At 50.5% G+C, this 144,179-nt stretch overlaps 1 protein-coding gene across 1 annotated transcript; it reads right to left on the bottom strand.

The window, feature by feature from the left end:
* Positions 1–57,740: 57,740 nt before the first annotated feature.
* LOC147096774 (transforming growth factor beta-3 proprotein-like) lies at positions 57,741–121,770 on the bottom strand. Its single transcript, XM_085973393.1, has 7 exons — positions 120,886–121,770; positions 104,096–104,241; positions 88,253–88,367; positions 79,014–79,097; positions 76,587–76,725; positions 74,430–74,586; positions 57,741–68,023 (listed from the first exon to the last, which is right to left on the bottom strand). Exons 1-7 carry the CDS (start codon positions 121,226–121,228, stop codon positions 67,865–67,867), a joined length of 1,143 nt encoding a protein of 380 aa, XP_085829519.1. The 5' UTR covers positions 121,229–121,770; the 3' UTR covers positions 57,741–67,864.
* Positions 121,771–144,179: the final 22,409 nt, after the last annotated feature.

The following is a 144,179-nucleotide window of genomic DNA, read 5'->3' as shown; positions in this document are numbered from 1 at the left end:
CTAAATTCCAGGGAATACAACCCTAGTTTGTGTAATAATCTATGGGGTGAAACCCAGTGTTTATGTGACAATGGAAATCAAGTCCAAATCATCCTTATATACTGAGAACAAAAGTGGACTTTGTCCTTGAACCCTCTCCTCCTCTAACTCTAACCTTCTCCTCCTGGATCGCTCCCTTCGATCCACCATTGGCGGTCTCTCATTCACTCACTGTGCGCCTGTTATCTTCTCCTCTAACTCTAACCTTCTCCTCCTGCCTCGCTCCCCTCGATCCACCATTGGCGGTCTCTCATTCACTCACTGTGCGCCTGTTATCTGGAAATCTTGACCTGGTTCCCTCCACCTGCCTTCCTGCTTTACAAACCTCCTCAAACCCTTCTCTTTTTCCATGACTTGGTTTCCCCACCTTGACCTCTCCGCCCACCCCACCGTTTCCCTGTCCCCTGCTCGGTGCCCACTGTACTGTGCCCAGTGTCAGCCGTGGCTCAGTGGGCGGCGCTCTCGCCTCTGCGTCAGAAGGTCGTGGGTTCAAGTCCCCACTCCAGACACTTGAGCACAAAATCCAGGCTGACACTCCCAGTGCAGTGCCGCACTGTCGGAGATGCTGTTTTTCAGATGAGACGTTAAACCGAGGCCCCGTCTGCTCTCTCTCAAGTGGATGTAAAAGATCCCGCGGCACTATTTCGGAGAAGAGCAGGGGGGGAGTTCTCCCTGGTGTCCTGGGGCCAATATTTATCCCTCAATCAATATCACAAAAACAGATTATCTGGTCATTATCACATTGCTGTTTGTGGGAGCTTGCTGTGCGCAAATTGGCTGCCGCGTTTCCCACATTACAACAGTGACTACACTTCAAAAAGTACTTTACATTGGCTATACAGCGCTTTGAGATGTCCGGTGGTCGTGAAAGGTGCTATATAAATGCAAGTCTTTCTTTCTTTCTTGGCGGATAGATTGGCCTTGGAGGGAGTGCTGCGCAGATTGACCAGAATGATACCAGGGCTTCGAGGGTTAAATTATGAGGACAGATTGCACAGACTAAGCTTGTATTCCCTCGAGTTTAGAAGATTAAGGCGTGAGCTAGTTGAGGTGTTTAAGATGATCAAAGGAGTTGATCGGGTAGAGAGAGAGAAACTATTTCCTCTGGTGGGGGGAGTCCAGAACAAGGGGGCGTAACCTTAAAATTAGAGCCAGGCCGTTCAGGGGTGATGTCAGGAAGCACGTCTTCACACAAAGGGTGGTGGAAATCTGGAACTCTCGCCCCCAAAAAGCTGTTGAGGCTGAGAGGGGTCAATGGAAAATTTCAAAACTGAGATTGATAGATTTTTGTTCGGCAAGGGTATTAAGGGTTACACAACCCAAAGGCAGGTAGATGGAGTTAAGATACAGATCAGCCGTGATCTCATTGAATGGTGGAACAAGCTCGAGGGGCTGAATGGCCTCCTCCTGTTCCTATGTCCCTCTTATTGCCCAAGAACAGCCTGCTATATATACACAAGTAGCAGTCATTGCCGGTGATGTTTTCAATGGAGAAAAAATGCTTCAACCCCCAAACCCTCCCAGACATTCCCACAAACTGCCACATACACCACAAGCACCCGGATGCCCACAGAACCATCCCCACTGCCCCCTCCGCCCCTCCAAGCGGTGATCAGCAGGCCACTTTCTGGCAAAAACAAGCAAAGGAAATGTACAACGACTATTTCCAAACACCGTGCAGGGACTAACAATAGCACAGCAGGAAGCGAGATAGCTCGCAGGCCTCGCACTCGTCCTGTGGCACTTCCTGCCACCTGATAAAAGCAGCGCGGCACCCACAGTGTGAAGATTGCCCTATCGCCTACCTCCTTAACTCACCGTGGTTAGCAATGGAACTCTGAGGGCCAGGAGCGGATGGCGAGCAGTTGATGAGTTTGATAAGTTTGGATGACAGATGCTGGAGATATGATGGCCTAGAAATTTGTTCGCCCGCCGTACGATACGTGTCTATCATACGATACTGATCTGTCATACGATACAGGTCTGTCACACAATACGGGTCTGTTGTACAATACTGGTCTGTCCTACGATACTGGTCTGTCCTACGATATGGGTCTGTCGTACGACACAGGTCTGTCATACGATACAGGTCTGTTGTACAATACCACTCTGTTGTACGATATCCGCCTGTTGTACAATACGTGTCTGTCGTACGATACAGGTCTGTCCTACGATACTGGTCTGCCATATGATACCGGTCTGTCGTACAATATGGGTCTGACATACAACACTGGTCTGCCGTACGATACGTGTCTGTCCTACGGTACGTGTCTGTCGTACGGTACCGGTCTGTCGTACGATACTGGTCTGTCGTACGATACTGGTCTGTCGTACGATACGGGTGGCGGGGGGGTGGTGGTTGGGAGGGGTGGACCCGGGACCGCTGGTTAGGCCTCAAGTAGACTTGGTTTTCCTGAAAAAGGGGCATTAAACAAGCGTTAGGCCCCTGATTTGCGCTTGCAAAGGGCCTAGCTCCTGTTCCAGGCACTGGCCTGTACCAATATGGCGGGCAGCGCATTTCTGGCGTGGATTATTCACGCGTCCACTGCCCGCCATATTGGACACCTTAGGCCGGTTTTAGGCCTGTGAAACAGGCGCACTGTCGCTTCATTTATCCTTCACTCTGGCACCCCTCCTCCTCCCTTTGCTGTCTTCTTCCTGCTGGTCTTTATTGGCCAGTGGCAGCTGGGACTCTCATAAATCAGAGGGAGTAAAGACAATGGAACACACTCGCCCTGGGAATGCCGTGTCGCGTAACGCTGGTTTTGACCCATTTTCACGGCCTGTTTACCAAACAATGCAAAAAGATTTACAAGGATGAAGCCAGGACTGAGAGGTTCTAACTATCGGGAAAGACTGAACAGGCCGGGGCTCTTTTCTCTAGAAAAGGGAAGGCCGAGGGGTGACCTGATGGAGGTCTTTAAAATCATGAAGGGGTTCGATAGGGTAAAGAAAGAAAGAAAGACTTGCATTTCTATAGCGCCTTTCACGACCACTGGACATCTCAAAGCGCTTTACAGCCAATGAAGTACTTTTTGAAGTGTTGTAATGCAGGAAACGCGGCAGCCAATTTGCGCACAGCAAGCTCCCACAACCAGCAATGTGATAATGACCAGATCATATGTTTTTGTTATGTTGGTTGAGGGATAAATATTGGCCCAGGACACCGGGGAGAACTCCCCCTGCTCTTCTTCGAAATAGTGGCCGCGGGATCTTTTACATCCACCTGAAACATAGATGTTTCCACTTGTGAGGGAGACCAAAACTAGGGGCCATTAGTCTAAGATAGTCACTAATAAATCCAATAATGAATTTAGGAGAAACTTCTTTACCCAGAGAGTGGTGAGAATGTGGAACTCACTACCACAGGGAGTGGTTGAGGCGAATAGTATAGATGCATTTAAGGGGAAGTTGGATAAAGACATGAGAGAGAAAGGAATAGAAGGATATGCTGATAGGGTGAGATGAAGAGGGGCGGGAGGAGGCTGGTGTGGAGCATAAACACCGGCACGGACCAGGTGGGCCGAATGGCCTGTTTCTGTGCTGTAAATACGATGTAATTCGAGGCATTTTTACATAGAATATACGGCACAGGAACAGGCCATTCGGCCCAACTGGTCTGTGCTGGGCTCAGGTCATTTAAAATGGAAACTCTGATTGGCTCTCTGGTGTTCGGCTCGCTCCACATTCCATCTACTCCAGGGGTCTTCTTGGACCTGAACTGACGAATTATCCTTTATGAGTATCAAAAAAAGATTAAAAAGCTCAACTTCATGAAGGACTGTCGTACGAGGAGAGATTGGGTCGACTAGGCCTGTATTCACTAGAGTTTAGAAGAATGAGAGGGGGCCTCATTGAAACGCATAAAATTCTGACCAGGCCAGACAGACTGGATGCAGGGAGGATGTTTCCCCTGGCTGGGGGGGTCTAGAACGAGGGGTCACAGTCTCAGGATACGGGGTAGGACATTTAGGACTGAGATGAGGAGAAATTTCTTCACTCAGAGGGTGGTGAACCTGTGGAATTCTCTACCACAGAAGGCTGTGGAGGCCAAGTCACTGAATATATTTAAGAAGGAGATCGATAGATTTCTAGACACAAAAGGCATCAAGGGGTATGGGGAGAGAGCGGGAATATGGTATTGAGATAGAGGATCAGCCATGATCATATTGAATGGCCGAGCAGGCTCGAAGGGCCGAATGGCCGATTCCTGCTCCTATTTTTCAATGTTTCTGTGTTTCTTCTAAAATGTAATTCTACAGGGAAGTGAGAAGACAGAGGAGGGCCAGGATATTCGATGGGACATAGGAACAGGAGGAGGCCATTCAGCCCCTCAAGCCTCTTCCACCATTCAATGAGATCCTGGCCAATCTGTGTCTTGACTCCATTTGAAGCAGGACTGGGGGCAGGAGATGGTTGCGATGGTAGAGCGAGGGTAGGAGGAATATACAGAAAGGAATAAATTTTTTCCAATCAATGCGTCAAGGTGGTGCGCAGCTTGAGAAGCATTCACTGTGAAATCAGATCGGCCTGTGGGGGTGAAATTCTAAAAATGAACTGGCGCGGAGAGCTAATTACTGAAAGGGCACTGTCTGTTTGCAGCCGGGAGCGTTCCTTGCAGCGATGTTTGTTGTCCGCATAGTGTTCGCCTTCTCCTGCAATCCACCACTCATCACTGGCTCCCGTCTCCCCAGAATTCCAAGCAGAGTGTCAGGGCTATTTGGAGTACAATTTCTTCCCATCGAGTGAGAACCAAAATCAATTAAAGCTGCATAAAGACGCTAGCTAAAAAGAGTCACACTCCCAGACACACTCACTCACACTCCCAGACACACACTCACACTCCCAGACACACACACTCACACTCCCAGACACACACTCTCACACTCCCAGACACACACTCACACTCCCAGACACACACACTCACACTCCCAGACACACACACTCACACTCCCAGACACACACTCTCACACTCCCAGACACACACTCTCACACTCCCAGACACACTCACTCATACTCCCACACACACTCTCACACTCCCAGACACACTCACTCACACTCCCACACACACTCTCACACTCCCAGACACACACACTCACACTCCCAGACACACACTCACACTCCCAGACACACACACTCACACTCCCAGACACACACACTCACACTCCCAGACACACACTCTCACACTCCCAGACACACTCACTCACACTCCCAGACACACACTCTCACACTCCCAGACACACTCACTCACACTCCCAGATACACACTCACACTCCCAGACACACACACTCACACTCCCAGACACACACTCTCACACTCCCAGACACACACACTCACACTCCCAGACACACACACTCACACTCCCAGACACACTCACTCACACTCCCACACACAATCTCACACTCCTAGACACACTCACTCACACTCCCAGACACACACACTCACACTCCCAGACACACACACTCACACTCCCACACACACTCTCACACTCCTAGACACACACACTCACACTCCCAGACACACACACTCACACTCCCAGACACACTCACTCACACTCCCAGACACACTCACTCACACTCCCAGACACACTCACTCACACTCCCAGACACACACTCACACTCCCAGACACACACTCACACTCCCAGACACACTCACTCACACCCCCAGACACACTCACTCACACTCCCAGGCACACACTCACACTCCCAGACACACAATCACACTCCCAGACACACTCACTCACGCTCCCAGACACACACTCTCACACTCCCAGACACACACTCTCACACTCCCAGACACACACACTCACACTCCCAGACACACACACTCACACTCCCAGACACACACACTCACACTCCCAGACACACACTCTCACACTCCCAGACACACTCACTCACACTCCCAGACACACTCACTCACACTCCCAGACACACACTCACACTCCCAGACACACACTCTCACACTCCCAGACACACTCACTCACACTCCCAGACACACTCACTCACACTCCCAGACACACTCACTCACACTCACAGACACACACTCTCACACTCCCAGACACACACTCTCAAACTCCCAGACACACACTCTCACACTCCCAGACATACACACTCACACTCCCAGACACACACACTCACACTCCCAGACACACACACTCACACTCCCAGACACACAGTCTCACACTCCCAGACACACACACTTACACTCCCAGGCACACCCACTCACACTCCCAGACACACACACTCACACTCCCAGACACATTCAGTCACACTCCCAGACACACTCACTCACACTCCCTGACACACTCACTCACACTCCCAGACACACACTCTCACACTCCCAGACACACACTCTCACACTCCCAGACACACACTCTCACACTCCCAGACACACTCACTCACACTCCCAGACACACTCTCACACTCCCAGACACACACACTCACACACTCAGACACACACACTCACACTCCCAGACACACACTCCCACACTCCCAGACACACACTCACACTCCCAGACACACACTCACACTCCCAGACACACACACACACTCCCAGACACACTCTCACACTCCCAGACACACACACTCACACTCCCAGACACACACTCTCACACTCCCAGACACACACACTCACACTCCCAGACACACACTCTCACACTCCCAGACACACACACTCACACTCCCAGACACACACACTCACACTCCCAGACACACACTCTCACACTCCCAGACACACACTCTCACACTCCCAGACACACACTCTCACACTCCCAGACACACACACTCACACTCCCAGAGACACACTCTCACACTCCCAGACACACACTCTCACACTCCCAGACACACACTCTCACACTCCCAGACACACACTTTCACACTCCCAGACACACACGCTCACACTCCCAGACACACTCCCTCACACTCCCAGACACACTCACTCACACTCCCAGACACACTCACTCACACTCCCAGACACACTCACTCACACTCCCAGACACACACTCTCACACTCCCAGACACACACTTACATCCCAGACACACACTTACACTCCCAGACACACTCTCACACTCCCAGACACGCACTCTCACACTCCCAGACACACACTTACACTCCCAGACACACTCTCACACTCCCAGACACACACTCACACTCCCAGACACACACACTCACACTCCCAGACACACACACTCACACTCCCAGACACACTCACTCACACTCCCAGACACACACTCTCACACTCCCAGACACACACACTCACACTCCCAGACACACACACTCACACTCCCAGACACACTCACTCACACTCCCAGACACACACACTCACACTCCCAGACACACTCACTCACACTCCCAGACACACACTCACACTCCCAGACACACACTCTCACACTCCCAGACACACACACTCACACTCCCAGACACACACACTCACACTCCCAGACACACTCACTCACACTCCCAGACACACACACTCACACTCCCAGACACACACACTCACACTCCCAGACACAAACACTCACACTCCCAGACACACTCACTCACACTCCCAGACACACACACTCACACTCCCAGACACACACACTCACACTCCCAGGCACACACACTCACACTCCCAGACACACACTCACTCACACTCCCAGACAGACTCATTCACACTCCCAGACACACACACTCACACTCCCAGACACACACACTCACACTCCCAGACACACACTCACTCACACTCCCAGACACACTCACTCACACTCCCAGACACACTCACTCACACTCCCAGACACACACACTTACACTCCCAGACACACACACTCACACTCCCAGACACACTCACTCAAACTCCCAGACACACACTCTCACACTCCCAGACACACTCACTCACACTCCCAGACACACACACTCACACTCCCAGACACACTCACTCACACTCCCAGACACACTCACTCACACTCCCAGACACACACACTTACACTCCCAGACACACACACTCACACTCCCAGACACACTCACTCACACTTCCAGATGCACACACTCACACTCCCAGACACACACTCACACTCCCAGACACACTCACTCGCACTCCCAGACACACACACTCACACTCCCAGACACACACACTCACACTCCCAGACACACACACTCACACTCCCAGACACACTCACTCACACTCCCAGACACACACTCACACTCCCAGACACACACCCTCACACTCCCAGACACACACACTCACACTCCCAGACACACACTCTCACACTCCCAGACACACACACTCACACTCCCAGACACACACACTCACACTCCCAGACACAGTCACTCACACTCCCAGACACACACTCTCACACTCCCAGACACACACTCTCACACTCCCAGACACACTCACTCACACTCCCAGACACACACTCTCACACTCCCAGACACACACTCACACACTCCCAGACACACACTCTCAGACACACACTCTCACACTCCCAGACACACTCACTCACACTCCCAGACACACAATCTCACACTCCCAGACACACACTCTCACACTCCCAGACACACTCACTCACACTCCCAGACACACACTCTCACACTCCCAGACACACACTCACACACTCCCAGACACACACACTCACACTCCCAGACACACACTCTCACACTCCCAGACACACACACTCACACTCCCAGACACACTCTCACACTCCCAGACACAAACACTCACACTCCCAGACACACACTCTCACACTCCCAGACACACTCTCACACTCCCAGACACACTCACTCACACTCCCAGACACACACACTCACACTCCCAGACACACACACTCACACTCCCAGACACACACACTCACACTCCCAGACACACACTCACACTTCCAGACACACACACTCACACTCCCAGACACACACACTCACACGCCCAGACACACACGCACACTCCCAGACACACACACTCACACTCCCAGACACACACACTTACACTCCCAGACACACACACTCACACTCCCAGACACACTCACTCACACTCCCAGACACACATATTCTCACACTCCCAGACACACACTCTCACACTCCCAGACACACTCACTCACACTCCCATACACACTCACTCACACTCCCAGACACACTCACTCTCACACTCCCAGACACACTCACTCTCACACTCCCAGACACACTCACTCACACTCCCAGACACACACACTCACACTCCCAGACACACACACACACACTCCCAGACACACTCACTCACACTCCCAGACACACACACTCACACTCCCAGACACACACTCACACTCCCAGACACACTCACTCACACTCCCAGACACACACACTCACACTCCCAGACACACACACTCACACTCCCAGACACACACTCTCACACTCCCAGATACACTCACTCACACTCCCAGAAACACACACTCACACTCCCAGACACTCACACTCCCAGACACACGCGCTCACACTCCCAGACACACACACTCACACTCCCAGACACACACACTCACACTCCCAGACACACTCACTCACACTCCCAGACACACACACTCACACTCCCAGACACACACTCTCACACTCCCAGACACACACTGTCACACACCCAGACACACACTGTCACACTCCCAGACACACACACTTAGACTCCCAGACACACACACTCACACTCCCAGACACACTCACTCACACTCCCAGACACACACACTCACACTCCCAGACACACACACTCACACTCCCAGACAGACACACTCACACTCCCAGATACACTCACTCACACTCCCAGACACACTAACTCACACTCCCAGACACACACTCTCACACTCCCAGACACACACACTCACACTCCCAGACACACACTCTCACACTCCCAGACACACACACTCACACTCCCAGACACACACACTTACACTCCCAGACACACACACTCACACTCCCAGACACACTCACTCACACTCCCAGACACACACACTCACACTCCCAGACACACTCACTCACACTCCCAGACACACACACTCACACTCCCAGACACACACTCTCACACTCCCAGACACACACTCTCACACTCCCAGACACACTCACTCACACTCCCAGACACACACTCTCACACTCCCAGACACACACACACACTCCCAGACACACACTCTCAGACACACACTCTCACACTCCCAGACACACTCACTCACACTCCCAGACACACACTCACACTCCCAGACACACACTCTCACACTCCCAGACACACTCACTCACACTCCCAGACACACACTCTCACACTCCTAGACACACACTCACACACTCCCAGACACACACACTCACACTCCCAGACACACACTCTCACACTCCCAGACACACACACTCACACTCCCAGACACACTCTCACAATCCCAGACACAAACACTCACACTCCCAGACACACACACTCACACTCCCAGACACACACTCTCACACTCCCAGACACACACACTCACACTGCCAGACACACACACTCACACTCCCAGACACACACTCTCACACTCCCAGACACACACTCACACTCCCAGACACACTCTCACACTCCCAGACACACACTCACACTCCCAGACACACACTCTCACACTCCCAGACACACACTCACTCACACTCCCAGACAGACTCATTCACACTCCCAGACACACACACTCACACTCCCAGACACACACACTCACACTCCCAGACACACACTCACTCACACTCCCAGACACACACTCTCACACTCCCAGACACAAACACTCACACTCCCAGACCCACACTCACACTCCCAGACACACTCACTCACACTCCCAGACACACTCACTCACACACACTTACACTCCCAGACACACGCACTCACACTCCCAGACACACTCACTCACACTCCCAGACACACACTCTCACACTCCCAGACACACTCACTCACACTCCCAGACACACACACTCACACTCCCAGACACACTCACTCACACTCCCAGACACACTCACTCACACTCCCAGACACACACACGTACACTCCCAGACACACACACTCACACTCCCAGACACACTCACTCACACTTCCAGATGCACACACTCACACTCCCAGACACACACTCACACTCCCAGAAACACTCACTCACACTCCCAGACACACACACTCACACTCCCAGACACACACTTACATCCCAGACACACACTTACACTCCCAGACACACTCTCACACTCCCAGACACGCACTCTCACACTCCCAGACACACACTTACACTCCCAGACACACTCTCACACTCCCAGACACACACTCACACTCCCAGACACACACACTCACACTCCCAGACACACACACTCACACTCCCAGACACACACTCTCACACTCCCAGACACACACACTCACACTCCCAGACACACACACTCACACTCCCAGACACACTCACTCACACTCCCAGACACACACACTCACACTCCCAGACACACTCACTCACACTCCCAGACACACACTCACACTCCCAGACACACACTCTCACACTCCCAGACACACACACTCACACTCCCAGACACACACACTCACACTCCCAGAAACACTCACTCACACTCCCAGACACACACACTCACACTCTCAGACACACACACTCACACTCCCAGACACAAACACTCACACTCCCAGACACACTCACTCACACTCCCAGACACACACACTCACACTCCCAGACACACACACTCACACTCCCAGAAACACACTCACTCACACTCCCAGACAGACTCATTCACACTCGCAGACACACACACTCACACTCCCAGACACACACACTCACACTCCCAGACACACACTCACTCACACTCCCAGACACACTCACTCACACTCCCAGACACACTCACTCACACTCCCAGACACACACACTTACACTCCCAGACACACACACTCACACTCCCAGACACACTCACTCACACTCCCAGACACACACTCTCACACTCCCAGACACACTCACTCACACTCCCAGACACACACACTCACACTCCCAGACACACTCACTCACACTCCCAGACACACTCACTCACACTCCCAGACACACACACTTACACTCCCAGACACACACACTCACACTCCCAGACACACACACTCACACCCCCAGACACACTCACTCACACTCCCAGACACACTCACTCACACTCCCAGACACACACACTTACACTCCCAGACACACACACTCACACTCCCAGACACACACACTCACACACCCAGACACACACACTCACACTCCCAGACACACTCACTCACACTCCCAGACACACTCACTCACACTCCCAGACACACACACTCACACTCCCAGACACACACACTCACACTCCCAGACACACACACTCACACTCCCAGACACACTCACTCACACTCCCAGACACACACTCACACTCCCAGACACACACCCTCACACTCCCAGACACACACACTCACACTCCCAGACACACACTCTCACACTCCCAGAAACACACACTCACACTCCCAGACACACACACTCACACTCCCAGACACAGTCACTCACACTCCCAGACACACACTCTCACACTCCCAGACACACACTCTCACACTCCCAGACACACTCACTCACACTCCCAGACACACACTCTCACACTCCCAGACACACACTCACACACTCCCAGACACACACTCTCAGACACACACTCTCACACTCCCAGACACACTCACTCCCACTCCCAGACACACAATCTCACACTCCCAGACACACACTCTCACACTCCCAGACACACTCACTCACACTCCCAGACACACACTCTCACACTCCCAGACACACACTCACACACTCCCAGACACACACACTCACACTCCCAGACACACACTCTCACACTCCCAGACACACACACTCACACTCCCAGACACACTCTCACACTCCCAGACACAAACACTCACACTCCCAGACACACACACTCACACTCCCAGACACACACACTCACACTCCCAGACACACACTCACACTTCCAGACACACACACTCACACTCCCAGACACACACACTCACACTCCCAGACACACACTCACACTCCCAGACACACACACTCACACTCCCAGACACACACACTTACACTCCCAGACACACACACTCACACTCCCAGACACACTCACTCACACTCCCAGACACACATATTCTCACACTCCCAGACACACACTCTCACACTCCCAGACACACTCACTCACACTCCCATACACACTCAGTCACACTCCCAGACACACTCACTCTCACACTCCCAGACACACTCACTCACACTCCCAGACACACACACTCACACTCCCAGACACACACACACACACTCCCAGACACACTCACTCACACTCCCAGACACACACACTCACACTCCCAGACACACACTCACACTCCCAGACACACTCACTCACACTCCCAGACACACACACTCACACTCCCAGACACACACACTCACACTCCCAGACACACACTCTCACACTCCCAGACACACTCACTCACACTCCCAGACACTCACACTCACACTCCCAGACACTCACACTCCCAGACACACACACTCACACTCCCAGACACACACACTCACACTCCCAGACACACACACTCACACTCCCAGACACACTCACTCACACTCCCAGACACACACACTCACACTCCCAGACACACACTCTCACACTCCCAGACACACACTGTCACACTCCCAGACACACACTGTCACACTCCCAGACACACACACTTACACTCCCAGACACACACACTCACACTCCCAGACACACTCACTCACACTCCCAGACACACACACTCACACTCCCAGACAAACACACTCACACTCCCAGACACACACACTCACACTCCCAGATACACTCACTCACACTCCCAGGCACACTCACTCACACTCCCAGACACACACTCTCACACTCCCAGACACACACACTCACACTCCCAGACACAAACTCTCACACTCCCAGACACACACACTCACACTCCCAGACACACACACTTACACTCCCAGACACACACACTCACACTCCCAGACACACTCACTCACACTCCCAGACACACACACTCACACTCCCAGACACACTCACTCACACTCCCAGACACACACACTCACACTCCCAGACACACACTCTCACACTCCCAGACACACACTCTCACACTCCCAGACACACTCACTCACACTCCCAGACACACAATCACACACTCCCATACACACACTCTCAGACACACACTCTCACACTCCCAGACACACTCACTCACACTCCCTGACACACACTCTCACACTCCCAGACACTCACTCTCACACTCCCAGACACACTCACTCACACTCCCAGACACACACTCTCACACTCCCAGAAACACACTCACACACTCCCAGACACACACACTCACACTCCCAGACACACACTCTCACACTCCCAGACACACACACTCACACTCCCAGACACACTCTCACACTCCCAGACACAAACACGCACACTCCCAGACACACACACTCACACTCCCAGACACACACTCTCACACTCCCAGACACACACACTCACACTGCCAGACTCACACACTCACACTCCCAGACACACACTCTCACACTCCCAGACACACACTCACACTCCCAGACACACTCTCACACTCCCAGACACACACTCACACTCCCAGACACACACTCTCACACTCCCAGACACACACTCACTCACACTCCCAGACAGACTCATTCACACTCCCAGACACACACACTCACACTCCCAGACACACACACTCACACTCCCAGACACACACTCACTCACACTCCCAGACACACACTCTCACACTCCCAGACACAAACACTCACACTCCCAGACCCACTCTCACACTCCCAGACACACTCACTCACACTCCCAGACACACTCACTCACACTCCCAGACACACACACTTACACTCCCAGACACACACACTCACACTCCCAGACACACTCACTCACACTCCCAGACACACACTCTCACACTCCCAGACACACTCACTCACACTCCCAGACACACACACTCACACTCCCAGACACACTCACTCACACTCCCAGACACACTCACTCACACTCCCAGACACACACACTTACACTCCCAGACACACACACTCACACTCCCAGACACACTCAATCACACTTCCAGATGCACACACTCACACTCCCAGACACACACTCACACTCCCAGACACACTCACTCACACTCCCAGACACACAATCTCACACTCCCAGACACACACTCTCACACTCCCAGACACACTCACTCACACTCCCAGACACACACTCTCACACTCCCAGACACACACTCACACACTCCCAGACACACACACTCACACTCCCAGACACACACTCTCACACTCCCAGACACACACATTCACACTCCCAGACACACTCTCACACTCCCAGACACAAACACTCACACTCCCAGACACACACACTCACACTCCCAGACACACACACTCACACTCCCAGACAGACACTCTCACACTCCCAGACACACTCTCACACTCCCAGACACACACACTCTCACTCCCAGACAGACACTCTCACACTCCCAGACACACTCACTCACACTCCCAGACACACACACTCACACTCCCAGACACACACACTCACACTCCCAGACACACACTCACACTTCCAGACACACACACTCACACTCCCAGACACACACACTCACACTCCCAAACACACACTCACACTCCCAGACACACACACTCACACTCCCAGACACACACACTTACACTCCCAGACACACACACTCACACTCCCAGACACACTCACTCACACTCCCAGACACACATATTCTCACACTCCCAGACACACACTCTCACACTCCCAGACACACTCACTCACACTCCCATACACACTCAGTCACACTCCCAGACACACTCACTCTCACACTCCCAGACACACTCACTCACACTCCCAGACATACACACTCACACTCCCAGACACACACACACACACTCCCAGACACACTCACTCACACTCCCAGACACACACACTCACACTCCCAGACACACACTCACACTCCCAGACACACTCACTCACACTCCCAGACACACACACTCACACTCCCAGACACACACACTCACACTCCCAGACACACACTCTCACACTCCCAGACACACTCACTCACACTCCCAGACACTCACACTCACACTCCCAGACACTCACACTCCCAGACACACACACTCACACTCCCAGACACACACACTCACACTCCCAGACACACACACTCACACTCCCAGACACACTCACTCACACTCCCAGACACACACACTCACACTCCCAGACACACACTCTCACACTCCCAGACACACACTGTCACACTCCCAGACACACACTGTCACACTCCCAGACACACACACTTACACTCCCAGACACACACACTCACACTCCCAGACACACTCACTCACACTCCCAGACACACACACTCACACTCCCAGACACACACACTCACACTCCCAGACACACACACTCACACTCCCAGATACACTCACTCACACTCCCAGACACACTCACTCACACTCCCAGACACACACTCTCACACTCCCAGACACACACACTCACACTCCCAGACACAAACTCTCACACTCCCAGACACACACACTCACACTCCCAGACACACACACTTACACTCCCAGACACACACACTCACACTCCCAGACACACTCACTCACACTCCCAGACACACACACTCACACTCCCAGACACACTCACTCACACTCCCAGACACACACACTCACACTCCCAGACACACACTCTCACACTCCCAGACACACACTCTCACACTCCCAGACACACTCACTCACACTCCCAGACACACACTCTCACACTCCCAGACACACAATCACACACTCCCAGACACACACTCTCAGACACACACTCTCACACTCCCAGACACACTCACTCACACTCCCTGACACACACTCTCACACTCCCAGACACTCACTCTCACACTCCCAGACACACTCACTCACACTCCCAGACACACACTCTCACACTCCCAGAAACACACTCACACACTCCCAGACACACACACTCACACTCCCAGACACACACTCTCACACTCCCAGACACACACACTCACACTCCCAGACACACTCTCACACTCCCAGACACAAACACTCACACTCCCAGACACACACACTCACACTCCCAGACACACACTCTCACACTCCCAGACACACACACTCACACTGCCAGACTCACACACTCACACTCCCAGACACACACTCTCACACTCCCAGACACACACTCACACTCCCAGACACACTCTCACACTCCCAGACACACACTCACACTCCCAGACACACACTCTCACACTCCCAGACACACACTCACTCACACTCCCAGACAGACTCATTCACACTCCCAGACACACACACTCACACTCCCAGACAATCACACTCACACTCCCAGACACACACTCACTCACACTCCCAGACACACACTCTCACACTCCCAGACACAAACACTCACACTCCCAGACACACTCTCACACTCCCAGACACACTCACTCACACTCCCAGACACACTCACTCACACTCCCAGACACACACACTTACACTCCCAGACACACACACTCACACTCCCAGACACACTCACTCACACTCCCAGACACACACTCTCACACTCCCAGACACACTCACTCACACTCCCAGACACACACACTCACACTCCCAGACACACTCACTCACACTCCCAGACACACTCACTCACACTCCCAGACACACACACTTACACTCCCAGACACACACACTCACACTCCCAGACACACTCAATCACACTTCCAGATGCACACACTCACACTCCCAGACACACACTCACACTCCCAGACACACTCACTCACACTCCCAGACTCACACACTCACACTCCCAGACACACACACTCACACTCCCAGACACACACACTCACACTCCCAGACACACTCACTCACACTCCCAGACACACACTCACACTCCCAGACACACACCCTCACACTCCCAGACACACACACTCACACTCCCAGACACACACTCTCACACTCCCAGATGCACACACTCACACTCCCAGACACACACACTCACACTCCCAGACACAGTCACTCACACTCCCAGACACACACTCTCACACTCCCAGACACACACTCACACTTCCAGCCACACCCACTCACACTCCCAGACACACACACTCACACTCCCAGACACACACTCACACTCCCAGACACACACACTCACACTCCCAGACACACACACTTACACTCCCAGACACACACACTCACACTCCCAGACACGCTCACTCACACTCCCAGACACACATACTCTCACACTCCCAGACACACACTCTCACACTCCCAGACACACTCATTCACACTCCCATACACACTCACGCACACTCCCAGACACACACACTCTCACACTCCCAGACACACTCACTCACACTCCCAGACACACACACTCACACTCCCAGACACACACACACTCACTCCCAGACACACTCACTCACACTCCCAGACACACACACTCACACTCCCAGACACACACTCACACTCCCAGACACACACACTCACACTCCCAGACACACACACTCACACTCCCAGACACACACTCTCACACTCCCAGACACTCACACTCCCAGACACACACACTCACACTCCCAGACACACACACTCACACTCCCAGACACACACACTTACACTCCCAGACATACTCACTCACACTCCCAGACACACACACTCACACTCCCAGGCACACACTCACTCTCCCAGACACACACTCTCACACTCCCAGACACACTCACTCACACTCCCAGACACACACACTCACACTCCCAGACACACACACTCACACTCCCAGACACACACTCACACTCCCAGACACACTCTCTCACACTCCCACACACACACTCTCACACTCCCAGACACACACACTCACACTCCCAGACACACACACTCACACTCCCAGACACACACACGCACTCCCAGACTCACACACTCACACTCCCAGACACACACTCTCACACTCCCAGACACAAACACTCACACTCCCAGACACACTCTCACACTCCCAGACACACTCACTCACACTCCCAGACACACTCACTCACACTCCCAGACACACACACTTACACTCCCAGACACACACACTCACACTCCCAGACACACTCACTCACACTCCCAGACACACACTCTCACACTCCCAGACACACTCACTCACACTCCCAGACACACACACTCACACTCCCAGACACACTCACTCACACTCCCAGACACACTCACTCACACTCCCAGACACACACACTTACACTCCCAGACACACACACTCACACTCACAGACACACTCAATCACACTTCCAGATGCACACACTCACACTCCCAGACACACACTCACACTCCCAGACACACTCACTCACACTCCCAGACTCACACACTCACACTCCCAGACACACACACTCACACTCCCAGACACACACACTCACACTCCCAGACACACTCACTCACACTCCCAGACACACACTCACACTCCCAGACACACACCCTCACACTCCCAGACACACACACTCACACTCCCAGACACACACTCTCACACTCCCAGATGCACACACTCACACTCCCAGACACACACACTCACACTCCCAGACACAGTCACTCACACTCCCAGACACACACTCTCACACTCCCAGACACACACTCACACTTCCAGCCACACCCACTCACACTCCCAGACACACACACTCACACTCCCAGACACACACTCACACTCCCAGACACACACACTCACACTCCCAGACACACACACTTACACTCCCAGACACACACACTCACACTCCCAGACACGCTCACTCACACTCCCAGACACACATACTCTCACACTCCCAGACACACACTCTCACACTCCCAGACACACTCATTCACACTCCCATACACACTCACTCACACTCCCAGACACACACACTCTCACACTCCCAGACACACTCACTCACACTCCCAGACACACACACTCACACTCCCAGACACACACACACTCACTCCCAGACACACTCACTCACACTCCCAGACACACACACTCACACTCCCAGACACACACTCACACTCCCAGACACACACACTCACACTCCCAGACACACACACTCACACTCCCAGACACACACTCTCACACTCCCAGACACTCACACTCCCAGACACACACACTCACACTCCCAGACACACACACTCACACTCCCAGACACACACACTTACACTCCCAGACATACTCACTCACACTCCCAGACACACACACTCACACTCCCAGGCACACACTCACTCTCCCAGACACACACTCTCACACTCCCAGACACACTCACTCACACTCCCAGACACACACACTCACACTCCCAGACACACACACTCACACTCCCAGACACACACTCACACTCCCAGACACACTCTCTCACACTCCCACACACACACTCTCACACTCCCAGACACACACACTCACACTCCCAGACACACACACTCACACTCCCAGACACACACACGCACTCCCAGACTCACACACTCACACTCCCAGACACACACTCTCACACTCCCAGACACACTCACTCACACTCCCAGACACACACACTCACACTCCCAGCCACACACACTCACACTCCCAGACACACACTCACACTCCCAGACACACACACTCACACTCCCAGACACACACACTCACACTCCCAGACACACACTCTCACACTCCCAGACACACACACTCACACTCCCAGACGCACACTCTCACATTCCCAGACACACACACTCACACTCCCAGACACACACTCTCACACTCCCAGACACACACTCTCACACTCCCAGACACACACTCTCACACTCCCAGACACACACTCACACTCCCAGACACACACACTCACACTCCCAGACACACACACACACTCCCAGACTCACACTCCCAGACACACACTCTCACACTCCCAGACACACTCACTCACACTGCCAGACACACACACTCACACTCCCAGACTCACACACTCACACTCCCAGACACACACTCTCACACTCCCAGACACACACACTCTCACACTCCCAGACACACACACTCACACTCCCAGACACACACTCTCACACTCCCAGACACACACTCTCACACTCCCAGACACACACACTCACACTCCCAGACACACACACTCACACTCCCAGACACACACTCTCACACTCCCAGACACACTCACTCACACTCCCAGACACACACACTCACACTCCCAGCCACACACACTCACACTCCCAGACACACACTCACACTCCCAGACACACACACTCACACTCCCAGACACACACACTCACACTCCCAGACACACACTCTCACACTCCCAGACACACACACTCACACTCCCAGACGCACACTCTCACATTCCCAGACACACACACTCACACTCCCAGACACACACTCTCACACTCCCAGACACACACTCTCACACTCCCAGACACACACTCTCACACTCCCAGACACACACTCACACTCCCAGACACACACACTCACACTCCCAGACACACACACACACTCCCAGACTCACACTCCCAGACACACACTCTCACACTCCCAGACACACTCACTCACACTCCCAGACACACACACTCACACTCCCAGACTCACACACTCACACTCCCAGACACACACTCTCACACTCCCAGACACACACACTCTCACACTCCCAGACACACACACTCACACTCCCAGACACACACTCTCACACTCCCAGACACACACTCTCACACTCCCAGACACACACACTCACACTCCCAGACACACACACACACACTCCCAGACACACTCTCACACTCCCAGACTCACACTCTCACACTCGCAGACACACTCTCACACTCTCACACTCCCAGACTCACATACAGTCAGGTTCCCCTCTTTGTGGCTCAGATCCACCCGGGTGCTGTAATGACCCACTGGGCCAGCAGTGTCATCACCTTCTGTCTCCTCAAGACCCTGAATATTCTGCCCAGTCGCAGCCCAGTGTCCTGTCAGAGCGCTGACTCCGCGGGCTTCAGAGACTTGAGCACAGAAACCTAGGCTGACACTCCAGTGCAGTACTGAGGGAGTGCTGCACTGTCGGAGGTGCCGTCTTTCGGACGTGACGTTAAACCGAGGCCCCCGTCTGCCCTCTCGGGTGGACGTAAAAGATTCCGCGGCACTATTTATAAGAAGAGCGGGGGAGTTCTCCCCGGTGTCCTGGTCAATATTTATCCCTCAAATAACAGATGATCCGGCCATTATTACATTGCTGTTTGTGGGCTCTTGCTGTGCGTAAATTGGCTGCCGCATTTCCCACATTAAAACAGTGACTACACTTCAAGAAAGTACTTCATTGGCCGTAAAGCGCTTTGGGACGTCCTGAGGCCTGTGCACAAGACCCAGTGCCCTGCTGCTCCACTCCGGTCACCCTCCCTTCTGGAGCAGTTAGTCAGGCGTTTCAAGCCCTTTAAATAAGCAGGTTTCCACAACAGAAAATACTCAGTCTAAATACTCCGAGGTTATACTTTGTGGGTTTGTGGTTTATTTATATTTTACACCGAGCAAACCCCAGTCTCCCTCCTGTTTTTGTAGCCTGTCTATTTGTCTATTTGAAAGACTACAATCGCGTAAACTAACAGGGGTAGACCTGGACTGTGTGCGGAGATAGTGGCCCAGTAATTCGGGTCCAAATGCGTGAGTACGGTCTGGGTACTCACACACCTGGCCGGATGAAATGCCGGCGTTCAGGAAACACCGTGCATGCGGGGAACGCCGGCATTTCCAGTCCTCTGAACGAAGGGGTTCAGAGGCTGAATGCATGCGCGGTATCGGGCAGCGCGTGCGCCTTGGGATTCCTGTATTTTGAGAGAGATGCGCGTGTGTAAAGGCCTCCGATATTTACACACAGAAAAACCACACGTAAGTACTTAGTTTTTCAGGTAAGTGGTCTATTAATACAATTTAGAATTTTTTTTCCCACAGGTTTGTTATTTTTAAAGAATTTACAGTAAGGTAAGTTTAGTTTTAGCCCCGATTTTTTATTAAAATTTTTTTTTCAAATTTTAAAATTATTGTTTAAAATAGTTTTTCATAGTTATTTGTGGTTCATTTAAGTAGTGCAATGTTTTTTGTAATTTTCTTTCAGGTTTAAGTAGTGTTTTGGGGCCAGGAGTTTTCATGAGTTTTGAATGAACTTTTGCAACCTCCCATTGGTTGCCCTGTGCTCACGTGATCCCAGCCGGCTCATCGCACGAAGTACGCCGCTGGGTCACGCACGCACAGCGCGGCAGGACCTCAAGCTGGCCAGTCACAGGAATGTCATTGCGGGCCAGATTTCAGATGTCAGCGCGCCGGGTAAGTCCACCTTGGGGCCTTGCACGCGCGGCAATCACCCGAGCCGAATTACTGCCCCATTGAGTCAGCAGCCCGTTTGACATCTCCCCCCCACCCCCGCTTTTAGTTCCATTGATTTCAAAGTCAAGATCTACCCTATGGAGTCAGAAGGTCATGGGTTCAAGCCCCTATTCCAGGGGTGTTTCCTCCAGGGATTTATTAATGTGAGGATCTGAATATTGGAACCCCTTTTAAAGAGGGAGTCCCACTGTCAGAACCTCCTTTAGAAAAGTGTTTATTCCTCATAACCTCTTCAGTTGGCAGTGCTCTTCTCTCCAAGTTAAGCCCCTCTCCTGGACTTGAGCCCTCAATCCAAGCTTCTTAAAAATTTACTCAGGGGATGTGGGTGTCACTGGCAAGGCCATGCATTTATTGCCCATCCCTATTGCCCTTGAGAAGGGGGTGGTGAGCTGTCCCCTAGAACCACTGCTGTCCATGCGGTGAAGGTTTCTCTAGCAGTTTGATACTTTTGAGTGGGCTCGCCAGGCCATTTCAAAGGGCAGTTAAGAATCAACCACATGGCTGTGGGTCTGGAGTTACATATCGGCCAGACCGGGTAAGGGCGGCAGATTTCCTTCCCTAAAGGACATTAGTGAATTTAAATTCCCCAGCTGCTGTGGTGGGATTTGAAACTCATGGATCATTGGTCCGGGCCTACTGAATTACCAGTCTAGTAACATAACCACTATGTTACCGTTCCCTGGCCGGCACTCCCAGTGCAGTGCTGAGGGAGTGCTGCACCGTGGGAGATGCCGTCTTTCGGATGAGACATTAAACCGAGGCCCCGTCTGCTTTCTCAGGTGGATGTAAAAGATCCCACAGCCACTATTTAAAAGAAGAGCTGGGGAGTTCTCCCCGGTGTCCTAGTCAATATTTATCCCGGAACCAACATCGCCAAAAACTGATTAATTGCTCACTCACCTCATTGCCAATTGCGGGACCTTGCTGTAAGCGCATTGACTACCACATAGCAACAGCGAATGCACTTCAGAATAATTACTTGTTCCAAGCACGTTTACACACCCCTTGTGAGATGTGATAAGGTGCTACATAGAAAGAAAGACTTGCATTTCTATAGTGCCTTTCACGACCACCGGACGTCTCAAAGCGCTTTACAGCCAATGAAGTACTTTTTTTGAAGTGTAGTCACTGTTGTAATGTAGGAAACGCGGCAGCCAATTTACACACAGCAAGCTCCATCAAACAGCAATGTGATAATGACCAGATCATCCGTTTTAGTGATGTTGGTTGAAGGGTAAACATTGGCCCCAGGACACCAGGGAGAACTCCCCCTGCTCTTCCTTCGAAATAGTGCCCGTGGGATCTTTTACGTCCACCTGAGAGGGCAGACAGGGCCTCGATTTAATGTCTCATCCGAAAGACGGCACCTCTGACAGTGCAGCACTCCCTCAGCACTGCACTGGGAGTGTCAGCCTAGATTTTTGTGCTCAAGTATCATGGAGCGGGACTTGAACCCACGACCTTCTGACTTAGAGGCGGGAGGGTGCTACCCACTGAGCCACAGCTATATAGAACCGGAGCAGGAACTTTACACAACAGAAGGAGGGCATTCGGCCCATCTTTCCTGTGCTGGTGCTAGCTCGTCAACTGCCGCTGTTCACACGAATCCTATTTCCTGTATCACAGGGTGAAGAGGCGCGGGAAGCTGAAGAGGCCGCCAGGTACGGGTTTTATGTCCCTTCATGGGACTAGATGGAGCAGGAATCCGGAGCCTCTTTCCTCACACTTACCTGGGTGCAGGCGGGAGGACAAGGGCCACTTGGGATGTCCGTCCACTTCCTGTCTGGCGGTTAAAATCAGCATGGCCTCTTTCCTACCGCGGCATGTGAGCGGAAAACGAAATCCAGCCAACGGTTACTCGCTGGAAATCCGCCCCCCCCCCCCCATCCCCTCCATAATCCCCGATGTCCCGGCCAACATTCACCCCTCCACCAAAAACGAATTAACTGGCCGTTTGCCTTGTTGCTGCTTTGTGGGATCTTGCTGTGCAGGAACTTGGCTACCGAGTTTGCCCACGGCATAAAAACAGCACCTGCACCTCAAAAGCCATTCAGCAGCTGAGGAGCCCCTTGGGATGTACAGAGGCTGCGAATAGTGATAAATAAATGCAAGTTCCCTCTCTCTCTCTCTCTCTCTTGAAGAAAATCCTTCATCCTTCCAGCTCGGTGATGGCGCTCGCCCCCACAGGGCAGGGTGAGGTCGATCCATCAGTGACTTCTCAGTCTGATTCCAGTCACCAATTTTCTTTGGTCAACCAATCTCGGTGTGAATGGCAAGAAGAGCTGGTCCCAGTCATGGACATGGGGTATTAAAAGGGGTCCTGGGGTCACATTCTCTCTTTAAGAGAGGTCCTAATAATGAGATACCAGCTGCAAAGTTATCCTGATGAAGAAAAGCCAACTTTACAGGGGTCCCTGCTAGTGAGATTCCTTCTTTAAAGGGATATTGATGGATGGACTGTCACTTTAAAGGTTTCTGATGGTTGGACAGTCACTTTAAAGGTTTCTGATGGTTAGACTGTCACTTTAAAGGGATACTGATGGTTGGACTGTCACTTTAAAGTTTTCTGATGGTTGGACTGTCACTTTAAATGTTTCTGATGGTTGGGCTGTCACTTTAAAGGTTTCTGATGGTTGGACTGTCACTTTAAAAGGATACGGATGGATGGACTGTCACTTTAAAGGATTCTGATGGTTGGACTGTCACTTTAAAGGGATACTGATAGTTGGACTGTCACTTTAAAGGTTTCTGATGATTGGACTGTCACTTCAAAGGTTTCTGATGGTTAGACTGTCACTTTAAAGGTTTCTGATGGTTGGACTGTCACTTTAAAGGTTTCTGATGGTTGGACTGTCACTTTAAAGGTTTCTGATTGTTGGACTGTCACTTTAAAGGTTTCTGATGGTTGGGCTGTCACTTTAAAGGTTTCTGATTGTTGGACTGTCACGTTAAAGGTTTCTGATTGTTGGACTGTCACTTTAAAGGTTTCTGATGGTTGGACTGTCACTTTAAAGGTTTCTGATGGTTAGACTGTCACTTTAAAGGTTTCTGATGGTTGGACTGTCACTTTAAAGGTTTCTGATGGTTGGGCTGTCACTTTAAAGGTTTCTGATAGTTGGACTCTCACTTTAAAGGGATACTGATGGATGGACTGTCACTTTAAAGGTTTCTGATGATTGGACTGTCACTTTAAAGGTTTCTGATGGTTGGACTGTCACTTTAAAGGTTTCTGATTGTTGGACTGTCACTTTAAAGGTTTCTGATGCTTGGACTGTCACTTTAAAGGTTTCTGATGATTGGACTGTCACTTTAAAGGTTTCTGATGGTAGGACTGTCACTTTAAAGGATTCTGATGGCTGGACTGTCACTTTAAAGGTTTCTGATGGTTGGACTGTCACTTTAAAGGTTTCTGATAGTTGGACTGTCACTTTAAAGGATTCTGATGGTTGGACTCTCACTTTAAAGGATTCTGATGGTTGGACTCTCACTTTAAAGGGTTCTGATGGCTGGACTCTCACTTTGACGGGTTGCTGTTGAATAGACTGTGAGAGATTATAGAGAAGATTCCTGATTTGCTGATCACTTTGCATTGAGATCATCAGAGACAGACGGTAAAAATAATAATTTGAAGGACAAGTTGGAATTATCTCTATAATTGCACCTGAAAGTGATAATCTTGTGCACGAGGTACAATAACAGAGAAAACGCACCGAGCAATCCTCCCCTCACGGAGTCAAACACACGGAGGTTCTGGGGTTTGTTCCCCATATCTTGTCGTGTGCGATGATGTGTCAGGACTTATATTGGCCGCAGACCTCATTCATCAGAGTGTTATTACGAGCTTCTCGCAATGACACTCCCTCTGTAATCATTGACTTCTCCAATTCTCCTTAAATTGCCTCATAATTATAACTACATTCTTTTAGAGAAATATGATTGGATCGTAAACACAGGAGTTAATCATTCTCACTGTACTGGTGGGTGGGTGGGGGGTGCGGGGGGGGGCGGTGGGGGGCGCGGGAGGGAGGTGTTCCTGGGAGGTCAAGGACTGAGATCACCAACGTATTGTTTGGCTATAAAATGGGAAGAATGCCTACGTCATGGCCACCAGTGCCCTGGCACTGAAGTGGGCCGGGTCATTTTGCTAAACATTCCTCCAGGCCAACGTGCCTCCCTTGTGAACCTGGATGTCGCCTTTTTTTAACCGTTTCACTGACAATAGCACCAATCTTTGAGGTGAAGGCCTGGATTCGCAGGGGGAGAATGAAGAGGAACTGCGACAACGTGTATTTATATAGCGCCTTTAATGTAGTAAAACGTCCCAAGGCGCTTCACAGGAGCGATTATCAAACAAAATTTGACACCGAGCCACATGAGGAGATATTAGGACAGGCGACCAAAAGCTTGGTCACAGAGGCAGGTTTTAAGGAGCGTCTTAAAGGAGGAAAGAGAGGAGGAGAGGTTGAGGGAGGGAATTCCAGAGCTTAGGGCCTAGTCAGCTGAAGGCACGGCCGCCAATGGTGGGGCGATGGAAATCGGGGATTCGCAACAGGCTAGAGTTGGAGGAGCGCGGAGATCTTGGAGGGTTGTAGGACTGGAGGCGGTTACAGAGATAGGGAGGAGGGGGGCAAGGCCGTGGAGGGATTTGAACACAAGGATGAGAAATGTGGTTGATGAGGCTCACAGGTATTTCCGTGCGGGGACCTCTGCTGGCTTCTCCTTCCCCACCCTGCCTGCAAATGGGTGGCAGGGTAGGGCTGGGAGCAGAGCCCAGGTCACTGTTGGATGTCCACCTGTGATACCATCGCTTCTGTGGGGAAGGCGGCGGAACCTTTGGAGAAGCGGCGTTAACCGTGCTGAGGTCCTCCCATGGAGGGACAGGGCCTTATAGTAGTCTCCTCTCCCTCCTGTCTGGCCCCAAACACCTATCTGGTGAAGGGCCTGGCTTCAGCTACATAGAAACATAGAAAAATAGGAGAAGGAGTTGGCCATTCGGCCCTTCGAGCCTGCTCCACCATTCAATGTGATCATGACTGATCCTCTATCTCAATACCATATTCCCGCTCTCTCCCCATACCCCGTGATGCCTTTCGTGTCTAGAAATCTATCTATCTCCTTTTTAAATATATTCAGTGACTTGGCCTCCACAGCCTTCTGTGGTAGAGAATTCCACAGGTTCACCACCCTCTGAGCTGAGGTCTTCAGAGTGACAGCTGATCCAATCTTCTATCGCCTTCAGCTCCCTCCCCGACACTTCATAGTGTGCCTGCCATAGCACCATTGGGAAAGAAAGAAAGACTTGTATTTATATAGCGCCTTTCACAATCTCAGGACGTCCCAATAGGATAGGCTGGTCCGTGTTGTAGGATAGACATGGTCCTTTTGACTCTTGGATATAGGTTGGAATCCAGCCCAATGGAGATGAAGGATGCTCCCCTCGCTGAAGCTCGTTAACAATCCAGGTTGACGAGGTGAGCCTGGTCAGTCTCACCTAGTATCTGGTAAGCATATTGTCCCGGCATTTGACCTTCAAAGGCAGTGCCTCGAAGGACCCCCCGCTGAGATCAGCACAGACCAGGGATTGAACCTAAAACTTTCTTGGTGTCCTGGGCTAGCCCAGTACCACACTGGGGGGGACGGGTACCTTTGCCCACAAGCCATTAGTGGAGCCAGGGTGCCCTCGATCAAACCTCAACGATAACCCCTAATTTACCAGTGAAAAACAGAAAAGAACTTGCATTGATATAACGCCTTTCACAACCTCAGGACGTCCCAAAGCACTTTACAGCCAATGAAGTACTTTTGAAGTGGAGTCACTGTTGTAATGCAGGAAACGCGGCAGCCAATTTGTGCACAGCAAGCTCCCACAAACAGCAATGTGATAATGACCAGATAATCTGCTTTAGTGATGTTGGTTGAGAGATAATTATTGCCGCAGGACACCGGGGAGAACTCCCCTGCTCTTCTTCGAAATAGTGCCATGGGATCATTTACATCCACCTGAGAGAGCAGACGGGGCCTCGATTTAACGTCTCATCCAAAAGACGGCACCTCCGACAGTGCAGCACTCCCTCAGCACCGCACTGGGAGTGTCAGTCTAGATTTTGTGCTCAAGTCTCTGGAGTGGGACTTGAACCCACGACCTTCTGACTCAGAGGCGAGGGTGCTGCCCACTGAGCCACGGCTGACACATTCCAGCAGGAAAGGGCTCAGCAATAAATTAAAATAGGCCCTGGAATATATCTCCAGAAGGGCAACGGTAGAAATATTTTCGACAAATTATTCAACACAAACATGGAAATGAAATGGACATTAGGCTCATCGTTGATGTCCCAGCGACCTGTGGGCGGAGCGATGAAACGTGGAGGAGCTGGTGGCAAATGCTGATGGCCAACACTGAGGCAGACCCCCCTCCCGCCAATATCGCCCCAATCACAACAGACCGAAGCGGAGAGCTGGCAGAACGCACATCCAAATGAGGAGATGGTTTGAGAAGCTCCACAAGTGGCCCTGAGAAGGGCTGGACAACACACAACACCGCAGAAAGGGAGGGGAAGAGAGATGAGCCCCAACACCTGAGAAATAGTCACTTTAGGAGATGACCTCAAAGGGTGGGGAAGGAGATGAATTGGGAGGTTGGGCTCTACAGAACATCTGACTACAGGTAGTCACTGAATGGCACGATGAATAGAAATAGCCTTGGACCCTTGTTTCACCTATAGTTTTAGTGGGGGGGGTAAGCCAGCCCATCATTTCATGCAAGGATAACATGTAAGTGAGGAGACACCATGGGGGAAAATTCGGTTGGTGCTAATTCGGGGGTGCTAAAGGGCGCTAGGAATTTAGTGCCTGAGCGCGGCGATTTTAGCGCTGCTCGCAAAATTGACCAGTCGTTTTGCAGCGGCGCTAAGCACTACCGCCACGATCTCCTGCGCCCGCAGATTGTGACGGTTGTCGAGCGTGCAAGGCCCCGGTAGCGCCCCGGACCGGATATTGAGTTGCTCCCCCTGCCTTAGCGCCTGCCGCTAGGAACGACAGGTAGAAGGGAACGTTTTCAAGTCGGGAAGGGGCTGGGCGAGCGCTATTTAAAGGCGGGCGCTTCCTGCCTTTTCTTGTCGGCAAAATTTTTGGTACACGCAGGTTGAGAGGGAGAGAGACATCTGGAGAGATTTAATGCTGTCCTAAGGGGTTTTGGCCCTCAGCACCACTTTTGAGGTTCCTAAGCGCCGAGCTCTTTCCCTGGGCCTATCCATTAGTGCTTCCAACACAATTGCTTTTGAGGTCTCTCCAGGTCGAGATTCAAGGCTGCAATGAGCAGGGAGTGGCTGGCCAGCAAGATGGCCCCTCCCCTTTAAGAACTGGATGGCGCCAGTCTGTCTGGCTTCCATGGTAACTGGCATCTCCTGAGCTTCGGTAGCGTTCTGAGGTAGCGCCTCGCTCCCTGACGTTTGCGCCTTAAGAGAGGTGTGTAGCGCCTGATTTAGCACTCAAATCACCTCCAGGGGGCGATAGAGGCAAATTTTGCAGTCGGAGGCGATAATTAGCGCCGGGCGCTAAACTTTGCGCCCGGCCAATATTAGCGCCCCAAAATGGGCGACACCCAATTTTTCCCCCCATGTACATGAGAAGATACCAAGTACATGAGGTGATACCGTGTACATGACAAGGTTCCATATACATGAGGAGATGATAGGAATGTAAGGAGCCTTGTTTGGAGATGCTCGTTGTTGTGTATGTAATATGTGTGCTACTTTGAACCTATGGACAGGACTGCACTACTTGTTGGGCGTAGTGATACGCAGTACCACTCCTGGCCATAGGGGTATAAATAGTACTGTGGGTACTGATCCCCCTCAGTTCCCGCCTGTGGGCATGAAGTAAAGATCTATGTATAGTCCCTACCTCCAACCAGTAAAGACCTGTTTGAGTTATACGTTTAAGTCTTTGTGTTAATTGTTCAATACAATACACATACTTAACACTGGCGACGAGTCGGTTCGAACCCTGCGGCAGTTATTCCACAGCGGCTTCGTCCAAAGACAGGACGTTGAAGAGAGGTTCCAATCCTCAACACCCCACTGAAAACTGAAGGGCAGCAGAAATCCTGACAGCTTCCAGCGACTGGAAGCGACAGGCATTAGGACCCTGAAGCCTCCATAACCTCGTGGGTAAGCCAGAGCCCGGGAGGGCGCGAGCGGGTAAGCCAGAGCCCGGGAGGGAGCGAGCAAGAGCCGCCGAGCGGGTGAGCCAGAGGCCGGGAGCCGCTTCAAGCGGGAGGCGCTTAGCGGGCCAGCGATCGCACCGGTGATAAGGGCTGAGAACCGTTTCGGGCGGGCGGCGCACCAGCGATCGCACAGGAGATAAGAGCCGCAGTCGGGCTGAAAGTCAGCGGCGAGAAGCGCGGGAAAGCCGCTATTTTTCGTGGGAAAACCGCTGGGGAAGAAGGCAGAAGCGGGAAAACCGCCATTTTGTGGGCGGAGGACGACGGCAAGAGCGGGAAGCCGCCATCTTGGATAACAGTAAAAAAAAAAATCTGAGAAATTGCAAATCTGATAAAGTACTACAATGCCTAAACACGGGAATATTAGCAACTTTGATAGTGACATCGAAGATTGGGCCATATATGTTGAACGAGTTAAAAATTATTGTAAGGCCAATAAAATTCGTGAGGCTGATAAAGCACTAACATTATTAAATTTAATGGGTGCGAAGACATACGGGCAATTGAAACACCTGTTATCACCAGATGAACCGGCGGATAAGACGTTCGATGAGATTGTTACTGTCCTGAAAGATCATCTAAACCCCACGCCGCTGATGCTAGCGGAACGATTTAAATTTTACGACAGAAGGCAGCTACAGCATGAAAGCAATGCTGATTATTTGCTGGAATTGCGTAAATTAGCGAAATATTGCCAGTTTGGAACGGGACTGACAGAGGCACTTCGAGACAAATTTGTGTGTGGTTTATTTAAACAGGATACACAAAAGCGACTGCTCGAGGAGAATGAGCTGACGCTTGAGAAGGCGGTCACTATGGCAGCAGCACACGAAGCCGCAGCGAGAGGCACGGCAATAATGCAGCTACGGTCACCGGAGCTCAGTGCACACAAATTGGGTGTGAGTTCTGGCAAATGTTATCGTTGTGGAAAGACAACGCATGATCAGAACCAGTGTTGGTTTAAAAACCAAGAATGTAGAACTTGTGGTAGGCTTGGACATATAGCTAGAGTATGCAGGTCAGGGAAGAAGACCAGCAACAAGAAGTCACCGCAAGGAAAATACGCAAAGGTACACAAGGTGACCGAACAGGAGTCCGATTCAGACGCTAGCAGTAATGAACTGGCTAGCTTAAGCTGTAATGAACTGGCTAGCTTAAGAGTACTCAACGCTGGTAAGGGTGCAGACCTCCAGACAATTTGGGTCACTCTTCAGATAGAAGGAGTCCAAGTAAAACTGGAATTGGACACTGGATCGGCATTGACGGTCATAAATAAGAAAGATTACGGAAAGTTATTCCAACATATTCCCCTACAGGATACGGGGATTATATTGAAAACATACACGGGGCAAAGAGTGTACCCCATCGGGAAAATAGAGGTTGCAGTGGTCCACAAGGGCGAAGACAGTCAAATAATGGACTTATATGTGATATCTGAAGGAGGTCCTCCACTACTAGGACGGGAGTGGATTAGGAAAATGAATATGGACTGGCATTTCCTACAAACAATAACGAGTGAGAACTCGGTGAAGATAGTCGGCCCAGACTCTGGAACGGATGATGGTAAGCCCAACTCAGGTGCAAAAGACAAAGTTTCAGCACAGAATTCCACTGAGCAACAACAACATAGTTTAACTGTGGATTCTGAGTCTGGCAAGTCTACTGATGTGCCCATTTCTGAGGGACACCGGGCTCGAACTCAACTCCATTTCAAACTACAACAGCAATTAGAACAAATGCTTCGCCGTTTTGAGCAAGAGTTGAATGCAACGAAAGAGTTCTTTGATATAGAGTTGGAGAATCTGGAAAGACAACAGAAGCAGCTGATGGAGAAAATGGAGCAGGAGCACACAAAACGTCTGATGTCAGAGGAGTTAACGGTCAGCCAACTCCTGCATATGCTGAAGGACAGGACTCTGAAATGGGAAAAACTTGAACATGAACTTCAATATTCAAACGAAAGGGGTTCGGAGCTCTCAAAGGTTATTGGAAGAGCTGAGGTGGCAACACAGACTGAGATGACTGCAACAGAGCAGCCCTTGGATGCCAAAAGTACGCTGACTCACGTCAACGTAGAACAACAGACCGCTGAAACAGCTGCTCCGGTAGAGGGATTGCATAGTCCGATCAATCAATCTCCAAAGGAAGTTGAAGTATTAAAATCACAAATGAGGTCACTAGTAAACGACTTGCTGAAAGCCCAGAAAAAGCTGGATGCAGAGGTACACATGAAGAAGTCTCTTCAGGAAAGATGTCTGGATTTGGAACAAGAGCTGGCTAACGTCCAGCTGGGTATGGAGGAAATAGACGACCCTCTCACTGGTCTAGCTCAGGACGACACCGAATATTACGATGTCCTGTCCTGCCCAGCTTGTAACTTCGACTCCCAAAGTGCAGAAATCATGGAGGAGCACCAAAAGTCTACGGAACATCGGGAGAAGCTGGCTCTACGACGGAAACAGAAGGAAGAGAAGGAGGAACTGCGCATGCAGCTGGCAGCTGTGGCAGCTGACAATGGAGCCCAGAGAGTCTCCAAGAAGCAGAAAAGGAAAAGTAAAAACAGAAGATGACCCATCTGAACCATTATCACCTCTACCAGATCACACACGTGGTCCCTCCGAACGGAGCCAATTCAGTTCGGAAGTTCAAACTGTTAAATCCATGGAAGGACTATTGAATGAGTCACTCCAGCAACGTGAACCGACTACACCACAGAGATTGAATCTGTGAACTGTTTTCCGCAGAGACTGAATCTGTGATCTGTTTTGACATGAAGTTATCTATGTATCTATGTTATTCTGTTATGTAAACCTGAAGTTATATATGTATATATGTTATTACGTTATGTTAAATGGGGAGATGACTGTAAAGCTAGGAAGGGAGGAATGTTGTGTATGTAATATGTGTGCTACTTTGAACCTATGGACAGGACTGCACTACTTGTTGGGCGTAGTGATACGCAGTACCACTCCTGGCCATAGGGGTATAAATAGTACTGTGGGTACTGATCCCCCTCAGTTCCCGCCTGTGGGCATGAAGTAAAGACCTATGTATAGTCCCTACCTCCAACCAGTAAAGACCTGTTTGAGTTATACGTTTAAGTCTTTGTGTTAATTGTTCAATACAATACACATACTTAACACTCGTGCTGTCCCTGGACAAAAGTCAGGATTGGCATCGAGGATGTGACCTGGATAAAGGTGGCTCAAAGCGTTGAATTGCCAGTCAAAGTAGTGCCGGAGGCGTGTGGCTTAGGAGCCGTTGGGTTTGCTGCCCTTTGGCCTGGATCTCAGGTGGCGAACACTCCTTCTCTATGGTGGCTGTGTGTTGACTACATCATCATCGCTACGCCCTCCCTCCGCTTTGTTTGCGATGCTGCTCACACACAGTAACCAGAGTGAATCTCCACCTGCTATGGTCAAAGCACGAGGGAACGAATAGGCAAGAGCATTGGACACCACTGTTAATGTTCTATCTCGATCAGAATCTAAGGCCTATTTGTTCGAGTGTTTAACAGCTGGCAGCTGGACGTTAACAGATACACGAGATGCAGGTTTGACTCAGGCTGTGCCAGGTGTAGACAACCGATAAGGGGCAATAGTTTAGAGCTTTTGAAGGTCTTTTAAAACCAACACACCATGACAACTTATATACTGGGTTCTCATCTCACCGAGAGCATTTAGGAATGATGTGAAACTCGACTTAAAGACCACCTGTGGAGACAGAGGGAGAGAGAGAGACAGAGACAGAGAGACAGAGAGAGAGACAGAGACAGAGACAGAGACAGAGAGAGAGACAGAGAGAGACCGAGACAGAGAGACAGAGAGAGACAGAGACAGAGAGAGAGAGACAGAGAAAGACAGAGACAGAGAGAGAGAGAGAGAGAGACAGAGACAGAGACAGAGAAAGACAGAGGGAGAGAGAGTGACAGAGAGACAGAGAGAGGCAGAGAGAGAGACAGAGAGAAAGACAGACAGAGAAAGAAAGAGAGACAGAGAGAGAGAGAGACAGAGACAGAGAAAGAGAGAAAGAGAGACAGAGAAAGACAGACAGAGAGAGAGAGACATGAGAGAGAGAGAGAGAGAGAAATAGAGACACTGAAAGGGAGAGGGACAGAGAGAAAAACAGACAGAGAGACAGATAGAGAAACAGAGCGAGAGAGAAAGGGAGAGAGAGACAGAGACAGAGAGACAGACAGACAGAGAGAGAGAGACAGAAAAAACAGAGAGAGGCAGAAATAAAAGAGAGAGAAAGGGAGAGAGACAGAGCGATTGAGAGAGAGAGAGAGATTTGTGTTCAATGCCAGAACTAGGCAGAGACAAAGACAGAGAGAGTGTGACAGAGAAAGGGAGAGAGAGAAAGAGAGAAAATAGACACAGACACAGAGAGGAAGAGAGAGAGAGTCATCCTCTGCGCTGAAAACTAACCCAGCACAGTAACTGCGACAATTCAACAGAGCAAATCCTCCAGGAAGCTGTTGTCTGGCCTGAGATCCTGAGAAAGACGAGAGTAGATTGAGTAGACTAGGACACAGTCTGATCATTTCAACACATTCACACTCAATTTTCTTTCTGTCATTGACCTCTTTTTGTCCTTTGAACTCTGACCTTCCTGTTTGGTGTGTGATTGGCAGCTAGCCGGTGTTTTGGATCAGGGAGCTGAGAATGGAGGGAGATAATGGGGAGATGGAGCAGCTGATAAACACGTACCTTCCAGCTCTTTATATCTTTATCAACCTCACAATTTCTCACTGGAACGCCACCCAGTCAAACCTCAATCCATTTTATTAACCAGTGACTCTGTACAGTTACACAGTGAGTGACCCTTACCCTACTGAATAAACAGTGACTCTGTACAGTTACACAGTGAGTGATCCTTACCCTGCTGAATAAACAGTGACTCTGTACAGTTACACAGTGAGTGATCCTTACCCTGCTGAATAAACAGTGACTCTGTACAGTTACAGTGAGTGACCCTTACCCTGCTGAATAAACAGCGACTCTGTACAGTTACACAGTGAGTGACCCTTACCCTGCTGAATAAACAGCGACTCTGTACAGTTACACAGTGAGTGACCCTTACCCTGCTGAATAAACAGCGACTCTGTACAGTTACACAGTGAGTGACCCTTACCCTGCTGAATAAACAGCGACTCTGTACAGTTACACAGTGAGTGACCCTTACCCTGCTGAATAAACAGCGACTCTGTACAGTTACACAGTGAGTGACCCTTACCCTACTGAATAAACAGTGACTCTGTACAGTTACACAGTGAGTGATCCTTACCCTGCTGAATAAACAGTGAGGCCTAGAAATTCGGTATAGCCGCGTTTGGGGCGCTAGTCCTGGCGATGCGCAAAGTTTAGCGCCAGGCGCAATTTAGCGCCACCTAGCGCGATATTGGGTTGCAGCGCCCCTAAAGGTGATTGCGGCGCTAAATCAGGCACTGCACGCTACTCTTAAGGCGCTAACCCGGCGGCGCAACCCAATTTCGCGGCGCCGGGGCGCAGCGAAGGTGCTGTCAATAATCACTTTCCCTGAGACACACTGGCGCCGGCCAGCTCTTAAAGGGGCAGGTCAATTGGCATCACCAGACAGATTAGATGCGGGAAGGATGTTCCCGATGGCGGGGGAGTCCAGAACCAGGGGTCACAGTCTAAGGATAAGGGGTAAGTCATTTAGGACAGAGATGAGGAGGAATTTCTTCACCCAGAGATTGGTGAACCTGTGGAATTCTCTACCACAGAAGGCAGTAGAGGCCAATTCATTAAATATATTCAAGAAGGAGTTGGATATATTTCTTAAGGCTAAAGGGATCAAGGGGTATGGGGAGAAGGCAGGGACAGGGTACTGAGTTTGGATGATCAGCCATGATCGCATTGAATGGCGGAGCAGGCTCAAGGGGCCGAATGGCCGACTCCTGCTCCTATCTTCTATGTTTCTATGTTTCTATATGTTTCTATGTGCACTGCTTCCTCCATGATCCGCGAGGCTCTCAATTCTGGCCTGCCCTCCACCCGCCTGCTGGTGCTCCTGGCGGCTGTGCGCCACCTTGGCCTGCAAGAGAAAGGGAAGTGCATCAGTGAATGTGTGGCTCGGTGAGCTTGGGCGATGTGCCTGCTGCGGTTGAATAGCTGGCACCCGCTATTGGGCCCCCTGTTCAGCGCTAAGCCATTCAGCTGTGGGTTTAGCGCTGAGATCAGCGCGGCAACGAGCAGGCGGCACGAATATTGCCCATGGCGATGCCCCCCAACCTGTTTTCCGGCCTAATCCGACTTCTAGGTCCTAGTGTGATAGAAATTAGGCTGACTTCCAATAAATTCATTGGTTGGTCCCAAGTGTGATTGTTGGGAGCTTTCTCTGCCTTTACGAGTTGCCTCTTCCCAATCCCAATGTTTGATAGCCTCTCTGGTTGTCCAGGGTGCCAGATGTTTGATACCCTCTGTGCTTGCCCAGTGCCAGCTTACAGAGCAACACACAGTGTCCCGCTGCTTATCGAGCTAGGACCGTTATGGTACTGGATTGTCGGGTTATCTGGAGCCAACCGGGGAGGATCCCACCCCCTTGGGCCAAGACCTTCTCTCCCGATCCCACCGATGAACTACAGAGGAGGAAGGGGGATAAAACTGCAGAGGAGGGAGGGGTTAAACCGCAGAGGAGGGAGGGAGGGAGTTAAACCGCAGAGGAGGGAGGGAGGGGTTAAACTGCAGAGGAAGGAGGGAGGGGTTAAACCGCAGAGGAGGGAGGGAGGGAGGGAGTTAAACGCAGAGGATGGAGGGAGGGAGGGAGTTAAACGCAGAGGATGGAGGGAGGGAGGGAGTTAAACTGCAGAGGCGGGAGGGAGGGAGGGGTTAAACCGCAGAGGAGGGAGGGAGGGAGGGAGTTAAACCGCAGAGGAGGGAGGGAGGGGTTAAACCGCAGAGGAGGGAGGGAGGGAGGGAGTTAAACTGCAGAGGATGGAGGGAGAGAGGGAGTTAAACCGCAGAGGATGGAGGGAGGGAGGGAGTTAAACTGCAGAGGCGGGAGGGAGGGAGGGAGTTAAACCGCAGAGGAGGGAGGGAGGGAGGGAGTTAAACTGCAGAGGATGGAGGGAGAGAGGGAGGGAGGGGATTAAACCACAGAGGAGGGAGGGAGAGAGGGAGGGAGGGGATTAAACCGCAGAGGGAGGGAGGGAGTTAGACCGCACAGGAGGGAGGGAGGGAGGGGTTTAAAACACAGAGGAGGACAGAGAAATTTTCCACTTGTGGAGGTGTCCAAAGCTAGGGGCCATAAATATGATAGTCTGATAAATCCAATAGGGACCTCTGCAGAAACCCCTTTACCCAGAGAGTGGTTAGAATATGAAACTCCCTACCCCCTGAAGTGATTGAGGCAAATGGTGTCGATACATTTAAGGGGAATTTAGATAAGTACATGAGGGAGAAAGGAATAGAAGGATGTCCTGATAGATGAAGTAAATAGAGTGGGAGGAGTCTCGTGTTGGATATATTTCTGAAGGCTAAGGGGATTAAGGGTTACGGAGAAAAGGCGGGGACGGGGTACTGAACTGGTAAGATCAGCTATGATCTCAGACGAAGATCAGCCATGATCTCATTGAATGGCGGAGCAGGCTCGAAGGGCCGAATGGCCTACTCCTGTTCCTATCTCTATGTTTCTATGTTTCTATAAACACCAGCAGAGACCTGTTGGGCTGAATGGCCTGTTTCTGTGCTGTAACTTCTATGTAATTCTGTGATGATCTGATATTCTGTCTTGACCATCACATTCTCCAAGCTCTCAATAACACACTCCCTTCTTCCTTGCAGGAGTAGATGGCGCGCACAACTCCAGGTGGCATGGGAGGAGGAAGAGGCCGACTGCCCACCCTCTCCCCTCGAAGAGAGGGTGCCGGCCATCACAGGCAGGAGCAGAGTCGAGGCCGCAGCGACTGGCAGCTCAGGGTCCCCTCCCACCTTATTCCTCTTTGTCCCTTAAACATAAAAACATAAGAAATCGGAGCAGGAATAGGCCACTTGGCCCCTCGAGCCTGCTCCGCCATTCAATAAGATCACCCACATCTCTCCCTCACGCCACAAGCTAACCCTTGTCCCTCTCGGTCAGTTCGGCTGAGGAGAATGTGGAAGCCCCTTCATACACCTCGACATTGTGGCCAAGCTCCCCGACAGGCTGCCCGGTGCACCGAGCATTTCCTGGTAGATATTCCTCCCGCTCCCTTATGTGTCGGAGCGTCTCTATCTCGCCCTCCAGCTCAACGACCCTGAGCCGGAGTGACTCGAGACAGAGATACGTCCCACAGGTTTGGTCATCGGGACAATCTCAGTGTCCACAAATTCCCACATTCACCCCCACAATCTAAAAACTGTGCAGCGCCCCATCTCTCCCCGTCGTCCCATTCTCCTACGAGCAACAGTCAAAATTTGAAACCCAATCCTGGTGGCACCTAACCACTATCCCTTGACTTACCTCCCTAATCATCTCCACCTTCCCTCTCCTCCTTCAAGACCCTCCTTAAAACCGCCAAACTTTGACCAAATTTGGGTGGAGCGGACGCCTCAGTCGGGCGCAAATGCCCTCAAACTTATGCCGCAGTTGCGCCGATGCTCTTCGGGAAATTCCGGGCCATGACTCATGACTTGCTCTTGAAGATTCCTGCGTTGTTTTGTTCTTCTTCTGGGCATCTTTTTTGAGGGGGGGGGGAGGATCGGAAAAGGCCCAGCAGTCTCGCGGTTAAAAAGAGACAGAATCCGTTGGGTGAAAAAGAGGCGGCGAGAATCGTCCCGTACCTAAGCGCCCCCGAACGCAAACCAGCGAAGCTGACTCACGCACGGAGCTGAGATCCTCATGAGTACCTGCACTGAGTTCACATAAAAAGCACGCACACACACACACACACACACACACACACACACACACACACAAGCAAGATCAGAAATAGGATAGGCACTGCTAATCCAGTTCGGAAGGCCATTTTTTTTGCTTGGTTGATTGAAAGAATTCCAGAAATGTTTGCCGATCAGTGCAGTGGTGTCAACCCCCCTCCGGGTGCTGTTAATGAGTATAAGTATCTTTCGGAACATTCTGCACCAGAACGGGCTGTGACCAGTGCTCGCACGCTGGTAATTACACTCGTGGTATGACCGAGCGTGACGGGGATCGAGGATTCAGCGCTGCCACTTCACAGAATGATACAGCGCAGAAGGAGGCCATTCGACCCATCATGCCCGTGCCTCTTTGGGAGAGCTATCACCCCGTCCACCACCTTAAACATTCACTCCCTCCACCACCGGCGCACCGTGGCTGCAGTGTGTACCATCTACAAGATGCACCGCAGCAACTCGCCAAGGCTTCTTCGGCAGCACCTCCCAAACCCGCGACCTCTTCCACCTAGAAGGACAAGGGCAGCAGGCGCACGGGGAACACCACCACCTCCAAGTTCCCCTCCAAGTCACACACCATCCTGACTTGGAAGTATATCGACCGTTCCTTCATCGTCGCTGGGTCAAAATCCTGGCACTCCCTCCCTAACCGCACTGTGGGAGCACCTTCACCACACGGACTGCAGCGGTTCAAGAAGGAGGCTCACCACCACCTTCTCAAGGGCAACTAGGGATGGGCAATAAATGCTGGCCTTGCCAGCGACGCCCACATCCCGTGAATGAATAAAACAAAAAAATCCAATTAATCTCACTCCCCTGCTCTTTCCCCACAGATCCGCAACTGCCCTGCCTCCAACTAAATACCCAATTCCCCCCTGAACGTTATCATTGAATCTGCTTCCAACACCACCCCCACCGCCCCAGGCAGTGCGCTCCAGATCTCAACAACTCACCGCGCAAAAAAATGCTTCCTCAGGTCGTCCCTGGCTCCGCCGCCAACCACCACAAACCCGCGGCACCGCCCGTCCTGCCACTGGAAACAGCCACCACCCCGGCAACCCCTCCCCCATTCACACCATCAAAACCATTCCCGAACACCTCTATCAAATCTCCCCTCAACCCTCTCTGCTCCAAGGAGAACAACCCCAGCCCCCTCCAGTCTCCCCCCACACAACTGAAGTCCCCCAGCCCCCCCGCCCCCCTCCCCCATCACTGCTCGCCCGAGAGAGTTGGGGATCGCTGGGGACATCCGGCTCTCCCTGGGCTGCTTGTGGCCCGGCAGAGGGATCAAAGGGGTCATATAAATACTGTGGCTACAAGAGCAGGCCAGAGGCTGGGAATTCTGCGGCGAGTGTCTCACCTCCTGACTCCCCAAAGCCTTTCCACCATCTACAAGGCACAAGTCAGGAGTGTGATGGAATACTCTCCACTTGCCTGGATGAGTGCAGCTCCAACAACACTCAAGAAGCTCGACACCATTCAGGATAAAGCAGCCCACTTGATTGGCACTCCATCCACCACCTTCAACATTCACTCCCTCCACCACCGGCGCACTGTGGCTGCAGTGTGTACCATCTACAAGATGCACTGCAGCAACTCGCCAAAGCTCCTTCAACAGCACCTTCCAAACCCGCGACCTCTACCACTTAGAAGGACAAGGGCAGCAGACGCATGGGAACATCACCACCTACAAGTTCCCCTCCAAGCCACACACCATCCTGACTTGGACCTGTATCGCCGTTCCTTCACTGTCGCTGGGCCAAAATCCTGGAACTCCCTTCCTAACAGCATTGTGGGTGTACCTACACCATATGGACTGCAGCGGTTCAAGAAGGCGGCTCACCACCATCTTCTCAAGGGCAGTTAGGGATGGGCACTAAATGCAGGCCTAGCCAGCCAGCGACGCCCACATCCCATCAATGAATTAAAAAAAACAGCGCCCCGTATCTGAGGCCTATTGTTCATTGTTTCAACCCATTGCCAATCCAACACTCTCTCGGCAGTGAAGCCCGCGCGAAGGAGGCGGAGATAGGGCTACAATGCTGATGCGGATATCAGGGAGAGTATCGGGTGTAGATATGGGAAAGAAAGAAAGACTTGCATTTCTATAGCGCCTTTCACGACCACCGGACGTCCCAATGCACTTTACAGCCAATGAGGTACTTTTTGAAGTCTAGTCACTGTTGTAATGTAGGAAATGCAGCCGCCAAATTGCGCACAGCAAGCTCCCACAAACAGCAATGTGATAATGACCAGATCATCTGTTTTAGTGATGTTGATTGAGGGAGAAATATTGGCCCCAGGACACCGGGGAGAACTCCCCCCTGCTCTTCTTCAAAATAGTGGCCGCGGGATCTTTTACATCCACCTGAGAGATCAGTCGTGACCTCAGTTTAACATCTCATCCGAAAGCCGGCACCTCCAACAGTGCAGCACTCCCTCAATACTGCACTGGGAGTGTCGGCCTGGATTTTGTCTCCTGGAGTGGGATTTGAACCCACAACTTTCTGACTCACAGGCCAAGGTGCTGCCCACTGAACCACCGTTGACACTTTGAGTGGGGCAGAGGCTGGGGTGTGGATTCAGGGAGAGGATCGAGTGTGGGTATCGGGGTGAGGATGGGGCATGGGTACAGGGGAGAGGATCGAGTGTGGGTATGGGGGCAGAGGCTGGGGCATGGGTACAGGGGAGAGGATCGAGTGTGGGTATGGGGGCAGAGGCTGGGGTGTGGATTCAGGGGAGAGGATCGAGTGTGGGTATCGGGGTGAGGATGGGGTGTGGATACAGGGGAGAGGATCGAGTGTGGGTATCGGGGTGAGGATGGGGCATGGGTACAGGGGAGAGGATCGAGTGTGGGTATGGAGGCAGAGGCTGGGGTGTGGATTCAGGGGAGAGGATCGAGTGTGGGTATGGGGGCAGAGGCTGGGGCATGGGTACAGGGGAGAGGATCGAGTGTGGGTATCGGGGTGAGGATGGGGTGTGGATACAGGGGAGAGGATCGAGTGTGGGTATGGAGGCAGAGGCTGGGGTGTGGATACAGGGGAGAGGATCGAGTGTGGGTATGGGGGCAGAGGCTGGGGCATGGGTACAGGGGAGAGGATCGAGTGTGGGTATGGGGGCAGAGGCTGGGGCATGGGTACAGGGGAGAGGATCGAGTGTGGGTATGGGGGTGAGGATGGGGTGTGTATTCAGGGGAGAGGATCGAGTGTGGGTATGGGGGCAGAGGTTGGGGCATGGGTACAGGGGAGAGGATCGAGTGTGGGTATGGGGGTGAGGATGGGGTGTGTATTCAGGGGAGAGGATCGAGTGTGGGTATGGGGGCAGAGGCTGGGGCATGGGTACAGGGGAGAGGATCGAGTGTGGGTATGGGGGTGAGGCTGGGGCATGGGTACAGGGGAGAGGATCGAGTGTGGGTATGGGGGTGAGGCTGGGGTGTGGATTCAGGGGAGAGGATCGAGTGTGGGTATGGGGGTGAGGCTGGGGCATGGGTACAGGGGAGAGGATTGAGTGTGGGTATGGGGGCAGAGGCTGGGGTGTGGATACAGGGGAGAGGATCGAGTGTGGGTATGGGGGTGAGGGTGGGGTATGGGTACAGGGGAGAGGATCGAGTGTGGGTATGGGGGCAGAGGCTGGGGTGTGGATTCAGGGAGAGGATCGAGTGTGGGTATCGGGGTGAGGGTGGGGTGTGTATTCAGGGGAGAGGATCGAGTGTGGGTATGGAGGCAGAGGCTGGGGCATGGGTACAGGGGAGAGGATCGAGTGTGGGTATGGGGGTGAGGCTGGGGCATGGGTACAGGGGAGAGGATTGAGTGTGGGTATGGGGGTGAGGCTGGGGCATGGGTACAGGGGAGAGGATTGAGTGTGGGTATTGTATCGATTTCTTTGTGGGTTCAATGACGAGGCATTTATGAAAGAGAATGTGTTTTAATCTAAAGCTTGTTCAACTCAGTTCAACAGCATTTACAGGAGACATCATGTTAGAAATCCATCGAAAGCGAAACTGAAACTAAACTGCACTGCCTTGCTTGTCTCGGTCACATGACCTCTGCTGGTCAGGCACAAGCAATCAATACCTGCAAACATGCTATTAAGGCATCTCGTCATTGAACCTACAAAGAAAGCGATACATGGTGTCAGAAGTGGGATAGGCAAATACCATCTCTATTTGCTGATATCATTACAGGTATGGAGGTGAGGATGGGGTATGTATTCAGGGGAGAGGATTGAGTGTGGGTATGGGGGTGAGGCTGGGGTGTGTATTCAGGGGAGAGGATCGAGTGTGGGTATGGGGGTGAGGATGGGGTGTGTATTCAGGGGAGAGGATCGAGTGTGGGTATGGGGGTGAGGATGGGGTGTGGATACAGGGGAGAGGATCGAGTGTGGGTATGGGGGTGAGGATGGGGTGTGGGTATGGGGAGAGGATTGAGTGTGGGTATGGGGGTCAGGATGGGGTGTGGATACAGGGGAGAGGATTGAGTGTGGGTATGGGGGTGAGGCTGGGGTGTGGGTATGGGGAGAGGATCGAGAGTGGGTATGGGAGTGAGGATGGGGTGTGTATTCAGGGGCGAGGATCGAGAGTGGGTATGGGGGTGAGGATGGGGTGTGGGTATGGGGAGAGGATTGAGTGTGGGTATGGGGGTGAGGATGGGGTGTGGGTATGGGGAGAGGATTGAGTGTGGGTATGGGGGTGAGGATGGGGTGTGGGTATGGGGAGAGGATCGAGAGTGGGTATGGGGGTGAGGATGGGGTGTGGGTATGGGGAGAGGATCGAGAGTGGGTATGGGGGTGAGGATGGGGTGTGGTTATGGGGGTTCCAGGAATGGATTGCGAGAGAGGATCACATGAGCACATCGGGGAGAGAGCGGTATCAGACGTGGACAACCCGCCAACAGTCACTATCTGGGCTCACACATTGGGCCCTGGAATCAGAGGTCATACCCTCTGGACCCGACCGTACCTCAGTGAGAGCTGTGAAAAACTTCTTAGAAACTCGTCTATCAATTAGACTGTCAGTGAATTAGAAAAGTTGTACGAAGCAACAACAACAACAACTTGTATTTATACAGCGCCTTTAATGTAGTAAAACGTCCCAGGGCGCTTCACAGGGGCGATTATTAAACAAAAGAATTTGACACCGAGCCACATAAGGAGATATTAGGGCAGTTGACCAAAAGAGATAGGTTTTAAGGAGCGACTTAAAGGAGGGAAGAGAGGCGGAGAGGTTTAGGGAGGGAATTCCAGAGCTCAGGGCCCAGGCAGCTGAAGGCACGGCCGCCAATGGTGAAGCATTTAAAATCGGGGGTGTTCAAGAGGCCAGAATAGGCTGAGCGCAGAGGTCAAGGGGGATTACAGGGCTGGAGGAGATTACAGAGATAGGGAGGGGCGAGGGCCATGGAGGGATTTGTAAACAAGGATGAGAATTTTGAAACCGAGGCGTTGCTTAACTGGGAGCCAATGTAGGTCAGCGAGCACAGGGGGAGATGGGTGAACGGGACTCGGTGCGAGTTAGCTCATGAGTGGCAGATTTACGGAGGGTAGAACTAGGGAGGCCGGCCAGGACTGCATTGGAATAGTCAAGTCTAGAGGTGAGAAAGGCATGGATGAGGGTTTCAGCCGCGAATAAGTTGAGGTAAGGACGGAGTCGGGCGATGTTACGAAGGTGGAAATGAGCGGTCTTCGTGATAGAATGGTTACGAGGTAGGAAGCTCAACTCGGGATCAACTATGACACCAAGGTTGCGAACAGACTTGGTCAGCCTTAGGCAGTTGCCGGGGAGAGAGAGTGAATCAGTGGAAAGGGAACAGAGTTTGTGGCTTGACGCAGTGGGCAGGAAGAGCTGAGGCAGGAACACACAACACCTTCTGAGAAATGAGAGTGTAATTACTGAAGACTGAAAACCTGATACGGTGAAAACAATATCCATTGGGACACACTCATCGTTTCCAAACCAGGCAGCAGGTCCATACTAGCGGACAACACCTGCTTCTTACTCATGACTGATGACTAACGCAGTTTGATCTCATAAACAACAGGTCCCATCAGTATGTGTTTACAACGTAGCTCCCAGGAGCCTGAAATAGAGCCTTAAGGAGGTGCCCTGATGGGTGGGAAAGAAAATGTTCCTTCCCTGTCGTTCACACCTAGCTGTGGGCGCTTTATTGCATCTACCATGTTTTTTATTCGTTCATGGGATGTGGGCGTCGCTGGCAAGGCCAGCATTTATTGCCCATCCCTAGTTGCCCTTGAGAAGGCGGTGGTGAGCCACCTTCTTGAACCGCTGCAGTCCGTGTGGTGAAGGTGCTCCCACAGTGCTGTTAGGGAGGGAGCTCCAGGATTTTGAGTCAGCGACAATGAAGGAACGGCCGATATATTTCCAAGTCAGGAGGGGAACTTGGAGGTGGTGGTGTTCCCATGCACCTGCTGCCCTTGTCCTTCTAGGGGGTAGAGGTCGCGGGTTTGGGAGGTGCTGCCGAAGAAGCCTTGACGAGTTGCTGCAGTGCATCTTGTAGATGGTACACACTGCAGCCACGGTGCGCCGGTGGTGGAGGGAGTGAATGTTTAAGGTGGTGGATGGGGTGCCAATCAAGCGGGCTGCTTTGTCCTGGATGGTGTTGAGCTTCTTGAGTGTTGTTGGAGCTGCACTCATCCAGGCAAGTGGAGAATATTCCATCACATTCCTTACTTGTGCCTTGTAGATGGTGGAAAGGCTTTGGGAGTCAGGAAGTGAGACACTCACCGCAGAATACCCAGCCTCTGACCTGCTCTTGTTGCCACAGTATTTTTGTGGCTGGTCCAGTTAAGTTTCTGGTCAATGGTGACCCCCAAGATGTTGATGGTGGGGGATTCGGTGATGGTAATGCCGTTGAATGTCAAGGGGAGGTGGTTAGACTCTTGCTTGTTGGAGATAGTCATTGCCTGGCGCGAATGTTACCTGCCACTTTACAGCCCAAACATGAACGTCGTCCAGGTCTTGCTACATGCAGGCATGGACTGCTTCATTATCTGAGGAGTTGCGAATGACACTGAACACTGTGCAATCATCAGCGAACATCCCCACTTCTGATCTTATGATGCCCACCCCTAGGTGCCCTAGGAAGGTGGAGGTGGACCTTGTGCTTGAATACCAGTTATTTTTTGAGTGAAGCCCACAAGAAGATAGTTGTGGCTGGTTTGGTTTCTCAGTTACATGCTGAGGAAGATTTGGGCCCTTTATCCTGTATCAAGCTCGACTCCCATAAGTACAATTGGTCCAAACTAGTTCGAAAGGGTTTGTGTTACTGGCGCCTCTACACAATCACAGATGGTGAGAAGAGTATTGCAAAAGAGAACCCACCTCACAGAAACCCCACAGTGCAGATAGAGGCCATTTCGGCCCATCGAGCCTGCACCGACACATATCCCACCCGATCCCCCCTACACCAACACATATCCCACCCGATCCCCCCTACACCAACACATATCCCACCCTATCCCTGTAACCCCACGTATTTAATCCCCCTAACACTAAGGGTCAATTTATCATAGCCAATCAACCTAACCCGCACATCTTTGGACTGTGGGAGGAAACCGGAGCACCCGGAGAAAACCCACGCAAACACGGGGAGGATGTGCAAACTCCACACAGACATTCACCCGAGGCCGGATTCGAACCCGGGTCCCTGGCGCTGTGAGGCAACAGTGCTAACCATTATGCCACCGTGCTGCCTCTGGATTACTAGTCCAGTAACATTACCACTGTGCTACTGTTCCCTTATGAGGCGCCTCACACAACAGATTGTTGCAAATTGGCTCGTGTGGCGTATAAACAGCAACTTGCATTTATATAGTGCCTTTAACATCGTAAAAACTTCCTACGGCGCTTCACAGGAGCGTCATCAGACGAAAAATCGACGCCGAGCCACGTAAAGAGATATTAGGGCAGGTGATCAAAAGCTTGGTCAACGAGGTAGATTTTAAGAAGCGTCTTAAAGGCGGAGAGGTTTAGGGAGGGAATTCCAGAGCTTAGGGCCCAGGCAGCTGAAGGCACGGCCGCCAATGGTGGAGTGAAGGAAATCGGGGGATGTGCAAGAGTGCAGAATTGGAGGAACGCAGAGATCTCGGGGGGTTGTGGGGCTGGAGGAGATTACAGAGATAGGGAGGGGGGCGAGGCCGTGGAGGGATTTGAACATGAGAATGAGAATTTTAAATTCTCTTTTTCTAATATACATTGCTGCACCTCTATATAGAGCACTGGACATCTATACTTTTAGATATGTTTATTTACATGCTAAGGACTGTACCTCTACAGAACAACAACAACTTGTGTTTATATAGCGCCTTTAACGTAGTAAAACGTCCCGTGGCGCTGCACAGGAGCGATTATCAAACAAAATTTGACACGGAGCCACATAAGGAGATATATGGGACAGATAGCCAAAAGCTTGGTCAAAGAGGCAGGTTTGAAGGAGCGTCTTAAAGGCGGAGAGAGAGGCGGAGAGGTTCAGGGAGAGAATTCCAGAGCTTAGGGCCCAGGCAGTTGAAGGCACGGCCGCCAATGGTGGGGCGATTAAAATCGGGGATGCTCAAGAGGTCAGAATTAGAGGAACGCAGAGATCTCGGGAGGGTTGTGGGGTTGGAGGAGGTTGCAGAGGTAGGGAGGGGGGGGCGAGGCCGCAGAGGGATTTGAAAACAAGGATGAGAATTTTAAAATGGAGGTGTTGCCGGATCGGGAGCCAATGTAGGGTCAGCGACCTTAGGTAATATCAGGTTTCTCTCCCAGCAGCTTGTTTTAAATCGGCTCGTGTGGACTGGAGCACGCACACACTGCCGTCGACCAGAAGCCCCGAATGGACTCTGTCTTTGCTGCAACATTCGATGCGGTTCCACTTCCCGAGCCTGCGGATTAGGCCTAGAAGTTCGGTGGGCTGCGCCACCAGTTAGCGCCTAAAGAGGGCACTCAGTGGCTTTAGCGCCACTGGCCACGCCTCCCGCGATATTTAGCGGGGCGCTAATGGCGGCGTTAGCCTGTTGCGCTGCGCCACCACCGATGACGTCATCGGTGTGCGCAGCGCCCCGCTACTGCCCCGATCACGATATTTGGTCGCGCCCGCCTCTGTAACGCCGATCGCAAATCGCGCCCGGTTCACGGGGCCTACCTGTGGCGGTAGCGGCGCAAATTAAGGTGGAGGTGCGGGGCGGCCATTTTTTCGGTGGCTGCCTGCCAGCACCTCCGTCCCCGGCCTCCTGATCCCCCCCCCCTCCCCGGGCAGTGCCGGCTGTGTCCCGAGAGCCCGGCACTTCTCCTCGGTGCCGGGCTCTTTTGCCGGCACTCGCGATCGGTCATCGCGCTGGTGCAGGCCCCTCCCCCTTAAGAAGGGGAGGAGGGCCTGCAGTACCGCAGTGCGCCGTGCCGCAGTGTGTGGCGCTGCGGCACGTTGCGCTGCGATATTCAGTTTCAGCGCCCCAAGAGGGACGCAGGGCGCCTCGAGCAGCGCCCCGCGTCCCTCTTGGGGCGCTCCAACTGAATTTCCGGCGGGCGCAACTGCTCCGTTCGCAGCGGTAATTCCAGTGCCCAGGCGAGCTTGGCGCCCCATTTGGGGCTCCACCGAATTTCTAGGCCTAAATCTCCGTTTACAATCTCCAAAAAAAAAAAAACAAGAATTCGAGTTCGCGCTCCTGCCAGGAGGATGCCAGTGAAGCAGTGGGAAGAGTTAAGAGCAGCTGAACAGGCTGAAATATGAACTGGGAAGTGGCTATTTGAGAGCACTAGATCGCGCAGCGATGGGGTGAGAGACTCAAGCAGCTCCTGGGCTCACTTCATACTGAGCACCGACAAGCAGCAGCTTGTTCTGGGAATGGAGAATTCCGAATGTAACTTGTTCGCAGAGCTCCGGAATGTTCTGGGGAAACAGCGAGATAACAAGCCAGTTGGGAAAGAGCAACAACAATTATAAGAATATATGTTTATCAATATACACACACTCTCTGTGCTGCTCCATACACGGTACTGCACGCCTGTGTACACATTCCGACATACAGTCCTGGATGAGCCGAAATTTCTAAATATTGGGAAGACCGAAGCCGTTGCCCTCGGTTCCCGCCACGAACTCCGTTCCCCGGCCACCGCCGTCCCTGACAACTGTCGGAGGCTGAAACAGGCCGTTCGCCACCGGGGCGTCATATCTGATCCGGAGATGAGCTCCCGACCGCCTATCCACCCCATCGCCAAGGCCTGCGCTTATACGCCGCCTTTCACGACGTGCGGACATTCCTTTTAGAAGTGTAGCCACTGTTGTAATGTAGGAAACGCGGCAGCCAATTTGCGCACAGCAAGCTCCCACAAACAGCAAATGCGGTAATGATCGGATAATCTGTTCTTTTCAGCAATGTTGATTGAGGGATAAATATTGGCCCAGATCACCTGGGAGAACTCCCCCTGCTCTTCTTCGAAATAGTGGCCGTGGGATTTTTTACGTCCACCTGAGAGAGCAGACGGGGCCTCGGTTTAACATCTCATCTGAAAGACGGCCCCTCCGACAGTGCAGCGCTCCCTCAGTACTGCACTGGGAGGGTCAGCCTCGATTTTTTGCTCAAGTTGCTGGGAGTGGGGCTTGAACCCACAACCTTCTGACTCCGAGGAGAGAGTGCTACCCACGGAGCCACAACTGACACCTGCACTGCTCCGGAACAACAACAATAAATGGTATTTATATAGCACTTTTAAAGTAGTAAAACATCCCACGCCACTTCACAGAAGTGTGACCAAGACAAAAACATTGACTCCGTGCCATAGAAGGAGACGTTAGAACAGGAGACCAAAAGCTTGGTCAAAGAGGTCGGTTTTAAGGAGCGTCTTAAAGGAGGAGGGAGAGGCGGAGAGGTTTAGGGAGGGAATTCCAGAGCTTGGGGCCTCGGCGGCTGAAGGCACGGCTGCCAATGGTAGGGTGAAGGAAATCGGGGATGTGCAAGAGGCCAGAATCGGAGGAGCGCAGAGATCTCAGGGGGTGGTGGGACTGGAGGAGGTTATAGAGATAGGGAGGGGGGCGAGGCCATGGAGGGACTTGAACATGAGAATGAGAATTTAAAATTCTCTTATTATAGTATACATTGCTGCACCTCTATATAGAACACAGGACATCTATACTTTTAGCTATGTTTATTTACATGCTAAGGTCAGTACATCTATACAACAACAACAACTTGCATTTATATAGCGCCTGTAACGTAGTAAAACGTCCCAAGGCGCTTCACAGGAGCGATTATCAAACAAAAATTGACACCGAGCCACAGAAGGAGATATATGGGACAGATAGCCAAAAGCTTGGTCAAAGAGGCAGGTTTTAAGCAGCGTCTTAAAGGCGGAGAGAGAGGCGGAGAGGTTTAGGGAGGGAATTCCAGAACTCGGGGCCCAGGCAGCTGAGGGCACGGCCGCCAATGGTGGAGCCATACAGATAATATATACACAGTACGATACATCTGTGCTTTATACTAATAGTATAACTTTAGTTGTACAGTGTTGTGTGCACATGGTAGCTATTTACATGCAGAACTCTACTTCTGTACTTACAACATAAGCACGGTATCTGTTCTGGTAATATACCCACTTATCGAGCAGCTGCCATTACGTCCTGGTTTCCTGGTCGTCTCTGAGTCAGCAGGTTGTGGGTTTGAGTCCCACTCCAGAGACTTGAACACAAAAATCTAGGCTGACTCTCCCAGTGCAGTACTGAGGAAGTGCTGCAATGTCGGAGGTGCCGTCTTTCGGATGAGACGTTAAACTGAGGCCCCGTCTGCTCTGTCAGGTGGATATAAAAGGTCCCACGGCCACTATTTCGAAGAAGAGCAGGGGAGTTCTCCCCGGTGTCCTGGCCCAATATTTATCCCTCAATCAACATCACTAAAAACAGATGATCTGGTCATTATCACATTGCTGTTTGTGGGAGCTTGCTGTGCACAAATTGGCTGCTGCGTTTCCCACATTACAACAGGGGCTACACTTCAAAAAAAGTACTTCATTGGCTGTAAAGCACTTTGGGACGTCCGGTGGTTGTGAAAGGTGCTATATAAATGCAAGTTTTTCTTTGGTGAGGTTATTGAATTTCTTCCTGCACTGTAGCCAGGTCAGACCCTTCTGCCCAGCCTCCTTTTTCCACAATTGCTGGCTAATCTGCTGGAGAAGGGGCTTGCTTGCTATTCCTCGCTCGCTCCAAGAGGGCCTCCGCGGCTGTGATGGACAATTAGGGTGCTCTGGCCGACATTACGCTGTCTGCTGCCTCGCCAATGCGCTGCCCATTGACCGCCTTTGAAAACCGTGCACCTCCCCTTGAAGGACAACCAGCCGCCTTTAAGTACTGGCAGGCCTACCGGATTTCCCCAGCCTCCCAAACGGCGAGCTGCCTCTGTGCGGGGGGGACAGTCGCCAGCATAAGGTCTGGGGGAAGGTGATCGGCGGAGGGGGAGAAGGCTGGGGGCAGGGGAGGCCCAAGGATTCCTCGTGCGGCCTACTTTTGTAGGCCTCTTCTGGCCACCCTCCTGCTTGCCACCATCTTTCACGGGGGGAGGGGCACCACCATGACCTGAGGTGAAAATCGTGGCGAGGCCCAAACGACATCATTGGCCCTCAACGTTTAACTATTAATTAGACCCCCGACATTTAAATATTAATTAGACCACCAACATTTAAATATTAATTCAGCCCTTAACATTTAAATATTAATTAGACCCCCAATATTTAAATATTAATTAGGCCCCCAATATTTAATTGCAGTGGTCGGCTCCAAATTTGACCAAAAACAGTTAAAATGGCAGCGGGCGCAAATGCGTCAGGAACGCCGCGGCCAACCGCCATTTTAACCACGTGCTCGCCCCATTCCCATGGCGTGGGCAGGGTTGAAATCGGGCCTTTAGTGTCAGGAACTGACAAAAGCTCACGCGATCCCGGCAGAGCCCTGTCCTAGACCGTGTTGTCGAAGAGAATATCCTTTGGACGTGGAATGGAGCTGAGCTGTGGCCCCAATCCTTGTTGACCCAGTTGATGGTTTCCTGCAGGAAATCCTCGATATATTTGTCTTGGCTCCACCGGAGATGCGAATTCGGCAGCAGATTCCCCACTCGGCGTTCGTGTGATTCCAAAATTAGTCAATTCCTCACGGGAAATCTACTTTTGGCCAAGTACGGACAGCGGTTGAGGTGCTCACCACCTAACCATGGCAGGTGTGGAGAGTGGGCAGGTACTGACAAAACAATGCCGTCCCTGTCAGTGAGAGTATTGGCTGCATTACTCCAGTGCAGTACCGAGGGAGTGCTGCACTGTCAGAGATGCTGTCTTTCCCTGTCTGCCCTCTCAGGTGGACGTAAAAGATCTCATGGCCACTATTCGAAGAAGAGCAGGGGAGTTCTCCCCGGCGTCCTGGGGCCAATATTAATCCCTCAACCAACACCACTAAAAACAGATGATCTGGTTGCCGTCGTACGTGTCTTCACAATGTTCCCTTTGGGGAACTGTATGAAGTGGTGGAAGGATTTCTGGCCGCGATTAACGCTCCTTCCGTGACCGTAACCATCTTCGTACCAGCCATTAGGGTGGTTAGTCCTATGGCGGGAGGCTTTTACGGGCTCCCACAACCCATACGAGGGGGGGGGGGGCACCCACACCCACAGACGCAAGTATCCTGCTGGATGTCAACCCAGAATTTAGAGCCGGAGCTCCGACTCCACTTGCTCGGACTGTCTGGAGCGGGGTTCGAAACCCTACGCCTTCTGGCCCAGCGGCGGGGATGCAACCGCTACGCCAAAGGCCCACTCCATTATCTGGTCATTGTCATAGAAACATTGCTGTTTGTGGGATCTTCCTGTGCACAAATTGGCTGCCACGTTTCCTGCATTACATAGGATATATGGCAAATATACCAGTCCGTTCCGGCGTTTATGCTCCACTCGAGCCTCCTCCCATCCTTCCTCATCTAATCCTATCAGCATAGCCCTCTATTCCCTTCTCCCTCATACACTTGTCTTCGTGTCAGCTGTGGCTCAGTGGGTAGCTCTCTCTCTCTCTCTCTCTCTCTCTCTCTCTCTCTGTCCCTCTCTCTCTGTCTGTCTCTGTCTCTCTCTCTCTCTCTGTCTCTCTCTCTGTCTCTCTCTCTCTGTCTCTCTCTGTCTCTCTCTGTCTCTCTCTCTCTCTCTCTGTCTCTCTCTCTCTGTCTCTCTCTCTCTCTCTCTCTGTCTCTCTCTCTCTCTCTCTCTGTGTCTCTCTCTCTCTCTCTGTCTCTCTCTCTCTCTCTCTGTCTCTCTCTCTCTCTCTCTCTCTACTCTCTCACACACCTCTGAGTTAGAAGGTCGTGGGTTCAAGTCCCACTCCAGAGACTGGAGCACAAAAATCTAGGCCGACAAAATGACAAAAGGGATGCTGGTGCGAGGCAAAAAGGAGATGGTAATGGGACAAGTGAAAAAAGAAAAGATGAGTCTAGATGAGGTGTAAATGGGAATGGCAGAACCATCAACAGCTGCCGTGTGGAAAAAGTAGGAGCTGAGGTTATTGTCTGAAATTGTTGAACTCCATGTTGAGTCCTGAAGGTTGTAAAGTTCCTAATCGAAAGATGAGGTGCTGCTCCTCGAGCTTACGTTGGAAAAGAGGGAGAGGTCAGAGTGGGAGTGGAGTTTGCCTCACAGCATCCCCCCTTTTGTCGTTTAATCTCTCCTGCCTTCCACCCTATCACACCCCGTCCCTTTTTGTTCTTTCCTCCCCTCCCCTCTTTCCCTGCCTCTGCACTTGCTTAGAAACCTGGTACACTTCTAAACGTTTCCAGTTCTGACGAAGGGTCCCAGACCTGAAACGTTAACTCTGTTTCTCTCTCCACAGGTGCTGCCTGACCTGAGGAGAGGTTGAGTAGATTGGGACTCTACTCGTTGGAGTTCAGAAGAATGAGAGGCGATCTTATTGAAACATATAAGATTGTGAAGGGGTTGGATCGGGTGGATGCGGGGAGGATGTTCCCGATGATGGGTGAAACTAGAACTAGGCGGCATAGTCTTAGAATAAGGGGCTGCTCTTTCAAAACTGAGATGAGGAGGAACTACTTCACTCAGAGGGTGGTAGGTCCATGGAATATGCTGCCCCAAAAAGCTGTAGAAGCTACATCATTACATAAATTTAAAACAGAAATAGACAGTTTCCTAGAAGTAAAGGGAATTAAGGGTTACGGGGAGCGGGCAGGAATTTGGACATGAGTCTAGGTTCGGATCGGACATGGCCCTGTGGGTAGCGGAGCAGGCCCAGGGGCCGTGTAGCCTGATCCTGCTCCTAGTTCGTGTGTCTAATTCTGTTAGATTCAGGAGATGGTTCTGTGATAGTAGATTGGCGGTTAGAATCAGATCAGCCATGATCTTATTGAATGGCGGAGCAGGCTCGAGGGGCCGATTGGCCTACTCCTGCTCCTATTTCTTATGTTCTTATGTTCTTATGCTGAGTATTTCCAACATTTTCAGTTGATAAAGCGTGTGGGATCCTGGGCGTTATAAACAGAGGCATTGCGTGCAAAAGCCGATAATGGGGAGCAGCGCAGATTCACCAGAATGATACCGGGGGCTAAAAGGGTTAAATTACGAGGACAGGTTGCACAAACTGGGCTTGTATTCCCTCGAGTTTAGAAGATTAAGGGGCGAGCTAATTGAGGTGTTTAAGATGATTTAAGGAGTTGATGGGGGAGATAGAGGGAAAATATTTCCTCTGGTGCGGGGAGTCCAGAACAAGGGGGACGTTACCTTAAAATTAGAGCCAGGCCGTTCAGGGGTGATGTCGGGAAGCACTTCTTCACACAAAGGGTGGTGGAAATCTGGAACTCTCTCCCCCAAAAAGCTGTTGAGGCTGGGGGGTCAATTGAAAATTTCAAAGCTGAGATCGCTAGATCTTTGTCACACAAGGGTATTAAGGGAAACGGAACCAAGGCAGTTAAATGGAATTAAGATACAGATCAGCCATGATCTCATTAAGTGGTGGAACAGTGCGGAGGAGAGTGATAGACTTCAAAAGGACATAGACAGGCTGGTGGAATGGGCGGACACGTGGCAGATGAAATTTAACGCAGAAAAGTGCGAAGTGATACATTTTGGTATGAAGGACGAGGAGAGGCAATATAAACTAAAGGTTACAATCCTAAAGGGGGTGCATGAACAGAGAGACCTGGGCGTATGTGTGCACAAATCGTTGAAGGTGGCAGGGCAGGTTGAGAAAGCGGTTAAAAAAGCATACGGGATCCTGGGCTTCATAAATAGAGGTATAGAGTACAAAAGTAAGGAAGTTATGATGAACCTTTATAAAACACTGGTTCGGCCTCAACTGGAGTATTGTGTCCAATTCTGGGCACCGCACTTTAGGAAGGATGTGAAGGCCTTAGAGAGGGTGCAGAAAAGATTTACGAGAATGATTCCAGGGATGAGGGACTTCAGTTACGTGGATGGACTGGAGAAGCTGGGATTGTTCTTCTTGGAGCAGAGAAGATCGAGAGGAGATTTGATCGAGGTGTTCAAAATCATGAGGGTTTGGACAGAGTAGATAGAGAGAAACTGTTCCCATTGGCGGAAGGGTCGAGAACCAGAGGACACTGATTTAAGGTGATTGGTAGAAGAACCAAAGGCGACAGGTGGAAAAACTTTTTTACGCAGCGAGTGGTGATGATCTGGAATGCACTGCCTGAAAGGGTGATGGAGGCAGATTCAGTCGCGGCTTTCAAAAGGGAGTTGGATAAGCACCTGAAGGAAAAAAATTTGCAGGGCTACGGGGAAAGGGCGGGGGAGTGGGACTAGTTGAAGCGCTCTTGCAGAGAGCCGGCACGGGCTCAACGGGCCGAATGGCCTCCTTCTGTGCTGTAACCATTCTATGAACAGGCTCGAGGGGCTGAATGGCTTGCTCCTGTTCCTATAATTCAATCCCCATTTTAAGGTCCCATATTCTGTCCTTACTCTGACAGCATTTCGAATTTCAATTTCAGCACCTACAATGGCAATTTCCCATGTAAGCTTCTAACTCTGTAATCACACTCCCCCGCCACTGCAGTGCCCCCACTTGGCGGAGGGTGAAATTACAACGTGACAAGTTTACATAGAAATATACAATGGAATAACTTGACAGGGAGCGTGTGCAGATTAAGATTTTGAATATATCGCGGAGAGATACAGACGCACAATCGATGGGTGAGTGGGGAGGTTGGGAGGGGGAGGAGTTATTTGTAAAAACGTCACAGAAAAATATTACACTGAGTATAAGAGGCCAAGTTTGGTAAATAAATCAAGACACAGGTATCCGAAGGGCTTTGTAAAATTCTTTATTAACTATTTACAAATGTGGTTCTATACATTAAAAGTATTCAAAACGTCGGGGGCAGGTGGGGGGGGATACCATTTACACGGGACAGTGTGAGCTTTGATAATACTGAACCGATGATCAAAGATTGGTTACACAGAGTTTCAAAGCAACCCAGTGTGTTTATTCAATTGTGAAGCACCATTTTGTGTTTCACTAAGGAAGAAAATTCAAACATCGCGGTGTGTGATTTTCCCATGGAGCTCCTGTATTCTGATCAAGCTGGGGAAAGGGCAACAATTTGCACCAGGAAACTCCCTTTTAACCGGCACCTAAATAACCAGAAATCTCTCTTAACCGGCAAAATTCAGGAGTGGGTTCAGGTAAGTTTTACTTTATATTAGTGGCCGTGTAACCGGGGTTCCTGGATCTGTGGCCGTGTAACCGGGGTTCCTGGATCTGTGGCCGTGTAACCGGGGTTCCTGCACCTGTGGCCGTGTAACCGGGGTTCCTGGATCTGTGGCCGTGTAACCGGGGTTCCTGGATCTGTGGCCGTGTAACCAGGGTTCCTGCACCTGTGGCTGTGCAACAGGGATTCCTGGATCTGTGGCCGTGTAACCGGGGTTCCTGCACCTGTGGCCGTGTAACTGGGGTTCCTGCACCTGTGGCCGTGCAACAGGGACTCCTGGATCTGTGGCCATGTAACCGGGGTTCCTGCACCTGTGACCGTGTAACTGGGGTTCCTGCACCTGTGGCCGTGCAACAGGGGCTCCTGGGTCTGTGGCCATGTAACCGGGACTCCTGCACAAGTGCCTTGTAACCGAGGCTCCTGCACCTGTGGCCGTGTACGGGGCTCTCGTACCTTAGTAAGTATACCTCTCTGTAATCCGGACTTTTTTGATCAACCAGCAGCACGCCGGTCCCGTTGGTGCCGGATAAAGAAAGAGTTTCCTGTATCTATAAATCTTCATCATCAGCTGTGCTTTTTAAAACACACGCACACACACACACGAAAAAAAATCATTTTAAGTTGGGGGGGTGTGGCCTATAAATGAGTTAATATTTCTTTACCCTGGGCGAAGGCTCGCGTTTTGGGGGGTGCGGTCTATAAGCGAGTAAATACGGTAGGCCGCGCTCTTTCTGTGCAATCACAATGACTCCAGGGACTCCGTGGGAAAGACACACACTCACCGCCCCGGAAAAATGTACACTCTTACAAATAGTTTCAGACTTTTCCCCATTTCAAAAATATCAAAACATGTCCAAAAATGTTAATAGTGCAATTCTAAAATAACTAAAACTTCACTTCGGTGGAAGTGCGGGATACCTGGCGAGGAACGCGCCTCCTGACTGCGCCCAGCGCAGCGAGATACGGGACAGGGAGGTTGGCTCTGGTGGTGCTGCTGCTGCTGGCTTGGTGTCTCCTTCTGGTTGACCGTGTGTCCCAAGAGTCCAACGGTGTGGTGCGTTGGCCACCCAGCTCGGCTCTGCCAGAAGACACACAAGACGGCCAAATTGGAGAGCCTAGCAACGTGAAGGGAAGAAACAAATTGCTGCACTGCCGCTAGCGCCTTTAGGAAACACTATAGGGCTGCTATTCTGAAAGAGCACTTCTGCCAGCCATTCGGAAACTTGGCCCTTACCATATATTGTATTTACAATGTCACGCCAAATCGTGACCATTATTGCACCAAATTCTCACAACCTGGGCCAAAGATCGAACTGCTGAAAATTGGACATTGGGGGAGAGGGGTGTGTTGAATGGACTTTGAGGGGTATTTTCATTAGGCCCACTCCCAACATGGAGCCTCACCAGACAGCAGCATTTGCCCTATTGTGTTATAGCCCTGTGCCTGACCTAGGCTCCCATGATGGGACTGGAACCTCATGAAATGATCCCTTTGCTTTCCGAATCCTAGGTCTAACAGTGGGTGTGGTGTCGAGAACTCACACAAGTACAATACTGCTGTCCCACTAATATTCCAGTGAGAGACCACATCGGAAAACCTATCTTGAGGCTTTCTTCTCCAAATCTTTCCTCTCAAATGTCCCTCTTACTTAACACGGTTGTTTAGTCTACGGCATTGCTAATCCATTGAGTTCCTCTCTCGGCAGTTACATGTCAAAGAGAGCCGGCTAAACATGGAATCCAAACATCCGCCTTCTCATCCTGTGCTTCAGAAAGATAAAGAACACCACACGGAAGGAAGTGCAACCCTCTCACATGCTGTGTTCGTTGATAGCCTAGTTTGTGGTCTGTTGAGGGTTCTTATTGTGGATGGTTATATTGGAGCTAGAGGTTTCTAATCCAGCCGTGGAACGTTATTGAGGCTGCAGAACAAGAGCACAGCTGAAAGTGGTTTAGAAAGCTTGTCTTGCCCCATGATGGAATATTCTTCACTTGCCTGGATGAGTGCAGCTCCGGCAACACTCAAGAAGCTCGACACCATCCAGGACAAAGCAGCCCGCTTGATTGGCACCCCATCCACCAACTTAAACATTCACTCCCTCCACCACCGGCGCACCGTGGTTGCAGTGTGTACCATCTACAAGATGCACTGCAGCAACTCGCCAAGGCTTCTTCGGCAGCACCTCCCAACCCGTGACCTCTACCCCCTAGAAGGACAAGGACAGCAGACGCATGGGAACCACCTCCAAGTTCCCCTCCAAGTCACACACCATCCCGACTCAGAAATATATCGGCCGATCCTTCATCGTCGCTGGGTCAAAATCCTGGAACTCCCTCCCTAACAGCACTGTGGGAGCACCTTCACCACACGGACTGCAGCGGTTCAAGAGGGCGGCTCACCACCACCTTCTCGAGGGCAATTAGGGATGGGCAATAAATGCTGGCCTTGCCAGCGACGCCCACATCCCAGGAATGAATTTTAAAAAACTGATGGAGCCCTATCTTTCCTAGTGCTCCCAGCTCTATGTTCAATAATATCGACACAATTAGTTTAAATGACTGTTCGCTTTCAGTGAAAGCAGCACTATGTCGCGGTTCCCATGGTGTTTGGCTGGTGGTGTGAACAGTTCCAGCCTGTAAACCACCCGCCCTCCTCTCCTCACTCAACTCGAAGTTGTCCCGAATATTTACCAAGGTGCTGGCGGCTATTTCTAATAAGATTCGTGTTTAAAACACCAGGGTTCAGATTAAACTGTCTTTGCTCACAATTACAATCGGGCTCCCGGAATGGGTCCTCTGTCCTGTTTAGGTATCTGAGTGGGTTTATCATGTTCTTAAAATGATCCACCTACACAAGCACGACTCACACACCTCTCCGACAGGGCAGGAAGAAGGCAAGATAAACAGTATCAATTTTTCAATCCCCTTGAAGTGAAACACTTTGCCCCCTTGCTACACATACCAGCTCCTGGCCTGTAGCGGTGGAGACTTTGGGCTGGTATTGGAGTAGGAATTGTGTTAGGCTCAACCTAGTGCCAGTGCAGGTAAATGGTCAATACCAGTGCAGGTACTGTACCAATCACAGCACTGAGCCATCCACAGTCCCAGTCCATAGTCCCAGCCATGGGCCAACCATAGTCCAGTCCAATCTCAGTCCCAGCCCATGGGCCAACCATAGTCTACACCAATCCCTGTCCCAGCCCATGGGCCAACCATAGTCTAAGCCAATCCCTGTCCCAGCCCATGGGCCAACCATAGTCTACACCAATCCCTGTCCCAGCCCATGGGCCAACCATAGTTCAGTCCAATCCCTGTCCTAGTCCTGGGCCAACCATAGTTCAGTCCAATCCCAGCCCCAGCTCATGGGCCAACCATAGTTCAGTCCAATCCCAGCCCCAGCTCATGGGCCAACCATAGTTCAGTCCAATCCCTGTCCTAGTCCTGGGCCAACCATAGTCTACTCCAATCCCAGTCCTAGTCCTGGGCCAACCATAGTCCAGTCCAATCCCTGTCCCAGCCCATGGGCCAACCATAGTCTACTCCAATCATAGTCCCAGCCCATGGGCCACCCATAGTCCAGTCCAATCATAGTCCCAGCCCATGGGCCAACCATAGTTTAGTCCAATCCCAGTCCCAGCCCTGGGCCAACCATAGTCCAGTCCAATCCCAGTCCCAGCTCATGGGCCAACCATAGTCCAATCCAATCCCTGTCCTAGTCCTGGGCCAACCATAGTCCAGTCCAATCCCTGTCCTAGTCCTGGGCCAACCATAGTCCAATCCAATCCCAGTCCCAGCTCATGGGCCAACCATAGTCCAATCCAATCCCAGTCCCAGCCCATGGGCCAACCATAGTCCAATCCAATCCCAGTCCCAGCCCATGGGCCAACCATAGTCCAATCCAATCCCAGTCCCAGCCCATGGGCCAACCATAGTCCAATCCAATCCCAGTCCCAGCCCATGGGCCAACCATAGTCTAGTCACAATCTTGGTACCAGCCCTGCCAGGTGAATTGTTGACTGTTCACGGTTTAACAGCTGGCCGGAGGTCACTGGCTGTAAGTAGTATCAGGACAGCAAGTACCAGGACAAAGCAGCTTCTCCCACTTCAGCCCATCCCTGTGACAATAAGGAAGCGCTACTTACATTCGACACTTTATTCACATTTCAGCGTGCGAGTAACAGAGACCATCTCAGTAACTGGAGAATGTCACAGAAACTCTTGCAGTTACCTCGCAATAAATAGTGTTTCATTAGCGAGGTGGTCGGAGACTGTGTCTCGCCAAAGATATCTCACCCCACACGACGGAACCCTTCGCCTTGACATTTCATTATTTCAGGAGTCCGAGGCTCTTTGGCTGCACTCGGATATTTGACAATTTGCCATAAAAAAACGGTGTTTCTGCAGAGCAATTGCCCCAAATTATTGGATCACCTGCATCTGTTAAAGCCATCCAACAAGGACCACCGGCAAACTAATCCCGCATTCCCTCGTCAGAAGCCCCTGATCTGTGGGCTTGATACTATTCACTCTGGTGCCCGTTAGTGTCCATGTTAGCACTCAACAACAACAACTTGCATTTATATAGCGCCTTTAACATAGTGAAACGTCCCAGGGCGCTGCACAGGAGCGATTATCAGACAAAATTTGACACCGAGCCACATGAGGAGATATTAGGACAGGTGAGCAAAAGCTTGGTCAAAGAGGCAGGTTTTAAGGAGCATCTTAAAGGAGGAGAGAGAGGCGGAGAGGTTTAGGGAGGGAATTCCAGAGCTTAGGGCCCAGGCAGCTGAAGGCACGGCCGCCAATGGCGGAGCGATGGAAATCAGTGATGCGCAAGAGGCTAGAATTGGAGGAGCGCAGGGATCTCGGAGGGTTGTACAGGTGGAGGAGGTTACAGAGGTGGGGGGGGGCGAGGGCGTGGAGGGATATAACCCTCTTCCCCAGTTAGATGACAGCGGGGGGGATCCAGTGGGCAAATCGCCAAGCAATGCTGTTTCATTCTCGCAGTGGTTGCAGAGTCCAAACTCGCGTCTCTTGACCACAGGAGCAAAGCTGCCCAGCGGGCATCAGTTGCTCAATGGGAGCCTTCCGCCGCTTCTGCCCGAGTGATGGGCGGATAGAACTAAAAATGGGCGATGGAGCGGGGTGACCCTGCTGGTAGGAAATGAATCTTCCTGACCCCCCACCTCTCAACGGGATCCTCAGAAGGCAAGCAGCCCTCCCAGTTTCAAGAGTTCTGCAAAATAGTGTTGGACTAACCAGTGGCATCAAGGCACCGCATGTTCACATTCTATAACAGAGGTTACGGTGGAGCTGTACAAAACGCTAGTTAGGCCACAGCTGGAATACAGTGTGCAGTTCTGGTCGCCACACTATATGAGGGATGTGATTGCATTGGAGAGGGTGCAGAGGAGATTCACCAGGATGTTACCTGGGCTGGAGCGCTTCAGCTATGAAGAAAGACTGGACAGGCTGGGGTTGTTTTCCTTAGAGCAGAGAAGGCTGAGGGGGGACCTGATTGAGGTGTACAAAATTATGAGGGGCACAGATAGGGTAGATAGAAAGGAACTTTTCCCCTTTGTAGAGGGGTCAATAACCAGGGGGCATAGTTTCAAGGTAAGGGGCAGGAGGTTTAGAGGGGATTTGAGGAAAAACTTTTTCACCAAGGGGGTGGTTGGAATCTGGAACTCACTGCCTGAAAGGGTGGTAGAGGCAGGAACCCTCACAACATTCAAGAAGCATTTAGATGAGCACTTGAAACGCCATAGCATACAAGGCTACGGACCAAGTGCTGGAAAATGGGATTAGAATAGACAGAGCTTGATGGCCGGCGTGGACACGATGGGCCGAAGGGCCTCTTTCTGTGCCATTATGACTCTATGGGGGAGAAATTCAGTATCGCCCCGTTTGGGGCGCGATTATCGGTCGGGCGCAAAGATTAGCGCCTGGCGCTAATTATCGCCTCCGACTGCAAACTTGCCGTCTATCGCCCGTGGAGGTGATTGGAGCGCTAAATCAGGTGCTACACACCTCTCTTAAGGCGCTAATGCCGAGAAGCGAGGCGCTACCTCAGAGCGCTGGCGAAGCTCATGTGATGTCAGTTAGCGATGGAACACAAGACACACTGGCGCCGGCCAGTTCTTAAAGGGGAGGGTCGATCTTGCTCTCCATCCACACCCTGCTCATTGCAGCCTTGAATCTCGGCCTGGAGAGACCTGTACATCAAATCTGTTGGAAAGAACAATGGAGAGGACCAGGGAAAGAGCTCAGAGTGCAGTCCCCATATTCTCTTCTAAATCGATGCAAGGAAGATCAAATCAAAATGAACCTGCAAAGTGCTGCTCAGTACCCAAAACTCCTTCACACAGCGTTGAATCTCTCCAGAAGTCTCTTTCTCTCTCTCTCTCTCAGAATGCGTGGTGCAAAAATGTAGCCGACAAAAAGAGGCAGGAAGCGGTCGCCTTTAAATAGCGCTCCCCCAGTCCCTTCCCGACTGCAAAACGCTCCCCTCAACCTGTCGTTGCTAGCGGCAGGCGGTAAGACAGGGGGCGCCACTCAATATCCGGTCCGGGGCGCTACCGGGGCGTTGCACGCTCGACTGACGTCACGATCTGCGGGCGCAGGAGATCGTGGCGGTAGTGTTTAGCGCCGCCGCAAAATGTCTAGTCAATTTCGCGAGCGGCGCAAACATCGCCGCGCCCGGGCGCTAGTTGCTTTGCGCCCCATTAGCGCCCTCTTAAGGCGCTAAAGGGAGGCGCAAACCAACTGAATTTTTCCCCTATGACTCTATGACTGACAACCCCCACACCTGGTTAGATTGGGAAAGTCAAAGAAACTCGATCCTTTCACCCCCCCCCCCCCATAAACAGAGACAGCCTACTAGAAGGATCGATGGTGGTTAGGGAGAATCTAGAGCTTGGCCCAATGCACCACGGTGCCATCATTATTTAACTGGACACAAGCCAATACCATTGACCATCGGGTACAGCCCCAACACATCAAAGGCAAAGCCGTCCCTGGCCGCCGGGCAACGGCTTTGCTCCTTGTTATTCCTATTTGGCTTTTTTTTGGGAGATTATTTGAGGAGGTAACCTGCCCTCAGGTCCCGACTGCCTGAGGCTACGTGTGTTGCTACTCTAGTGTTGCCTGACGGGATGGAGGTAGGGAACGTAACTTTGCACCTGCATCTCCAGGTGAGAGTCACAAACTCGGGGGACACGACGGGAGTGGGGGAGGAGTGTTATGATGAACCTCTAGAAAACACTGGTTCGGCCTCAACTGGAGTATTGTGTCCAATTCTGGGCCCCGCACTTTAGGAAGTTTTTTTAAATTCGCTTATGGGATGTGGGCATCGCTGGCAAGGCCAGCATTTATTGCCCATCCCTAGTTGCTCTCGAGAAGGTGGTGGTGAGCTGCCTTCTTGAACCGCTGCAGTCCATGTGGTGATGGTACTCCCACAGTGAAGGTCTTGGAGAGGGTGCAGAAAAGATTGACCAGAATGGTTCCAGGGATGAGGGACTTCAGTTACGTGGATAGACTGGAGAAGCTGGGGTTGTTCTCCTCAGAGCAGAGAAGGTTGAGAGGAGATTTGATCGAGGTGTTCAAAATCATGAGGGGTCTGGACAGAGTAGATAGAGAGAAACTGCTCCCATTGGCGGAAGGGTCGAGAACCAGAGGACACAGATTTAAGGTGATTGGCAGAAGAACCAAAGGCGACATGAGGAAAAACTTTTTACGCAGCGAGTGGTGAGGATCTGGAATGCGCTGCCTGAAAGGGTGACGGAGGCAGATTCAATTGTGGCTTTCAAAAGGGAGTTGGATACGTACCTGAAGGAAAAATATTTGCAGGGCTACGGGGAAAGGGCGGGAGGAGTGGGACTCCCTGAAGTGCTCTTGCAGACAGCCAGCACGGGCTCGACGGGCCGAATGGCCTCCTTCTGTGCTCTAACCATTCTCTGATTCGATGAGTGAATGGACTGCACTTCCCACAATGGGCCGAACTGAAATGGGTGCAAAGCACCCACTGAAATGTTGGGTTCGGAACATTCCAGATACACTACGCACAACGTGAGGCGGATGGGGGCCTTCAGTTGGTGAGCACCCCCCCACCCCCAGCCTATGGCCTACATCGAGCAGGCGATCAGCCGCCACGCAACGTGCTTCTGTGGGGAGAGCGAAGCCGAGGCTTCTTGAGGTTCAAACGTTGGAACGGTCCTGTTAAGATGCTCCTACACATCGTCGCCTTACAAGGACGACTGCCGCAGATGGAGAACCACTTGGTGCGCGGGTTGTCCACGCCGCGGTTTGACCCTCTCAGTGCTCGGTACCAACGGGACCATCCATGGGATTACATTGGATATATGGCACAGAAACAGGTCATTCGGCCCGACCAGTCCATGCCGGCGTTTATGCTCCACTCGAGCCTCCTCCCGTCGTTCCTCATCTAACTCTATCAGCGAAACCCTCTATTCCCTTCTCCCTCATGTGCTTGTCTAGCCTCCCCTTAAATGCATCTATACTATTCGCTTCAACCACTCCCTGTGGTAGCGAGTTCCACATTCTCGCCACTCTCTGGGTAAAGACGTTCCTTCTGAATTCCCTGTTGGATTCCAGGGACAGAGTAGTGTGAGAAAGTCCACCCAAAGCAACTTCTCCCCATCCTCCTCCCGCCCCATAAATACAAAAATGATGTCAGCAGCAGAACATTGAGAATCAATTATTTTTAGAAAGACGTACGCTGGTTTGGCAGGAAATGATGGCGGCACATCTTACAAGTCGGTGTGCCAGATTGAGGCCTTATTCCTGTCTGCAGCCTGAGACACACAAATAAACTACTCAGAACGGACTGGACTGTGTTAACAAGGAGTCTGACTTTCAAGTCTAAAAGTCAAGCCAAACCTGCTACCATTACAAAACCCATCCCTGTTTATTCGGCCCTCGTTCTCAAGCAGGTTTCTTCTTGATGTCAATGGCTTCATTGCCCTATCGGAGCAGATTTGTGATGCATTTAGTCTGTCGTTGTGTAACCTTTTTTGTTTGTTGCTTTTAAATCTGTTTTTCCCGCCAGGCTTCAAGGAGGCGTCAGGGCTGTAGCAACACGTTCCCCAAAAATGCTGCCGTGCCGAGCATCAGAAAGTTCATCCATCTCCTTGACCTTCTCTGCCCCACTTAACCAGCTGCTCATACTTTCCCGCACTGGTTTCGGAGGCTTTTTTACATGAAGCGTTATGGGAACTCAGTCGGTCGCGGCTGCTGTTGAAAGCGATGAAGACTTCTGTGGCCCTTGATTCAATGGGGCTTTCGAGGCCTAGTAATCAAGGCCTTCAGCCCTGCAGCGTGGAATGTGACTAAGGAATGGGAATATTTTTGAGCAGGCTCTGGAGTAAACCAGTTCAAACGGAGCCCTCGATTTATAAATTATAGGAACATCTGTCATTTAAAAAATAAAAGCACTAAAATCAGTATTCCAAACTCAGAATTGTGCCTGAGCTAGATTTCTGGAGCCTAAAACTATACAGACATGAGTTTGAAGGGTCTGGCCGGAATTAGCGGACGACTTTCTCAGTCACCGAACGAAAAAACAAACAAACAGTGAACCTCTATTTTCTCACGATAATCGTGGGCTGAACGTGTCCATGCTGATGTAATCCATCTGGAGGCTCGTAATTTGGTTCGACTTTTTTTGGCTCTAGATTTTTTTGGCCTCTCCTGCCATTGGAGCTTCAACTGCACTTGCACGACTTGACAATCATGTTGGACAGCTGCTCCACTTTGGGCTGACGGCCGACGTAGTAGAGGATAGGCAGGGGTTCCAGGACCTGGGGGACACAGCAAGGGGAGGCAGACGCTCCGGGGTTGTGCATGTTGTACAGAGCCAAGACCTGTAAGGGAAGGAGAGAGAGAGAGGTGGCAACCTCGTTAGTTTTACTAGATGCAGGAAGGATGTTCCCGATGGCGGGGGAAGCCCAGAACCAGGGGTCACAGTCTAAGGATAAGGGGTTGGCCATTTTAGGACTGAGATGAGGAGGAATTTCTTCACCCAGAGAGTGGTGAACCTGTGGAATTCTCTACCACACAAGGCAGTTGAGCCCAATTCATTAAATATACAGGAAACTCTTCTTTATCCGGCACCGACGGGACTGCCGTGCTGCCGGTTGATCAAAAAGTCCAGATTACAGAGAGGTATGCTTACTAAGGTACAAGAGCCCCGTACACGGCCACAGGTCCAGGCATCCCTGTTGCATGGCAACAGGTGCAGGAACCCCGGTTACACGGCCACAGATCCAGGAACCCTGGTTACACGGCCACAGATCCAGGAACCCCGGTTACACGGCCACTAATATGAAGTAAAACTTACCTGAACCTACTCCTGAATTTTGCCGGTTAAGAGAGATTTCCGGTTATTTAGGTGCCGGTAAAAAGAGAGTTTCCTGTACTCAAGAAGGAGTTAGATATATTTCTTCGGGCTAAAGGGATCAAGGGATATGGGGAGAAGGCAGGGACAGGGTACTGAGTTTGGATGATCAGCCATGATCTCATTAAATGGCGGAGTAGGCTCGAGGGGCCAAATGGCCTACTCCTGCTCCTATCTTCTATGTTTCTATGTTTATACACGCATACAGGTGGGCAAGCATTGAGAGGAGCTTGGCCAGGGCCGAGTGGCCTTGAATACTTCAACACTTTTGTTATGTTAAACTTGGATAGAGCCTTGGTTGGACCACTAACTCTGCACAGTTCTGGACTCCATATTACGAAAAGGATGTACAGGCACTGGAGAAGGTCCAAATAAAGATTCACAAGAATGATACCAGAACTGAGAGGTTATAACTATCAGGAAAGACTGAACTCTTTTCTCTAGAAAACAGAAGACTGAGGGGTGGGTGACCTGATAGAGGTCTTTGAGATTATGAAAGGGTTCGATAGGGTAGACGTAGAGAAGATGTTTCCACTTGTGGGGGAGACCAGAACTAGGGGCCATAAATATAAGATAGTCACCAATAAATCCAATAGGGAATTCAGGAGAAACTTCTTTACCCAGAGAGTGGTGAGAATGTGGAACTCGCTACCACAGGGAGTGGTCGAGGCGAATAGTATCGATGCATTTAAGGGGAGGCTGGATAAACACATGAGGGAGAAAGAGATAGAAGGTTATGCTGATAGGGTGAGATGAAGAGGGGTGGGAGGAGGCTCGTGTGGAGCATAAACAAAGGTATAGACCAGATGGGCCGAATGGCCTGTTTCTGTCCTGTAAATTCTGTATAATTGATGTAAAAAAAAAACACACATCCTGCCCTATCGCATTGTTAAAATGATCTGCAAATGTAAAAAATCTCTCATGAAAATATCTAGAAAATTTCCAAAGCTTAACTTTTATGCAGATTAGCCTCATTTTAATAAAGTGCCTGGGGGGAGGGGAGGATGCAGCTCACTGACCTTTCACCCCTACGTCAATCCCCAGCCCAGACTGCTGGGGTGAGTGACCTCTGTCTGTTGGCTATAAGAGTTCAGTGTGAAATGAGTTTGGTCTAGTTCCGGGTGAGTGTTGGCCCTCAGCACAGTATAGAGGGAGCTTTACTCTGTATCTAACCCGTGCTGTACCTGCCCTGGGAGTGTTTGATGGGACAGTGTAGAGGGAGCTTTACTCTATATCTAACCCGTGCTGTACCTGCCCTGGGAGTGTTTGATGGGACAGTGTAGAGGGAGCTTTACTCTGTATCTAACCCGTGCTGTACCTGCCCTGGGAGTGTTTGATGGGACAGTGTAGAGGGAGCTTTACTCTGTATCAAACCCGTGCTGTACCTGCCCTGGGAGTGTTTGATGGGACAGTGTAGAGGGAGCTTTACTCTGTATCTAACCCGTGCTGTACCTGCCCTGGGAGTGTTTGATGGGACAGTGCAGAGGGAGCTTTACTCTGTATCTAACCCGTGCTGTACCTGCCCTGGGAGTGTTTGATGGGACAGTGTAGAGGGAGCTTTACTCTGTATCGAACCCGTGTTGTACCTGCCCTGGGAGTGTTTGATGGGACAGTGTAGAGGGAGCTTTACTCTGTATCTAACCCGTGCTGTATTGCCCTGGGAGTGTTTGATGGGACAGTGTAGAGGGAGCTTTACTCTGTATCTAACCCGTGCTGTACCTGCCTTGGGAGTGTTTGATGGGACAGTGTAGAGGAAGATTTACTCTGTATCTAACCCGTGCTGTACCTGCCCTGGGAGTGTTTGATGGGACAGTGTAGAGGGAGCTTTACTCTCTATCTAACCCGTGCTGTACCTGCCCTGGGAGTTTTTGATGGGACAGCGTAGAGGGAGCTTTACTCCGTATCTAACCCGTGCTGTACCTGCCCTGGGAGTGTTTGATGGGACAGCGTAGAGGGAGCTTTACTCTGTATCTAACCCGTGCTGTACCTGCCCTGGGAGTGTTTGATGGGACAGCGTAGAGGGAGCTTTACTCTGTATCTAACCTGTGCTGTACCTGCCTTGGGAGTGTTTGATGGGACAGTGTAGAGGGAGATTTACTCTGTATCTAACCCGTGCTGTACCTGCCCTGGGAGTGTTTGATGGGACAGTGTAGAGGGAGCTTTACTCTGTATCTAACCTGTGCTGTACCTGCCTTGGGAGTGTTTGATGGGACAGTGTAGAGGGAGATTTACTCTGTATCTAACCTGTGCTGTACCTGCCCTGGGAGTGTTTGATGGGACAGTGTAGAGGGAGCTTTACTCTCTATCTAACCCGTGCTGTACCTGCCCCGGGAGTGTTTGATGGGACAGCGTAGAGGGAGCTTTACTCCGTATCTAACCCGTGCTGTACCTGCCCTGGGAGTGTTTGATGGGACAGCGTAGAGGGAACTTTACTCCGTATCTAACCCGTGCTGTACCTGCCCTGGGAGTGTTTGATGGGACAGCGTAGAGGGAGCTTTACTCCGTATCTAACCCGTGCTGTTACCTGCCCTGGGAGGGGAGCACAATCTTAAAATTGAAATCAGCAAGCACTTCTTCACACAAAGTTCAGTGGAAATCTGAAACTGTCTCCCCCAAAAGGATGCTGAGACTTTCAAGACTGAGGTCGATAGAGTTTTGTTGGGTGAGGCTGTCAGGGAACATGGAACAAAGGCAGGTAAAGAATTGAGGTACAGATCGGCAATGATCTAACTGAGTAGAGGAACAGGCTCGAGAGGCAATGGCCTCCTTCTGTTCCAATGCAAAACCACATCAAGTCAGCCCCTGAGCAGCAATGGAAATAGCTGGATCTCTCGGATCGGTGGAAAACCCCAGCTGATCAGCGAGGAAGTCCCTTTGGACCAGAGAGAGCACATTAGGGAAAGTCAAACACAATTGTGGAGGCCGAGGAAATCCCCCTGGGTTCTAGTCCGGGGAAAGTCCCTGCTGGATCTGTGTTACTGGTCAGGGCGCTTATTAAATTTAGACATTTCAAGGCCAGAAAGTGACAGGGGACTAGTCAGCAGTTGAAAGAGAAAGCAACCCAAAAATCTCCCATCATCTCTTTCAAATGCCGCCTGAACCACTGCTAACCTTTAGTCCTCGGTTCCAGTTTCCAACAGTCTGTATCTCCGCAATATAAAAGATACAGACGCGTCAGGTTTACGCAACTCAGATCGTCGGTTCTGCTGTAACATTCCCTTTAACTCGACACAGAAACGTGTACGTCTCTGTATCAGTGCATATCAGATACAATCAGAAATTTACGGCACAGAAGGAGGCCATTCGGCCCATCGTGTCCGTGCCAGCCAACAAAGAGCTCTCCAGCCTAATCCCACTTTCAAGCTCTTGGTCCGTAGCCCTGTAAGTTACGGCACTTCAAGTGCATATCCAAGTACTTTTTAAATGTGATGAGGGTTTCTGCCTCTACCACCCTTTCAGGCAGTGAGTTCCAGACCCCACCACCCTCTGGGTGAGAAGTGTTCTCCTCAACTCCCCTCTAATCCTGCTACCAATTACTTAAAGTCTATGCCCCCTGGTTATTGATCTCTCTGCTAAGGGAAATAGGTCTCTCCTATCCACTCTATCCAGGCCCCTCATAATTTATACACCTCAATTAAATCTCCCCTCAGCCTCCTCTGTTCCAAAGAAAACAACCCCAGCCTATCCAACCTTTCCTCATAGCTCAAATTCTCCAGTCCTGGCAACATCCTCGTAAATCTCCTCTGCACCCTCTCTAGTGCGATCACATCTTTCCCGTAATGTGGTGACCAGAACTGCACGCAGTGCTCTAGCTGTGGCTTAACTAGTGTTTTATACAGTTCGAGCATAACCTCCCTGCTCTTATATTCTATGCCTCGGCTAATAAAGGACAGTATCCCATATGCCTTGTTAACCACCTTATCTACCTGTTCTGCTACCTTCAGGGATCTGTGGACATGCACTCCAAGGTCCTGCTGTTCCTCTACATTTTTCTGTGTGTCTCTGTACCAGTGTATATACGCGTGTCTCTGTACCAGTGTATATACGTGTCTCTGTACCAGTGTATATACGCGTGTCTCTGTACCAGTGTATATACGCGTGTCTCTGTACCAGTGTATATACGCGTGTCTCTGTACCAGTGTATATACGTGTCTCTGTACCAGTGTATATACGTGTCTCTGTACCAGTGTATATGCGTGTCTCTGTACCAGTGTATATGCATGTCTCTGTACCAGTGTATATGCGTGTCTCTGTACCAGTGTATATGCGTGTCTCTGTACCAGCGTACATGCATGTCTCTGTATCAATGTACATGCATGTCTCTGTACCAGTGTATACGCGTGTCTCTGTACCAGTGTACACGCGTGTCTGTATCAATGTACATGTGTGTCTCTGTACAAGTGTATACACGTGTCTCTGTATCAGTGTATATGCGTGTCTCTGTATCAGTGTATATGTATCTCTGTGCCCACCCTTCTTGCTCTCGGAGAGCAGTATCACCAGTCGGCGTTCCCTCATGCCCGCACTGAACCAAACCCTGTGCTCTCCCCCTGATACAGTCCTGATCAAAAGGGGGTTCCAATCCAAATCTTTCTAACTGAATAATTCAGCAGCTGAAACTTCCCTGAGATGCCAAATCGCAGATACCCAGAGCACAGACAAATCACAGATGAATCAAAGGGGAAATTCCATTCTCCACACAACTTCTCTTGAAAGCCCTGCTGCTCGCCCCCACATGCACTTGCCAGCTCAAATCCAGCTCTATTATTTTATCTACACTTTAAAACGAGTTTCAGGACGAGGCTTCCATCCTTCCTGAGGACAGCCGGGGCCTGTTTGCAGAGGCCAAGTCACAGCCCTCTGTCGCAGGATGATGATGTCACACATTGCTTGCCAAACAACCTTGGTTGGGCCTCAGTCAGGATACTGCGCCCAGTTGCGGCCTCCTCACCACATTATTGAGGCTTTGGAAAGGGTGCAGAGGAGGGCCACAACATTAATTCCCACTTTAAAACACCTTAGTTCCCCAGATAGGCCCAACGAGCTGGATCAGCCATGATCTGATTGGATGGCGGAGCAGGCTCGAGGGGCCGTCTGGCCTACTCCTAATTCTTAGGATCCTATTTGTGCATACTTTATAAAAAAATGAGAACTTGGGACGATTTGATTGAGGCTTATAAAATGACAAGACTAGATTGTGTTTGTCTGGACCAATTACTGTATTTCAACTTAATGGGTTAGGGAGGACTTGGGTCACTTATATAAATTACAGAAGGGCAGAACTAGGTTGGATGCTAGTGGAATAAATCAGAATCAATATGAGCTCCTGGACCAGTTTAGAACTTTATCCTGTATCTAACCCGTGCTGTACCTGTCCTGGGAATGTTTGATGGGATAGTGTACAGGGAGCTTTACCCTGTATCTAGCCCGTGCTGTACCTGCCATGGGAGTGTTTGATGGGACAGTGTAGAGGGAGCTTTACTCTGTATCTAACCCGTGCTGTACCTGTCCTGGGAGTGTTTGATGGGATAGTGTAGAGGGAGCTTTACCCTGTATCTAGCCCATGCTGTATCTGCCCTGGGAGTGTTTGATGGGACAGTGTAGAGGGAGCTTTACTCTGTATCTAGCCCGTGCTGTATCTGCCCTGGGAGTGTTTGACGGGACAGTGTAGAGGGAGCTTTACTCTGTATCTAACCCGTGCTGTACCTGCCCTGGGAGTTTTTGATGGGTCGCTGGGTGGTTGAGCTGAAATACTGCTATTAATAACCGGCCAACACTCCAGTCACAAGAAAACGAATGGAGTGATCTTCTGGAGACTGTGTGGGAATGGTTTTGCAGGGTTTGGGAATGTTGGTGATGCTGCAGTTACTTACAGTGGTGTACTGAGTGTCTGTGCTCCATATATATGGACAGGGACCCATGCAGAAGTTTGCGTAGTAGCCTTTGGGTTCATGGATCCACTTCCAGCCGAGATCCTTTCGGAAGTCGATGTACATGGGGCGGACACAACAGTTCTTCTCCTCCGTGGACCTGTTAGGTTGGGATGCACAAGAAAAGGTTTTAGGAGAACGTTCATCAAATTACCTCATGACCACCGCGCCTCGACAGAGTGCTGGGCAGACTATTCAACCCTAGTCTCGCAAGCAAGACCACTCCTGTCCTCACCTGATGCCCTCGCCCCTCCCTATCTCTGTAACCTCCTCCAGCCCTACAACCCTCCGAGATCTCTGCGCTCCTCCAGTTCTGGCCTCTTGAGCACTTCTGATTTTAATCAGCCCACCATTGGCGGCCGTGCCTTCAGCCGCCTGGACCCTGAGCTCTGGAATTCCCTCCCTAAACCTCTCCGCCTCTCTCTCTCCTCCTCGAAGATGCTCCTTAAATCCTACCTCTTTGACCAACCTGTCCCAATATTTCCTTATGTGGTTCGGTGTCAAACTTTGTCTGATCATCGCTCCTGTGAAGCACCTTGGGACGTTTTACTACGCTCAAGGCGCTATATAAATGCAAGGTGTTAATATTCAGAGTGGAGGGAGGCTACTGGGTAGTGCAGTGGTTTGCACAATGGTGCAGGTTGCTGTTGTTGTCTCTTTGCCACTTCTGTCATTGGACAGTGACCTGACTGATTGTCCCCTCTCCAGCGGAGATGCCAACTGTAGCCCTAACAGTGGCTGAGATCAGGTCACTTCGGAATCTGGAACTCTCTCCCCCAAAAGGCTGTGGAGGCTGGGGTGGTGGGGGGGGGGGGGGGGCAATTGAAAATTTCAAAATCTAGGTCAATAGATTTTTGTTGGGTAAGGGTATCAAGGGATTATGGAGACGAAGAGTTGAGATAGAGATCAGCCATGATCTGATTGCATGGCGGAACAGGCTCGAGGGGCTGAATGAGGAGAAACTTCTTCACTCAGAGGGTAGTAAATCTATGGAATTTGCTACCTCAGAGAGCTGTGGAAGCTGCAACATTAAATAACTTTAAAATGGAGATAGACATTTTCCTAGCAGATAAGGGAATTAGGGGTTACGGGGAGAGGGCAGGGAAGTGGACGTGAGTCTAGGTTCAATCAGCCATGATCCTATTGAATGGCGGAGCAGGCCCGAGGGGCCGTATGGCCTACTCCTGCTCCTATTTCTTATGTTCCTAGATCAGCACAGGCCAGCGACTGAACCTATGGTCTTCTGCAGCATCAACCATGGCTCAGTGGATTGCCCTCTCACCTTTGGGTCAGAAGGTTGTGGGTTCGAGTCCCACTCCAGAGACTTGAGCACAAAAATCTAGACTGACGCTCCCAGTGCAGGACTGAGGGAGTGCTGCACTGTCAGAGGTGCCGTCTTTCGGATGAGATGATAAACCGAGGCCCCGTCTGCTGTCTCAGGTGGACGTAAAAGATCCCACGGCCACTATTTTGCAGAATGAAATGGGGAGTTATCCCTGGTGTCCTGGGGCCAATATTTATCTCTGAACATCACTAAAACAGAGACTATCTGGTTATTATCTTCTTCTCCTCTTAGGCAGTCCCTCAGAACCGAGGGTGACTTGCTTCCACATTAAAAATGAGTCCTCAGGTGACTGATGAGGCAAATGCGGGACCTGCGTCCCGGTCTGTCGCTGTTGGGGTTGTCCATGAGGGTCCTGACGTTCCAGGTCCCGAACTTCATTTTAAAGGGTGGAAGATGTCTGTGCGTGAATTCTTTTAACGTAGGGTGGCCGTTGCACACCAGCTACCACACGGGGCATGACAGAGCAAGGTCTTGGTCCAATGGCAAGGGGCTTCAAGACGATTGGAGACCAGGCTCTGCTACATCGGCCTAGCACACACACACACACACACACATCATTATCACATCGCTGTTTGTGGGAGCTTGCTGTGCTGTAAATATACTGCCGCGATTCCTACATCACAACAGTGACTACACTTCAAAAAAGTACCTCACTGGCTGTAAAGTGCTCTGGTAGGTCCGGTGGTCGTGAAAGGCGCTATATAAATGCAACTCTTTCTTTCTTATCACACCAGGAGGGTGAAAGGAACACCTACGAGAAGCAGAAGTCAGTGTCGAGGTCCCGCTTTCTTCGGCTGTGCACCTCGGCTCGGGTCGAAGGGGTGGACATGATGAGAATGTGTTCCATTTTCGGGTTCTGCTGTGCGAGGATCCCCAGGTCCCCCCGAGGCTTCACTGTGTATTCCGAAACAGAAGAAAGTGAAAGAGGTGACGGAGCCCACCCGCGAGCTCCCGCTCCCCCGCACCATTTCCCATGTGGTTCAGCAGATCCCCCCCCACCGCCTCGTCCTGGGTTACCCTCCGTCCCTCCCCCTCCCCCACCTACTAATGCACACATGCACAAACTGCTAACTTCATGCACACACAGTGACCTGCACCAAAAGCTGAAACTTTATCAAGTCCCAAATTAAAATTAAATACTTCATGAAAACTCAAACTGCCTATACACAATATTGGATACCCAGGAGTGAGTTACAGGCTGGAATCTAATCGAGGGGTTCGGGGGGGGTTTATATATAGAATAACAGATACCCGGGAGTGAGCTACAGGTTGGAATCTAATCGAGGGGTTCGGAGGGTTTATATAAAGAAAAACAGATACCCGGGAGTGAGCTACAGGTTGGAATCTAATTGAGGGGTTCGGGGGCTTTATATATGGAATAACAGATACCCAGGAGTGAATTACAGGCTGGAATCTAATCGAGGGTTACGGGTGGTTTATATATAGAATAACAGATACCCTGGGAGTGAGGTACAGGCTCGAATCTAATCGAGGGGTTTGGGGGGTTTATATATAGAATAACAGATACCCGGGAGTGAGTTACAGACTGGAATCTAATTGAGGGGTTTGGGGAGTTTATATATAGAATAATAGATACCCGGGAGTGAGTTACAGGTTGGAATCTAATCGAGGGGTTTGGGGGGTTTATATATAGAATAACAGATACCCGGGAGTGAGTTGCAGGCTGCAATCTAATCAAGGGGTTCGGGGGCTTTATATATGGAATAACAGATACCCAGGAGTGAATTACAGGCTGGAATCTAATCGAGGGGTACGGGTGGTTTATATATAGAATAACAAATACCCTGGGAGTGAGGTACAGGCTCAAATCTAATCGAGGGGTTCAGGTGGTTTATATATAGAATAACAGATACCCGGGAGTGAGTTACACGCTGAAATCTAATCGAGGGGTTTGGGGGGTTTATATATAGAATAACAGATACCCGGGAGTGAGTTACAGACTGGAATCTAATTGAGGGGTTTGGGGAGTTTATATATAGAATAATAGATACCCGGGAGTGAGTTACAGGTTGGAATCTAATCGAGGGGTTCAGGGGGTTTATTTATAGAATAACAGATACCCGGGAGTGAGTTACAGGCTGGAATCTAATCGAGGGGTTCGGGTGGTTTATATATAGAATAACAGATACCCGGGAGTGAGTTACAGGCTGGATTCTAATCGAGGTGTTCGGGGGGTTTATATATAGAATAACAGATACCCGGGAGTGAGTTGCAGGCTGGAATCTAATCGAGGGGTTCGGGGGGTTTATATATAGAATAACAGTTACCCGGGAGTGAGTTACAGGCTGGAATCTAATCGAGGGGTTCGGGTGGTTTATATCTAGAATAACAGATACCTGGGAGTGAGTTACAGGCTGGAATCTAATCGAGGGGTTTGGGTGGTTTATATATAGAATAACAGATACCCGGGAGTGAGTTACAGGCTGGAATCTAATCGAGGGGTTCGGGGTGGTTTTATATATAGAAAAACAGATACCTGGGAGTGAGTTACAGGCTGGAATCTAATCGAGGGGTTCGGGTGGTTTATATATAGAATAACAGATACCCGGGAGTGAGTTACAGGTTGGAATCTAATCGAGGGGTTTGGGGGGTTTATATATAGAATAACAGATACCCGGGAGTGAGTTACAGGCTGGAATCTAATCGAGGGGTTCGGGGTGGTTTTATATATAGAATAACAGATACCCGGGAGTGAGTTACAGGCTGGAATCTAATCGAGGGGTTCGGGGGTTTATATATAGAATAACAGATACCCGGGAGTGAGTTACAGGCTGGAATCTAATCGAGGGGTTCGGGTGGTTTATATACAGAATAACAGATACCCGGGAGTGAGTTACAGGCTGGAGTCTAATCGAGGGGTTCGGGGGTTTTATATATAGAATAACAGACACCCGGGAGTGAGTTACAGGCTGGAATCTAATCGAGGGTTTGAGTGGGGGCGGAGGAGGGGAGGGGGGCTTTCTATATAGAATGATGATAGGAAGCCTCTACTTTGAGCCAACAAAATTATCCTCACCCCCTGTTTAGTAGATGAAGTTTAATGAGCTTTTCAATATTCAAACACCCACCGCTTGGGAAACGGAACAACGGGTTATTCGAAAAATAAAATGATTCATTTTATTTGTGGCGAAGTCGTGGTATAGACAAGGTGGTATTATTACCGTAGAATTTCACTTGAAGGCTTTTGCTCGGTTTGGAGTTTTCACAAGGACAGTGGACACTGATTTTCAACTGCTGGTCAATCACTGCAAGGAAACATATCGTGAGGATCGAGGGTCTTGTTCTCTGTATAAAGATTCAGTCAAATTCGTTGAACAAATAGCATTTATATTGAAGCACGAAATACACTTATTACAAAGCATTAAGTCTGTACTCTGTCAGCTGTGGCTCAGTGGGCAGCACCCTTGCCTGTGAGTCAGAAGGTTGTGGGTTCACATCCCACTCCAGAGACTTAAGCACAAAATCTAGGCTGACGCTCCCAATGCGGTGCTGAGGGAGTGCCACACTGTTGGAGGTGCCGTCTTTCGGATGAGACGTTAAACCGAGGCCCCGTCTGCTCTCTCAGGTGGATGTAAAAGATCCCACGGTCACTATTTCGAAGAAGAGCAGGGGAGTTCTCCCTGGTGTCCTGAGGCCAATATTTATCCCTCAATCAACATCACTAAAAAACAGATGATCTGGTCATTGTCACATTGCTGTTTGTGGGAGCTTGCTGTGCACAAATTGGCTGCTGCGTTTCCCACATTACAACAGTGACCACACTCCAAAAAGTACTTCATTGGCTGTAAAGCGCTTTGGGACGTCCTGAGGTCGTGAAAGGCGCTACAGAAATGCAAGTCTTTTTTCTGCACCGATCGAGGCTTTCCGCAGCCAAGCCCACCTCACCTCTACTTCCTGAGCCAGGGTTGCCAGCTCTGGCGAGACATATTCCTGGAGCTTTCTTCACATGACCTCCCGTCTCCGGCCGTCCCGCCCGGTCAAACAACCCTATTCCCCGCACCCCCCATCTCCAACATTATTCTGTCGAATATTTTAATTTAATGCTCCTATGGTTTTCCTACGAGTCTTCAATTCTCGGAGACTCGAGCACGGTCCTGGAGGATCTCAGACAGACCAGAATAAATGTAAAGCGAGTATGAAATACAGCTTCAATGAGATAAAAGGGATTTTTTTTTTTTTTTTGCACAACCATGGACGTCCATGGTCTAAACAGACCTGTGGCAGATTCCTTTCTCCATCAAGGCAGTACAGGCCTCAGTGGGGGCCCCAGTTGCCAACTCTCCAGCATTGGCCTGGAGTCTCCAGGAGTGGATGACTCAAGCACAAAAATCCAGGCTGCCGCTCCCAGTGCAGTGCTGAGGGAGTGCTGCACTGTCGGAGGTGCCGTCTTTCGGATGAGACGTTAAACCGAGGCCTCGTCTGCCCTCTCAGGTGGACGTAAAAGATCCCGTGGCACTATTTCAAAGAAGAGCAGGGGGGGGGAGTTCTCCGCTCAGGACACCACTGCCAGCAAACACCCAGGAGAAAAATCATAGGGGCCTTAAAAATTCCAACCTTTCAACACCTTTGTTCATTAGTTATAAAAGTGCTGGAGTTGGGCAGAGGACGTTTGACCGACAGCCAAGAGTCATCCAGTCAGGCAGTCGCTTTCCAATTGGTCGTGGGAAAGGCGGGCCACCGTGAGGATGGACACGCCGGGCGACCAATGGGGGAAGCATGGGGGCGGGGCAGTTGGAGGTCATGTGATGACGCCCCCAGCCCACCAGCATTGTCAAACCCTAATGGCAACTGTTCTCACTCTCAGGATGGATTGGGCCACTCTCTAAAAAGAGGCTAACAGCTGGCTTGCAGTCATGAGGCTCGGATTAAACAGCCATCCCAGACAGAGGAGAGAAGGGTCCTTTCCCTCCGACAACAAACTGACCAGTGCGACAAGATCGACACTGTCCTTTTGGCTATTGGATGGAGGTAGGAATCCAGCCCAATGCAAATGAAGGATGCTCCCCTCTCTGAAGCTCATTAACAGGGATTGACAGGGTAGATGCTGAGAGGCTGTTTCCCCCTGGCTGGAGAGTCTAGAACTAGGGGGGCAGAGTCTCAGGATAAGGGGTCGGCCATTTAAGACTGAGATGAGGAGGAATTTCTTCACTCAGAGGGTTGTGAATCTTTGAAATTCTCTATCCCAAAGAGCTGTGGGTGCTGAGTCGTTGAGTATATTCAAGGCCGAGAGCGATAGATTTTTGGACTCCAGGGGAATCAAGGGATATGGAGATCGGGCGGGAAAGTGGAGTTGAGGTCGAAGATCAGCCATGATCTTACTGAATGGCGGAGCAGGCTCGAGGGGCCGAATGGCCGACTCCTGCTCCTAATTCTTATGTTGTGTGTTGATGTGGGCTCGTCCATTTGTGTTATGTTCTTAACAATCCAGGTTGACGAGGTGAGCCTGGTCAGTCTCACCTAGTATCTGGTAAACACATTGTCCCAGCGTTTGACCTTCAAAGGCAGCGCCTCGAAGCACCTCCCGCTGAGATCAGCACAGACCAGGGATTGAACCCAAGACTTTCTTGGTGGCCTGGGCTAGCCCAGTACCACACTGGGGGGGGGGGGCGTGTACCTTTGCCCACAAGCCATGGTGCCCTCGATCAAACCGCAACGATAACTCCTAATTTTCAAGTGGAAAAGAAGAAAAGGACTTGCATTTATATAGCGCCTTTCACGACCTCAGGACATCCCAAAGCGCTCTACAGCCAATGAAGTACTGTTGAAGTATAGTCACTGTTGTAATGTAGGAAACGTGGCAGCCAATTTGCGCACAGCAAGCTCCCACAAACGGCAATGTGATGAATGACCAGATCATCTGTGTTCAGTGATGTTGGCCAGGAGAACGCCCCTGCTCTTGCCGTGGGATCTTTTACGTCCACCCGAGAGGGGAGGAGGGGGACCTCGGCTTGACGTCCCATCTGAACGGCGGCACCTCTGACAGTGCAGCACTCCCTCAGCACTGGCCTGAAGTGGGAACTGTCCACCAACTGTGAAGCATGAAAACTCCTGCATATACAAAGACACATCACTGATTGATTTGTGGATTAGGACTATCTAAACTTGAAGTAAGTTCACTGCAAGGACAGAAAGAATGTCAGCCTCTGATGACTCCAATAGAAACCACAAATAGTCTGAGGCTTCACATACAACAGATGGAAACTTTTATTTCAGTGACAGGGTTTCTAAAATTCCATGGGAAGTACAACCAAGCCCCAGGGATGAAACAGTAGAATTAATTAGCATTATTTATCCACACAATCTGCAGGATATAGAAGAGGCTCAGAGACAGAATTTGGGGCGGTTAGAAGGGGGTTGGGAAACGCCTCGCTACCAAGCGAGTGGCCTCAGCTGCTCCTGGGAGTGGAGGTGCAATGGAACACGTTGATTGTCACATGAGCGTAGCCTCAAATCACTCCATGGCCTGCGTCCCTCCCTATCTCTGTAATCTCCTCCAGCCCTACAACCCCGCCACCACCCCCCCACCCCGAGATCTCTGCGTTCCTCCAATCCTGGCCTCTTGTGCATCTCCAATTTCCTTCACCCCACCCTTGGCGGCCGTGCCTTCAGTCGTCGAAGGTCCCAAGCTCTGGAATTCCCTCCCTAAATCTCTACACCTCTCAATCTAACCTCCTTTAAGACGCACCTTAAAATCTACCTCTTTGACCCAGCTTTTGGTCATCTGTCCTAATATCTCCTTATGTGGCTCGGTGTCAAATTTTGTTTGCTTATGCTCCTGTGAAGCACCTTGGGGCGTTTAACGATATTAAAAGGTGTTGTATTAATGCAAGTTGTGTGTCTTATCAATGCAACATTGAGGACCAACAGTGTTTGAAGACCAGGACCTGAAACCCGGCACTAAGCTCATGGTCTACACAGCAGCAGTGATACCCGCCCTGCTGTATGCCTCAGAGACATGGACCATGTACAGCAGGCACCTCAAAGCACTGGAGAGGTACCACCAACGCTGCCTCCGCAAGATCCTGCAAATCCATTGGCAGGATAGGCGCACCAACGTCAGTGTTCTCGCTCAGGCCAACATCCCCAGCATCGAAGCTTTGACCACGCTCAATCAGCTCCGATGGATGGGTCACATTGTCCGCATGCCCGATACGAGACTCCCAAAACAAGCGCTCTACTCGGAGCTCCGGCACGGCAAGAGAGCCCCAGGTGGGCAGAGGAAATGCTTCAAGGACACCCTCAAAGCCTCCTTGAAAAAGTGCAACATCTCCACCGACACCTGGGAATCCCTGGCCCAAGACCGCACAAAGTGGAGGAGAAGCACCCAGGAAGGCGCCAAACACCTCGAGTCTTTTTGCCGGGAGCAAGCTGAAGCCAAGCGCAGGCAGCGCAAGGAGTGCACGTCAACCCAAGCACCCCACACCCACCCGCCCCCTTCAACCACCATCTGCCCCACCTGTGACAGAGACTGTCGGTCCTGCATTGGACTCATCAGTCACCTGAGAACTCATTTTTAATGTGGAAGCAAGTCATCCTCGGTTCCGAGGGACTGCCTAAGAAGAGAAGAAGGAGATTGAGGAGTAGGTTCAGTGGAGTGCTGGGATCACAGCCCCAACCCCTCAAACACAGCTTTCCCAACGGTTGAAGTTTACCACTGGGAAAGCACCAAGCTTCTCAATGATGAGATCACTGGCTGGTGGTGAGGCCGACAGTAATGCCCCTACACTGTCTGAGATCAGATAACCTGCACAGAGCTGGGGCTGACCCCTGGACCTTCTTGGTCTGATAAGATCACAGTGCAGTGACCTGCTGAGCTACGAGAAAGCCAACTTGTCTATAATTTGAAGCAAATTGGCATTGATCAGTGTTGTTTCACATTGACAGCAATCTCCATCATAGACTCCTAGAATAGTACAGCACAGAAGGAGGCCATTCGGCCCATCGAGTCTGCGCCGGCTCTTTCGAAGAGCAATCCAGTTAGTCCCACTCCCCCGCTCTTTCCCCATATCCCTGACATTGTTTCTCCTTCAAGTATTTATCCAATTCCCTTTTGAAGGCTACGATTGAATCTGTGTCCACCGCCCTATCAGGCAGCGCGTTCCAAATCCTAACCCCTCGTTGCGTAAAAATGTTTTTCCTCATGTCACCTCTGGTTCTTTTGCCAATCACCTTAAATCTGTGCCCTCTAGTTATCGACCCTTCCGCCATTGGAAACAGTTTCTCTTTATTCACTCTATCTAAGCACATCATAATTTTTAACACCTCTAACAAACCTCTTAACCTTCTCTGCTCCAAGGAGAACAACCCCAGCTTCTCCAGTCTCTCCAAGTAACTGTAATCTCTCGTCGCTGGAACCATTCTAGTAAATCTCCTCCGCACCCTCTCCAAAGCCTTCACGTCCTTCCTAAAGTGTGGTGCCCAGAACTGGATGCAATACTCCAGCTGGGCCCGAACTATAGTTTTATATATTTATCCTATTAAGGTTCTTCATCAAGAGTTCGAGCCCAAACCTGACGACCCTGACTTATTGAAATTAATTCCCAGGATCTGGGACTGTCCTGGCAAGGCCCGCATTCACTGCCCCCATCCCTGCAGTGTGTACCATCTACAAGATGCACTGCAGCAACTCGCCAAGGCTTCTTCGGCAGCACCTCCCAAACCCGCAACCTCTACCACCTAGAAGGACAAGGGCAGCAGGCGCATGGGAACACCACCACCTCCAAGTTCCCCTTCAAGTCACACACCATCCTGACTTGGAAATATATCGGCCGTTCCTTCATCGTCGCTGGGTCAAAATCCTGGAACTCCCTCCCTAACAGCACTGTGGGAGCACCTTCACCACACGGACTGCAGCGGTTCAAGAAGGCGGCTCACCACCACCCTCTCAAGGGCAATTAGGGATGGGCAATAAATGCCGGCCTTGCCAGCGACGCCCACATCCCAGGAGCGAATACAGAAAAACCTACTAGCCCTGAGGAGGTGTAGTGGGCCTTCTAGAACGGCTATCATAGTGGTTTTCAATACAACTGAGTGGGTGGCGAGGCCACTTCAAAGAGCAGTCAAGAATCAACCAAGTTGGTGTGGGACTGGAGTCACATATAGGCCCAGACCTGGGCAAGGACGGCAGGTTTCCTGCCCTAAAGGACATCAGTGAACCTGCTGGGTCTTTACGACAATCCGACAGCATCATGGTCACTTTTATTTTCTTTATTTCCAGATTTGTTTCAAACTAAATTCAAATTCTCAACCTGATTTGAATTGGATTAGTCCAGTAACATAACCAGCATGGGTTAGATATAGAGTAAAGCTCCCTCTGCACTGTCCCATCAAACACTCCCAGGGCAGGTACAGCATGGGTTAGATACAGAGTAAAGCTCCCTCTAAACTGTCCCATCAAAAACTCCCAGGGCAGGTACAGCACGGGTTAGATACAGAGTAAAGCTCCCTCTACACTGTCCCCATCAAACACTCCCAGGGCAGGTACAGCACGGGTGAGATATATAGTAAAGCTCTCTCGACACTGTCCCAACAAACACTCCCAGGGCAGGCACAGCACGGGTTAGATACAGAGTAAAGGTCCCTCTACACTGTCCCATCAAACACTCCCAGGACAGGTACAGCATAGGTTAGATACAGAGTAAAGCTCCCTCTACACTGTCCCATCAAACACTCCCAGGGCAGGTACAGCACGGGGTCAGATACAGAATAAAGCTAACTCTACACTGTCCCATCAAACACTCCCAAGACAGATACAGCACGGGTTAGATACAGAGTACAGCTCCCTCTTCATTGTGCCCATCAAACACTCCCAGGGCAGGTACAGCACAGGTTAGATACAGAGTAAAGCTCTCTCTACACTGTCCCATCAAACACTCCCAGGGCAGGTACAGCACGGGTTAGATACAGAGTAAAGCTCCCTCTACACTGTCCCATCAAAAACTCCAAGGGCAGGTACAGCACGGGTGAGATACAGAGTAAAACTCTCTCTACACTGTCCCATCAAACAATCCCAGGACAGATACAGCACGGGTTAGACACAGAATACAGCTCCCTCTACACTGTGCCCATCAAACACTCCTGAGACAGGTACAGCACGGGTTAGATACAGAGTAAAGCTCTCTCTACACTGTCCCATCAAACACTTCCAGGGCATGTACAGCACGGGTTAGATACAGAGTAAAGCTTCCTCTACACTGTCCCTTCAATCACTCCCAGGGCAGGTACAACACATGTTAGATACAGAGTAAAACTCCCTCTACACTGTCCCATCAAACACTCCCAGGGCAGGTGCAGCACGGGCTAGATACAGAGTAAAGCTCCCTCTACACTGTCCCATCAAACACTCCCAGGGCAGGTACAGCACGGGTTAGATACAGAGTAAAGCTCCCTCTACACTGTCCCATCAAACACTCCCAGGGCAGGTACAGCACGGGTTAGATACAGAGTAAAGCTCCTCTACACTGTCCCATCAAACACTCCCCGGGCAGGTTCAGCACGGGTTAGATACAGAGTAAAGCTCCCTCTACACTGTCCCATCAAACACTCCCAGGGCAGGTACAGCACGGGTTAGATACAGAGTAAAGCTCCCACTACACTGTCCCATCAAAAACTCCCAGGGCAGGTACAGCACGGGTTAGATAAAGAGTAAAGCTCCCTCTACACTGTCCCATCAAACACTCCCAGGGCAGGTACAGCACGGGTTAGATACAGAGTAAAGCTCCCACTACACTGTCCCATCAAACACTCCCAGGGCAGGTACAGCACGGGTTAGATACAGAGTAAAGCTTTCTCTACACTGTCCCATCAAACACTCCCAGGGCAGGTACAGCACGGGTTAGATACAGAGTAAAGCTCCCTCTACACTGTCCCATCAAACACTCCCAGGGCAGGTACAGCACGGGTTAGATACAGAGTAAAGCTCCCACTACACTGTCCCATCAAACACTCCCAGGGCAGGTACAGCACGGGTTAGATACAGAGTAAAGCTCCCTCTACACTGTCCCATCAAACACTCCCAGGGCAGGTACAGCACGGGTTAGATACAGAGTAAAGCTCCCTCTACATTGTCCCATCAAACATTCCCAGGGCAGGTACAGCACGGGTTAGATACAGAGTAAAGCTCCCTCTACACTGTCCCATCAAACACTCCCAGGGCAGGTACAGCACGGGTTAGATACAGAGTAAAGCTCCCACTACACTGTCCCATCAAACACTCCCAGGGCAGGTACAGCACGGGTTAGATACAGAGTAAAGCTCCCTCTACACTGTCCCATCAAACACTCCCAGGGCAGGTACAGCACGGGTTAGATACAGAATAAAGCTCAGCCGACACTACTCTAATAATTTATGCGGTGACCCCAATCTGAGAGGAACACCCATACTGAACTGAATTTTCCAATTCCCCTCATTGGCCTCTGTGTAGTCTAGCGAGATGTCAGATGTTGGCAATTCGTGACAAATTGAGGGCGATCTGGAGCTCTGGATTCACAAGCACGAGGAGCCGATTTGAAAATCTCCAACCCCATTTCACACCGGCCCTACACACTCGAAGCCCTTGCTTGGATTGAAACCCTGTTATCAGTCTCTTTGAAGAAAAAAACAGAACATTTCAGGAAAAGGCAGACATCAAACATCAACTGGGAGGAGGGTTCCTCTACCCATGGTGTGTGTCTGGGAGTGTCTAACCATTTAAGGGCCTAGGCAGTGTAGCAGGACTCATCATCTAAATGCAAGTTGGCTGCTGCGTTTCCTACATTACAACAGTGACTACACGTCAAAAAATTACTTCATTGGCTGTAAAGCGCTTTGGGACGCAGAAAACATCGGGGCATCCCGAGATCATGAAATTTCTATTCCCGCCTCATTCCCACTCAGACCTCACCGTCCTCGGCCTCTTGCATTGTTCCACGGAAGCTCAGCGTAGGCACTTTACAGTCTTCCGGACTCAATATCGAGTTCAACAATTTCAGATCATAACCTCGGCCCCTATTACATTTTTATATACTTTTTATCCACACCTTTGTTTTGGCCCTCCCCCTTTTTCTCTCTCCCACATGGCAGCTGTCTCTCATTCTGCCAGCGCATTTCACACCTAATCTAGAGCCGTCTTTTGTCTCCACTAGTCCGACCACCATCTCGTCTGGTTTTGAATACCTCTTAATGTCTCTTCACTTCTCTTTTGTTCTCTCATCCCCATTTCCCAGCCCCCAAACTGGCCTTTTAATCTGTTTCATTTCCTGTGTTTTCTCTCAGTTCTGACGAAGGGTTTCGACCCGAAACGTTGACTCTGTTTCTCTCTCCACGGATGTTGCCTGGCCCGCTGAGTTTTTCCAGCGTTTTCTGTTGTTATTTCGTGAAATTTCTATCTGGAAATTGGAATTGAATTGGGGTCTCCCCTTACCTCGATTCAACACCCATTCTTTCACCGTCTCCGTCACATCAAACGAGATCCATTCCTCATTGCCCTTGGTTTTCAGCAGGCGGTTGTCTATGTAGATGTTGCCGTTTGAGCCGATCTGCGATAAACAGTACCCATGCATCATCAATAATCGGATCTGTTGCTTAACCTCCCCAGTTACTCAATACCACATAAGCCAGCTTAGTCATTCTGTGCTTTGAGGGATCTATGGTACCATGATCATAGGTAGGCGGGCCTTCATTGCAAGAGGATTTGAGTGCAGGAGTAAAGAAGTCTTGCTCCAATTATAGAGGGCCGTGGTGAGACCACACCTGTGTACAGTTTTGGTCTCCTGACCTAAGGAAGGATGTACAGGAATCCCTCCCCAACCGCAGGGGATACGTCCCTGAAAACCCCTGACATGAATCTTGCCATTCATGTGGAAATGACTTATGAAATGATGCTGGGCGGCCTGCTGGTGGCGCTGTCCAGGGAGAGTATAAATACTCGGGCATGGGCCCAGCTTGCTCAGGACATTCTTTAACAGGAACTAGTGAAGGACACAACTAGATCTGCATGTTGAAAAACAGTTGATTAAAGTTTTGTTTAACGCTTAGGCCAAGTGCCTAGTAGTTTTCTTACGTCACCCTCCATGGTTAGTAAAACTGCGGTTGGCAAATTCAGTATCAATGTGTATAAACACAATAAAAAAGCATATAAAAAGCATAAAAATCATGTTATTTACCTCATTCCTAAATTAAAAACCGCGGATACACGAATTTCACTGCCACGGTTGGCGAAAATAGTCGCAGAGTGGAAACCGTGTATACGTGAAATCCGCGTATGGCGAAACCACGGTTGGGGCGGGATTCCTGTACTTGCCATAGAAGGAGTGCGACGAAGGTTCACGAGATTGATTCCTGGGATGGCGGGACTGTTGTATGAGAAGAGATTGAGTAAACTAGGCTTGTATTCTCTTGAATTCAGAAGAATGAGAGGGCATCTCATTGAAGCATACAAAATTATTACAGGGCTTGATAGGGTGGATGCTGGGTGAACGTTTCCCCCTGGCTGGAGAATCTAGAACCAGGGGCCACAGCCTCAGGATAAAGGGTAGGCCATTCAGGACTGAGATGAGAAGAAATTTCTTCACACAGAGGGTGGTGAATCTTTGGAATTCTCTAACCCAGAGGGCTGTGGAGGCTCAGTCATTGAGTATATTCAAGACAGAGATCGATAGATTTCTGACTAGTAAAGGCATCAAGGGATATGGCGATAGGGCTGGTGAATGGAGTTGAGGCAGAAGATCAGTCATGATCTCATTGAATGGCGGAGCAGGCTCGAAGGGCCGAATGGCCTACTCCTGCTCCTATTTCTTATGTTCTTATGTTCTTAAATAGATCTGAACAGGCTGGGGCTCTTTTCTCTAGAGCCTGATAGAGGTCTTTATAATTATGAAGGGGTTTCGACAGGGTAGATGTAGAAAAGATGTGTCCACCTGTAGGGGAGACGAAAACTAGAGGCAATAAATATAAGATAATCACCAATATATCCAATAGGGAATTCAGGAGAAACGTCTTTACCCAGAGAGTGGTGAGAATGTAGTTAACAGGCAGAAAATAGGATTAGCCCTATTTTTCCATCCAACCTCAGGGAACCCCGCCAGGGTGTAGGAGACGAGTAGGAGGTCGGCGGGGGTCAGAGGGGTCTGAAAGTGCAATATAGAGCTGAGTGATGGGTGCAAGTGTGGAGTGGTAAGTATGTGAGGTGAGTGTAAAGTGTTAGAAAATGTTCACTTACCTTTGTTTCTGCCTACAGCCTTCAGCCGCTGTGGAGCCGAAGTCCTGACATCTCCATTGTAGATTTCACAGACTGGCTGTTGGATCCTCCGAACCAACAGCCAGGTGATTTCTGCAAAATTGAAAGGTTTGATGAGTCCTGAACACAAAGACTCATCAAACTGCACAGAATGTCAGTGTTTGACAGCTTCACAGAGCTACCAAATGCTGACATTTCTTCTTTCAAAAATTCTTGACAGATGGCATGTCATACATTGACGTGCTCTGTCACTGACTTCCCCCTAATTGGCCTGCTGAGCTCACTGGGCGGGAAAATCCCGCTGGTTGGCCAGAAGCTGATGGAGGCAGGATTGAAAGCCGGCAAGCAGTAGTCCCGCCTCCAAAAGCATCCCAATGTCAAAATCCAGCCCTATGATTCTGGTTTGCGGCTGGGCACAAGCTCATTCACTCCCAAAGCTGATATAATATCAACAAGTCATTGCGACTTAAAAACTGTCGCAGTCTCATTGCCTCATGACTTGCCTCAATTCTACAGGGAGATCTTGTGTTGCAATCATTTTAAATGCCTCAGTTACTTGTGACCTCACGCTCAAGTATTGAAAGCGCTAGGTCCTGCTGTCCCAACCTTATTCATAGATCAACCTCACCTACAGAAAGAAAGAACTTACATTTCTATAGCACCTTTCACGACCTCAGGATGTTCCAAATTGCTTTATAGCCAATGAAGTACTTTTTGAAGTGTGGTCACTGTTGTAATGTAGGAAATGCGGCAGCCAATTTGCGCACAGCAAGCTCCCACAAAGAGCACGGAGATAGTGACCAAATAATCTGTTTTTTGATGTTGGTTGAGGGATAAATATTGGCCAGGACACCCCAGGGAGAACTCCCCCTGCTCTTCTTTGAAATAGTGGCCGTGGGATCTTTTACATCCACCTGAGAGGGCAGACGGAGCCGCGGTTTAGCGTCTCATCCAAAAGACGGCACCTCCGACAGTGCAGCGCTCCCTCAGTACTGCACTGGAGTGTCAGCCTAGATTATGGCCCAGAAATTCGGGTCTCCACGGGTGAGTACGCACGGGGTACCCGTAGGCCCAATGGAAGTGCCGGTTTCCTGCATGCACTGCGCATGCGCGGGAAACCGGCACTTCCGTTCCCCTGAACGAAGGGGTTCAGAGGTCGAACGCGTGCGCTGGAGAGGCTGCGCGTGCGCATCGAACTTACATTTTCTCTGCAGGTTTTCCCGGGAGGGTAAGTCTCCAGAAGTTACACATTTAAAAAGCAGTCGCAAGGCCTGCTTTTTACAAGTTAAGTGGTGAATTAATTAAAATTAAAACATTTTTTCCACAGGTTTATTATTTTTAAATACTTTAAAGAAAGGTAAGTTTATTTTTAGCCCCGTTAGAAAATAAAATTATTTTTTCAAAAATTTAAAGTGTTTAAAATAGTTATTTCATGTAATGTATAGTTTATTTAAAAAAAAAAAATTATTTGAAGATTTAGTGATGTTTTGGGGCTTGTAGTATTTATAAGTTTGACGGCCCTTCCTGTCAAACTTATGAATGAAGCATTCCCATGTGATCCCAGGGGACGCTTCGAACTAACTGCGCCCCTGGGATACGCAAGCACTGCGCGCCGGCAGTTGGAGCAGGCCCAGGATCGGAATCCCACGCGGGCCCCACAGCTCAACGGCCGGCGCGCTAGGTAAGTGCAGGTCGGGGGCTTGCACCCGCGGGAAGCCCCCGCCCCGAATTTCTGGGCGTATATGTTCAAGTCTCTGGAGTGGGAATCGAACCCACAACCTTCTGACTCAGAGTGCTGCCCGCTGATTCACAGCTGACAACGACAAACTCCCTCAGTCGCTCAGTCCCTTCTCTCTCTGGAATCCCATCCAGCTGTCTCTCAAACCCTCTCACACAGTTACTCCAATGCCTTAATAAAAAAGCAAAATACTGCGGATGCTGGAAATGAAATAAAAACAGGAAATGATGGAAATACTCAGCAGGTCAGGCAGCATCACTGGAGAGAGAGAAACAGAGTTAACGTTTCAGGTCAATGACCTTTCGGCAGGACTGGAAAAGGTTAGAGACGTGACAGATTTTAAGCAAGTGCAGGGGCAGGGAAAGCGGGGAGGGGAGGAAGGATCAAAAGGGAAGGTCTGTGATAGGGTGGAAGGCAGGAGAGATTAAATGACAAAAGGTATGATAGTACAAAGCCAAAGGAGATGGTAATGGGACAAGTAAAAAAAGAAAAGATGGGCCTAGAAGAGACGTAAATGGGAATGGCAGAATCATCAACAGCTGCCATATGAAAAAATAGGGGCCGAGGTTATGGTCTGAAATTGTTGAACTCTATGTTGAGTCCAGAAGGCAGTAAAGTGCCTAATCGAAAGATGAGGTGCTGTTCCTCGAGCTTACGTTGAGCTTCGTTGGAACAGTGTAAGAGGCTGAGGACAGAGAGGCCAAAGTGGGAGGAGGGCATTCGGCCCATCGAGCCTGTGCCAGCTCTCTACAAGAGTACTTCAGCCAGTCCCACTCCCCCGCCCTTTCCCCGTAGCCCTGCAATTTTTTTCCTTCAGGTACTTATCCAACTCCCTTTTGAAAGCCGTGATTGAATCTGCCTCCACCACCCTTTCAGGCAGTGAATTCCAGATCATAACCACTCGCTGCGTAAAAAAGTTTTTCCTCATGTTGCCTTTGGTTCTTCTGCCAATCACCTTAAATCTGTGTCCTCTGGTTCTCGACCTTTCCGCCAATGGGAACAGTTTCTCTCTATCGACTCTGTCTAGACCCCTCATGATTTTGAACACCTCTTATCAAATCTCCTCTCAATCCTCTCTGCTCCAAGGAAAACAAACCCAGCTTCTCCAGTCTATCCACATAACTGAAGTCCCTCATCCCTGGAACCATTCTCGTAAATCTTTTCTGCACCCTCTCTCAGGCCTTCACATCCTTCCTAGAGCGCGGTGCCCAGAATTGGACACAGTACTCCAGTTGAGGCCGGACCAGTGTTTTCGAAAAGGTTCATCATGGGTTACACCATCGCATGACACACAGAAGGACGTTACAAGGAAACTCTACAACAGTGCGGGGCAGTGCGGAGTGACTGAGCCTCTCTAGATCATTTCTAGAAACAGTAGCAAATGTGTGCCAGCTTCCCAGCTTCCGTTGTGGTTGCACAGACTGAGAAATGTCAATGTGTTTCATCCAAAAACTCATACTGGACGCATTATGCGCTTAGCATTTGGAACTGGTTAAGGATTATTAAGTTATCAGCAGTTCTGGTGACTGTAATAAGGGTGCTTGCCGTTGCGGTTGCCGCTGGTGGCTTTCCTACTTCAGATTGTAATGTTTGCTGTCAGCAGATTTGTTAAAGATCCTCGTTGTCATGATGTTTTGCATTTTGGGTTTTCATGCAAACGATTCCTGGACTGGAATGACTTTAACCATAGAATCCTAGAATAGTACAGCACAGAAGGAGGCCATTCGGCCCATCGAGCCTCTTTCGAAGAGCAATCCAGTTAGTCCCACTCCCCCGCTCTTTCCCCACATCCCTGCCATTTATTTCTCCTTCAAGTATTTATCCAATTCCCTTTTGAAGGCTACTATTGAATCTGTGTCCACCGCCCTATCAGGCAGCGCGTTCCAAATCCTAACCACTTGCTGCGTCAAAATGTTTTTCCTCATGTCGCCTCTGGTTCTTTTGCCAATCACCTTAAATCTGTGCCCTCTGGTTAGCGCCCCTTCAGCCACTGGAAACAGTTTCTCTTTATTTACTCGTAGCTAAACCTGTCGTGATTTTAAACGCCTCCATCAAATCTCCTCTTAGCCTTCTCTAGTCCAAGGAGAACAACCCCAGCTTCTCCACTCTCCCCACGTATCTGTATTCCCTCATCCCTGGAACCATTCCAGTCAATCTCCTCTGTACCCCCTTCAAAGCCTTCACATCCTTCCTAACATGTGATGCCCAGAATTAGTTTTTAATTTCTGTTAGGCACGGGTATTAAGGGTTACTAGGATTTTTGGACTCTAGGGGGGAATCAAGGGATATGGGGATCGGGCGGGAAAGTGGAGTTGAGGTCGATGATCAGCCATGATCTTATTGAATGGTGGAGCAGGCTCGAGGGGCCGAATGGCCGACTCCTGCTCTTATTTCTTATAGAAACATAGAAGATAGGAGCAGGAGTAGGCCATTCGGCCCTTCGAGCCTGCTCCGCCATTCAACGAGATAATGGCTGATCATCCAAACCCTAGCACCCGGTCCCTACACCGACAGCCATCCCACCCAAGCCCTATCCCCGTAACCCCACGTGTTTAATCCCCCCTAACACTAAGGGTCAATTTTTATCATGGCCAATCAACCTAACCCGCACATCTTTGGACTGTGGGAGGAAACCGGAGCACCCGGAGAAAACCCGCGCAAACACGGGGAGAATGTGCAAACTCCACACAGACAGTCACCAGAGGCCGGATTTGAACCCGGGTCCCTGGCGCTGTGAGGCAACAGTGCTAACCACTATGCCACCGTGCTGTTCTTATGTTACGGAACCAAGGCGGGTAGATGGAATAAGATGCAGATCAGCCGAGATCCAATGGAATGGCGGCACAGGCTCGAGGGTCTGAATGGCCTCCTCCTGTTCCTATGTTTCGTTTCTTGGCCACTGCTGAGGCATCTTCATTCTGGAGAGTTTCTGCGGCGCAGTCGCGGTATCTGGAGATTTCTACCTGGGCACAGGGACTCTTTTGATTGCATTTGCAATGGTTGCTCAATGTGTTTCCCCTGTCCCTGTCTCCTCTCTCCCTGGTTTATGTAAAAGTGTCAAGTGCCATATCTTCAGGCCACACACCCTCCCTCCCCAAAGAGTCATCCCGTTCCACTGTTCGAAGAGCCTTAGTTGCTGTAGTTTAGGTCAGGAGTTCTACTTGCTGTAGTTCGTAGAGATTCTTTTTAAATAGACTCTGTAGACTGTTTGCTGTAGTGCTCTGAATAAATAGACTTTTTTCGCCTCCGACTCACTGGCTGACACAGTGGAGTTGATAGATACTCTGAAGGAAGTAACAGATCTGTGGCATCTTTGGGATCAAGGGATATGGGGAAAAAGCAGGGACAGGGTACTGAATTTGGATGATCAGCCATGATCTCATTAAATGGCGGAACAGGCTCGAGGGGCCGAATGGCCTACTCCTGCTCCTATCTTCTATGTTTCTATGTTTCTATATTGACTGAGCTGGAATTTAGTCACATTCACTCTCCTTTGCTTGCTTTCCAGAAACATTGCAAAGGAATGACCATCAGACACCAGCTTCCATGCGAGCAGAGTGTCTCTTGACGCCACTGTGTCAACCAATGAGTTGGAGGCGGGGCAGGATTTACGGCAGGACTCACGGCACGCAGTCTATTTCACAGAAAACAACATCTATTTACTCAGCAAACGGAGTCTGTTTAAGCAGCGCACTACAGCAAACAGTCTACAGAGTCTATTTAAAAAGAGTCTCTGCGAACTACAGCAAACAGAACTCATGACCAAAACTGCAGCAAAGCCTCCCGATAAAAGCAGGATTATTTGCCCAGTAAAATGCAATGAGTGGAGGGTAGTTACATACACATTATGCGCGTAGATTCAATCCCAATCACTTATAGCAGTGCGGTCACCAGGCAAGATTGACGGGGGAATCATTTCCCTTCTGGCCAGGAATCGTGGTGTCACCATATGCAGCCTACTTTGTCTCCCTCACCCTCCCCGCCCCTTTCACCTCTTCCTGCCTACTTGTCTTTTGGTAACCCGTTAAATCTCGTTACAAAGTATTGACTAACCTGCTGTGTATTTCAGCCTATTCTCAGTTTTAAAAGTAGATAAAATTGCTTTTGATTAATAAAATGATTTTAAATCTTCTGTTTAGTAGTTTAGGGTTAATATTTCAGTAATCAAGCTAGTCTTGGCATTTGTGATGATTTATTACTGTAATATTAGTGTTCCTCTCAGTGTCACAGTGCACGAACTGAAGATTAAAAAAAAATAGTGGTCCCACACTAAAATCTCTCTGAACCTTCTACAAAGAACATAAGAACATAAGAACATAAGAAATAGGAGCAGGAGTAGGCCAATCGGCCCCTCGAGCCTGCTCCGCCATTCAATAAGATCATGGCTGATCTGATCCTAACCGCCAATCCACTATCACAGAACCATCTCCTGAATCTAACAGAATTAGACACACGAAATAGGAGCAGGATCAGGCTACACGGCCCCTGGGCCCGCTCCGCTACCCACAGGGCCATGACCGATCTGAACCTAGACTCATGTCCAAATTCCTGCCCGCTCCCCGTAACCCTTAATTCCCTTTACTTCTAGGAAACTGTCTATTTCTGTTTTAAATTTATGTAATGATGTAGCTTCTACAGCTTTTTGGGGCAGCATATTCCATGGACCTACCACCCTCTGAGTGAAGTAGTTCCTCCTCATCTCAGTTTTGAAAGAGCAGCCCCTTATTCTAAGACTATGCCCCCTAGTTCTAGTTTCACCCATCATCGGGAACATCCTCCCCGCATCCACCCGATCAAGCCCCTTCACAATCTTATATGTTTCAATAAGATCGCCTCTCATTCTTCTGAACTCCAATGAGTAGAGTCCCAATCTACTCAACCTCTCCTCATATGTCCATCCCCTCATCCCCAGGATTAACCGAGTGAACCTTCTTTGTACTGACTCGAGAGCAAGTATGTCCTTTCTTAAGTATGGACACCAAAACTGTATGCAGTATTCCAGGTGCGGTCTCACCAATACCTTGTACAACTGAAGCAATACCTCCCTATTTTTATATTCTATCCCCCTAGCAATGAAAGCCAACATTCCATTGGCCTTCTTAATCACTTGCTGCACCTGCATACTAACCTTTTGAGTTTCGTGCACCAGGACCCCCAGATCCCTTTGTACTTCAGTACTTTCCAGTTTCTTGCCATTAAGATAATAACTTGCTCTACGATTTTTCCTGCCAAAGTGCATAACCTCACACTTTCCAGTATTGTATTCCATCTGCCAAATCTCTGCCCACTTACTTAGCCTGTCTATGTCCCCTTGCAGGTTTTTTATGTCCTCCTCACTCACTACTTTCCCTCCCATCTTAGTATCATCTGCAAACTTTGATATGTTACACTCGGTCCCCTCCTCCAAATCATTAATATAGTTTGTAAAGAGTTGGGGACCCAGCACTGACCCCTGCGGAACACCACTAGTTACTGATTGCCAGTCTGAGAATGAACCATTTATCCCAACTCTCTGCCTTCTGTTAGATAGCCAATCCTCTATCCATGCCAGATAAGAAGTAATAGTATTGTTACCTGAATATAAATCTACTGTGTTTAAACCCAATAATACTCTGATACCATGGTAACCATCCTGTAATACTGCATCGAGCCACTGGTGAGCATGTGAGTCTTTTGCACCCCCACCCCTCCCAATCTTGTCAGCTGTGGCTCAGTGGGCAGCACCCTCTCTCACCTCTGAGTCACAAGGTTGTGGGTTCGAGTCCCACTCCAGAGACTTGAGCACAAAAATCTAGACTGACACTCCCAGTGCCGTACTGAGGGAGTGCCGCACTGTCGGAGGTGCCGTCTTTCAGATGAGACGTTAAACTGAGGCCCCATCTGCCCTCTCAGGTGGACGTCAAAGATCCCGTGGCCACTATTTTGAAGAAAATCAGGGGACTTATCCCCGGTGTCCTAGCCAATATTTATCCCTCAAACAACAGCTAAAAAAACAGATTATCTGGCCATTATCACATTGCTGCTTGTGGGATCTTGCTGTGCGTTAATTGACTGCCGTGTTTTCCTAAATGACAATAGTGACTGCACTTCAAAAAGTACTTCATTGGCTGTGAAGCACTTTGGGACGTCCGGTGGTAGTGAAAGACACTATAGAAACATGTGCAGGAACTCCGGCCAGAGACCAAGAGTCCCTGTTGCTTAGCAACAAGTGCACGAACCCCAGTTACACAGCCACAGATCCAGGAACTTCCACTAATATGAAGTAAAACTTAGCTGAACCTACTCCTGAATTTTGCCGGTTAACAGAGATTTCCGGTTATTTAGGTGCCGGTAAATCGAGAGTTTCCTGTAATTGGATAGCTCTTTCAAACGGCCAGATGGGCGGAACGGCCTCCTTCCGTGCGGCGTGATTTTACGAACTCAAGCATCTCAACTGCTGCGCCCAGCTGAGATCAGCCAACGCTGCGTAGGCTAAATAATCAAACTGTGCACCTCTGCTTGGGTTGCTCTTTGAATGCTACCTAAGGAAGGATGTACTTGCCATAGAGGGAGTGCAACGAAGGTTCACCAGGCTGGTTCCTGGGATGGGAAGTGACATAAGAAAACTACTAGGCACTTGGCCTAAGCGTTAAACAAAGCTTTAATCAACTGTTTTACAACATGGAGGTCTAGTTGTGTCCTTCACTAGTCCCTGTAAAAGAATGTTCTGAGCAAGCTGGGCCCATGCCCGAGTATTTATACTCTCCCTGGACAGCGCCACCAGCAGGCCGCCCAGTATTATTTCATAAGTCATTTCCACATGAATGGCAAGATTCATGTCAGGGGGATTGTCCTATGAGGAGAGATTGAGTAGGCTAGGCCTATATTCTCTAGAGTTTAGAAGAATGAGAGATGATCTCATTGAAACATACAAAATTCTTACAGGGCTTGACAGGGTAGATGCAGGGAGGATGTTTCCCCTGGCCGGGGAGTCTAGAACCAGGGGTCACAGTCTCAGAATAAGGGGTCGGCCATTTAGGACTGAGACGAGGAGGAATTTCTTCACTCAGAGGGTGGTGAATCTTTGGAATTCTCTACCCCAGAGGGCTGTGGAGGCTCAGTCATTGGGTATATTCAAGACAGAGATTGATAGATTTTTGAATATTAAGGGAATCAAGGGATATGGGGATCGGGTGGGAAAGTGGAGTTGAGGTAGAAGATCAGCCATGATCTTATTGAATGGTGAAGCAGGCTCGAAGGGCCAAATGGCCTATTCTTGCTCCTATTTCCTTATGTTCTTATTTCTAACCCCAGCCTGTTTCAACACAGAAGTTTTATTTTTAAAATTCATTCACGGGGTGTGGCTGTCGCTGGCAATGCCAGCATTTATTGCCCATCCCTAATTGCCATTGAGAAGGGTGGTGGTGAGCTGTCTTATTGACAACTGAGTGGTTGACTAGGCCATTTCAGAGGGCAGTTAAGAGTCAACCGCTGGAGTCACATATAGGCCCAGACCGGGTAAGGTCATTAGTGAACCAGATGGGACTATCCAGTCATGGTCACCATTGCAGACACTAGCATTTTATTCCAGATTTATTTAATGAACTGAATTTAAATTCCCCAGCTGCCATGGTGGGATTGTGAACTCACGTATCTCGGATCATCAGTCCAGGTCTCTGGATTACTAGTCCAGTAACATAACCACGATGCGACCATTCCCTTGCCAATGGCTTCTGTACCGAGTCTCTCAGTCTCAAACAGAAGGGAGCGTGAAGCACAACAATCATGGCTGCGGGACTGCAAGCCGTGCGTGGAGCGAATTGTAAACCATGCCTGCTGTGTGGGTTTTATATAGAACCTGGGCTTGTAGCTGCCCCACCCTGTGGGACTGGAGACGGCTGAGACTAGGGCTGTGCGGCCTTGCGTCTGGCAGTTAGCCTGCGTGTGAAACGGGTGGGTCTACCGTTCTGTGGTGGGGACAGTTAGCTCAACTGGGTGCCGGACTCCGAAACTTATTTTAAAAGTTGCACCGTCCTTTTCTTTTGTGAGTTGTGGTGAAAATGCCCGGGAGTGAGTGTTGCATTGCTGCCGCTTCTCCACCGCGCTTTCCCGCCTTCTCACCATTCCCCTTCAACCCTCCCGCGGAGCCGTAGCTCAGTGGGTAGCGCATGACCTGCGAGTCAGAAGGCCGCGGGTTCCAAGTCCCACTCCCGGGGCTGTCTCTCCAGGGGGTGCGCTGCTGCCCTGCCGGAGGGGGACATCTTTCGGATGAGATGTTAAACCGATGCTCCGTCCGCCCTCTCAGATCCCACGGTACTATTTCGAAGAAGAGCAAGGGGAGTTCTCCCTGGTGTCTCATCCAACATCAATAAGGCAGATGATCTGGTCATTATCTCATTGCTGTTTTGTGGGAGCTTGCTGTGCGCAAATTGGCCGACGCGTTTCCCACATTGCAACAGTGACTACATTTCAAAAAGTACTTCGTTGGCTGTAAAGCACTGTGGGAGGTCCTGAGGTTGTGAAAGGCGCTATAGAAATGCAAGACTGTCTTTCAGTCAGAATACCCCATTTAGTCCTCCTCAGTAATGTGAGCAATTGGCCTCAATCAGCTTTGCAGTTTGGAGCCTTTCTATTGGGTCTCCTCTCCTCCAATAGAAGCAAGCCCAACTCTCAACCCCCCCCCCCACCGTGGGCTGCAACGCATTTGAACCCAACCCTCAGAGGTCAAAGGGCAGCATGCTACCCACTCCCTCCATTGGCTGGAGGCAATGGAAGGTCAGCGGGGGGGGGCGGGGGCGCAGCGGGCCTGCTCCTGTGTCTTGGCGCCATTCGGTTTCATTCCCTCTGCACATGACCTTCAGCTTCATTTCCCGTCTGCACAATTAACATAGAAACATAGAAGATAGGAGCAGGAGTAGGCCATTCAGCCCCTCGAGCCTGTTCCGCCATTCAATGAGATCATGGCTGATCATCCAAATTCAGTACCCTGTCCCTGCCTTCTCCCCATACCCCTTGATCCCTTTAGCCTTAAGAAATATATCTAACTCCTTCTTGAATATATTTAATGAATTGGCCTCTACTGCCTTCTGTGGTAGAGAATTCCACAGGTTCACCACTCTCTGGGTGAAGAAATTCCTCCTCATCTCTGTCCTAAATGGCTTACCCCTTATCCTTAGACTGTGACCCCTGGTTCTGGACTCCCCGCCATCAGGAACATCCTTCTAACACAGCGGCCGATTCCCGTCAAGTGAACGGGATAAAACCACAGCGACAGGAGTTGGTACAAAGATACGTTAACCAAGATGGCGCACCGAGGGCAGAAACCACAGGCGACAAACTCTGCCAGCGTTGGAACCCACTGAAACGCACGCATGTAGGAACTTGCAGTGCAAACATTTGTAAATGCTATTCAGGAGCTTTTTAAAAAAAAATTCATTCACTGGGTGTGGTCGTCGTCTTTATTTCCTGTCCCGAATTGCCCTCGAGAAGGTGGTGGTGAGCCGCCTTCTTGAATACAGTAAACTCTTGTTTAAACGGCTCTTAATCATCCAGAATTCTTTAATAACCGGTGACATGAATCGGTCATTCGTGAAAGAAAGACTTATGAAATAATACTGAGCGGCCTACGGGTGGCACTGTCCAGGGAGAGTATAAATACTCGGGCATGGGCCCAGCTTGCGCAGGACATTCTTAACAGGAACTAGTGAAGGACACAACTAGACCTCCATGTTGTAAAACAGTTGATTAAAGCTTTGTTTAACGCTTAGACCAAGTGCCTAGTAGTTTTCTTACGCCAACCGGAAAAATAGATAATCGGTAATCTTGCCGAATCCATCCAGCACTCATTTTTCCGAGTCCGAGTTTCCTGCGGTGGCCAAGTTAGCCAGTGGTTTTTATTTTTTTTGTGTTAAAAATTGCCTACCTCTCTGTTATCCAGAATTTTATCATCAACCGGCGCCATCCCGGTCCCGTGGGTGCCGGATACGAAAGAGTTTATTGTACAACTGGAGTGGCTTGCTAGGGCATTTCGGAGGGCAGCTAAGAGTCAACCACATTGCTGTGGGTCCGGAGTCACATATCGGCCAGACCGGGTAAGGACGGCAGATTTCCTTCCCTAAAGGACATTAGTGAACCAGATGGGTTTTTACGACAATCCATGACTGACACTAGCTTTTTATTCCAGGTTTATTTAACTAATTGAATTTCAATTCCCTAGTTACTGTGGTGGGATTTGAACTGATGTCCCTCCGGATTATTAGTCCACGACCTAACTGGATTACTAGTCCAGTCACATGACCGCTATGCTGCCGTGTCGCGCACACCGTATACATCATCGGTGCTGAGCAGCAAGCGGCAGGGTCAAGGGCGGGTCCACTCAGTTTGGAAAAGAGCCCCAAGATGGGGTTCGACTGACAGACGATAGCAGCAATTAAGACAGGCTCCTTGCAAAGCACCACGTGGGCGCCAGAGCAACTGGGAGGGTGTTCACCTGACAGGCTGCGGTCAGGATTCAACCTGTCCCAGAGGAATGCCATTCAGAGACTTCAATACAAAGAGAAGGAGGGATGGGGACTGGCTTACATCAGCGAGAATGTAAACAAGACAATCTGTGACTCAATTAATAATTCTCTATTGGAGCCTGAATGATGTGAGCAAGCGTACCCAGGGGCAATGGAAACTTCACTCCCACGTGTGTGCATCACTGTCCGATTCTGTACATCTACAACACACAGCGGGTGAAAGGGAACGATTCTCTCCAGTCTGGTGCTGTACGGGCCTGTGTGTGTCTCAGTGTCAGCTCCTGTACACGTACAACACACAGCGGGTAAAAGGGAACGATTCACTCCAGTCTGGTACAGTACGGCTCCTGTGTGTCTCAGTGTCAGCTCCTGTACACGTACAACACACAGCGGGTAAAAGGGAACGATTCTCTCCAGTCTGGTGCTGTACGGGCCTGTGTGTGTCTCAGTGTCAGCTCCTGTACATGTACAACACACAGCGGGTAAAAGGGAATGATTCACTCCCGTCTGGTGCTGTACGGGCCTGTGTGTGTCTCAGTGTCAGCTCCTGTGCACGTACAACACACAGCGGGTAAAAGGGAATGATTCACTCTCGTCTGGTGCTGTACGGGCCTGTGTGTGTCTCAGTGTCAGTTCCTGTACATGTACAACACACAGCGGGTAAAAGGGAACGATTCACTCCCGTCTGGTGCTGTACGGGCCTGTGTGTGTCTCAGTGTCAGCTCCTGTACACGTACAACACACAGCGGGTAAAAGGGAATGATTCACTCTCGTCTGGTGCTGTACGGGCCTGTGTGTGTCTCAGTGTCAGTTCCTGTACATGTACAGCACACAGCGGGTAAAAGGGAATGATTCTCTCCCGTCTGGTACTGTACGGCTCCTGTGTGTCTCAGTGTCAGCTCCTGTACACGTACAACACACAGCGGGTAAAAGGGAACGATTCACTCCCGTCTGGTGCTGTACGGGCCTGTGTGTGTCTCAGTGTCAGTTCCTGTACATGTACAGCACACAGCGGGTAAAAGGGAATGATTCTCTCCCGTCTGGTACTGTACGGCTCCTGTGTGTCTCAGTGTCAGCTCCTGTACACGTACAACACACAGCGGGTAAAAGGGAATGATTCACTCCAGTCTGGTACTGTACGGCTCCTGTGTGTCTCAGTGTCAGCTCCTGTACATGTACAGCACACAGCGGGTAAAAGGGAATGATTCTCTCCCGTCTGGTACTGTACGGCCTGTGTGTGTCTCAGTGTCAGCTCCTGTACATGTACAACACACAGCGGGTAAAAGGGAACGATTCACTCCAGTCTGGTACTGTACGGCCTGTGTGTGTCTCAGTGTCAGCTCCTGTACATGTACAACACACAGCGGGTAAAAGGGAACGATTCACTCTCGTCTGGTACTGTACGGCCTGTGTGTGTCTCAGTGTCAGCTCCTGTACACGTACAACACACAGCGGGTAAAAGGGAACGATTCACTCCCGTCTAGTACCCTACGGCCTGTGTGTGTCTCAGTGTCAGCTCCTGTACATGTACAATACACAGCGGGTAAAAGGGAACGATTCACTCCCGTCTGGTACCCTACGGCCAGTGTGTGTCTCAGTGTCAGATTCTGTACATGTACAGCACACAGCGGGTAAAAGGGAACGATTCAGTCTAACTTACTCGCTCCCTCTACTGCTGTCTACAACCTGCTGATAAGCTGCACTTTCACTCAATATGCGGGGCACAATAAATGGAGTCGAAAGGCTTTACACGGAGATTGCAAGCCGCGCGCGAGCACCCCTCGGGATTACCTGGTAGAGTTCCACCCGCTGCTCCGGAAGATCGGCCTCAGATGGGACGATTCGATAGAGTCGGAACTCAGCTCGATGCAGGGACGACTTGCTGGAGACATTGAGCGAGATGTTGAACCGATAGATTTTGTGGAAGGCGTCACCAGCTAAATGAAAGCAGAGAGATCAGGTCAAGACTCTGGCAACTCCTCCAATATACAACCCCGTTGCTGCAAGGAATGCATCTTTGCTTTCTTTGTTGTCCCAATCAAAGCAGGGGTGGGTGGTATCAAATAATCAGCACCAAAATCCCAGGGCAGGTACAGCACGGGTTAGATACAGAGTAAAGCTCCCTCTACACTGTCCCATCAAACATTCCCAGGGCAGGTACAACACAGGTTAGATACAGAGTAAAGCTCCCTCTACACTGTCCCATCAAACATTCCCAGGGCAGGTACAACATAGGTTAGATACAGAGTAAAGCTCCCTCTACACTGTCCCATCAAACATTCCCAGGGCAGGTACAGCATGGGTTAGATACAGAGTAAAGCTCCTTCTACACTATCCCATCAAACATTCCCAGGGCAGGTACAACACAGGTTAGATACAGAGTAAAGCTCCCTCTACACTGTCCCATCAAACATTCCCAGGGCAGGTACAGCACAGGTTAGATACAGAGTAAAGCTCCCTCTACACTGTCCCATCAAACATTCCCAGGGCAGGTACAACACAGGTTAGATACAGAGTAAAGCTCCCTCTACACTATCCCATCAAACACTCCCAGGGCAAGTGCAGCACAGGTTAGATACAGAGTAAAGCTCCCTCTACACTGTCCCATGAAACACTCCCAGGGCAGGTACAGCATGGGTTAGATACAGAGTAAAGCTCCCTCTACACTGTCCCATCAAACACTCCCAGGGCAGGTACAGCACGGGTTAGATACAGTGTAAATCTCCCTCTACACTGTCCCATCAAACACTCCCAGGGCAGGTACAGCACGGGTTAGATACAGAGTAAAGCTCCCTCTACACTGTCCCATCAAACACTCCCAGGGCAGGTACAGCACGGGTTAGATACAGAGTAAAGCTCCCTCTACACTGTCCTAATACTATCTTTCAATCCCAAAGTTAGAAAAGGTCCCTCTACTGCACTTCTTTTGTCTATATGACCCCTTCTCTCTCAGTCGTGAGACTCTGCTGATTGGGGCTGAATAATTTTGCTCTGTTCGCAGGGTTCGAACAGTCCCTAACTCATGTGACACAGACCCCTCACAGCCCACAGGAAGGGGCGACTTTCCCCATAGTGCCCTGCGCTGGGTTTGAACCCCTAATCGCAAAAGAAAAACTCGCATTTCTATAGCGCCTTTCACAACCTCAGGACGTCCCAAAGCTCTTTACAGCCAATGAAGTACTTTTTGAGGTGTAGTCACTGTTGTAATGTGGGAAACGCAGCAGCCAATTTGCGCACAGCAAGCTCCCACAAACAGCAATCTGATAATGGCCAGATAATCTGTTTTAGTGATGTTGATTGAGGTATAAATATTGGCCCCAGGACACCGGGGAGAACTCCCCCTGCTCTTCTTTGAAATAGTGGCCATGGGATCTTTTACATCCACCTGAGAGAGCAGATGGGGCCTCGGTTTAACGTCTCATCGAAAGATTGCACCTCCGATAGTGCGGCACTCCCTCGGTACCGCACTGGGAGTGTCAGCCTAGAGTTGAAAGGTCAGCGGCATCCCACCAGCTGCCCGCTCCCTTACGATCGAATCTTTGCACAAGGTTGTCGGAATACTTGTTTCACATCTGATCTCCCGCTGTAGATTACAGGAATGGCGATGGCATGGAGGAGTGAAGGCAGTATCAGATAACGGTGCTGGGGACCGAGCACACGGCACTGATGCCCCCCGTACCTCAGCAACGAGGCACATTCATCTTCCTTCTCCCCCTCCACCCACCCAACCGCAGGTCACATACACCAAGGTTCATTGAAACCCTCTGATGCTCCCTTCCAATCCATGTCCAAACTTAAATACTTGAAAATTAAATATTCCCTCCATGGCCTCGTCCCTCTCCCTATCTCTGTAACCTCCTCCAGCCCCACAACCCCTCCGAGATATCTGCGCTCCTCTAACTCTGCCCTCTTGAGCAACCCCGATTATAATCACTCAACCTTTGGTGGCCATGCCTTCTGTTGCCTGGGCCCTGCCGCTATGGGGAAAGTCGCCCCTTCCTGTGGGCTGTGAGGGGTCTGTGTCACATGAGTTAGGGACCGTTCGAACCCAGTGTCTGCGCGGGGTTGTGCAGTACTGAGAGAGAAGGGGTCTTATAGACAAAGGAAGTGCAGTAGAGGGACCATTTCTAACTTTGGGATTGAAAGATAGTATTAGGACAGTGTAGAGGGAGCTTTACTCTGTATCTAACCCCGTGCTGTACCTGCTCTGGGAGTGTCTGACGGGACAGTGTAGAGGGAGCTTTACTCTGCATCTAACCCCGTGCTGTACCTGCCCTGGGAGTGTTTGATGGGACAGTGTAGAGGGAGCTTTACTCTGCATCTAACCCGTGCTGTACCTGCCCTGGGAGTGTTTGATGGGACAGTGTAGAGGGAGCTTTACTCTGTATCTAACCCATGCTGTACCTGCCCTGGGAGTGTTTGATGGGACAGTGTAGAGGAGCTTTACTCTGTATCTAACCCGTGCTGTACCTGCCCTGGGAGTGTTTGACAGGACAGTGTAGAGGGAGCTTTACTCTGTATCTAATCCGTGCTGTACCTGCCCTGGGAGTGTTTGGTGGGACAGTGTAGAGGGAGCTTTACTCTGTATCTAACCCGTGCTGTACCTGCCCTGGGAGTGTTTGATGGGACAGTGTAGAGGAAGCTTTACTCTGTATCTAACCCGTGCTGTACCTGCCCTGGGAGTGTTTGATGGGACAGTGTAGAGGGAGCTTTACTCTGTATCTAACCCGTGCTATACTCTGGAATTCCCTGCCTAAACCTCTCCACCTCGCTAACCTCTCTATCCTCCTTTAAGACGCTCCTTAAAACCTACCTACCTCTTTGACCAAGCACTGCCCTAATTTCTCCTTTTGTGGATCGGTGTCAAATTTGTTGTCTTAAAATATTCCTGTGCAGGGCCTTGGGCCGTTTTACTACATTAAAGGCGCTATATAAATACAAGTTGTTGTTGATGTTGCTGTTGAAGGGGAAAAGAGTTGCAGAGCTTCTGGGGAAAGAGCAGGGGGTGCAGGGGGACTAACTGGATGACTCTTGCAAAGGAGCCGGTACGGGCACGGCGGGTCAAATGGCCTCCTTCGGTGCAGTACGGTTTTGATGATTCGAACGGGAAAGCCATGCTCCTCGTGTCAGCTGTGGCTCCGTGGGCAGCACACACGCCTTCTGAGTCAGATAGGTGGTGGGTTCAAGTCTCCCACTCCAGGGACTTGAGCACAAAAATCTAGGCTGACGCTCCCAGTGCCGCGCTGAGGGAGTGCCGCACTGTCGGAGGTGCCATCTTTCGGAAGAGATGCTCAACCGAGGCCCCGTCTGCTCTCTCGGGTGGATGTAAAAGATCCTGCGGCCACTATTTCGAAGAAGAGCAGGGGGGGAGTTCTCCCCGGTGTCCTAGGCCCAATATTTATCCCTCAACCACCTTCACTAACTGGTCTCTAACACATTGCTGCTTGTGACAGCTTGCTGTCCGCAAATTGGCTGTCCGCGTTTCCCACATTACAACAGCGACTACATTCCAAAATCAGCTGTAAAGTGCTCTGAGACGTCCGGTGGTCGTGAAAGGCGCTATGTGAATGCGAGTCTTTCTTTTCATGTTCCCAGGCGCTGTGTGAAAGGGAAATGGGCGTGGCTGAGAAACAAGGTTGCATATTATCCGGGCGGTGTTTTTTTTAAATTCCCTCACTGAAAGGGGAAGTAATATGAGCTGTGATAACATTGAGAGGCCCAACTGTGAACAGCTCTCCAGGGACCGAGAGCAGTCGCCGGCCCTGGATGCTCACAGACACATTTCTGTCACACCTGCTGGCAAGAAAGGGCAGCAGTGAACAATGAGTTGAATTGTGGATCAGGAATGCAAAGACCCAATGGTTAAACGCCTCCAGCTGGTTTATGCCCGACAGGCTAACACAAAAACTTACGTATCTCAATCCCCGGCCTGCACTGAGTTTACGATTACAGAGCACTACATTGAATTTAAAGTGCAGCCTTCGGTCGCCTGAGGAAGAGAGTGTTTGAAGACCAGGACCTCAAATCCGGCACTAAGCTCATGGTCTACAGAGCAGCAGTGATACCCGCCCTGCTGTATGCCTCAGAGACATGGACCATGTACAGCGGGCACCTCAAAGCACTGGAGAGGTACCACCAACGCTGCCTCCGCAAGATCCTGCAAATCCATTGGCAGGATAGGCGCACCAACGTCAGCGTTCTCGCTCAGGCCAACATCCCCAGCATCGAAGCTTTGACCACGCTCGATCAGCTCCGATGGACGGGTCACATTGTCCGCATGCCCGATACGAGACTCCCAAAACAAGCGCTCTACTCGGAACTCCGGCACGGCAAGAGAGCCCCAGGTGGGCAGAGGAAACGCTTCAAGGACACCCTCAAAGCCTGCTTGAAAAAGTGTAACATCCCCACCGACACCTGGGAATCCCCGACCCAAGACCGCACAAAGTGGAGGAGAAGCATCCGGGAAGGCGCCGAACACCTCGAGTCTCTTCGCCGGGAGCAAGCGGAAGCCAAGCGCAAACAGCGGAAGGAGCGCACGTCAACCCAAGCACCCCACACCCACCCGCCCCCTTCAACCACCGTCTGCCCCACCTGTGACAGAGACTGTACGTCCCCGCATTGGACTCATCAGTCACCTGAGAACTCATTTTTAATGTGGAAGCAAGTCATCCTCGGTTCCGAGGGACTGCCTAAGAAGAAGAAGACAGAAACAGGTCGCTCGGCCCAAACTGGTCCGTGCCAGTGTTTATGCTCCACACGAGCCTCCTCCCACTCTACTTCCATCAGTGGCTCAGTGCGTCGCATGCCCGCCTCTGAACCAGAGGTTGTGGGTTCGTAGTCCCACTCCAGAGACTCGAGCACAAAAATCTAGGCTGACCCTTCCAGTGCAGTACTGAGGGAGCGCCGCACTGTCGGAGGTGTCGTCTTTCAGATGAGACGTTAAACCGAAGCCCCCGTCTGCTCTCTCAGGTGGGCGTAAAAGATCCCGTGGCCACTATTTCGAAGAAGAGCAGGGGGAGTTCTCCCTGGTGTCCTGGCTAATATTTATCCCACAACCAACATCACTAAAACAGATGATCTGGTCATTATCACATTGTTGTTTGTGGGAGCTTGCTGCGCACAAATTGGCTGCCGCGTTGCCCACATTACAACAGTGACTCCACTTCAAAAAGTACTTCATTGGGATGTCCTGAGGTTGTGAAAGGTGCTGTACCGTGGCTGCAGTGTGTACCATCCACAAGATGCACTGCAGCAACTCACCAAGGCTTCTTTGGCAGCACCTCCCAAACCCGTGACCTCTTCCACCTAGAAGGACAAGGTGTGGAGATGCCGGTGTTGGACTGGGGTGAACAAATGTAAGAAGTCACACAACACCAGGTTATAGTCCAACAGTTTTACTTGAAATCACAAGCTTTCGGAGCGCTGCTCCTTCGTCAGGTGAAGGAGCAGCGCTCCGAAAGCTTGTGATTTCAAATAAAACTGTTGGACTATAACCTGGTGTTGTGTGACTTCTTACATTAGAAGGACAAGGGCAGCAGGCGCATGGGAACACCACCACCTCCAAGTTCCCCTCCAAGTCACACACCATCCTGACTTGGAAGTATATCGGCCGATCCTTCATCGTCGCTGGGTCAAAATCCTGGAACTCCCTCCCTCACAGCACTGTGGGAGTACCTTTACCACACGGACTGCAGCGGTTCAAGAAGGCGGCTCACCGCCACCTTCTCGAGGGCAATTAGGGACGGGCAATAAATGCCGGCCTTGCCAGCGACGCCCACATCCCATAAAAAATGAATTAAAAAAAGTATAAATGCAAGTCTTTCTTTCTGTAACCCTAACAGCATAACCTTCTATTCCTTTCTCCCTTGTGTACACATCTAGCTTATCCTTAAATGACACCAGCCCAGGTAGACATCAGGGTGCTACAATAGCTTTCAGTGTTCCTGACTAGGGAAGGGTATAAAACTCGCCAGGGCTCCAGCTCCCGATCACTGTCTGCTGACAGGGGTTCCTGTGGCTGTCGGAGGAGGAGATTATTTGGTGATGCCAACAACTTGCATTTATATAACGCCTTTAACATAGTAAAACATCCCAAGGTGCTTCACAGCAGCCAGAATTTTGACACCGAGCCACATAAGGAGATATTAGGACAGGTGACCAAAAGCTTGGTCAAAGAGGTCGGTTTTAAGGGTCGTCTTAAAGGAGGAGAGAGAGGCGGAGAGGTTTAGGGAGGGAATTCCAGAGCTCGGGGCCCAGGCAGCTGAAGTCACGGCCGCCAATGTTGGAGCGACGGAAATCAGGGCTGCGCAAGAGGCCAGAATCGGAGGAGCGTGGAGATCTCGGAGGGTTGCAGGGCTGGAGGAGGTTACAAAGAAAGAGGGGGGTGGGGGGACGAGGCCGGGGAGGGATTTGAAGATAAAGATGAGAATTTTTAAAATCGAGGCGTTGCCGGACCGGGAGCCAGTGTAGGTCAGCGAGCACGGGGGTGGGGTGATGGGTGAACGGGACTTGGTGCGAGTTAGGACACGGGCAGCCGAGTTTTGGATAAGCTCAAGCTTATGGAGGGCGGAGGGAGGAGAGCACTTCCACCCCACCTTTCCCTCATTGATATTGTGATGGGGGGGGCGGCGGGCCAAAGACAATAGCTTTGGTCTTCCCAATATTTCATTGTAAGAAATTCCTGCTCATCCAATACTGGATGTCGGAGAAGCAGCCTAAAAAATCAAAGGCAGTGGAGGGCTGAGAGAGAGGTGGTGGTGAGGAAGAGCTGTGCATATAGCCGGCTCGAAGGGCCGAATGGCCTACTCCTGCTCCTATTTCTTATATAAGATTCTGAGGGGGGTTTGACAGGGTAGATGCTGAGAGGTTGTTTCCCCCTGGCTGGAGAGTCTAGAACTAGGGGTCACAGTCTCAGGATAAGGGGTCGGCCATTTAGGACTGAAATGAGGAGAAATTTCTTCACTCAGAGGGTGGTGAATCTTTGGAATTCTCTACCCCAGAGGGATGCTCAGTCGTCAAGGCTGAGATCGATAGATTTTTGGACTCTAGGGGAATCAAGGGCTATGTGGATCGGGCGAGAAAGTGGAGTTGAGGTCGAAGATCAGCCATGATCTTATTGAATGGTGGAGCAGGCTCGAGGGGCCGAATGGCCTGCTCCTATTTCTTATGTTCTTAATCGCTCCTGTGAAGCGCCTTGGGATGTTTTACTACATTAAAGGCGCTATATAAATGCACATTGCTGGTGTTGCTGCTGTGCGGAGTTACTGTGCAGTTTCCAGCCGAATCAGATCTGAAAGATAGCGCAACTTCCCCCATCGCAAGAGACAGGGAGAAGCATTCAGAGATAAACAGAACTTGCCCAGAACGTGTGAGTCATTTCCCAGCTGATTCATTGCCCTCCAGTTCTTGGGTGACCATAGAGCGTAAGCAGAAAATTCCAAGAAACTCCACCGATCAGGAATCAGCTCCCCCTGAGGTTACAACTTGCTGCTATTTTGTCCCAAAGACTTATTATGCATTTGACTCCGGGTTAAGTCCCCAGGCAGTTTTACAAAAGATGCTTTCATCAACTGAGGCTTCCTACTGTACAGTCCATGATCGCAACTTCTCCAGGCCCCTTCTCATCATCCTCCGTACCTCGGAATCACGTGTACTCACGGCATGGGCGCGATATATTACGTTGCCCGCCCTCCCCAATCCCGAGTCTATACTGAGTCATCTCATCTCGTTCAGGGTAACAGAGTTTGAGAAAAAAGAAAGAATTTGCATTTCTATAGCGCCTTTCACGACCTCAGGGCATCCCAATGACGTACTTCTTGAAGTGTAGTCACTGTTGTGATGTAGGAAATGTGGCAGCCAATTTGCGCACAGCAAGCTCCCACAAACAGCAATGAGATAATAACCAGATAATTAGTTTAGTGATGTTGGTTGAGGGATCAATATTGACCAGGACACCGGGGAGAACTCCCCTTGCTCTTCTTCAAAGGAAGATGGTTGTGGTGGTTCGCGGTCAGTCATCTCAGCCCCAGGACATTGCTGCAAGAGTTCCTCAGGGCAATGTCCGAGGCCCAACCATCTTCAGCTGCTTCATCAATGACCTTCCCTTCATCATAAGGTCAGGAGTGGGGATGTTCGCTGATGACTGCACAGTGTTCAGTGCCATTCGCAACTCCTCAGATAATGAAGCAGTCCATGCCCGCATGCAACAAGACCTGGACAACATTCAGGCTTGGGCTGATAAGTGGCAGGTAACATTCGCGCCACACAAGTGCCAGGCAATGACTATCTCCAACAAGAGAGAGTCTAACCACTGCCCCTTGACACTCAACGGCATTACCATTGCCGAATCCCCCATTAGCAACCTGGGGGGTCACCATTGACCAGAAACTTAACTGGACCAGCCACATAAACATTGTGGCTACAAGAGCAGGTCAGAGGCTGGGTATTCTGCAGCGAGTGTCTCACCTCCTGACCCCCCAAAGCCTTTCCACCATCTACAAGGCACAAGTCAGGAGTGTGATGGAATACTCTCCACTTGCCTGGGTGAGTGCAACTCCAACAACACTCAAGAAGCTCGACACCATCCAGGACAAAGCAGCCCGCTTGATTGGTACCCCATCCACCACCTTAAACATTCACTCCCTCCACCACCGGCGCACCGTGGCTGCAGTGTGTACCATCTACAAGATGCACTGCAGCAACTCGCCAAGGCTTCTTCGGCAGCACCTCCCAAACCTGCGACCTCTTCCACCTAGAAGGACAAGGGCAGCAGGCGCATGGGAACACCACCACCTCCAAGTTCCCCTCCAAGTCACACACCATCCTGACTTGGAAATATATCGGCCGTTCCTTCATCGTCGCTGGGTCAAAATCCTGGAACTCCCTCCCTAACAGCACTGTGGGAGCACCTTCACCACACGGACTGCAGCGGTTCAAGAGGGCGGCTCACCACCACCTTCTCAAGGGCAATTAGGGATGGGCAATAAATGCTGGCCTTGCCAGCGACGCCCACATCCCATGAACAAATTTTTAAAAAATAGTGCCTTGGGATCTTTTACGTTCACCTGAGAGAGCAGACGGGGTCTCGGTTTAACGTCTCATCCAAAAGACGGCACCTCCGACAGTGTAGCATTCCCTCAGTACTGCACTGGGAGTGTCAGCCTAGCTTAATGTGCTCAAGTCTCTGGAGTGGGGCTTGAACCCACAACCTTCTGATTCAGAGGCGAGAGAGAGTGCTACCCACTGAGCAGCGGGGAGGGTGTGAGCTCCAATAGCCCTTCAGGGGCCCAGGGATTAGGAGGGGGAAGAAAATCCGCCTGTGCCTGATCTCTATCCAGTGACCAGCTCTAGAAAGGCTGGGTGTGGGCATTCCGAGCGCAGGCTCAGCCGTGATGGTCGCCACAGTTGAATAGCTGGCGCTCACCCGTCGAGACTCACGAGTGACGAATGGCCAAATAGGACGAGGTGCCAGAAAGGGGAGTTGGAAACGTGCCCTGCAAGAGTCGGTCCCAGGGCAGCGAGCGAGGAGATGGGGAAAGGAAAGCAGCCTGATAATTGAGGAAGAGCCAGCATTGACAGTGAGGAGCTCCCATTTGTACGTGGGCATAACTGAACCGGTAAATGGCTCTCTTTGTGCTGTTGAACTGTAATCTCATTGTGGACTGTCTTTGTTTTGGGAAATCCATCCGCAAACATCTCCCAGTCTATTCAGATAACATGACTCATTATTTACTTCATAGGAACACAGGGATTGCTGGGAAGAAGTAAGACCAAGGTCCATCAGGTTCGCGTTCTCCCATCCTGGTAGTCACATGGTACAACGACAATGGAGTCGTTGCCCAATCACGGCAATCAAACTCCTTCAATGAGTCTGCAGCAGATCCAGACATGAGGTGAGGAAAACCCCCAGTGGTGGAGAGCTTCGGGAACCAGAGGCTCAAAGTCCCCCGTGCCTCCCGAGCTCACTACACTCGCTACGCGTCACGTCTCAAATTCCTCGGATACTCTATCCCAAAATACTTGATCTGGGATGAGATGTTTAACCGAGGCCCCGTCTGCCCTTTTGTAAAAGATCTCGGAGAAGAGCAGGGGGGTGTTCTCCCCGGTGTCCTGGGGCCAATATTTATCCCTCAACCCAACGTCGCTATAGACAGATAATCTGGTCATGATCACATTGCTGTTTTTGGGAGCTTGCTGTGCGCTAACTGGCTGCCGCGTTTGTGGTGTATATGCCTTTAAGAGCCCCCTGTGTACTGTAATGCCGGTAATGGCCACTCGGGCTATATAAGCCTGTATATTGTCTTGTATCTGTTAGTTCACCTCCAGACTTTGTTCAGTAAACACCTGTGAAAACCAACTCCTGCCTTCCGTGTCTCCATTAACACACGGATACAACAGTGTTTCCCAACTTACAACAGTGACCAGACTTCAAAAAGTGCCTCATTGGCTGTAAAGCGCTTTGGGACGTCCGGTGGTCGTGAAAGACGCTACAGAAATGCAAAATAACAACAGAAAATGCTGGAAATACTCAGCAGGCCAGGCAACATCCGTGGAGAGAGAAACAGAGTTAACGTTTCGGGTCGAAACCCTTCGTCAGAACTGAGAGAAAAGGCAGGAAATGAAACGGATTAAAAGGCCAGTTTGGGGGCTGGGAAATGGGGGAGGGGATGAAAGAAGAGACATTAAGAGATATTCAAGGCGAGACGAGATGGTAATAGGACAGGTAAAGAAACAAACAATGGCTCTGGATGAAGTGTGAAATGGGCTGGCAGAGTGAGAGACAGCTGCCATGCGGGAGAGAGAAAAAAGGAAAAGGCACAAACCAAAAGTGTGGATAAAAAATATAAAAATATAATAGGGGCCGAGGTTATGATCTGAAGTTGTTGAACTCGATATTGAGTCCGGAAGGCTGTAAAGTGCCTAATCGGGAGCTGAGGTGCTGTTCCAGAAATGCAAGGCTCTCTTTCATTTTTCTTCATGTTAACTCCACATGTCATGTCATTCTTGGCCTCTAGGGGAATCAAGGGTTATGGGGGTGGGACGGGAAAGTGGAGTTGAGGTCGAAGATCAGCCATGATCTTATTGAATGGAGGCTCGAGGGGCTGTGTGGCCGACTCCTGCTCCTAATTCTTACATCCTTACGTTCTAACGTAGAGTCACAACAACTTACGTCTATCCAGCGGTTTTTGTGCAGCAAGTCGTCTCGAGGCGAAATAAAGGAATGGGCGCTGAACCGTGGATGTTAGGCGGAGGATCTTGACGGAGGAGAGGGAGGTGGAGAGGAGGAGGGGTTCAGGGAGGGAGTTTCAGAGCGTGGCTGAAGGCACGGCCGCCAATGGTGGGGGCTGCACAAGAGCCCAGAGTCAGAGGAACTGGGAATGTGGGCTGGAGGAGGTTACAGAGAGAGGGGGGTGGGGGGAGGTGACAGCTACACGGAGCCGCAAGCCTACATTTCGTTGTACTGCGCTTGTGCACTAACAATGACAATAAAAGTTGATTTGATTTGATTTGAGGCACTGATTATATTTCCAGCATTGACAGATGCCTGCCTCATCACATCACTGTTGAACCTGGAGGGGGGCGGAAGGGCGGAGGGAGTCTAGACCCAGTGTTGCTCAGTCGCTGAGACGGGCCACGCCCCGGGGGGCTCCTGCTCCCAGTCACCGTCCTGTGCTGACACACAACTCAGTCTCGCCGGCAACAACTTAACAGTCGGACCAGCTGAATCAGGGGTCACAGAGCAGGGCAGTCTGACTGACGCACAGTCCGGCTGTTGCCTGCAAGCGACCTATCCCGATTCCAGAGGAGAGGGAACTAATCCCACTGGCCTGTGCTCTCCCCATAGCCCGGCATCAATCCAAAACTAATCCCACTGCACTCAAACATATAAATCCACATAAACACCAGTGCACGCATACATATAAACACTATCGCGCACACACACAAACATATATAAACACTGGTCACACAAACATATATAAACAATATTGCGGGCGGGCACAAACACACAAACACCAGTAAACGTGCACAAAATATGCAAACACTAATATGCACACGTTCACACACAAACATACATGAACACTGGTGCACGCACACAAACATATCAACATGTTGGGTTGAGGGATAAATATTGGCCCCAGGACACCGAGGAGAACTCCCCTCCTGCTCTTCTGCGAGATCTTTTGCGAAAGGGCAGACGGAGCCTCGGTTAAACATCTCATCCCAGATCAAGTATTTTGGGATACAGTAACATAGAAACATAGAAGATAGGAGCAGGAGTAGGCCATTCGGCCCCTCGAGCCCGCTCCGCCATTTAATGAGATCATGGCTGATCATCCAAATTCAGTACCCTGTCCCTGCCTTCTCCCCATATCCCTTGATCCCTTTAGCCTTAAGAAATATATCCAACTCCTTCTTGAATATATTTAATAAGTTGGTCTCAACTGCCTTCTGTGGTAGAGAATTCCACAGGTTCACCACTCTCTGGGTGAAGAAATTCCTCCTCATCTCAGTCCTAAATGGCTTACCCCTTATCCTTAGACTGTGACCCCTGGTTCTGGACTCCCCCGCCATCGGGAACATCCTTCCTGCATCTAGTCTGTCTAGTCCTGTTAGAATTTTATAAGTTTCAATGAGATCCCCTCTAATTCTTCTAAACTCCAGCGAATATAAGCCTAATCGACCCAATCTCTCTTCATACGTCATTCCTGCCATCCCAGGTATCAGTCTGGTGAATCTTCGCTGCACTCCCTCCATGGCAAGAACATCCTTCCTCAGATAAGGCGATCAAAACTGCACACAATATATGAGGAATTTGAGACATGACGCATAGCGAGGGTCGCGTGCCCGGGAGGAACAGGGGACTTTGGACCTCTGGTTCCTAAACATACATGAGCACTATTGGAACACATATATAAACACGAATTCACACACACACACACACACACACACGTACATAAATGCCAGTCACGCACGCACGCACACAACAGAAGCTGCAGCATTCAGCTACATTTGGCAGGGAGCGGTTACTGAGTGTTTGGAATGTCATATCCTGAGTATCCGAATCTCTTTCAAATGATCATTCCCGATTGTCCCAGGGTAGGTGATGTAATGCGTGTTTAACACACAAACACAACGCCCTCCTCGAAGGCATCTGTCACTCCGAAGGCCCGTGGGAAAAACAGCTGATTGACGGGCTCGGTTGTCAAATCCTCACCCCTGTGCTCAAATCCCTCCGTGGCCTCGCCAGCACCCCCCCCCCCCACTCCCCTCCCTACCTACCTCTGTAACCTCCTCCAGCCCCACAACCCCCGAGATCTCTGCCCTCCTCTAATTCCGGCCTCTTGCGCATCCCCCGATTTTAATCGCTCCACCATTGGCGGCCGTGCCTTCAGCTGCCTGGGCCCTAAGCTCTGGAATTCCCTCCCTTAAACCTCTCCGCCTCTCTCTCCTTCCTTAAGGCGCTCCTTAAAACCGACCTCAAGCTTCTGGGCACCTGTCTTAATAATATCTCTGGATGTGGCTCGGTGTCAATTTTTTGTTTGATAACGCTCCTCTGAAGCCCCTTGGGGCGTTTTGCTACTTTAAAGGCGCTGTATAAATGCCAGCTGTTGCTGCTATCGGACTGGGGAAAGCCTCGCTGAATTGCCAAGTTACGGATCAAGTCGCGAGTGGTTTCCCACCTCAATCTAACCACCCAACCCAGAGCTGCCAAGGGCAGGGGAAAGGATACAGTCCTGTTCCCACCCACTGAACACATTAGCGCCAATCGAAAGCCGAATCTCTCACCACCATTGTTTAATGGATGTGGCTGGATAAAGTCAAGATTTGTTTTCCAACAACTAGCTCCCCCTTAATGTGGTTCTACGTTCTGTTTGACCCCCCCCCCCCACCCTTCCGCCACCGACCAATAAACTACTCACATCAAAGGCCCGCCCAATCTGGCTGTTTTATCTATATCCAGAAAGTGGTTAGAGTGTGGAACTCGCTACCACATGGAGTGGTTGAGGCGAAGAGCACAGATGCATTTAAGGGGAAGTTACCGAGGTACATGAGGGAGAAAGACTTGCATTTCTATAGCGCCTTTCACGACCACCGGATGTCCCAAAGCGCTTTACAGCCAATGAAGTAATTTTTGAAGTCTAGTCACTGTTGTAAACACAGGGAACGCAGCCGCCAATCTGTGCACAGCAAGCTCCCACAAACAGCAATGTGATAATGACCAGACAATCTGTTTTTTTTCAGTGATGTTGATTGAGGGATAAATATTGGCCCCAGGACACCAGGGAGAACTCCCCCTGCTCTTCTTCAAAATAGTGGCCACAGGATCTTTTACATCCACCAGAGAGAGCAGACGGGGGCCTCGGTTTAACGCCTCATCTAAAAGACAGCACCTCCGACATTGCGGCACTTCCTCAGTACTGCATTGGAGTGTCAGCCTAGACGTTTGTGCTCAAGTCTCTGGAGTGGGACTTGAACCCACAACCTTATGACTCAGAGGTGAGCGTGCTACCCACTGAGCCATGGCAGACACTGTGTGCACTGTTGGGCCGGGGGGAGATAGCTGATCTCAGCTGGGGGTGTCACAGTCGGTGTGTGGGATGGAGAGGGGGGTGCAAAAGCTTTGCTGGGGGGAGTCTCTGCACCTCTTCACTACCCGTGGACCACTGCTGCAAAGTGCACGCGTGGATTTTGGGTGAAGATGACAGGATCAGGCTTGGCTGCGATGCACCCTGCGGTCAAATAGCTGGCTGACATTCGCCGTCGAGGCTCATGTGGGAAAAGATGGCCTTTGGCGCGAAGTATGGGAGGAAGCTCAGCAACCGTATGGGATCGGAACCCGGTGGCTTGGATGGGAAGCAAATTGGAGGCGAGAGCAGATCCTAGCCCTACCCTAGCGCCCTCCACTGGGTGGCGGTCTCGCCTCTGAGTCAGAAGGTTGTGGGTTCGAGTCCCACTCCAGAGACTCGAGCACAAAAGTCTGGGCTGACACTCCCAGTGCGGTGCTGAGGGAGTGCTGCACTGTCGGAGGTGCCGTCTTTTGGATGAGACGTTAAACCGAGGCCCCGTCTGCCCTCTCAGGTGGACGTAAAAGATCCAATGGCACTATTTGGAAGAAGAGCAGGGGGAGTTCTCCCCGGTGTCCTGGGGCCAATATTTCTCCCTCAATCAACATCACTAAAAACAGACTATCTGGTCATTATGTCATTGCGGGTTTGTGGGAGCTTGCTGTGCGCAGATTGGCTGCTGCATTTCCTACATTACAACAGTGACCACACTTCAAAAAAAGTACTTCATTGGCTGTAAAGCACTTTGGGACGTCCGGAGATCGTGAAAGGTGCTATATAAATGCAAGTCTTTCTGTCTTTTTTCCCCACTACAGGAATATACAAGTCTTCACGGTGAAGGATCAGTTTTATTACCGTGTGGTCTGTGCATTCCTCACTGTCAACACCGTAAACCATGACACAAGTACACCGATGCCACCTTTATTCACAAGTATCACTTTGGAATGAGTCGGATTCCGCTCCTGTTATGCACCTTGGGAATGAAGCATTTAAGGCGCTGTATAAATTTCAGTTGTTGCTGCTCTCTGCACATGTGGTTGCAGGGTTTAGAGAATGACTATTTGGATGCAATATCGGGTGTGTAGGAGGGAATTGGGAAATATTCCATTTTAGCTCCCAAGAGACGCTCTAATCCTCGGATCTTCCACAGCCTACTCTTCAAAGGCACTTCACGTCCTTTAAAAAAGACTCTGAATTCTCCAAGTTTGAATTAAACACGTGAACAGACGCTAATGTGAAAAACAAAGTAAGACTTGCATTTCTCCAGCGCCTTTCACGACCACCGGACGTCCCAAAGTGCTTTACAGCCAATGAAGTACTTTTTGAAGTGTGGTCACTGTTGTAATGTAGGAAACGCGGCAGCTAATTTGCGCACAGCAAGCTCCCACAAACAGCAATGTGAGAATGACCAGATCATCTGTTTGAGTGATGTTGATTGAGGGATAAATATCTGGCCCAGGACACCCTGCTCTTTTTTTGAAACAGTGCCGTGGAATATAGAAACAGGAGGAGGCCATTTAGCCCCTCGAGCCTGTTCCGCCATTCAATGTGACCATGGCTGATCTGCGATCTAACTCCATATACCCGCCTTTACCCCTTAATACCTTTGGTTAACAAAAATCTATCAATCTCAGATTTAAAATGAACAATTGGCCCAACATCAATTGCTGTTTGCAGAAGAGAGTTCCAAACTTCTGCCACTCGTTGCGTGTAGGAGTGTTTCTTAACTTCGCTCCAATTTTTAGACTATGCCCCCTAGTCCTATGGGATCCATGGGATTTTTTTTTACAGGGCAGACGGGGGCCTTCGGTTTAACATCTCATCTGAGAGACAACACCTCCGACAGTGCAGTACTCCACTGGAGAGTTTCGTGCTCAAGTCTCGGGACTTGAACCTACAACCTTCTTGACTCTGGAGGCGAGGGTGCTGCCCACACTGAGCCACAACTGGCACTGTGCATTGGAGTTGAGAGTGTGCATTAAACAAAATAAAAGGAGAGAAGAGAGCCTCACTTACCCTCGCCTCCTGTGCTGTCTTGCAAGGTACCAAACCTGTGGACCTCTTTGGCATAGTAGTCCGCCTGGGTCCCAGTGACCGCCTGTTCCTCCTCCCTGCCCAGCTGGCGCAGGAGCTCCTTGGTGCTGTTGTAGAGGGACATCACCTCCTTGCTGACCGTCACCTGCTCGGTCTCGGGGGGGCTGGAGAGCTTGAGCTTGCTGAGGATCTGGCCCCGGATGGCCTCGATCCGCTTTTTTCGGATCTGCTCCATGTCGATGGTCTTGCAAGTGGACAGGGAGAGGGTGGCGGGGAGAGAGTCCCACAGAAGGAGCAGGCTGAGGACAGCCCGGAGCTGCATCATTCCCTGGCTCTCAATCGTCAGTTTCACAGCAGAAACTGACAGACACAAGGGGACAATTTGCTGCTGCTGCTTGTCCTGGATTTGTTAATTACAACGTCAGTTTCACCAGAGAGAGTGAGAACTAAATGAATGACAGCAAGCAGGGTTCCAGCAAATCAGATCCTCAATAATAACTTGTTTCAAAAGTGGAACAAAATGAGGAACCCGAAGTTTCACAATCTCAAAAAGCTCAAATAGACACTGAACCCGACACGATACCTTCCTTGATCAGCTGTTCTCTCACATTCCAAAGTAGTCTTAAAAACATGCACTGCCCTTTGTGTGTGGCGTGTGCGCGCTTTGAATGGATTGACCCCCACACACACAAGACGCCAAAGTTGGGTTAAACTTTAGTCCCCTTGCAGCGAGTTTGAGAGCGACTTGTAAATACTCCCAGAGCTGGTCCCGCAGACTCGATCCTTTGTGGGTGAGAAGCTTTGAATTTATAAAGCGAGCAGGTCCCCCGGACTCCTCCCAGGAAATGGGTGCGGTACAACAGCTCTGGTTAGCGTATTAGCCTCTCTGTTATAGAACGCCTGTAAATCATTTGCTGCAAATATATACAGGCAACAAAATTTTTTTTAAAAAATACAATCTCCTGGAGCCCCCTTTCTGACAGAATGTCAACCCAGTGGCTCATTGGGTAGCACGCCTCCGAGTCAGAAGGTTGTGTGGTTCAAGTCCCCACTCCAGAGACTTGAGCACAAAAATCCAAACTGACACTCCCAGTGCACTACTGAGGGAGCGCCGCACTGTCGGAGGTGCCGTCTTTCGGAGAGAGACGTTAAACCGAGGCTCCGTCTTCCCTCTCGGGTGGACGTACAAGATCCCACGGGCACTATTTCGAAGAAGAGCGGGGGGGGGGGGGGGAGTTCTTCCCCGGTGTCCTGGAGCCAATATTTATCCCTCAACCCAACATCGCTAAAAACAGATGGCCTGGTCATTATCACATTGCTGTTTGTGGGAGCTTGCTGTGCGCAAATCGGCTGCCACGTTTCCTACATTACAACAGTGACTACACTTCAAAAAAAGTACTTCATTGGCTGTGAAGCACTTTGGGACGTCCGGTGGTCGTGAAAGGCACTATATAAATGCAAGTCTTTCTTTCTTTGGTTTGCACTGAAGTCCTGAGAGGTCATCGATCTGATACGTTAACTATTGTCTCTCTCTCGCTCCACAGATGCTGCCTGACCTGTTGAGTGTTTTCCAGCCTTTTCTGTTCCTATTCCTGGTTACAGCGATGCTTTTCCCATCCAGCTTCATTCGAAGCTCCACAACCCCTCCGCGTCAAGGCAGAGCCAAGACTTAGATTGGGCAAGGGGCTTTAAGAGTCAGGGAAAGCCCAGATACTTCACAGCCTAGTAATGCGGGACATGGAGGATTGTGTCCAATTCTGGCCACCACACTTTAGGAAGGGTGTCAAGGCCTTGGAGAGGGGGCAGCGGTTTACCAGAATGGTACCAGAGATAAGGGACTTCAGTGATGTCGAGAGACTGGGGAAGCTGGGGTTGTTCTCCTTAGAGCAGAGAAGGTTAAGAGGAGATTGACCAGAATGGTACCAGGGATGAGGGGCTTCAGTTGTGTGGAGAGACTGGAGAAGCTGGGGTTGTTCTCCTTAAAGCAAAGAAGGTTAAGGGAGATTGACCAGAATGGTGCCAGGGATGAGGGACTTCAGTTGTGTGGAGAGACTGGAGAAGCTGGGGTTGTTCTCCTTAAAGCAAAGAAGGTTAAGGGGAGATTGACCAGAATGGTGCCAGGGATGAGGGACTTCAGTTGTGTGGAGAGACTGGAGAAGCTGGGGTTGTTCTCCTTGGAGCAGAGAAGGTTAAGGGGAGATTGACCAGAATGGTGCCAGGGATGAGGGACTTCAGTGATGTCGAGAGACTGGAGAAGCTGGGGTTGTTCTCCTTAGAGCAGAGAAGGTTAAGGGGAGATTGACCAGAATGGTGCCAGGGATGAGGGACTTCAGTTGTGTGGAGAGACTGGAGAAGCTGGGGTTGTTCTCCTTAAAGCAAAGAAGGTTAAGGGGAGATTGACCAGAATGGTGCCAGGGATGAGGGACTTCAGTTGTGTGGAGAGACTGGAGAAGCTGGGGTTGTTCTCCTTGGAGCAGAGAAGGTTAAGCGGAGATTGACCAGAATGGTGCCAGGGATGAGGGACTTCAGTTGTGTGGAGAGACTGGAGAAGCTGGGGTTGTTCTCCTTCGAGCAGAGAAGGTTAAGAGGAGATTTGTTCAAAATGATGAGGGGTTTTGTTAGAGTAGATGAGGAGAATCTGCTTCCAGTGGCAGGAGGGTCGGTAACCAGAGGACACAGATTTAAGGCAATTGACAAACGAACCGGAGGGGGAGATGCAAAGAATTCTTTAATGCAGCGAGTTGTTGTGATCTGGAATGCGCTGATGGGGAGGTGGAAGCAGATTCAATAGTAACTTTCAAAAGGGAATTGGATAGATACTTGAAAAAGAAAAAGAATGACAGGGCTGTGGGGAAAGAGCAGGGGGGAGTGGGACTGATTGGATAGTTCATTCAAAGAGCCGGCACAGGCACGATGGGCCGAATGGACTCCTTCTGTGCTGTTTAATTCTATTCTATTCTATTCTATCCGGGCCGTTGGCAGGACTGTGCATCTGAAGAGAGGGCAGGAAGCGACACCGAGCTCCCAGCAGTGCTGAGCCCAGCAGTCTTTCTTTACACAAATGACTGCATTTCCTCCTCATTTTAGCAACTTCAAGTGACTGTCGGTTGCTCCTTTATCTGTTTTGCATTGTTGGCCAATTGATTAAAACCTCAAAAAGAAAAAATGAACTTGCATTTATATAGCACCTTTCATGACCTCAGGATGACCTGAAGCACTTGACAGCCAATGAAGCACTTTTTGAAGTGAAGTCACTGTTGTAATGTAGGAAAACGCGGCCGCCCTTTTTGCGCACAGCAAGCTCCCGCAAACAGCGACGTGATAAAGGACCCAATAATCTGTTTAGGCGTTGCTTGAGGGACAAATGCTGGCCCAGGACACTGGGGAGGACACGCCTGCTCTTCTTCGAAAATAGTGCCCTGGGATCTTTTACGTCCACCCGAGACAGCAGACGGGGCCTCGGTTTAACGTCTGATCCGAAAGACGGCCCCTCCGACAGTGCGGCACATTTCAATAGTCCAGGTCACGGGATCAGGGCCTCGCACTGCCTCGTTGTTTCACTGAGATTCCGGCTGAGTTGTTATTCAAATCTCTGAAGTGCTAGGTTCATGGCCCACTCCAGTGACAGAAGTTCATCAGCTCAGTTGACACAGCCAGTGCGGTACTGAGGGAGCGCCGCACTGTCGGAGGTGCCGTCTTTTGGATAGAGACGTGAAACTGAGGCTCCGTCTGCGTGCTCGGAAGGATGTCCAAGATCCCAGGGTACTATTGGAAGGAAAGCAGGGGAGTTCTCCGCAGGGGTTAATTATCAGTTTTGGACAGTGTAGAGGGAGCTTTACTCTGTATCTAACCCGTGCTGTACCTGCCCTGCGAGTGTTTGATGGGACAGTGTAGAGGGAGCTTTACTCTGTATCTAACCCGTGCTGTACCTGCCCTGCGAGTGTTTGATGGGACAGTGTAGAGGGAGCTTTACTCTGTATCTAACACCGTGCTGTACTTGCCCTGGGAGTATTTGATGGGACAGTGTAGAGGGAGCTTTACTCTGTATCTAACCCGTGCTGTACCTGCCCTGCGAGTGTTTGATGGGACAGTGTAGAGGGAGCTTTACTCTGTATCTAACGCCGTGCTGTACTTGCCCTGGGAGTGTTTGATGGGACAGTGTAGAGGGAGCTTTACTCTGTATCTAACACCGTGCTGTACTTGCCCTGGGAGTATTTGATGGGGCAGTGTAGAGGAAGCTTTACTCTGTATCTAACCCGTGCTGTACCTGCCCTGGGAGTGTTTGATGGGACAGTGTAGAGGGAGCTTTACTCTGTATCTAACCCGTGCTGTACCTGCCCTGGGAGTGTTTGATGGGACAGTGTAGAGGGAGCTTTACTCTGTATCTAACCCCGTGCTGTACCTGCCCTGGGAGTGTTTGATGGGACAGTGTAGAGGGAGCTTTACTCTGTATCTAACCCATGCTGTACCTGCCCTGGGAGTGTTTGATGGGACAGTGTAGAGGGAGCTTTACTCTGTATCTAACCCCGTGCTGTACCTGCCCTGGGAGTGTTTGATGGGACAGTGTAGAGGGAGCTTTACTCTGTATCTAACCCGTGCTGTACCTGCCCCGGGAGTGTTTGATGGGACAGTGTAGAGGGAGCTTTACTCTGTATCTAACCCGTGCTGTACCTGCCCTGGGAGTGTTTGATGGGACAGTGTAGAGGGAGCTTTACTCTGTATCTAACCCGTGCTGTACCTGCCCTGGGAGTGTTTGATGGGACAGTGTAGAGGGAGCTTTACTCTGCATCTAACCCGTGCTGTACCTGCCCCGGGAGTGTTTGATGGGACAGTGTAGAGGGAGCTTTACTCTGTATCTAACCCGTGCTGTACCTGCCCTGGGAGTGTTTGATGGGACAGTGTAGAGGGAGCTTTACTCTGTATCTAACCCGTGCTGTACCTGCCCTGGGAGTGTTTGATGGGACAGTGTAGAGGGAGCTTTACTCTGTATCTAACCCGTGCTGTACCTGCCCTGGGAGTGTTTGATGGAGACAGTGTAGAGGGAGCTTTACTCTGTATCTAACCCGTGCTGTACCTGCCCTGGGAGTGTTTGATGGGACAGTGTAGAGGGAGCTTTACTCTGTATCTAACCCGTGCTGTACCTGCCCTGGGAGTGTTTGATGGGACAGTGTAGAGGGAGCTTTACTCTGTATCTAACCCCGTGCTGTACCTGCCCTGGGAGTGTTTGATGGGACAGTGTAGAGGGAGCTTTACTCTGTATCTAACCCCGTGCTGTACCTGCCCTGGGAGTGTTTGATGGGACAGTGTAGCGGGAGCTTTACTCTGTATCTAACCCGTGCTGTACCTGCCCTGGGAGTGTTTGATGGGACATTGTAGAGGGAGCTTTACTCTGTATCTAACCCGTGCTGTACCTGCCCTGGGAGTGTTTGATGGGACAGTGTAGAGGGAGCTTTACTCTGTATCTAACCCGTGCTGTACCTGCCCTGGGAGTGTTTGATGGGACAGTGTAGAGGGAGCTTTACTCTGTATCTAACCCATGCTGTACCTGCCTTGGGAGTGTTTGATGGGACAGTGTAGAGGGAGCTTTACTCTGTATCTAACCCGTGCTGTACCTGCCCTGGGAGTGTTTGATGGGACAGTGTAGAGGGAGCTTTACTCTGTATCTAACCCGTGCTGTACCTGCCCTGGGAGTGTTTGATAGGACAGTGTAGAGGGAGCTTTACGCTGTATCTAACCCGTGCTGTACCTGCCCTGGGAGTGTTTGATGGGACAGTGTAGAGGGAGCTTTACTCTGTATCTAACCCATGCTGTACCTGCCCGGGGAGTGTTTGATGGGACAGTGTAGAGGGAGCTTTACTCTGTATCTAACCCGTGCTGTAACGGCCTTGGGAGTGTTTGATGGGACAGTGTAGAGGGAGCTTTACTCTGTATCTAACCCGTGCTGTACCTGCCCTGGGAGTGTTTGATGGGACAGTGTAGAGGGAGCTTTACTCTGTATCTAACCCGTGCTGTACCTGCCTTGGGAGTGTTTGATGGGACAGTGTAGAGGGAGCTTTACTCTGTATCTAACCTGTGCTGTACCTGCCCTGGGTGTGTTTGACGGGACAGTGTAGAGGGAGCTTTATTCTGTATCTAACCCGTGCTGTACCTGCCCTGGGAGTGTTTGATTGGACAGTGTAGAGGGAGCTTTACTCTCTATCTAACCCGTGCTGTACCTGCCCTGGGAGTGTTTGATGGGACAGTGTAGAGGGAGCTTTACTCTGTATCTAACCCGTGCTGTACCTGCCCCGGGAGTGTTTGATGGTACAGTGTAGGGGGAGCTTTACTCTGTATCTAACCCGTGCTGTACCTGCCCTGGGAGTGTTTGATGGGACAGTGTAGAGGGAGCTTTGCTCTGTATCTAACCTGTGCTGTACCTGCCCTGAGAGTGTTTGATGGGACAGTGTAGAGGGAGCTTTACTCTGCATCTAACCTGTGCTGTACCAGCCCTGGGAGTGTTTGACGGGACAGTGTAGAGGGAGCTTTATTCTGTATCTAACCCGTGCTGTACCTGCCCTGGGAGTGTTTGATTGGACAGTGTAGAGGGAGCTTTACTCTCTATCTAACCTGTGCTGTACCTGCCCTGGGAGTGTTTGATGGGACAGTGTAGAGGGAGCTTTACTCTGTATCTAACCCGTGCTGTACCTGCCCCGGGAGTGTTTGATGGTACAGTGTAGGGGGAGCTTTACTCTGTATCTAACCCGTGCGGTACCTGCCCTGGGAGTGTTTGATGGGACAGTGTAGAGGAGCTTTACTCTGTATCTAACCCGTGCTGTACCTGCCCTGGGAGTGTTTGATGGGGACAGTGTAGAGGGAGCTTTACTCTGTATCTAACCCGTGCTGTACCTGCCCTGGGAGTGTTTGATGGGACAGTGTAGAGGAGCTTTACTCTATATCTAACCCGTGCTGTACCTGCCCTGGGAGTGTTTGATGGGACAGTGTAGAGGGAGCTTTACTCTGTATCTAACCCGTGCTGTACATGCCCTGGGAGTGTTTGATGGGACAGTGTAGAGGGAGCTTTACTCTGTATCTAACCCGTGCTGTACCTGCCCTGGGAGCTAGTGGTTGAGGATTGGCCGCCCATCACGCATCGACTTCACGGAAAGAACACGGGGAGTGTTGGAGTTTTTTAGAATCGGGCAACTACCAGTAGTCCGTCCCAACACCCCACCCCCCCAACCCCACCAATGTCTCCCCATTGTCCTGACCAACATTCATCAGTCGACCAACATCGGGATGAATACACTAACCAGCCACTCCCAAATTATTGCAGTTTGTGGGATCTTCCTGTACGCAAATGGCCGCCACGCCCACCCACACCTGCAACGTTGCGAAGTAAGTCGTGGTGCGTGACGCGCTTTGGGCGAGGCGGTGATTTTCCTGTTCACTCTTTGGGCCCTTTCTTTTTGAAGCCCCTGAATTTCTAGGTAGGATCATTGTCACGAGGCAGCTGTCACCAGACGGCGAGCAGATGATCTGACTCCGAGTTTCGGTCAGAATTGGGAACAGACACAATAAAAAATCCAGAGGGAACTCCCAGATACTGTAACTGAAATGTTATTGAACACCTGACTCCACTCCCCACAGACTTAGGGGCTTTCCAACATCACACATTAGATTATTACAGACTATCTCTGCCACTTTCAACTCAGCTCCTGTGAGTCTCCTGCTGGTTTCATAGATGAATTAAACTACATTTTTTGCACACCACAACGATGGGATGGTAGAAATAAGAAGCTTTACCGTGTTAGACACCCAGCCTCAATATCAAACACTCCCAGGGCAGGTACAGCACGGGTTCGATACAGAGTAAAGCTCCCTCTACACTGTCCCATCAAACACTCCCAGGGCAGGTACAGCACGGGTTAGATACAGAGTAAAGCTCCCTCTGCACTGTCCCATCAAACACTCCCAGGGCAGGTACAGCACGGGTTAGATACAGAGTAAAGCTCCCTCTACACTGTCCCATCAAACACTCCCAGGGCAGGTACCGCACGGGCTAGGGACAATGTTCCAGAAATCTGTCCCAACCCCGCTACCTCGGAAGAGCATCTCCTGCTGCACAAGTGAAGCATGTGTCGCTCTCTTATATTAGCTCCCCCCTTTCTCTTTAGATAGATCTGGATGGAAATGGGGGCAATTCTTTCTGCCGTTGGCTAGCACTCATTCAGGGGTGAGTGGCGATCACACCAGACTCACCACTGAGGCTTGACAGTCGCCAACAAGAAGAGCCTTCCACTCATCACTCTACACTGGACCGGAATGTAACCCACTGATTCAAAACGTCTCGAGTCTTTGGAAACATGATCTGGAGAGGCCGGGACAGCCCACGTGTAAATCCCTCTCCTGGTTTTATTTTCCAAACTGCACTCTGACTCTTGCATCACTTCTCCAAGCTCCCCCCTCCCCCTCCCCACCCCCCAAAACAAATCTCTTTTCATTCCCACAGCAGTTTAGAAGATGCAGTCAGCACATTTCAAGCCCTTGTAAACTGTGGTTTGGAACTGATATCGCCATGTGTGTAAATCTGACTCCGGAGACAGCGACCGTTACCCACAAGAGCACCAAAACGCCCCCAGTCCAGAGAGGGCTCCTTCAAAACCAACGCTGAGTTTCTTTTACATTACCAGCAGATCAGCCCTGGCATTGCTGAAGGGGAATTACAGGATACGCTCTTACCTATACAACCAATGGCGGTGTTACCAAGAAAGTGTGACAGGGAAAGTGTTACAGGAAGTAGGTGTGACAGTTACAGGAATTGTGATGGGGATAGTGTTACAGGACGTAGGTGTGACAGTTACAGGAAGTGTGACGAGGATAGTTTTCCAGGAAGTAGGTGCAACAGTTACAGAAAGTGTGACAGGGTGCGTGTTACAGGAAGTAGCTGTGACAGTTACAGGAAGTGTGATGTGGGAAGTGTTACAGGAAGTAGGCGCAACAGTTACAGAAAGTGTGACAGGGAACGTGTTACAGAAGTAGTTGTGATAGTTACGGGAAGTGTGATGAGGAAAGTGTTACAGGAAGTAGGTGCAACAGTTACAGAAAGTGTGACAGGGAAAATGTTACAGGAAGTAGCTGGGACAGTTACAGGAAGTGTGATGCGGGAAGTGTTACAGGAAGTTGATGTGATGGTTACAGGAAGTGTGACTGTGAATGTGTTACAGGAAGTAAGTGCAACAGTTACAGAAAGTGTGACAGGGAAAATGTTACAGGAAGTAGCTGCGACAGTTACAGGAAGTGTGACAGGGAAAGTGTTACAGGAAGTAACTGAGACAGTTACAGGAAATGTGACAGGGAAAGTGTTACAGGAAGTAGCTGAGACAGTTACAGGAAGTGTGACAGGCAAAGTGTTACAGGAAGTAGACGTGACACTATACAGGAAGTGTGTGCTATGCACAATATTTTAAATTTATTATCGATGGATGGAGAAACTCAAGTCACGTGGCTGAGGTCCATAGTGCGAGGCAGTAGCAAGGGTAAAACATGAGTAGAAGACACAAGGTGGTAATTAGGTATTAACAACTTGCATTTATATAGCGCCTTTAACGTATAAAAACATCCCAAGGCGCTTCACAAGAGCATTATCAGACACCGAGATATTAGGGCAGGTGACCAAAACCTTGGACAAAAAGGCGGTGACATAAGAAAACTACTAGGCACTTGGTCTAAGCGTTAAACAAAGCTTTAATCAACTGTTTTACAACATGGAGGTCTAGTTGTGTCCTTCACTAGTTCCTGTTAAGAATGTCCTGCGCAAGCTGGGCCCATGCCCGAGTATTTATACTCTCCCTGGACAGCGCCACCCGCAGGCCGCTCAGTATTATTTCATAAGTCTTTCTTTCATGAATGACTGATTCATGTCAGGTAGGTTTTAAGGAGTGTCTTCGAGGGGGAGAGAGAGGCGGAGAGGTTTAGGGTGGTATTAACGATTAGATGACACCAAACTTGGGTTTGAAATGTCTGCAAGAGGAAGGAGGGAGCTGAAGACATCCCCAGTTTAGAGTCAGGGAAGAATGAGTTTGAGGATGTAAGGGGGAGTATCAGCCTGTAGGATGTGCAGGCTGCAAGAATGGAAGGGGATGGCTGGTTTATCTGGAGTGGTTTCGATATATACATTCTCCAAAAAACAGTAGCCAGAGAATTAGCACTCCAGAGCGAAACAGAGCCCCACATCTACTGAACCGCCGTCCACCTTGAGACTTTCTGCAGTGCGATCGTTACGTTCCCATGCTTTTCGCTGGTAGTTACAACTGCCGGCATGGGAGGAGGAGCTGCAGGGCACATCGCTGCTGTGTTGAACCAGAGCACCACCTGCAGCCTGTGGTGCTCTCACGAGACCAGTGCTGACGATCAAACAGAAACCGAAAACGCAGCAGATCCACCAGCATCCGAGAGAACTGCAGTTCAGAGGGACCTGGGGAGGTCCTTGTGCATGAAACACAAAAAGTTAGCATGCAGGTACAGCAAGTAATCAAAAAGGCAGATGGAGTGTGGGCCTTTACTTCAAGGGGGTTGGAGTATAAAAGCAGGGAAGTCCTGCTACAACTGTACAGGGTATTGGTGAGACCACACCTGGAGTACTGCGTACAGTTTTGGTCTCCTTATTTAAGGAAGGATTGACATGAATCTTGCCATTCATGTGGAAATGCCTTATGAAACAATACTGGGCGGCCTGCTGGTGGCACTGTCCAGGGAGAGTATAAATACTCGGGCATGGGCCCAGCTTGCTCAGGACATTCTTTAACAGGAACTAGTGAAGGACACAACTAGACCTCCATGTTGTAAAACAGTTGATTAAAGCTTGGTTTAGCGCTTAGACCAAGTGCCTAGTAGTTTTCTTACGTCAAAGATATACTTGCATTGGAGGCAGTTCAGAGACGATTCACTCGGTCGATTCCTGAGATGAGGGGGTTGACTTATGAGGAAAGGTTGAGCAGGTTGGGCCTATACTCATTGGGATTTAGAAGAATGAGAGGTGATCTTATTGAAACATATCAGATACTGAGGGGGCTCGACAAGGTAGATGCAGAGAGGATGTTTCCCCTCGTGGGGAAATCTAGAACTCGGGGGCATAGTTTCAGAATAAAGGGTTGCCCTTTTAGAACTGAGATGAGGAGGAATTTCTTCTCTCAGAGGGTCGTAAATCTGTGGAATTCTCTGCCCCAGAGAGCCGTGGAGGCTGGGTCATTAAATACATTTAAGGTGGAGATAGACAGATTTTTGCAAGGTAAGGGAGTGAAGGGTTATGGGGAGCGGGCGGGGAAGCGGCTTTGAGCCAAAGATCAGCCATGATCTTATTGAATGGCGGAGCAGGCTCGAGGGGCCGAATGGCCTATTCCTGCTCCGATTTCTTATGTTCTGATGTTCTTAATGATTCATGGAGACCCTTTCACAAAACTCCCAGCGCGAGGGGAGGGGTCCCTTCATTGGGACGGATAAAACAGCAATAGGGAGTGGAAACTACAGGGCAAAGGTTGTGCGAGCTCGCAGCCCACTGCAGTACAACGCGAAACACAGGAAATTGGAATTAAAAACAGAAAATGCTGGAAACACTCAGCAGGTCAGGCAGCATCTGTGGAGAGAGAAACAGAGTTAACGCTTCAGGTCGGTGACCCTTCGTCAGAACTGGACAAAAGTTCACCGACTTGAGACGTTAACTCTTGTTTCTCTCTCTCTCGCCACAGATACTGCCCGACCTGTTGAGTGTTTGCAGCATTCTAGTGGACGGCACAAGAGAAGAGTAAAGAAAGAACTGTGCATTTCTGTAGCGCCTTTCATGACCTCAGGACGCCCCAAAGCGCTTTACAGCCAATGAAGTACTTTTTGAAGTGGAGTCGCTGTTGTAATGTGGGAAACACGGCAGCCAAATTGGGCACAGCAAGCTCCCACAAACAGAAACGTGATAATGACCAGATCATCTGTTTTTAGTGATGTTGATTGAAGGATAAACATCGACCAGGGGAGAACTCATAAGAACATAAGAACATAAGAAGTAGGAGCAGGAGTAGGCCATACGGCCCCTCGGGCCTGCTCCGCCATTCAATAGGATCATGGCTGATCTTAATCTAGACTCACGTCCACTTCCCTGCCCTCTCCCCGTAACCCCTAATTCCCTTATCAGCTAGGAAACTGTCTATCTCCGTTTTAAATTTATTTAATGTCGCAGCTTCCACAGCTCTCTGGGGTAGCAAATTCCATAGATTTACTACCCTCTGAGTGAAGAAGTTTCTCCTCATCTCAGTTTTGAAAGGGCAGCCCCTTATTCTAAGATTATGCCCCCTAGTTCTAGTCTCACCCATCAGTGGAAACATCCTCACCGCATTCACCCGATCAAGCCCCCTCACAATCTTATATGTTTCGATAAGATCGCCTCTCATTCTTCTGAACTCCAATGAGTAGAGTCCCAACCTACTCAACCATTCCTCATACGTCAACCCCCTCATCTCTGGAATCAACCGAGTGAACCTTCTCTGAACTGCCTCGAGAGCAAGTATATCTTTTCTTAAATATGGAAACCAAAACTGCATGCAGTATTCCAGGTGTGGCCTCACCAATACCCTGTATAACTGCAGCAAGACTTCCCTGTTTTTATACTCCATCCCCCTTGCAATAAAAGCCAAGATTCCATTGGCCTTCCTGATCACCTGCTGTACCTGCATACTAACCTTCTGTGTTTCATGCACCAGGACCCCCAGATCCCTTTGTACTGTAGCACTTTGCAGTTTCTCTCCATTTAGATAATAACTTGCTCTTTGATTTTTTTCTGCCAAAGTGCATAACCTCACACTTTCCAACATTATATTGCATCTGCCAAATCTCTGCCCACTCACTTAGCCTGTCTATGTCCTTTTGCAGGTTTTTAATGTCCTCCTCACTCACTGCTTTCCCTCCCATCTTTGTATCGTCGGCAAACTTGGATATGTTGCACTCGGTCCCTTCCTCCAAATCGTTAATATCTTCTTCGAAATAGCGGCCGTGGCATTTATATCCACCTGAGAGAGCAGACGGGGCATCGGTTTAACATCTCATCTGAAAGACGGCACCTCCGACAGTGCAGCGCTCCACTGCCTGGATTCATGTGCTCAAGTCTCTGGAGTGGGGACTTGAACCCACAACCTTCTGACATCAGAGGCGAGAGAGAGTGCTGCCCACTGAGCCACGAGCTGACACAAGCAAGAGGGACGTGACAATCGTCACAGAGGGAGTCGCGCAATTTCTCCACATCCTCGGAGGCCCCCTTGCTGCCTGTACGAAGCCGCCTGGTGATCGGAACGGGAATCCAGAAAGTTGGTGGATTCTATGACCTGTCTGCAGCTCCAGCACATCTGGAACTCAAGTGCAACTTCAGACAGCGGCAGATGTCAAGTTAAATAATCACGTTTCCGCGACCTCTTCAAATGATTTAACCCAGATATTTAAAATCGCTTCCCTGCCAGGGCAGCTCGCATCCTGCGAGCCGTGTTTGGAAGGAGCATGTTTCAGGGAGGAGGCAGAATCCAGGCAGGAAGCTGCTTCGTGGTGTGTCACTGCCCCCTAGTGAGCGCTAGGACTTGCTGCGCCCGCTCTCTCCGATCCCAGACAGTTGTACAAGGCAGACCTGGACTTTGTGTGATAGTGTGTAATGGGCGAGAGCGAATCGGCGTCAGCTTCAATGGAAATGACAACAGGGAGAGATGTAAAGCGGGCTGCCGGCTCGCTATTCGGCCGAGACAGACCTCACTATTTAGCAGATATTCTAACATAATTGGTGAATTTTCCACATTACACCTGGGAGGTCGATCTTGACTTTGTGCCGATAGTGTTAATTGGGTGATAGCGAGTCGGCAGCTCGTCTTACAACTCACCCCATTTTTATTTCCATTGCAGTCAGTTCGCCTGGCACTGACTCTCACTGGGGTATGGGTTCCACAGGCACTGACTCTCACTGGGGTACAGTTCCACAGACACTGACTCTCACTGGGGTACAGTTCCACAGACACTACTCTCACTGGGGTACAGTTCCACAGACACTGACTCTCACTGGGGTACAGTTCCACAGACACTGACTCTCACTGGGGTACAGTTCCACAGACACTGACTCTCACTGGGGTACAGTTCCACAGGCACTGACTCTCACTGGGGTACAGTTCCACAGGCACTGACTCTCACTGGGGTACAGTTCCACAGGCACTGACTCTCACTGGGGTAAAGTTCCACAGGCACTGACTCTCACTGGGGTACAGTCCCACAGACACTGACTCTCACTGGGGTACAGCTCCACAGGCACTGACTCTCCCTGGGGTACAGTTCCACAGGCACTGACTCTCACTGGGGTACAGTTCTACAGGCACTGACTCTCCCTGGGGTACAGTTCCACAGACACTGACTCTCACTGGGGTACAGTTCCACAGGCACTGACTCTCACTGGGGTACAGTTCCACAGACACTGACTCTCACTGGGGTACAGTTCCACAGACACTGACTCTCCCTGGGGTACAGTTCCACAGACACTGACTCTCACTGGGGTACAGTTCCACCGACACTGACTCTCACTGGGGTACAGTTCCACAGGCACTGACTCTCACTGGGGTACAGTTCCACAGACACTGACTCTCACTGGGGTACAGTTCCACAGACACTGACTCTCACTGGGGTACAGTTCCACAGACACTGACTCACACTGGGGTACAGTTCCACAGGCACTGACTCTCACTGGGGTACAGTTCTACAGGCACTGACTCTCACTGGGGTACAGTTCCACAGACACTGACTCTCACTGGGGTACGGGTTCCACAGGCACTGACTCTCCCTGGGGTACAGTTCCACAGACACTGACTCTCACTGGGGTACAGTTCCACAGACACTGACTCTCACTGGGGTACAGTTCCACAGGCACTGACTCTCACTGGGGTACAGTTCCACAGACACTGACTCTCACTGGGGTACAGTTCCACAGACACTGACTCTCACTGGGGTACAGTTCCACACACACTCACTCTCACTGGGGTACAGTTCCACACACACTCACTCTCACTGGGGTACAGTTCCACAGACACTGACTCTCACTGGGGTACAGTTCCACAGACACTGACTCTCACTGGGGTACAGTTCCACACACACTCACTCTCACTGGGGTACAGTTCCACAGGCACGGACTCTCACTGGGGTACAGTTCCACAGACACTGACTCTCACTGGGGTACAGTTCCACAGGCACTGACTCTCACTGGGGTACAGTTCCACAGACACTGACTCTCACTGGGGTACAGTTCCACACACACTGACTCTCACTGGGGTACAGTTCCACAGACACTGACTCTCACTGGGGTACAGTTCTGCAGGCACTGACTCTCCCTGGGGTACAGTTCCACACACACTGACTCTCACTGGGGTACAGTTCCACAGGCACTGACTCTCACTGGGGTACAGTTCCACAGACACTGACTCTCACTGGGGTACAGTTCCACAGACACTGACTCTCACTGGGGTACAGTTCCACAGACACTGACTCTCACTGGGGTACAGTTCCACAGACACTGACTCTCCCTGGGGTACAGTTCTGCAGGCACTGACTCACACTGGGGTACAGTTCCACAGGCACTGACTCTCACTGGGGTACAGTTCCACAGACACTGACTCTCACTGGGGTACAGTTCCACAGACACTGACTCTCACTGGGGTACAGTTCCACAGACACTGACTCTCACTGGGGTACAGTTCCACAGACACTGACTCTCACTGGGGTACCGTTCCACAGACACTGACTCTCACTGGGGTACAGTTCCACATACACTGACTCTCACTGGGGTACAGTTCCACAGACACTGACCCTCACTGGGGTACAGTTCCACAGACACTGACTCTCACTGGGGTACAGTTCCACAGACACTGACTCTCACTGGGGTACAGTTCCACAGACACTGACTCTCACTGGGGTACAGTTCCACAGGCACTGACTCTCACTGGGGTACAGTTCCACAGGCACTGACTCTCACTGGGGTACAGTTCCACAGACACTGACTCTCACTGGGGTACAGTTCCACAGACACTGACTCTCACTGGGGTACAGTTCCACAGACACTGACTCTCACTGGAGTACAGTTCCACAGACACTGACTCTCACTGGGGTACAGTTCCACACACACTCACTCTCACTGGGGTACAGTTCCACACTGACTCTCACTGGGGTACAGTTCTGCAGGCACTGACTCTCCCTGGGGTACAGTTCCACACGCACTGACTCTCACTGGGGTACAGTTCCACAGGCACTGACTCTCACTGGGGTACAGTTCCACAGACACTGACCCTCACTGGGGTACAGTTCCACAGACACTGACTCTCACTGGGGTACAGTTCCACAGACACTGACTCTCCCTGGGGTACAGTTCTGCAGGCACTGACTCACACTGGGGTACAGTTCCACAGGCACTGACTCTCACTGGGGTACAGTTCCACAGACACTGACTCTCACTGGGGTACAGTTCCACAGACACTGACTCTCACTGGGGTACAGTTCCACAGACACTGACTCTCACTGGGGTACAGTTCCACAGACACTGACTCTCACTGGGGTACAGTTCCACAGACACTGACTCTCACTGGGGTACAGTTCCACAGACACTGACTCTCACTGGGGTACAGTTCCACAGGCACTGACTCTCACTGGGGTACAGTTCCACAGGCACTGACTCTCACTGGGGTACAGTTCCACAGGCACTGACTCTCACTGTGGTACAGTCCCACAGACACTGACTCCCACTGGGGTACAGCTCCACAGGCACTGACTCTCCCTGGGGTACAGTTCCACAGGCACTGACTCTCACTGGGGTACAGTTCTACAGGCACTGACTCTCCCTGGGGTACAGTTCCACAGACACTGACTCTCACTGGGGTACAGTTCCACAGGCACTGACTCTCACTGGGGTACAGTTCCACAGACACTGACTCTCACTGGGGTACAGTTCCACAGACACTGACTCTCCCTGGGGTACAGTTCCACAGACACTGACTCTCACTGGGGTACAGTTCCACCGACACTGACTCTCACTGGGGTACAGTTCCACAGGCACTGACTCTCACTGGGGTACAGTTCCACAGACACTGACTGTCACTGGGGTACAGTTCCACAGACACTGACTCTCACTGGGGTACAGTTCCACAGACACTGACTCACACTGGGGTACAGTTCCACAGGCACTGACTCTCACTGGGGTACAGTTCCACAGACACTGACTCTCACTGGGGTACAGTTCTACAGGCACTGACTCTCACTGGGGTACAGTTCCACAGACACTGACTCTCACTGGGGTACGGGTTCCACAGGCACTGACTCTCCCTGGGGTACAGTTCCACAGACACTGACTCTCACTGGGGTACAGTTCCACAGACACTGACTCTCACTGGGGTACAGTTCCACAGGCACTGACTCTCACTGGGGTACAGTTCCACAGACACTGACTCTCACTGGGGTACAGTTCCACAGACACTGACTCTCACTGGGGTACAGTTACACACACACTCACTCTCACTGGGGTACAGTTCTACAGGCACTGACTCTCCCTGGGGTACAGTTCCACAGACACTGACTCTCACTGGGGTACAGTTCCACAGACACTGACTCTTACTGGGGTACAGTTCCACAGACACTCACTCTCACTGGGGTACAGTTCCACACACACTCACTCTCACTGGGGTACAGTTCCACAGACACTGACTCTCACTGGGGCACAGTTCCACAGACACTGACTCTCACTGGGGTACAGTTCCACACACACTCACTCTCACTGGGGTACAGTTCCACAGGCATTGACTCTCACTGGGGTACAGTTCCACAGACACTGACTCTCACTGGGGTGCAGTTCCACAGGCACTGACTCTCACTGGGGTACAGTTCCACAGACACTGACTCTCACTGGGGTACAGTTCCACAGACACTGACTCTCACTGGGGTACAGTTCCACACACACTCACTCTCACTGGGGTACAGTTCCACAGACACTGACTCTCACTGGGGTACAGTTCTGCAGGCACTGACTCTCCCTGGGGTACAGTTCCACACACACTGACTCTCACTGGGGTACAGTTCCACAGACACTGACCCTCACTGGGGTACAGTTCCACAGACACTGACTCTCACTGGGGTACAGTTCCACAGACACTGACTCTCCCTGGGGTACAGTTCTGCAGGCACTGACTCACACTGGGGTACAGTTCCACAGGCACTGACTCTCACTGGGGTACAGTTCCACAGACACTGACTCTCACTGGGGTACAGTTCCACAGACACTGACTCTCACTGTGGTACAGTACCACAGACACTGACTCTCACTGGGGTACAGTTCCACAGGCACTGACTCTCACTGGGGTACAGTTCTACAGGCACTGACTCTCCCTGGGGTACAGTTCCACAGACACTGACTCTCACTGGGGTACAGTTCCACAGGCACTGACTCTCACTGGGGTACAGTTCCACAGACACTGACTCTCACTGGGGTACAGTTCCACAGACACTGACTCTCCCTGGGGTACAGTTCCACAGACACTGACTCTCACTGGGGTACAGTTCCACCGACACTGACTCTCACTGGGGTACAGTTCCACAGGCACTGACTCTCACTGGGGTACAGTTCCACAGACACTGACTGTCACTGGGGTACAGTTCCACAGACACTGACTCTCACTGGGGTACAGTTCCACAGACACTGACTCACACTGGGGTACAGTTCCACAGGCACTGACTCTCACTGGGGTACAGTTCCACAGACACTGACTCTCACTGGGGTACAGTTCTACAGGCACTGACTCTCACTGGGGTACAGTTCCACAGACACTGACTCTCACTGGGGTACGGGTTCCACAGGCACTGACTCTCCATGGGGTACAGTTCCACAGACACTGACTCTCACTGGGGTACAGTTCCACAGACACTGACTCTCACTGGGGTACAGTTCCACAGGCACTGACTCTCACTGGGGTACAGTTCCACAGACACTGACTCTCACTGGGGTACAGTTCCACAGACACTGACTCTCACTGGGGTACAGTTACACACACACTCACTCTCACTGGGGTACAGTTCTACAGGCACTGACTCTCCCTGGGGTACAGTTCCACAGACACTGACTCTCACTGGGGTACAGTTCCACAGACACTGACTCTTACTGGGGTACAGTTCCACAGACACTCACTCTCACTGGGGTACAGTTCCACACACACTCACTCTCACTGGGGTACAGTTCCACAGACACTGACTCTCACTGGGGCACAGTTCCACAGACACTGACTCTCACTGGGGTACAGTTCCACACACACTCACTCTCACTGGGGTACAGTTCCACAGGCATTGACTCTCACTGGGGTACAGTTCCACAGACACTGACTCTCACTGGGGTGCAGTTCCACAGGCACTGACTCTCACTGGGGTACAGTTCCACAGACACTGACTCTCACTGGGGTACAGTTCCACAGACACTGACTCTCACTGGGGTACAGTTCCACACACACTCACTCTCACTGGGGTACAGTTCCACAGACACTGACTCTCACTGGGGTACAGTTCTGCAGGCACTGACTCTCCCTGGGGTACAGTTCCACACACACTGACTCTCACTGGGGTACAGTTCCACAGACACTGACCCTCACTGGGGTACAGTTCCACAGACACTGACTCTCACTGGGGTACAGTTCCACAGACACTGACTCTCCCTGGGGTACAGTTCTGCAGGCACTGACTCACACTGGGGTACAGTTCCACAGGCACTGACTCTCACTGGGGTACAGTTCCACAGACACTGACTCTCACTGGGGTACAGTTCCACAGACACTGACTCTCACTGGGGTACAGTACCACAGACACTGACTCTCACTGGGGTACAGTTCCACAGACACTGACTCTCACTGGGGTACCGTTCCACAGACACTGACTCTCACTGGGGTACAGTTCCACAGACACTGACTCTCACTGGGGTACAGTTCCACAGACACTGACTCTCACTGGGGTACAGTTCCACAGACACTGACTCTCACTGGGGTACAGTTCCACAGACACTGACTCTCACTGGGGTACAGTTCCACAGACACTGACTCTCACTGGGGTACAGTTTCACAGACACTGACTCTCACTGGGGTACAGTTCCACAGGCACTGACTCTCACTGGGGTACAGTTCCACAGGCACTGACTCTCACTGGGGTACAGTTCCACAGACACTGACTCTCACTGGGGTACAGTTCCACAGACACTGACTCTCACTGGGGTACAGTTCCACAGACACTGACTCTCACTGGGGTACAGTTCCACAGACACTGACTCTCACTGGGGTACAGTTCCACACACACTCACTCTCACTGGGGTACAGTTCCACAGGCACTGACTCTCACTGGGGTACAGTTCCACAGACACTGACTCTCACTGGGGTACAGTTCCACAGGCACTGACTCTCACTGGGGTACAGTTCCACAGACACTGACTCTCACTGGGGTACAGTTCCACAGACACTGACTCTCACTGGGGTACAGTTCCACACACACTCACTCTCACTGGGGTGCAGTTCCACAGACACTGACTCTCACTGGGGTACAGTTCTGCAGGCACTGACTCTCCCTGGGGTACAGTTCCACACACACTGACTCTCACTGGGGTACAGTTCCACAGGCACTGACTCTCACTGGGGTACAGTTCCACAGACACTGACCCTCACTGGGGTACAGTTCCACAGACACTGACTCTCACTGGGGTACAGTTCCACAGACACTGACTCTCCCTGGGGTACAGTTCTGCAGGCACTGACTCACACTGGGGTACAGTTCCACAGGCACTGACTCTCACTGGGGTACAGTTCCACAGACACTGACTCTCACTGGGGTACAGTTCCACAGACACTGACTCTCACTGGGGTACAGTTCCACAGACACTGACTCTCACTGGGGTACAGTTCCACAGACACTGACTCTCACTGGGGTACAGTTGCACAGACACTGACTCTCACTGGGGTACAGTTCCACAGACACTGACTCTCACTGGGGTACAGTTCCACAGACACTGACTCTCACTGGGGTACAGTTCCACAGACACTGACTCTCACTGGGGTACAGTTCCACAGACACTGACTCTCACTGGGGTACAGTTCCACAGACACTGACTCTCACTGGGGTACCGTTCCACAGACACTGACTCTCACTGGGGTACAGTTCCACAGGCACTGACTCTCACTGGGGTACAGTTCCACAGGCACTGACTCTCACTGGGGTACAGTTCCACAGACACTGACTCTCACTGGGGTACAGTTCCACAGACACTGACTCTCACTGGGGTACAGTTCCACAGACACTGACTCTCACTGGGGTACAGTTCCACAGACACTGACTCTCACTGGGGTACAGTTCCACAGACACTGACTCTCACTGGGTTCAGTTCCACAGACACTGACTCTCACTGGGGTACAGTTCCACAGGCACTGACTCTCACTGGGGTACAGTTCCACAGGCACTGACTCTCACTGGGGTACAGTTCCACAGACACTGACTCTCACTGGGGTACAGTTCCACAGACACTGACTCTCACTGGGGTACAGTTCCACAGACACTGACTCTCACTGGGGTACAGTTCCACAGACACTGACTCTCACTGGGGTACATCTGTTTTTTAGTGATGTTGATTGAGGGATAAATATTGGCCAGGACACCGGGGAGAACTCCCCTGCTCTTCTTGAAATAGTGCCACGGGATCTTTTATGTCCACCTGAGAGAGCAGACAGGGCTTGGGTTTAACGTCTCATCCGAAAGATGGCACCTCCGACAGTGCGGCGCTCCCTCAGCACTGCACTGGAGTGTCAGCCTAGACTTTTGTGCTCAAGTCTCTGGAGTGGGACTTGAACCCACAACGTTCTGACCCAGAGGTGAGGGTGCTACCAACTTTTTAAAAATATATTATTTATTGAAGATTCAAAACATTTACAATATCATGATCAATCCATTGTATCATTCAAATCCATTCTGCCGCTCTGCACAGCCATTCCTCCGCCACATATTAACATCAAAACCTGAAGTTTAATTTGTATATATATTAATTGATCGTACTTTAAAAATTGATCATAAAATACTATCTTTAAATTCCTTTCTGAATAAAACATCCACAGAGCCTTATAATGATCTTTTAGCTTATATTTAAAATACTCTTTTAGATTGATTCTCCTCCCCTTAAAAAACAGAGCATTCCTTCTTTGCACAATCACGAATCTCGCCAAACTGAACATTAAATTAATTGCCGCTCCACTAGACTTGGGCAGGCTCTCCTGCAATCCCCATCTCAAAATTGAGTCCCACGGGATTCCCATTCTCGCTCTTCGGTCCCCACCCAGCAATATAACCTCACACAACTGTCGAACATAGTACTTAAAATACTTTAACTGTGGACATAACACCAGTAATTGGGACAGAGTCTCATCCCGTGTCCCACACACTGGGCAAGTTGCCCCCTCCACTCGTCCAATCTTGCACAAGACCGTCATGGTAAAAATCCATTATGAGCCAATTTGAAATCCAGTTCAATCCACTCTGGACATTTAAAATTCGCCCACACTCCCTTCCAAATCCTGTTGAAGTCCAGCTGTGGGTATGTACTCTGCCAAAACTCCTGACCAGCAGGTGTCTTGAATCTCCATTCTCTAAATACCCCATAGAAATCTTGAGTGTTACAGTTGTAAATTGGACCAACTCTCCCCCTTTCTCCAGCAGAAAGCTTGGACGCATTTTACTTCCTTTGGAGATTTCCGCATTTATTTCTTCCATCCAATCCTGTGGCATTGCCCTCACAATCTTCTCATACATGATCCCTATTGCTTTTTCCTCCACCTCCTGATCCTCCTCCCACACCATGTTCCTCACTATCGCTTCCGGCAACCAACCTGGAATTACCTCGTATAATACATCTTTCACAGATATAATCCCAACTTTTATAAAAGCTTGATTAAATAAAACCTCTCCTTTGATGTTGACCCACCTGTTCAAAAATAAGGGCTGTTCTAAAAATTCCTCAGCCCCCTTGGGCATAAACTGCATACTTTTTAAAAATTGGGCCAAGTCTCTACAACCCCCTTATAAAACCTAGGGAGAAGTTTAATCGATTTCAAAAACATATTATTGTATTCCATATACAATATCCCCTGCCCTCCTATCCCACTTCATTTAAAAAAATGCTCAAAACAACTCTTCCAAAAACTTTTATTTGCGTGCTGAGAAATCTCTTCACCCATTTGATTCTA

The sequence above is a fragment of the Somniosus microcephalus genome, chromosome 34, assembly GCF_052327205.1.
Source record: "Somniosus microcephalus isolate GS21.2 chromosome 34, FLI_Smic_1.0, whole genome shotgun sequence".
NCBI lineage: Eukaryota > Metazoa > Chordata > Chondrichthyes > Squaliformes > Somniosidae > Somniosus > Somniosus microcephalus.
This window is presented reverse-complemented; position numbering and strand designations above follow the sequence as displayed.

Coding starts and splice junctions, on each gene's coding strand:
- LOC147096774 (XM_085973393.1), bottom strand. CDS start 121,228: ATGATGCAGCTCCGGGCTGTCCTCAGCCTGCTCCTTCTGTGGGACTCT. Junction 88,368..104,095: donor AGCGGGTGGAACTCTACCAG/GTAATCCCGAGG, acceptor TGTTTATCGCAG/ATCGGCTCAAACGGCAACAT. Junction 68,024..74,429: donor CAGACACTCAGTACACCACT/GTAAGTAACTGC, acceptor CTTCCCTTACAG/GTCTTGGCTCTGTACAACAT.